The 140,028-nt window shown below is 47.6% G+C and overlaps 8 protein-coding genes and 3 long non-coding RNA genes across 14 annotated transcripts in view; 4 read left to right on the plus strand and 7 right to left on the minus strand.

The window, feature by feature from the left end:
- The first annotated feature begins 1,634 nt into the window (after window positions 1-1,634).
- LOC310756803 (uncharacterized protein) lies at window positions 1,635-9,612 on the plus strand. The gene is made up of 2 exons (XM_083601591.1): window positions 1,635-1,849; window positions 7,296-9,612. Exon 2 carries the CDS (start codon window positions 7,307-7,309, stop codon window positions 8,924-8,926), a length of 1,620 nt encoding a protein of 539 aa, XP_083457717.1. The 5' UTR covers window positions 1,635-1,849; window positions 7,296-7,306; the 3' UTR covers window positions 8,927-9,612.
- Window positions 9,613-15,169: 5,557 nt separating this feature from the next.
- Window positions 15,170-26,189, plus strand: LOC310756924 (E3 ubiquitin-protein ligase TRIM58-like). The gene is made up of 6 exons (XM_083601870.1): window positions 15,170-15,665; window positions 16,792-16,887; window positions 19,318-19,548; window positions 20,771-20,793; window positions 23,320-23,426; window positions 24,793-26,189. The coding sequence occupies exons 1-6, from the start codon at window positions 15,273-15,275 to the stop codon at window positions 25,371-25,373; spliced, it is 1,431 nt and encodes a 476-aa protein (XP_083457996.1). The 5' UTR covers window positions 15,170-15,272; the 3' UTR covers window positions 25,374-26,189.
- A 742-nt stretch (window positions 26,190-26,931) lies between these two features.
- LOC310756795 (uncharacterized protein) lies at window positions 26,932-41,191 on the minus strand. 3 transcript variants are annotated; one of them, XM_083601576.1, is made up of 9 exons: window positions 40,783-41,191; window positions 37,966-38,049; window positions 36,525-36,719; window positions 35,669-35,691; window positions 35,454-35,566; window positions 34,493-34,525; window positions 32,629-32,720; window positions 27,796-27,919; window positions 26,932-27,643 (listed from the first exon to the last, which is right to left on the minus strand). In XM_083601576.1, the coding sequence occupies exons 1-9, from the start codon at window positions 41,155-41,157 to the stop codon at window positions 27,036-27,038; spliced, it is 1,647 nt and encodes a 548-aa protein (XP_083457702.1). In that variant the 5' UTR covers window positions 41,158-41,191; the 3' UTR covers window positions 26,932-27,035. The 3 variants fall into 3 exon arrangements, with proteins under 3 accessions (XP_083457702.1, XP_083457701.1, XP_083457700.1); XM_083601575.1 differs by having other exon boundaries at window positions 26,932-27,646; window positions 32,629-32,717; window positions 40,783-41,190; XM_083601574.1 differs by having other exon boundaries at window positions 26,932-27,646; window positions 40,783-41,190.
- On the plus strand, window positions 28,184-31,710 carry LOC310757493. The gene is made up of 2 exons (XR_014545265.1): window positions 28,184-29,259; window positions 31,169-31,710. It is a non-coding gene; the product is annotated as an uncharacterized lncRNA (long non-coding RNA).
- A 5,202-nt stretch (window positions 41,192-46,393) lies between the features above and the next one.
- LOC310757333 (uncharacterized protein) lies at window positions 46,394-61,805 on the minus strand. The gene is made up of 5 exons (XM_083602653.1): window positions 61,739-61,805; window positions 60,693-60,796; window positions 58,512-58,638; window positions 56,255-56,455; window positions 46,394-53,657 (listed from the first exon to the last, which is right to left on the minus strand). Exons 2-5 carry the CDS (start codon window positions 60,699-60,701, stop codon window positions 47,572-47,574), a joined length of 6,423 nt encoding a protein of 2,140 aa, XP_083458779.1. The 5' UTR covers window positions 60,702-60,796; window positions 61,739-61,805; the 3' UTR covers window positions 46,394-47,571.
- A 7,584-nt stretch (window positions 61,806-69,389) lies between these two features.
- LOC310758128 (uncharacterized protein) lies at window positions 69,390-76,534 on the minus strand (the record flags this gene model as incomplete). Its single annotated transcript, XM_083604063.1, has 3 exons — window positions 69,390-73,488; window positions 75,248-75,433; window positions 76,504-76,534. 3 exons carry the CDS (start codon window positions 76,532-76,534, stop codon window positions 70,376-70,378), a joined length of 3,330 nt encoding a protein of 1,109 aa, XP_083460189.1. The 3' UTR covers window positions 69,390-70,375.
- A 9,352-nt stretch (window positions 76,535-85,886) lies between these two features.
- LOC310758129 (uncharacterized protein) lies at window positions 85,887-95,128 on the minus strand (the record flags this gene model as incomplete). Its single annotated transcript, XM_083604064.1, has 10 exons — window positions 85,887-87,744; window positions 88,361-88,458; window positions 88,557-88,665; window positions 89,492-89,595; window positions 90,427-90,459; window positions 91,331-91,446; window positions 91,567-91,592; window positions 93,439-93,666; window positions 94,279-94,315; window positions 95,112-95,128. The coding sequence occupies 10 exons, from the start codon at window positions 95,126-95,128 to the stop codon at window positions 86,785-86,787; spliced, it is 1,728 nt and encodes a 575-aa protein (XP_083460190.1). The 3' UTR covers window positions 85,887-86,784.
- A 1,371-nt stretch (window positions 95,129-96,499) lies between these two features.
- Window positions 96,500-98,848, minus strand: LOC310757470. The gene is made up of 2 exons (XR_014545240.1): window positions 98,610-98,848; window positions 96,500-96,771 (listed from the first exon to the last, which is right to left on the minus strand). It is a non-coding gene; the product is annotated as an uncharacterized lncRNA (long non-coding RNA).
- Window positions 98,849-101,512: 2,664 nt separating this feature from the next.
- Window positions 101,513-115,332, minus strand: LOC310756753 (kyphoscoliosis peptidase-like). The gene is made up of 8 exons (XM_083601422.1): window positions 115,043-115,332; window positions 111,610-111,666; window positions 108,471-108,553; window positions 107,784-107,892; window positions 107,026-107,137; window positions 105,257-105,445; window positions 103,680-103,870; window positions 101,513-102,630 (listed from the first exon to the last, which is right to left on the minus strand). Exons 1-8 carry the CDS (start codon window positions 115,134-115,136, stop codon window positions 101,729-101,731), a joined length of 1,737 nt encoding a protein of 578 aa, XP_083457548.1. The 5' UTR covers window positions 115,137-115,332; the 3' UTR covers window positions 101,513-101,728.
- A 111-nt stretch (window positions 115,333-115,443) lies between these two features.
- Window positions 115,444-118,096, plus strand: LOC310757387. Its single transcript, XR_014545139.1, has 2 exons — window positions 115,444-115,529; window positions 117,946-118,096. It is a non-coding gene; the product is annotated as an uncharacterized lncRNA (long non-coding RNA).
- A 601-nt stretch (window positions 118,097-118,697) lies between these two features.
- LOC310756643 (kyphoscoliosis peptidase-like) overlaps window positions 118,698-140,028 on the minus strand; it is a 26,816-nt gene continuing 5,485 nt past the window's right edge. For both annotated transcript variants that reach the window (XM_083601116.1, XM_083601117.1), the window contains exons 3-15: window positions 139,872-139,916; window positions 138,069-138,122; window positions 136,679-136,732; window positions 134,733-134,795; window positions 133,772-133,843; window positions 132,749-132,790; window positions 130,665-130,721; window positions 127,335-127,417; window positions 124,781-124,889; window positions 123,621-123,738; window positions 122,140-122,328; window positions 121,070-121,260; window positions 118,698-120,073 (exon numbers count right to left, since the gene is read on the minus strand). In XM_083601116.1, coding sequence (XP_083457242.1) covers window positions 119,172-120,073; window positions 121,070-121,260; window positions 122,140-122,328; window positions 123,621-123,738; window positions 124,781-124,889; window positions 127,335-127,417; window positions 130,665-130,721; window positions 132,749-132,790; window positions 133,772-133,843; window positions 134,733-134,795; window positions 136,679-136,732; window positions 138,069-138,122; window positions 139,872-139,916 — 1,979 coding nt within the window. In that variant the 3' untranslated portion in view covers window positions 118,698-119,171. The remainder of the gene's footprint in view (window positions 120,074-121,069; window positions 121,261-122,139; window positions 122,329-123,620; window positions 123,739-124,780; window positions 124,890-127,334; window positions 127,418-130,664; window positions 130,722-132,748; window positions 132,791-133,771; window positions 133,844-134,732; window positions 134,796-136,678; window positions 136,733-138,068; window positions 138,123-139,871; window positions 139,917-140,028) is intronic.

The following is a 140,028-nucleotide window of genomic DNA, read 5'->3' on the forward strand; positions in this document are numbered from 1 at the left end:
ATTTATACCCTGCCCATCTGGCTGGGTTTCCCCAGCCACTCTTGGCGGCTTCCAACAAATATTAAAATACAATGGTCTGTTAAACATTAAAAGCTTCCCTAATCAGGCAAGCCTAGATATAATGTAGCACCCTGCTTGTGGTTAACGCTTAGCTGGAATGAAATATTCAACGCAGCAATAGAGAAATTAAAATAATAATTTATTTGTCAGACAAATAAATGATAGGCACAGTGGTATATGGTTACCAAAGCTCTGCCTATCCTCCAGCCCTGATGGCCAGCACTTATATTTCCTCAACCCAGCCCCCTTGCTCCTCCTTTGGCTGCCTCTGTCCAATCAGCCTGGTTGAAATTCCTATTGGCTGTTTGCTAGAACCAATCATAAAAGATACACCCATTTCCTATTACCTTTTATGGGAGACAAAGAGCTATATTTCCTTCTATCTATAAATGGCAGACAAGTAGCCATATATCTTACATTTGCCTCAACAAGGCACCTTAATTACCAGATCACCTTTTGCCCTTGTTACCCCTCCATTCCAAAACAGATGGCTAAAACAGATGCTCATTCTGTCTTACATTTTGTCTTAAACAGAGATCTTGGGTTCACATTCTCACACACCATCAATGAAATAAGAATCTAACATAAGAATCTAACTTTTCTTACTTTCTAAATCCTTTGCATCATTACATTTAAGCCAACAAATCTCATACATTAACATAGATAGCTTTTTAAAGTAAAACTCTTCAATTTACACCCCCCCCTTCCTGGCCAGCTGCTTTTCCCATTAGCTCTTGCCCTTTAACCTTAGGAAAATGTGGCTAGTCTCTAACGGGAGGCACATGGTATTATATCTTGTTAAACAATAAATCCTACTATTTGCCAACTCTTAATTAGTGCTTCTGCAGCTTGATTGTATTCTGTAATATGTGGGGTCAGTGTAACCTTTTTGCTCCCAGCCTATAATTCCCTTTTACAACTTTGAGAATTTTGGCTCCTGCTATAAATCAGGGGGGCCCTTGTCCAGGAGGATAAACATCTGCCAAAGTCCTTAGCCAGCTGGTCTTCTGCCTGGCATAAAAACATTTGCAAATATATCTTTAAGCTCATTTTAAATACAGGCCTTGATCAGATGCCTCAATACTATACACTGCACTGCAACGTTTACATGTTTCTTTTATTGCCTTTGAATATTCCCGCCGCACTCCCTATCCTCTCCTGCCAGTGGCGTAGCGTGGGGGGTGCAGGGGGGCCGGCCGCACCGGGCGCAACATCTGGGGGTTAGGGTTAGGGGGCGCAAATCCACGGGTTAGGGGGCGCAAATTACTTGCCTTGCCCCGGGTGCTGACAACCCACGCTACGCCACTGTCTCCTGCCAAGCCCTTTTGAGAGCCGCTGCTCTAACCAGTGCACCACACTGTCTCTCATGACCCATCCCTAAGCTGCATATATACTCCAAGAATCCTTCCCAGTCAAAACACGAAGGCTGTGAGGTTTTGTGTCGTGTGTGTGTGTTTGCCAGGAAAAGAGTGATTTTATTCCTTCCTTCTCTCCTTCCCCCCCGAGCTCTTGCTCCGCTGCCACCAGAGGGCTCTGGCCAATTTAAAAGGCTCGGCAGCCTGGTCTCTCTCTCTCCCTCTTCTCTTTGTGTGTCTTTTTTTCGCTTTTACGCGCAGCCTTTCTCGGGATGAGTTTCCTGTATCAGGCGCTCGCTGCATCCGGATCAGCGGGAGCGAGCCTCGCACCGGGGAACTGGATCATCCGCCGCCGCTGCCGCCGTTGCTCGGACGAAGCGACGCCCGATCCCTTCCCTTATTTTTTCCCCTCCAACCCCCTTCGCCGGACCGAGGTGGGAACTCCCTCCGGCCAAAGCGCGGCTCCAGAGGGCTCCGCCCAGGCTCTCTTCCGCAGCCTTGCAGCCCAAAACGCCCCATCCGCCCCCCACCCTCCTGCGCCCCGGGAGGAGGGATGGAGAAATGAGGATGAAGGCCATTTGTCCGACACCCCCGGGGGCTGGGGGGAAGGAATAGGGCGGTGGGTGTGGGGTGCGGTTCCCAAGGGAGGTGCCATTCACTAGAGAAGCGGGGAAGGAGCCACGTCGTCCAGGATCCCAAGAGAGGAGCCGCGTTTTTGGAGGAAAAAATTCCCCTCCCTCCGCTTCTCTGGCTTCCTTAATCGTGCTGTTTTCAAAGTCTGCCCGGGAGGCTATTTCTGGCTGGAGAAAAGGGGCTGGGACTCTTATCCGAAGGATAATATACTGGATGGAACAGGGATAAGGACCTTCTTGTAGGCTACCGCAGCTTCCGACCTCCCTGGCGATTAAGGCTAACAGTGGGGGGTTGGCATTCCGCAACATCTGGAGGGCCAGAGGTTCCTCATCACTTCTTCTGTGAAAAGGGAGTGTTTAGGAGACATGTCCCTGGATAAGCGAGGGACCTCCCTTTCCCCTTCCCCTTTCAAAGCATTTCCCCCCACTAGGGTGGGATTTCACATGCTTTGGGGTGCAAAGGTTGCATATGATCTGCATTGTTAATTTATTTAGGGCGTTTGGATCCCCGCTCCTCAGCCCAAAAGGCTCCCCCAGTAGCTTGTGTGCAGTCCGCAAGGCAAAGCCCCTTCCTGCAGTCTTGCAGTTGAAAAGTCAGGGCACAAAAGGAAAAGGGGACCTGGAGGGAAGAGGAAAGATGCAAACTCCCGACAGGCGCCTCTTCTTCAAATTAAACATTGCTTTTTCCACCTCCGCCATCAGAGGCAGTATGCAAGTTATTCCTGGGTGGGGTGCACAGAGTAGGGTGAGGTGACACCCCAGAAGGGGTGGCAGACAGAGTCCTCAAGTGGGTCTAAGGCAGGCTTCCTCAAACTCTGCCCTCCAGATGCTTTGGGACTACAACTCCCATGATCCCTAGCTAGCAGGACCAGTGGTCAGGGATGATGGGAATTGTAGTCTCAAAACATCAGAAGTTTGAGGAAGCCTGGTCTAAGGCATGCGTACATTGAAAGCATGTTTCCTTCCCCAAGAATCCCGGGAACTGCAGTTCACCCCTTGCAGAACTACAGTTCCCAGGCTTCTTTCCCGGAATTATTTTAAATAGTTGGGTGCGTCAGTATCCTCACTCTTGAAGGCAGGAGGCCTGAGCGTTAATTCAGCCGAGCAAGGAGGTGTGTTGCACTGTCTCATTTTAAAAATGTTTGCCTTGGCTTTTGGGTTTGTGTGGGGAGGCTTAGGGGCCCGAAAGAGGTGAAGCAACAGGCCGTGCACATTTTCAAATGTGTGCAATAATCATGAGGCCGAGAGATGGCTTAAAATCCAGGGTAGGCTGTTCTAAGAAATGCAACTCTTGCTTCTGTTTGTTGTTTGCGCAAAGAACCTTAGCAGAGCAAAGTCCTACTTGCATTCGGGGGGGGGGCCCAGGAGAGTATTAATGGGGTGGGTGTTGGCTTGGGTGGGGTAACTTGAGCAGTCCCTCCAGGCTAGATGATTCCCCCCTTGAAAGCCCTCGCAGTTGCATAAAGCCAAGCTAATTACGTCAGAAAAGTTAATTAGCAGGCTGAAACAGGCTCCCTGATCAACACCTGCTTAATCAAAGGTTATTTTTCAATGCAGAATTGGGTATTTGTGCTTTGGTGTGAATTGGGGTTGGCGCGAGATGCAGAGCACTTTGCTTCCCCCCACACACACAAAAAGGGGATACGATTGACGGTTTGTGTGCATGTTTTTCCTGTTGCTTTCCTTTTTACTTGCGCAATTGTGTTGGTAGGTTAGGATCACAAGCTTGTGAGTTCTGCTTTTGCCTTCTGTATTTCCATTTATTCTGGGTGTCGGTACTGCGAGAAAGCATTGCTTGCTTAAACAGCCTGCCCCGCGTGGTCACCTGGGAGTGCGATAGCTCAGTAAAGGTGTGGCTTTCTTTTCAGTTGTGATTTCACAAAATCGATAGACCGATTGATCATAATGAAGCCTCACAAAGCGGTTTGCAAAAAGAATAAGATCCGCAATGTGGATTTTGCTTTGTGGGTGGGTCCGTCCCATGACTTACTTTTTGCCTGTGGCGTCCAAAAGTAAAACCCCTTCCCAGTTGTGATGCTGAGATGCCTCTGTGGAAGAAAATACGTTTGCAATGACCCACACAGTCCAAGAATTATGCTGCAGGAATACGGGAGCTCGCCTTACAGCGAGTCAGACCATTGGGGGGGGGTATTATTGCGTTATTGTGTTTATTTTGATTTTATATATTGTGATCTTTTTTTTGCAAACTGCGACAAGACCTCCAGGTAAATTCAATCAAAAGCAATCAATCAATAATATCACCTACACTGACTGGCAGTAGCTCTCCAGGATTTGAGACAGGGGTTTCTTGGTGCAGCAAGAGTAAGGTAAAGGTAAAGGGATCCCTGACCATTAGGTCCAGTCGTGGCCGACTCTGGGGTTGTGGCGCTCATCTCGCTTTATTGGCCGAGGGAGCCGGCGTACAGCTTCCGGGTCATGTGGCCAGCATGACTGAGCCGCTTCTGGCGAACCAGAGCAGCACACGGAAATGCCGTTTACCTTCCACCGGAGTGGTACCTATTTATCTACTTGCACTTTGACGTGCTTTCAGACTGCTAGGTTTGCAAGAGCAGGGACTAAGCAATGGGAGGGATTCGAACCACCAACCTTCTGATTAGCAAGCCCTAGGCTCTGTGGTTTAGACCACAGCACCACCAGCAGCAAACTCCAAAAGAGGTATCCTATTTTTAATCCTATTCTTCATAATGCAGGTTGGCTGCCAACAGGAGAGCCCTGCAGGATCGGACCAAAGGTTCGTTTCACCAAGCATGCCGTTTCAAACATTTCCCCGCAATATGATGCTGCCAGCTTCATTTGCAGCCTCTTTTTAAGGCTTTCCTTTCTTTTCACGCTGCTGATGCATGCTAGTTGATATCTCCATTGCGCTGCTCCCCCCAATATCAGGGTTTCCTTTCCTGGAACTTGTTGAACTCATACTATGTCTATTGCACAACCAAATCTGCATCTACACAAACCGGGGTTGATCTTGTGACTCTTCCTCGCATGCAAAAATTCCCAGGTAGAATCCAGGTAGGTTTGGGAGTCTGCCTGGCCTGAGTCCTTGGGCAGCTGCTGCCAGCCAGTGTAGGCAGCGCTAGCTAGATGGAGCAATGGGCTGACTCTGTATAAGACAGCGTCCAGTGTTCCATCTTTGCTTACAATGGGCTCTGTACACTGCAGAGTGCCATTCCAATGACACCCCAGCCACCTGCCCTCTTCATCAGGCAAATTAAGCCACGGGGGTCTCTTCCTACCCCAATCTGAAAGTCAGCCTACATTTGCATATTTAAATATAAATTAGCACGTTTGTGTTTTATGCCACTTTGTGTTAGAGGCTCAAAGTCTTCTAAATACCTAGATTCCCTTGCTGCGAGAAGCCAGGTTACAGGGAACCAGGCAGAGGGCCTTCTCGGTAGTGGCACCCACCCTGTGGAACGCCCTCCCACCAGATGTCAAAGAGAACAACAACTACCAGACTTTTAGAAGACATCTGAAGGCAGCCCTGTTTAGGGAAGCTTTTAATGCTTAATAGACTATTGTATTTTAATATTCTGTTGGAAGCCGCCCAGAGTGGCTGGGGAAACCCAGGCAGATGGGCGGGGTATAAATAATAAATTATTATTATTATTCTTTTAGATGTTTTCTCATGGGCCAGACATTGGGGGAGATCACAGATTTTGAGACTTTATCGCTCATCTTGCTGGCCTCTCAACATGCATGCACCCTCCATAATCTGATGCCACATTATGACAGCAAGGAAGGTGTTGGACTCCAAAACCCATCATCCCCAGTCAGCATGGCCAATGGTTGGGAATGATGGGAGTTGTAGTCCGGCAACATCTGTTGCAGGAGTGGCTCGTATGGTTTCCCCCAGATGTTTCTCCCGTCATCCCTCACCATTGGCTATTCCTCTCTTTTTTTGAAATCATTTTTATTTGATTTTACAAATACAAGGTTCTAAAAATCCAAATATAAATCCATATACAGAGATGCCTCTGAATCTCGCAACTTCCCCCCACCCCCTCCATGGGGTCCCATTTTGAATATTTAGAACTGCATATTCTTCCGTACTCTAACTTTTATATCAATACGTATTGTCCATGGTATTTGTTAGACTGCAAGTGAAATCAAAATCCTGCCAATAATAATAATATTTTTTTATATATATCCTGCCCATCTGGCTGGGTTTCACCAGCCACTCTGGGCGGCTTCCAACAAAATATTAAAATAGCCCTTCAGATATTAAAAGCTTCCTTCAAATGTCTTCTAAAAGTCTGGTACTTGGTTTTTTCCTTTGACATCAGATGGAAGGGTGTTCCACAGGGCGGGCGCCACCACCGAGAAGGCCCTCTGCCTGGTTCCCTGTAACTTGGCTTCTCGCAGCGAGGGAACCGCCAGAAGGCCCTCAGCGCTGGACCTCAGTGTCCAGGGAGAACGATGGGGGTGGAGACTATCCTTCAGGTATGTTTCCATCTGCTTACAGTGGTCTCCTAAATAACTTATAATTCCCCTCCATTCTTTTATTAAAAAATTGTCCTCTTGGTTTCTGAGTTTTCCAGTCAGTTTGGCCATTTCGGCAAAGTCCATCAGCTTAGTTTGCCATTCCTCTCTGGTAGGGACCTTGTCTTCTTTCCATCTCTGGGCTAGTAACATCTGGGCAGCTCTTATTCCGTACAAAAAAAAAATCTTTTTGGCCATTGGCTATTCTAGCTGGGGCTGAAAGTCTTAACATCTAGAGAGAACCATGTATGGTCCCTGATCTCTAGGGTGGCACGTTGTTTAAAACGTTTGAGCCATGAACACCCATCACCATGAGCCAGGAATGGCGAGCCTGTGGCAGCCCAGATGTTGGCCTCCACAACTCCCATCAGCCCCTAGCCAGCATGGCCAATGGCTGGGGATGCCAGGAGCTGCAGTCTAGTAACATCTGGAAGCTACAGGACCACATCTGGAGGTTCATCTGCCACGCAGCAATGGGTTGTCTTTCAGCAAAACAGCACCGATTATCTTGAGCATCTAAAACAGTGTTTCCCAAACTTGGGTCTCCGGCTTTCCCCCCAAACTACTATTTCCATCATCCCTGACCACTGGTCTTGCTAGCTAGGGGCGATGGGAGTTGTAGTCCAAAAACAGCTGGAGACTCAAGTTTGGGAAGCACTGATTTCAGGAAGTATAGTCACAAATATAGTTCACAAGTATAGTTGTGAGTATGATGTGACTTCTGGACTCTCCTTGTTTATCCCAGCAGGTGATGGAACAATGAAGGATCCAAAAGGAAAGACTCTTCAGGAGGAAGAAGAAGAGGAGGAGGAGGAAGAAGAAGAGGAGGACTTTGGGCCCCAAGTCGAACTGCACTTCACCATCTTGGAAGAATCCGAAGGCGGCATTTCTCAGGGGAAGCTCTGGCACTGCGAGATCGATGCTGAGCTACAGCCCGCTGACTCCTGCCAGCCGGAGCTGGACGATGACTCTGTTTACTCTGACCGGTCGCGCTCCCCATCCCCGGAACTCCAGGAGGTCCTCCCACACCCTGACCGGGGAGCCAGAGAGAGGCGGGCAGAGGCTTACCCTCCGCAAGGCCCCGAGCAGCAAGTGGAGCTTCATTTCACCATCCTGGAGGAGTCGGAAGGGGGCATCTCTGAGGGGAAGCTCTGCGCGAGTGAGGTCAGGCCGGACGAGCCCCTGCAGGCCGGCTACCCCGAGCGCCCGTGGGACGGGCCCGTTCCCTGGAGCAGGAAGCTCAGCCCGCCGTCGGAGGCGGCGAAGCCTGCGTTCCTCCCGGCTGAAGGCCGACCGGAAGGAGAAACCAAAGGCGAGGCCCCCACGCAGGAGGCCTCCGACCAGCAGGTGGAGCTGCACTTCAGCATCTTTGACGACGCCGAGGAAGCCAGCCTCTCCCAGGGCCCTGAGGATTACCCGATGTGGGAGAGCCCGTTCAAGCCGGCCATGTACCTGGGGAACTACCCCAAGGAGGACTGGGATATGTCCATCGACAGCCTGGGGGACGCCTTTGAGGCGTCCTTCCAGCAGCAGTTCTACCCCGGCGGGCGGGCGTACCCGTGCACCGAGTGCGGGCGGGTGTTCAACCGGAAGTCGACGCTGACGCGCCACTGGCGGACCCACACGGGGGAGAAGCCCTACTCGTGCCTCGACTGCGGGCGCAGCTTCAGCCTCAACCTCAACCTCCTCACCCACCAGATGACCCACACGGGGGAGAAGCCCTACAAGTGCCCCGACTGCGGGCAGAGCTTCACCCGTAGCACCAGTGTCACCCGTCACCAGCGGAGCCACCGGGAGGAGGACGGCCCCTACAAGGGCGACCTGTGGGAGGAGGCTTTCCCCTACATGTTCCCGGGCCCGTTCCCCTACCCCATGCCCCCCATGGTGGAGGAGAGGCCCTACCTGTGCCCCGACTGCGGCGAGGCCTTCGCGCACAGCGGCAGCCTCAACCGGCACCTGCGCATGCACCGGGGGGAGCGGCCGTACCGGTGCGTCATGTGCGGCGAGGGCTTCTGCTCCATGTCGAAGCTGTGCCGCCACGAGAGGATCCACATGGTGGAGAAGCCCTACCACTGCGAGATCTGCGGGAAGAGCTTCGCCGTCAAGTCCACGCTGACCCGGCACCAGATGCTTCACCAGGCCGAGAGGCCCTATATGTGCCCCCACTGCGACAAGGGCTACGTCCAGCGGAGCCACCTGGCCAGGCACCACCACAAGGCGCACCCCGGGGTGCCCTTCAACCCCGTCAAAGCGAACAGTATGCCCGCCACCATCTTGGATTCCGACAACCTCGTCACCTATTTCTGGGGCGACGAGGAAACGGACGGTCCTGCCGAGCCTTTCCCGACTCAGCTGATCTACTCGGGAGCAGACTCCTGAGAGCTGAGCTGCGCCTGAAGCTACGGGTGCATCTTCCATCCGCCACCCAGGAGAGAAGCACTTTGGACATGCCGGTCTCTTCCGCTCGGTCTTTTTTTTTGGGGTGCTCGGTCTTTTTCCTGGGGATCCTTTGGATCTGAAGAGCTTGAGGATTCAGCCCCCCAGAGTTGATTCCCAGCGCGGGGTTTTGTTACGGACTCGGTGCCAAGATTTCTTTCTCGCCTTGCTGCTTTTTTGACTTGGAGTCCGTATGCCAGTGTGGTGCCTATGGAGCCTATGCTCCGACCCACGGTCTCCCTGCCATTGGCGCCGGCATCAAAGGTTCTCCTGCCTGTTGCAGCAACTGGACCCCATCACTGCAGCGGGCGATGGACAGACTGGGTTCACATGGACCGCTTCTCGCGCTGCTTAACGGATCGGAAGCAAAAGCGCCCCCAACTTTGAAGGGGGAAAGGGGGAGCAGCCTGCCCTGTAGCAAAATGTCTAGTGTTAGGGGAGGTGGGCAGCAACTTGGGAGTTCGCTTGAGTTTGTTTTTCATTTGTAGTGGGGGGGTTATTATTTTTCCTGAAAAGAAAACTATGCCTTGTTTTATCTCCTTAAGTTTCTAGTGAGAACGCTTGAATAAATTAGTAAAATATGGAAATGGAGAGAACAAAAAACAAACAAACCCCAGAGCCAAAATTCATGTCGCAGTGGTTTCCTTGTCATTTTTTTTTTGCGAGGGGGCAGGGATGCTGGAGGTTTCGGATACTGCAGAAGCAAGGCTTCCCTCAATTCATCCTCAAATGTGCTCCCTTTTCCACCCCTCCCCCTGCACAGCTGTAGCAGATTTTTAGGAGACCACAATAAAGGTGGAGCACGCTCTTGCTTTGAGATCTGCCTCCTCCATAGGCAGACTCCTAGGGATCATAGGATCAGGCCCTTAATGCCCATGTTCACATTTCAAAAGGTGGGTACCCTTTTTCAGGATACAGACTGGGAGAGAGAGAGAGTGGGATCATCATCAATTAAATAAGGTGTAGAAAAGAAAGAGTAATATTTTCTGTTTTGAAATCTAGAATGTTTCCTTTTTTTCCTGCACAGTACCAAAGCCAAAATTGGTGGTTGAATTCCATCAGTATTGTTGTGGGGAAGTACAGGTGCAAAAGTTCTGGCAAAATCATTAGCATGGTTATATCTATATCACACTAGCAGCCTCACACGTGGCGTTTTTGGGAATTCTGGGAAACAGAAAAAAATCAGTGCAAGATTTAAATCGGTGGTAAAAATCAGAGCAGGTTTGAAAGGTTCCACCTGCCACCTTGGTTCAAAATTGCGCCCAGTTGTATCCTAACGTGGACAAAAATTTGCCCCTTGATTTCAGGAACGATCCTGCAAAATGTGGTTAAAATCAGGGCACTTCTGGAAGGTTCAGTTGGCTGTCTTGATTCACAATGGTATCTGATTGTATCCAGACAGAGGCAAAAACTTCCTCCTTCACAGAAATCAACGTTTTGTTACAGTATCTTCACAGGCATCCAAATGCTTAACAAATTAGCAGCTTTCCAAAATACATAGTAGATTTAATTTATGACCCATTTCCTTCTGTGGTAAACCTCGTGGTGATGTGTGGAGGTTTCTATGCCAGGGCTCCTCAGACCCCTAACCTGATTGGCTTCAACTAGGTGGCCGCCTGTGTCTTGTGCCTTCAGACCGTATTGCCAAGGGCACCTAACCTTTGAGTCTCACTGCTAGGAGGAAACTCACACGTGGGTTTTCACCGACAGACAAAAAATACAGTGGTACCTCTGTTCTCGAACGTAATCCATTCCGGAAGACCAAAACGTTTGAAAACCAAGGCACAAAGGGCGGTCTGCAGAAAACTGGAAAAAATAACATATGCACACAGCGAAAGCCGTTCAACTTCCGAAGCGTGTTCGGAAACGGAAGCATTTACTTCCGGGTTTTTGGTGTTTTAAAAACTGAAACGTTTGGCTTCAGAGACACTCGAAAACCGAAGTACCACTGTACCTGCTAGCTTTGGATACAAACTTGAAGGGAAAACATCCGGGTTTCTTTTTCTCATCAGAATTGGCACAGGCAGGGGAAAAGCCTGGCACATGTGTGCAAGTTGGACAAGACATTGCACAGTGCCGCCTGCCTGTGAGGTGTTGTTGCTCTTGTTCCTCCTGTATGTTGAGATCGTTGGTGCATCTATCACATTATGGGGAACAGTGGGCTCTCCGGATGTTGTCGAACTACAACTCCCATCAGCCTTGGCGAGCACGGCCAATGGCCAGGGATGATGGGAGCTGTGGTTCAGCCACAACTGGGAAGGCCAGCAGTTCCCCACACCTGGTCTGCAGCCAAGTGCAGAGAAGCTGTGGCCTTGCAGATGTTGGGCTCCCAGCTTCCATCAGTCGCGATGGCTGAGAGTCTGTGCGTGCCTTGTCCTTGGTGTGTAAAGCAGAGGGTAGGTCACTGAACTAGCACTTTCCCATGGGAGAATGGTGTAGCCTTAGGGCGATTTCTCAGCGAAGCAGAAAATGAGAACTGATCATATCCTGGAATCCTAGAATTACAGAATGGGAAGGGACCACCCCCTGGTTATCTAGTCCAACTTCCTGCAGTGCAGGATTTTTTTTTTGCCCAATGCAGGACTCGAACCCACAACCCTGTGATTAAGAGTCTCATGCTCTTAACAACTCAGCTATCTCAACTTCCAAGAGATGGTTGTGAGCGGATGTTGCCATCGCAGAATGTGGAATACGCAGCATGCGGTCATCGACTTAGGTTGCTTCTACCGCTGAACGCTTGAGGAAGGATTTGAGCTGTACAAATGCAACATTTGCAGATGAAGCATGCAGGCAGATAAACTGAGACTTCTTTTTAAATATATATATATATTTGGTTTTTCAAATTACACGTTTACAGTCACATGCCCAACTTGCAACACAAAAACAAGATTCCAAGGAACTTCTTAGACTTCCCACCTCTCCTTTCTGGGTCCTATTGTTAAATCATTTCCTCCTGCACCTCTTATGATAATCCGAAATCTTTTACCTCTCCATTATGTCCAAAATTCACCATTAAACTACAAGTGATATTCCAGTCCTACTACAGTGGTACCTCGGGTTAAGTACTTAATTCGTTCCGGAGGTCCGTACTTAACCTGAAACTGTTCTTAACCTGAAGCACCACTTTAGCTAATGGGGCCTCCCGCTGCTGCCGTGCCATGATTTCTGTTCTCATCCTGAAGCAAAGTTCTTAACCTGAAGCACTATTTCTGGGTTAGCGGAGTCTGTAACCTGAAGCGTATGTAACCTGAAGCGTATGTAACCCGAGGTACCACTGTAATGATTTTAACTGTTCGCAATGGTTTTTAATAGAAGTTATGAATTTCCCCCGTTCCTTATTAAAATTTTAGTCTTCCTGATCTCTGATTCTTCCTGTCATTTTGGCCATTTCGGTGTAATCCATCGACTTGATCTGGTAGAGACTTTATCTCCTTTCCATCTCTGAGATGGAAGCTGAGATTTCGACATGTCAAGACAATATGTTATTACACCAGCAGCCTCGTACCTGGAATTCCTTGAGACTAAGAAAAACATTCTTAGTCATGTTCATGAATGTACCCAGTAATGTTCAGTATTCTAAGAACACAAGAAGAGCAGGCTAGATTAGGCCAATGGCCCACCTAGGCCAGCATCCTGTTCTCATTGTTGCCTCCCAGATGCCTTTGGGAAACCGCCAGGCAGGACCCGAGCCCAAGACCCCTCTCCCCCCCTCCTGTGGTTTCCAGAAGTTAATATTCAGAAGCTCTACCTTCTCTGACCATGGAGGCGCCTTCGTGTTCGCCTTATCCATTCTTTATCTGTTAAGTTCCTCTGCATATTTATTCTAGGAGAACAACAACAAACGTATGGTTTGCCCTTGAAGCTGACCCAGAAACTCCAGAGGGTGCAGAATGCTGCAGCGAGACTCCTCACGGGGTCTCTGCCATGGGAGCATATTCACCCAGTGCTTTTCAAACTGCACTGGCTCCCGGTAGAGTACAGGGTCAGATTTAAGGTGCTGCTTTTGACCTTTAAAGCCCTTCACGGCCCTAGGACCCTCGTACCTACAGGACCGCCTCTCCCGGTATGCCCCACGGAGAGCCTCAAGGTCCATAAATAGCAAAACCCTAGAGGTCCCGGGCCCTAAGGAAGTTAGATTAGCCTCAACCAGAGCCAGGGCCTTTTCAACACTGGCTCCGGCCTGGTGGAACGCTCTGCCTCATGAGACCAGGGCCCTGCAGGATCTTTCCGCAGGGCCTGTAAGACAGAGTTGTTCCGCCTGGCCTTTGGCTTGGAGCCAATTTGATTCCCTCCCTCTCTTTTTTCCTTTCCTCCTTCTCCTGCGATGAGGCTACATTTTAATGTTTCAATATTTTAATGTTGTATTTTAATTTTGTTTTTAAGTTGTAATCATTCAACTTGTTTTTATTATTGCTTGTAAGCCGCTCTGAGCCCGGCCTTGGCTCAGGGGTATAAATATAAATTATTATTATTATTATGGTTACGTGAAACTTACTCAATAAACACACAAGACGTAACCGGCTGTACTTTTGAATAAAGAAGGTATACAGTGGTACTTCGGGTTAAGAACTTAATTCGTTCCGGAGGTCCGTTCTTAACCTGAAACTGTTCTTAACCTGAAGCACCACTTTAGCTAATGGGGCCTCCCACTGCCGCCGTGCCGCCACCACCCAATTTCTGTTCTCATACTGAAGCAAAGTTCTTAACCTGAGGTACTATTTCTGGGTTAGCGGAGTCTGTAACCTGAAGCGCATGCAACCCGAGGTACCACTGTACTATTCATTGTATCAAATTGTAGATTTCAACAGAAGTTTCATAAAGTTCAACGAAAAAAGCAGAAGACCCAGTAGGTCAGTTCATTCTCTAGTCAGTTAATGCATAAGGTCCATACATGTGTAAGTGTCTATTCCACCTGTCTGTTCATAGAGTCCAATAATCCACATGAAGGGTGGTTACAGTTCCACAGAATCCTTTCACAGAGTCTAAGACAAGGATGGCCTTGTTTCGCCATCCTAGGCTTCATCAGTAGAACAGGCTCATATGTAATATTACAGGATAGTGGATCTTATAGCATAGTAGTGGTTGAAATCGTTGTCTTAGACTCTGTGAAAGGATTCTGTGCAAGTAGATAAATAGGTACCACTCCAGCGGGAAGGTAAATGGCAATTCCATGCGCTGCTCTGGTTCGCCAGAAGAGGCTTAGTCATGCTGGCCGCATGATCCGGAAGCTGTACGCCAGCTCCCTCGGCCTATACTCCCTCGGTGCCGCAACCCCGGAGTCGTCTGCAACTGGACCTAATGGTCAACCCAATAACATCCCCCCAGAAAAGAGCCATATTTTAAAAGGGTATAGGATGTCAGACAGATCAACCAAAGGCCTGGTTAAAAAGGAACGTGTTTGCCTGGCGCCTAAAGGTGTGTAGTGAAGGTGACAGGCAGGCGAACTTCCCTGGGGAGAGCATTCCACAGACGGGGAGCCACTGCAGAGAAGGCCCTGTTCTCGTGTTGCCACCCTCCAGACCTTTTGAGGAGGAGGCACACGAAGGAGGGCCTCAGAAGATGATCTCAGGGTCCGGGTAGGTTCATATGGAAAGAGGTGGTCCTTGAGGTATTGCTCAATGGATGCTTAATAAAGACCATACGTAAGCTCTCCTCTCGAGGAGGAGGCACACGAAGGAGGGCCACAGAAGTTGATCTGTTGATGGAAGGTAGTATACAAATCTTATAAGCAGTGGTATCGCAAGCTGCCCATGGAGTCCGCCTGGCAGACGCAAGCCCCACGCTGACGTTTCGGGCAGTGCGGGACCCCAAGCCACCGCGTCACTCCCAGGAGAGGCGTGTGGCTCGGGTGCTCTGCAGGCCAGGCCCCGCCCCCACGGTGCGCCATTTTGTCACCCCCTCAGGGATAACACCAGGGGCGGCCCGAAGCCACCCACCCCCGGCACCCACCTTCCTACACCTCTGGCTCCAAAAAGTTCCGGCTGAGAAAAATCCCTGATAATAACCCTGTTATATTCTGGATTCTTGCTCCCAGGAACTTGTCACTGCGTGCCTGTAAAGGCGTCAAATGCCACTCTGAGCAAAAGCTTCTGTGCTGAACTTTGCACAGTGGACTTGGGTCCACTCTTGGCACGCTTCCCTAGCAGTGCCTTTCTGCCACATGGCACTACCTTGCCCTGGCGCAGAGCCCAGCAGTGAGAAGAACCAGCAGCTGCGCTCTCGGTTCTGAAGGGATTTCTCGAGCAAGGGAAACGAAACCTAAGCAACCTGTGCTGCTTGGAGGGGAGAGATGGCTGATGCTCCTGCTTCGAAACTGGCCTTCAAGCCCAAACCCCGGAGGCCTGTCTGTGCCCTATGCCAGGGGCCCTACAAAACTGCCGTGGTCGTCGCAGGGCAGAAATTATGCCGCTTCTGTTTTTCTCGCATGAAGAGGGAGGCCGCAGCCAGCGGGCCTTCCCCGAAGGATGGGGAAGAGAAAGGAGGAGACGGGGAGGAGAAAGGAGAGCAGGAGAGAGGAACTGGGGAAGAGGAGGAATGTCCGAGTCTATGTGAGGAGCACCAAGAAGACCTGACATGGTTCTGCACGAAGGACAAGGCTCTCCTATGCGAGAGCTGCAAGGCCTCTGAGGTTCATGTCTCTCACTCCGTGGTGCCTGTTGAAGATGCTGCCCAGGAATACCAGGTGGGGTTTTCCCCCCTCCTTCCTACAGTCCCATTGTGTTCCTTCCCTTCCCTTTCCTTCCCAGCCTGCCCTTCTGTAGTTGTAAATATCTGAGGCAGCAAACGCAGGATTAAAAGCAAATGGAACATCCAACTAAAATGAGAAAACCCCTCAGACATCCATAGAAGTTAGGGAATAAAGCTGCGTTTTCCTTTCGGCTGTGCCAGAGATGGTGTTCCGAGAGCAGGGTGCCACCACAGGAAAGGCCCCGTCTCTAGTTGAACACCTGCCTAATGGCGCCTCGTCCGCTGGCAGCTGGAGAAAAAGCCTCTGAAACAGACCTTGAGGGGAAAGGGGTGTAGCTCCGTGGCAGAGCATCTGCTTGGTTCCAGGTTTAATACAGGGCGTCTCCAGATAGGGATGGCAGATAGCCCTGTCTGAAAGCCTGGAGAGCTACTGCCAGTTGGTGTAGGCAGTGCAGGTTAAGAACTTTGCTTCAGGATGAGAACAGAAATCATGCTCCGGCAGCGCTTCAGCAGTGGGAGGCCCATTAGCTAAAGTGGCACCTCAGGTTAAGAACAGTTTCAGGTTAAGAACGGACCTCCGGAACGAATTAAGTACTTAACCTGAGGTACCACTGTATATATACACATATACACATTTATATACACATACAACACACACACACACAATGGGACTGACTCTCAGGTGCGTACATTTGAGTTTGCCGCCTAAGTCACACAAAGTAGCTCTGGAGCAGTTCAGTTGCTCAGCTTGATGGGTGGAAATCTGCAAGTCACTTTGCCAATGCCAAACCAATGTGCTGAGTAGTTTGGTACCAACTGAGGCTGCATACACCAAACATTTAAGGTGCATGGGTTCCCCCAAAGAACCCTGGTGTGCTCAGGGTGCTGGGAACTGTAGCTCTGTGGGGCAAAATACAGTTCCCGTGGTTTTTGTGTTGGGGTGTATGTGCTTTAAATGTACGGTGCGTACACAGCCTTTGCTGAGCTACAAATTAAGCTGCCAGGATTCTCTGGAAGCGATGAACTGGTCTGAAAGTACTGAATAGAATTGGCTTGGGGGAAACAAAGGCGGAATAAACAAACCTGATTTGCTGGCAATTCTCTTCCCATTTTCCTGCCAGGGGAAGCTGCAGCACGCCGTATCTTTGCTCACTCGACAACTGGAAGAGTCTTTGGAGCAGAAATACAAGGAAGGGAAGAAAACAGCTGCGTGGAAGGCAGGTGCCAAGTTTGTGTTGTTGTTTAGTCGTTTAGTCGTGTCTGACTCTTCGTGACCCCATGGACCAGAGCATGCCAGGCACTCCTGTCTTCCACTGCCTCCCGCAGTTTGATCAAACTCATGCTGGTAGCTTCAAGAACACTGTCCAACCATCTCGTCCTCTGTCGTCCCCTTCTCCTTGTGCCCTCCATCTTTCCCAACATCAGGGTCTTTTCCAGGGAGTCTTCTCTTCTCATGAGGTGGCCAAAGTATTGGAGCCTCAGCTTCAGGATCTGTCCTTCCAGTGAGCACTCAGGGCTGATTGCCTTCAGAATGGAGAGGTTTGATCTTCTTGCAGTCCATGGGACTCTCAAGAGTCTCCTCCAGCACCATAATTCAAAAGCATCAATTCTTCGGCGATCAGCCTTCTTTATGGTCCAGCTCTCACTTCCATACATCACTACTGGGAAAACCATAGCTTTAACTATACGGACCTTTGTTGGCAAGGTGATGTCTCTGCTTTTTAAGTTTACAAGTTTACAAGCCTCCAAAGATTTCCTCCGGCCGTAGGGCACAGATGGCGTTGCCTGAAACCCTCCTCCTCCTTAGTCTCCGTATTAATCTTTGCAGAACTCCACGTGGAGCAGGAGGAGGAGGGTGGGAACAACACAAAAATTAGTCAGCTCTGCCCTTGGTTCTGGTGCAACAGACATTTGGGGCTCCCTGCCAGCCTCAGTGAACATCAGCCACCACGGGGTACAGGCACACACCGGTTCCTCGAGGGCTTTTCTGAAAGCAGCCCCTTTGGAGGTGACAGGAAGGGATGGTCCTGCTGTTAGAGCAATGCCAGATTACCAAATAGGCAGAGCAGACGCTGGCCTAGGGGCCCCACAACAGTGGATCAAAATTATATTGCGCAATAAAAAGGGTAAAATTTTTAAAAAGTTAGCAGATAATTTGCGAGGGGACCCCCGAAATTTCCACCACCTAGGGGCCTCCACCGGGTTTAATTCAGTACTGCATAAGAGAGAATGAGACAATTGCTTCAGGGAAGGCAGTGTTGGCAGCCCTGTCCATAGCTGAAAAAAGGTAAAGGTCCCCCTGAACGGTTAAGTCCAGTCAAAGGCGACTATGGGGTTGGATGCTCATCTTGCTTTTCAGGCCGAGGGAGCCGGCGTTTGTCCGCAGACAGCTTTCTGGGTCATGTGGCCAGCAGGACTAAACCGCTTCTGGCACAATGGAACACCGTGACAGAAGCCAGAGCGCATGGAAACGCCGTCTACCTTCCTGCCACAGCGGTACCTATTTATCTACTTGCGCTGGTGTGCTTTCAAACTGCTAGGTTGGCAGGAGCTGGGACAGAGCAACGGGAGCTCACTCCATTGCAGGGATTCGAACCACCGACCTTCTGATTGGCAAGCCCAAGAGGCTCAGTGGTTTAGACCACAGCGCCACCCGCATCCCTGTCCATTGAGGGGCTGATAGGACTGACTAGTGGATGCAGAAGAACCCACACAGCCCAGGCAGTTCTCCTTTGCAACTGGCCATCATAATCCTATCAGGGGCTATTAGCCACAATGGCTATGCTCTGCCTCCAGGATACCAGTTGCTGGAAACCTTAGGAGGGTCTTGTGCTCAGGTCCCTCAGGCATCTGGTTGGCCACTGTGAGAGCAGGATGCTGGCCTAGGTGGGCCATTGGCCTGATCCAACAGTCTCTTCTTATGTATATAATATTTATGATTTTCAGTTTTATACATTTCAGTAATTTTACGATCATTCTAACATTTCAAAACTTGACTTCCTTCCGCCTCTTTCTGTGGTTCCTTAAATTTATTCTTAATGTCTTCTGCATATCCAAATTAACTTAATTTGCTCATTTATTCATCTACCTTAAATATATACAGTCATACCTCGTTACGTTCGGTTCAGGTTACTTTCTTTCAGGATACGTCCCGCCACGACCCGGAAGTAACGGAACGGGTTACCTCCGGGTTTCACCACTCGCGCATGCGCAGATGCTCAAAATGACGTCACGTGCATGCGCAGATGCAGCGAATCACGACCCGTGCATGCGCAAATGCGGGTTGCGTTCTGCTCAGGTTGCAAACGGGGCTTCGGAACGGATCCCGTTCACAACCAGAAGTACCACTGTACTCTTATAGAACTGCAGGTTATTACAATGATCCTGACAATGTTCTTACTTGTTTACAGTTTGTTTGTAAATATTCCAGAAACTATTTCCATTCTTTTATAAAAAGTTTGTTATCTTGATTTTTATATTTTTCTGGTGAGTTTCGCCATTTCTGCATATTCCGTAAGTTTTTGTATCTATTCTTCTTTTGCTGGGACTTCTTCTTCTTCTTAACTCTTCTGACGTTCTTAACCCTGGAGCCAAGAGCTGGAAGCGCTGCTGAATCTCTCTGTCTTCATCTTTCCTTGCTGATGAAGGACAAGGTGCACGGTCAGAAGGAGCGGGTGGAAAGCGAGTTTGCAAAGCTGTACAACTTCCTGATTGAGGAAGAGGAGGAACTCTTGCAGAAGCTGAAGGCAGAGGAGAGGCAGACCCTGAAGAGGCTGGATAGGAATTTAACCCAACTCTCAAAGCAAAACACCTCGCTGATTAAGCTGGTTAAGGAGACCAAGTCGAAGAGCCAGAAGGCACCTGCTGAACTTTTGAAGGTGAGTTGAGGCATAGAATCAGACTTGTAGAAGTGGGAGGGACTGCGAGGGTCATCTAGCCCAACCCCCTGTATTGCAGGAATCTTTTGCCCAACGTGGGGCTCAAACCCACGACCCTGAGATTGACTGGGACTTCTGCTTCTTTTCATTTTGGGGCAAGGAACATTCTTGCCACTGTAGTAGCATACATGAATAAGTTTCAATACATTTTAGGTAGTTCTGTCCCTATAATTCCCAAAAGAAAAGCTGCTGGTTTTTATTTTTACAAAGGTTATTTTAAATTTAATTGCTGCCTCTTATGGGGAAGGACCACACAACTCAGTGGTAGAGCACTTGCGTAGTAGTTGTAGTAATAATAATAATAATAATAATATATTATATATAACCCACCCGTCTGGCTGAGTTGCCCCAGCCACACTGGGCAGCTTCCAGCAGAATATAAAAACACAACCAAACACCAAGAATTGAAAACTTTGCAGTAGAGAATGTTCGAAGACCTGGGGGTTACCCACACTTCCCTTTGCAGCGCTGCTTTCTCCTGGGAAATCCGATCTTTAGCACTGAATCGGAACAAACAGCAATCGGGTTTTCAACAGATTGCCATTTGTTCCTATTTAGCACTAAAGAGCTAAATAGAAAGACCCCCTGCTGGTTAAAGCAGCAGGGCAACTGCAAAACACTTGGATCTGTGCCTAGAAAGAGTGGGATAAACACAAAATCTCTCAGACCCTGGGGCAAACCAAAGTGTGGAGAGCCCTGAGTCCTCGATTCAAACTATTGGAGATACAAAATGCATCATCTGGAGAGTGGAGATGTTTTGTATAGTATATATTTATTTCCGTGTTAGGCATGATCATGTCTCTTGCTTCGTTTTAAGCTGTGAAATTAGATTAGCTCGTTTGTATTGGTTTACGCAAAGTTGAATAGCACAATTTTGTGGGAAAGTGGCGTGCAAATAAACTGATGACATTGATGGCATTGGGACAAATAGCAAACTGGTTCTGTTGAGCTTGTTGAATTCATTTTTAGCCAGGCCCGGGGGGGGGGGGGGACTGTGAAAATAAAGTGCATATGCTATTTCAAAACTAGCAAGGCAGCAACACTGCATGCGGCTGATTTAAGAAAACAGATGAGGTATACTTTTAAAAGCATTCAACCTTTTTTTTTTTACAAAAAGAAAATAATAGCCACTTATTTCTCTCTTCATTTTCCGGTTGCCCAGGATGTGGAGAATGTGTTAGCAAGGTAAGCTTGTCAGTTTGCTTTCCAATGAAAAGGTTTGAAATATCCGGCAGAAATGTCACACAGTAATCAAGCCACAAAGTCCGGCTTCTAGGTGTAGAATCTGAGCCCTTTCCTCTAACTGATTTATTTAAAGCACTTATTTTTACTCCACTCTTTAGCCGAAAAGGCTTCGAGAGTGGCTTACAATCATCCGCATTCGGACAGCCTCTGCCCTCAAGCTTACAATTTAAAAGACACGACACACAAGGAAAAAGGGATGGGGAGGGAAGAGGGGGCTTAAAGTTGCACTTCTTACCATAAGCAGCAGGGATAGGAAACAGTTCCAGCAGCTTGATGGCATCACAGCCTACAAGGTGACATTTGAGGGAGCCAAAGGCAAGCTGGTCATTGAGCAGAGGCAATGCTTCTGTTGTCTCCCTCTGCTTTGCAGTCTGATGGCTTCCTAAATCTCAGCTCCCACCCCGCTCCCCAGTAATTGTTTGGGGCAGGGCTGACATTGCGCAACCGGATGCAGAAATCAGTAGGGACCTTTGCAGGGATTAGGGTCACCCTGTCAGCATCTTGCCCTGTCTCTCCCCCCACTCCCATGAGTTTCTCAGCTTCGTCACCAAGGGCCCCAGTGTGGTGTAGTGGTTAAGAGCGGTAGTCTCGTAATCTGGTGAACCGGGTTCGCTTCCCCGCTCCTCCACATGCAGCTGCTGGGTGACCTTGGGCCAGTCACACTTCTCTGAAGTCTCTCAGCCTCACTCACCTCACAGAGTGTTTGTTGTGGGGGAGGAAGGGAAAGGAGAATGTTAGCCGCTTGGAGACTCCTTAGGGTAGAGATAAAGCGGGATATCAAATCCAAACTCTTCTTCTCTTCTTCAAATATACCAGGTATAGAGAACCTGTGACCCTTCAGATGACTCCTATCAGTCGCAGCCATCATGCTCAATGATCAGGGGTGATGGGAACTGCTGTTCAGCAAGATCCGGAGGGTCCCAGGTTCCTCAGACCTGCAATATTTCTTCTCCCACCATCCCTCTTTCCCCCCTTGGTATTCTTCAGAAGGAACGCGATTCACGAGGCAGACCATTGTGCACTGATTGCACAAAAAGAATGGCTTCCCCTCTCTGCATTTCGCAGTTAACAACTGTTAGGGGAGAAATCTGAGGGCTCCCTTGGACTAAAAACAAGGACACCAGCCGGGAATACCAGAGCAAAACAGCAGCCAGTAGGCTTGGTCTTTATTGAAGACTGTCGCGACAGGACTCCCACCTGCCACAAGGTGGAACAAGATGGAAGCCCTGAACAAAAGAGCCCCCAAACTTTTATTAGTTGCTAATCCCCATGTTACACACACCCCAAACTACATCACCAATACATCACGGTTACACCATGAAAGGGGAGGTCTGGTGGCAGTAATCTGAGCATCCTGGACCCTGCCCCATGGTTCTCCTTGCCCTCCACCAAACACCCATCAAGTGTAACAAAAGAGATATTTACATTTCCCTGTTTCCCAGCCAAGTTAATCACACCCTTTTGTCTTCATCTGGGTTTGTTATTTCTGGAATGGCTACCTGTCTGGCACTCAGGTATCAGGATGCCAGGAATTATCATTCAGGCAAAGGGGCTGCTGAGTAGATGAGCTCACATGTCTATATGAATTTCTGAAGTTTTCCCTGTGAGTCAGTACATAGATACATTTATCAGTGAATACATGAATACATGAATACATTTGATATCATGCATTTGATATCATGATACATTTGATATCATGATACATTTGGTATCATGCAGCAAAGGCCCTTTGAATAGATAGGAAGAAACTGTTACGAAGTGTTTTGTGGGGATAAATCACAAAAGTCACAAAAGTGATTGTGCTGATTTTAGTAGTGGGCTGCTTGTGCATGATATCTGCTGGAGGGGCAACCACCACCCCCAACCTACACATAAATTCCTGCAATACAACAATATGGCATTTTGAATTTACTTTGGTTTTTATTGAAGTTTCTCGCAATACAGTTAAGATATAGGAAACTAATGTAAATTAAAAAACCGGAAATGAAAACACCTATGAAAAGGCGGGGGAAGGGGGGGGGGAGAGAAAGAAGTAGTAAGAAAGGAAAAGGAGAGAGGAAAGGGAAAATGTGGTGTTTTGAATTTACTTTAGACCAGGGATGGGGAACCTGTCACCCTCCAGATATTGCTGGACTCCACCTCCCATCGGTCCCAGCCATCATGGCCAACCACCAGGAGTTATGGGAGTCGTAGTCCAACGATGCCTAGAGCCCACAGCAGAGGCACTTTTAGGGTAGCACAGCCAGTATAGCCAGACTGGGTGTGGTCATGGCAACAATGGTGTCGATAGTGAAGGGGGGGCGATGTTTAGTGTCACACAGGGCGCCACTGAATTGGGAAAGCCCAAACTCCACCGCTGCCCACGAGCTCCTCCTAATTACTTTAGAACACTCTCTGCACCACCTCCCCATTAGCCTCATAGATGGGAAATGCATATATAAATGAAATGATTATCCTTTTGTGTAGGGCGGAAAACGTGACCCTGTTCGAACCGCAAGTCGTTCCTACTGAACTGAAGAACGTTTACAACATTCCTTGCCTTGACATTATCCAGATCTTAACAAAATTCAAAGGTACGTGCACCCCAGTGCTTGGATTTTCACTCAAGATTCATTCCCATTTGCTTTAGTGAAAGGATGAGGGAATTGATGGGCCTCCAGATGGACTACAGCTTCCATCATCCCTGATCGTTGGCCTTGTTGGCTGGAGCCGTTTGGACCCAATGGCATTGGGGGCGGGGGGGAGGGGGGCACAGGTTCCCCAGCCGTAGTGTAGACAAAACTGAACTAGATGGGCTAAATCAGATTCCCCCCAACTTGGTGCCATCCAGATGCTTTGAACTACAACTCCCATCAGCCATAACCAGCATAACCAATGACCAGGGATAAATGGGATGGTGCAGTACGTTAGCCAGTGTAGTGTCCAGAGTGTCTGACTAGGTCCTGGGAGACCAGGGTTCCAATAATTGCTTGGCCCTGAAGCTCAGTGGGTGGCCTTGACCCAGTCACCAGCTCTCCGCCTAAAACCTACGCACAGGGTTGATGCGAGGATAAAATGGCGAGGGCAAGAATCACATACACCACCTTGAGCTCCTTGGAGAAAATGTTGGGATATACAGTCATACCTCGGGTTGAATGTGCCTCAGGTTGAGTGCTTTCGGGTTGCGCTCCGCGGCAACCCGGAAGTAACGGTGCGCGTTACTTCTGGGTTTCGCCGCTCGCGCAGACGCTCAAAATGACATCACGCGCATGAGCGGAAGCGGCAAAATGCAGCATGCGCAGACGCGCCATTGTGTCTTACGTTCCATTCAGGATGCGACAGGGCTCCGGAATGGATCCCGTTCACATCCCGAGGTACCACTGTGTGTGTGTATGTATATATATGTGTGTGTAATGATAAAATAAATATATAAAAGGTAAAGGACCCCTGACAGTTAAGTCCAGTCGCAAACGACTCTGGGGTTGCGGCGCTCATCTCGCTTTACTGGCTGAGGGAGCCGACATTTGTCCACGGACAGTTTTTCCAGGTCATGTGGCCAGCATGACTAAGCCGCTTCTGGCGAACCAGAGCAGCGCACGGAAACGCCGTTTACCTTCCCGCCGGAGCAATACCTATTGATCTACTTGCACTTTGACGTGCTTTCAAACTGCTAGGTGGGCAGGAGCAGGGACCGAGCAACGGGAGCTCACCCCGTCATGGGGATTCGAACCGCCGACCTTCTGATTGGCAAGTCCAAGAGGCTCAGTGGTTTAGACCACAGCGCCACCCGCGTCCTAAAATAAATAGAGGAAGCCTAAAAAGCAGATGGAGGGCACCAGGTTTGGGTCTGGACTAGAGGACCCTTAGGATCATTTCCAGCAGTTTTTGTTATGGGTTTTGTGCCTGTCCCCTGTCCACTACCCCTTTTCCTATCTCTCTCTCTCTCTGACCATCCTCTAGTGGACGTGTCTCTGGATCCAACCACAGCGCACCCAAGTCTTCTGCTCTCCACAGACAGGAAAAGTGTGGAATACAGAGGATCCCGGCAGCTGCGGCCTCAGGATGTCAACAACACAGAGAGATTTGACACTTATGTCCTCGTTCTGGGCTCTGAGGTGTTCACCTCTGGAAGGCACTACTGGGAGGTGGAGGTGGGAGACAGCCCAGAGTGGGACCTGGGGGTTTGTAGGGAATCGGTGAGCAGGAAGGGGCAGCGAATCATTTTCTCCCCCCTAAGTGGGTACTGGAGGCTGTGGCTTCGGAAGGGGGACCAGTACAAGGCCTTGATTTCCTGCCCTACGCTGCTTCCCGTGAACACAAGGCCAAAGCGGGTGGGAGTTTTCCTGGACTATTCCGAAGGGGAGGTATCCTTTTACAATGTGACCGAGAGAACCCACATCTACACGTACATCGGGACTTTCTGTGGCCCCCTGCGGCCCTTCTTTAGCCCCAGCCGCCAACGGAAAGGGGCAAAGGGGGCCCACCCCTTGCTTATCTGCCCAGGCCCAAAAGCAAGAACGGGCAATAAACCTCTGCACTAAACCAGGCCCATGTCATTCATGTTGATTCAAACAGTAAAAGGCAGCCATTGTCCTGCTTGCCAGCTGCCCCCAACATCCCCTCCTGTCTTCACCTCTGTCCCGATTAACAGGTAGGCTGCCCCACTGTTGCAGCCCCCCTAATTATCGCCCCTCGCTTTTGACAGGAGAAACGGTCCCTCTAGACTCCGAACTCAGGGGCAGCGTTTCAAACGCCGAAACAGCCCCCATCCGTTCCCGCTTTCCATTCAAGTGGCAAGATTTAGGAGAAGCCTTTTTGTCCCCTCTCCGCTCCAGACAACTTGCACACGTAGGGGGAAAATCCGTAGCAAATTTGTCTTGAAAATCTATTTTTGAAGACCCAACAACTTCTAAATATAATCATCCCCCACTTTGAGGTTTCAGTGTGGCAAGAATGAACAGCTTCCCTATAGACCTGAAGGGCCCTGCCCATAGCTGCCAACACTTCCCTTTTTTAAAGGGAAATTCCCTTATTCCGAATAGGATTCCTTGCACGGAAAGGGAAAAGTTGACAGCTATGGCCCTGCCCTACTTCTCTCCACCTGGCTTGGAGCGGGGCCTGACAGGCTCCATAAAGGACTGCTGCTGCTGGACAGAGAGGGCTGAGTTTTTGGTTTTTTAAATTGCTTTTAATTTTTATCTATGTCATTTTAAATTGTGATTGATATTGATGCTGTATTCTTAAGTTTTAGATTTTATGATTCATGTGAAAATTGTTTTCCACTAGGTTGTGTACTTTTTGATGTGTTTTATTTACTGCTTATGGCTTTTTTGTTATGTTGGTAATTATGTAAATTTTGTCGTGTTGTAATCCGCCTTGAGCACTGCTTTAACTATGGAAAGGCGACATACAAATAAAATGATGTTTTAACTATGGAAAGGCGACATACAAATAAAATATTTTAACTATGGAAAGGCGACATACAAATAAAATGATGAGGACGATGACCTGTGGGTATAGGGCAGTATATACATTTAATAATAATAATAATAATAATAATAATAATAATAATAATAATAATAAAGACTTGATTCTACCTTATTCTCTGTATAATAATAAAACCCTTATCATCAATGGCTAAATATGAAGAAATCTGGAAGGAATATTTAAGCGATAAGGCGGACAGTGCTGGGAAGTAGGGGGAGGAGATGTGGGGAAATATTATTAAAAAGGTGTAGTCATAGGTGTATCAGTATTCAAATCTGAATTGTCAAATTGTGTTATTAGTGGTTTTCCTTGTATGTGTCTTTTGCAGTTGTTGTTTGCATTGAAAAAACGATTAAATCAATTAAACCCTTATCATGAATCTTCTTGGTAAAGTTGCTTTATAAAATCGTAATTTTTTAGTGTTGGAAGGGACCACAAGGGTCATCTAGCTCAACCCCCTATGATGCACGAATCTTTTGCCCAAGGTGGGGCTCAAACCCACGACCCCGAGATTAAAAGCCTCCTGCATCTTCATTCCAACTTATTTAACAAGGACAAGCAATGGATCATGAATAAGTGTCTGATATCTCCTGGCATGGAAGACCAGCGCTGTTTTCAACATTTGACCCATTTTATTGATTTTTTTCAAAATCCCCCGAGCTCTACCGGATTGAGCCAACAGTCAGCATTCGTCCCTTCCCACCCCGCCCCTTATCTCAAGTCCGTGATTTCTTCCCCATCGCCCCTGCGTGAGTCCTCTGGTGGATGGTGAGGTTCGAGGACCGGCTGAAGCGCTTTCCGCACTGGGGACAGGGATAGGGCTTCTCCCGCGTGTGGCCCCTCTGGTGAATGGTGAGGGTGGTGCTGCGGGTGAAGCTTTTCCCGCAGTCGGCGCACCTGTAGGGCTTCTCCCCAGTGTGGGTCCTCTGGTGCGCGATCAGGTTGGAGTAATCGCTGAAGCGCTTGGCGCAGTAAGTGCAGCTGTAGGGCTTCTCGCCCGTGTGCAGCCGGTGGTGGGTGATCAGGACCCCAAACTGCCGGAAGGTCTTCCCGCATTCGGGGCACGGGAAGCACTTCTCTTTCCTCTTCTGGGCGGCTGCCTTCGCGCGGCCTCCCTTGGGCCACGCAGGCTGACCCGCGCCCGTCGCCGGATTAGTTCCTTGCCGCCTTCCTGTCGCAAAGGCAGCTTGGCCTGTACCCACCCACTCACGACTCTGGGGAGCGCTGCATTCTGAGCGCAGCGGTCTTGTGGCGGGGAGTTCCGCCGGCTCGTGGCCGTTCTGCTGCAGGTTCTCTTCTTTGATTCCGCCCGACAGCGTAACGCCTGCTGGAATGAAAAGTGCACAAGGAGCCAGGGTATGAACAAGGAGAAAAATGAACTTGGATAACCATCACATTGTACCCAACAATGCGTCCACTAATTGTTGCTGGACTCAAACTCCCATCATCCCGGATCACTGGCCCTGATGCTCCTACCTGAAGGGATGCCAGCTTCCTCTTCCTCTTCCTTGATGGTCCTGGCGATGGCAGCAGTTGTGAGGGGCGAGTTCACCGGCAACTCCTCTGAATGTACTGCAGTTCTCTTGCAGGCTGTCAATTCCTGAAACACCAAGAACAGGGATGGGAAACTTCAGACTGGCCCGGGGGGGGGGAGCGCAACCGTGGCCCCCAAATCTCTTTATCTGGCCCTTGGCGCTGTCCCCCACTGACCCTGCTTTAAGAACGTAAGAACTCTGCTGAATCAGTCTCATAGCTCCTTTAAATTCCTGGGAGTTTACCTTAGTGAGGATCTCACTTGGAAAATCAACATAACTCAGGTGGTCAGAAAGGCCCAACAGAGACTCCATTTCCTCAGGGTCTTGAGAAGGAATGTTAAACAATAATAATAATAAAATTTTATTTATACCTCGCCCTTCTCGGTTCAAAAACCGGGCTCAGGGCGGCTAACGACAAATTTAAAACACTTAATTATAAAAGCAGCATAAAATACAGCATAAAAACATGAATAACAATAAAAAATCAAAAATAAATTAGATAATTCCCAGGGCTAGCTGGCTGAATTGGTCCTACTTGGGCCAGCAAGGAGACCAGGGGAGAATTAGCTGTGGGGTCTCAGAGTGGGTAATCTTCATAAAAGGGGAGGGGAAAGGAAGAGAAGGGAAATAAAAGATCAGGCTGAATTCAAATTAAAGGCCAGGCGGAATAGCTCTGTCTTACAGGCCCGACGGAAGGAGGTTAAATCCTGCAGGGCCCTGGTCTCATGAGACAGAGCATTCCACCAGGTCGGAGCCATCACCGGAAAGGTCCTGGCCCTGGTGGAGGATATTCTGACTTCCTTAGGGCCCGGGATCTCTAAACTATGGTTATTCATGGACCTTAAGGTCCTCAGCGGGGCATACCAGGAGAGGCGGTCCTGTAGATACAACAACTGATGAACTCCTTCTACCGGTCCACAACAGAAAGTGTCCTTTCATATTGTATCACAGTGTGGTATGCTGGCCTGACACCCACAGACAGAAAGTCTCTACAGAGGGTGGTGAACACAGCGCATGCTATCATGGGCTGTCCCTCGAGTCCGCTGGATGACATCGCAAGGGATCGTTGCCTTAGGAGAGCGAGAAAAATTCTCAGGGATGACTCACACCCCGGCCAGCACCTCTTTAATCTTCTACCCTCAGGCAGGAGATATAGAAGTATAATCAGCCATACCAACAGGCTAAAAAATAGCTTCTATCCGTGGGCTGTTAGGCTGTTGAATGAAAAAGTAACATAGCGAAATTGACTTGTGAGGTGGTGTGTTGTTTGATAAGAGATTGAGTGGGCAGGGGGCTCGTTTAATTTCATCGTGCACAGGTTGTACAATGACAGTAAAGGTATTATTATTTAGTCCAGAATCCTATTCCTACAGCGGCTGCCCACATGCCTGTGGCAAACCAGCAAGCAGGATTCGAACACTACCGTTGGTACATCACCCTAAGCTGGCCAAAATGTATAGGTGCCAGAACAAATTATGTTGGAAATGTAAGGTGAAGGAAGGGAACTTCCTACATATGTGGTGGTCCTGTGCTAAGGTTAAGGCTTTTGGGGATATTATCTACAATGAATTAAAAAAGATACTAAAATATAACTTCTGTAAAAAACCAGAGGCATTCCTATTAGGGCTAATTGATGAAGAAATTTATAAAAAAGATGGAAATTTATTTATGTACGCCACAACGGCAGCGAGAATCCTCCTGGCTCAAAGGTAGAAGCAGCGAGAACCCTCTACATCGGAAGACTGGAGAATAAAAATGGTAAAATTTGTGGAGTTGGCGAAGCTGACGGAGAGAATTAGGAATTGGCCCGAAGAAAAATATCAAAAGGGGGGGCCACCAGGTGGCGCATTGGAAGATGGCCGACAATAACATCTCTCCGACCCACACAAGGTAATAAAGAGGCTGCTATGGGAAGTATGCAGTCTTCCTGCCCCCCCCCCAAGGAGATGGGGGGGAACAGCCTTGCCAGCAATGTCCATAATGCACCCCCGGATTCGAAAGAAGGGGGTGCAGGACATTTGGCACCAGCCCTCAGTGAGCTCGGCTCTTCCTGACGCTGTCTCCAATCAGCGCCCTGGTTCGCTTCAGCTCGAAAATATAATTGGAAATATATAATTGGAATGAAGCTGAAGCACATACATCAAGCGAAGTTCAAGAGATAAGGCTGCTGATTAATGCATCTCTGTGATTGGAGGGCCGGGAGGAGACAAATAAATCAAGCGATGAACCACCATTACGAGACTGGTACGTGTGGAGCGGAAAAAAGGGGGGGGGGTGGAGGAAAAAACTTTTATTTTCTTTGCCTTATGTGAGTATTTATAAACCTCCACCCCAGAGAGACGAATCGTCGCCTTTTACTAATCGCAAGCAAGAATTTAAGCGCTGTGCGGAGTAAATTATTGATTGAAGAGAGGACTGGTAAATAGTGGAGGAAAAATTCTATGACGCAGTTTTTAATGGCGTCTTGCTAAGACAGGCTTGTCGAAGAAAGACGAGGGGAGGAGGACCAGCGTCATTGGAATGTGAATGATGGATTGAATGTGATAACCTGGCAGAGCCCCTTTGTGATATACGTGACAAGCTTGGGAAAATTAATAGGACAGACCGAGGAAAAATTTTTGAAGAAGGGGTGGAATGGCGGCTGTCCTTATGAGATATGACTCTTGGAGTGTGCAAAACCCACGCAGATGTTCTTTGCTCCTAACCTGCTTGTGAAGACCATCGGAGATTGCAAAGAAAGGAATACATGATAACAACAAGAAGATGAAGAAAGTAATAAAGAGACTATCTGGACAGATCTGGATAGAACTGTTTGATAAAAGCAGTAACAGAAGTGATGCTTTGATCCTCGTTCGGAGCTTGATGTATGGGTACCCCCAACAAAATTTAAAAATTTGGCTGTATAATTTGGAAGTAATATGATTTGGAAATAATGTGATTGGATTGGCCGGTTAATAAAAATTATGTTTTAAAAAAGAAAAAGAAAAATATCAAAAGGACTGGAGCAAATTTATTAATTACCTGAAAGAAAATTGTACTCATTTAAAAAACGTTTGTAGCACTAACGTGAAATGTTTTGCAATGTGAAATTAAGATGTTGTTTTGTAAACAAGAATGTGATATTTTAAGGTGATTATAGGATAAAGAAATGATTACGGGAAAGCGAAAAATATGTTATAGACTATAGGGATGTCAGAAAGAGAGATAGAAGGAAGTCTAAGCTCATTTTGAGCAAATAATATAAGTTGTTAATATGTGTATTGAACTAAATGAAACATGGAAAAATTCAATAAAAATTATGTTAAAAAAAAAAGGCAGGATTCGAACACAAGAGCCCTCTTCCTTCCTGTGGTTTCCAGCAATTCAGAAGCACTGCTGCCTCTGACCAAAGAAGCAGAGCATAGCCATCAGGGTTAGTAGCCATCGAGAGCCCTCCCCTCCATGATTTTGTCCAATCCTCTTTCAAAGCCATCCAAGTGGGAGCCATCATTGCCTCCTGGCGCAGTGAGTTCGACAGTTTCAGTACGCGATGCATGAAGAAGTACTTTCTTTAATTTATCCTGAATCCTCCAACTATCATTGGATGTCCACAAGTTCTAGTGATACTCCATTCCATTCCCCGTGGTTTTCAGTTTCCCCACCAGCAGTCAGGGCCTTCTCGGTAGTGGCGCCCACCCTGTGGAACGCCCTCCAATCTAATGTCAAGGAAGTAAACAACTATCCGACTTTTAGAAGACACCTGAAGGCAGCCCTGTATAGGGATTTTTTAAATGTTTGATGTTTTACTGTGTATTAATTTGTTGGGAGCTGCCTGGAATGGCTGAGGCAAATCAGCAAGATGGGTGGCAAAATATTATAATAATAATAATAATAATAATAATAATAATAATAATGTTGATGATGCATTCTGTGTTCACTGAGAACACTTCCTTCTCAATGGTTTTGTGAAGCTCTCTCCTTTTACAGATCTTTTGTTGTACTTCTGCCAACCTTGGGGTTCCCCTTAACCTGCAGATACATCCCCACTTGTGTGGATGATGCTGTTTTTTTCCTCTACAGTGGTACCTTGGTTCTCAAACTTAATCCATTCCGGAAGTCCGTTCCAAAACCAAAGCGTTCCAAAACCAAGGCGCGCTTTCCCATAGAACATAATGCAAAATGGATTAATCCGTTCCAGACTTTTAAAAACAACCCTAAAACAGCAATTTAACATGAATTTTGCTATCTAAGAAACAATAAAAAAAATAAACAATGTACTGCAGTCACACAATCAATCAATCAGTAGCTGAACTGGGTTCCACACAGTCACAAAAAAAATAAGAGCCACAAGATGCAAAATAAATAACAAAAACGGACAGACCGCAGCGCAACACTCAAAACGGAAGCGTGGCACTCAAAACAGAGCACATTCGGCTTCCGAAAAAAGTTCGCAAACAAGAACACTTACTTCCGGGTTTGCAGTGTTTGGGTTCCAAGTTGCTTGAGTACCAAGGCGTTTGAGAACCAAGGTACCACTGTATAAGGATCCACACTCACCTCTGAACTTTGGAAACAGAGAGAATGGTTAAGCAACATTTAACAGGGAAGGGTCTTAGCTCAGTGGTAGAGCATCTGGTTTGTATGCTAAAGGTCCTAGGTTCAATCAATCCTAGGTTCATCTTCATGCGGGGCTGGGGAGTTGCTGCCAGCCAGTGCTGACAAAACTAAGCTAGATGGACCAGGGGATCCGACTTCCCAGGTTCCTAACGCTTGCTGCTCTCCGAAAACTAGATACCTGGATCACGTCCGCTGCAGATATTTTGCTTCTGTTTTCCTGGGGAGAGTGGATCGGCACGGACTGAAGTGAGGGTGTTGTTCTGTAGCCTGCTTGAGCAAGAAGGGTAACGGGTGAGAATCTAGTCCATAGGAGAGGAAATAATCTTAATCATTCTTGGGCTCTAACTCTAGAGACATGGGAGGGGCATTTTATTCAGCACAGAGGCCTAGGAAGAGGAAGCAACATGGCTAGCCAAGTGAAGACAAGCCTTTGCTTCGAATATTCCACTGGGAATTCTGTTTGCTTGCAATTCCTCAGCTCCCCTGAACATCAATGGGTGGGAATAAATTTGGTACACATATCTGGGACACCATTTTTTACATTTCAAGGTCAAATGGCAGCTCAACCTCCCTGCCCCTCCCCCGCCTGCTTTCAAAGTGGGGGTGGGGGAAAGAGGAGAGAAAGCAGAATACAGTGGTACCTCAGGTTAAGTACTTAATTCGTTCCGGAGGTCCGTTCTTAACCTGAAAGTGTTCTTAACCTGAAGCACCACTTTAGCTAATGGGGCCTCCTGCCGCCGCCGTGCCGCCAGAGCCTGATTTCTGTTCTTATCCTGAAGCAAAGTTCTTAACCTGAGGTAATATTTCTGGGTTAGCGGAGTGTGTAACCTGAAGCATATGTAACCTGAGGTACCACTGTACTGTGCAAAACGCCTTCCACAAATTATATAAACATACACACAACAGCGGAACAGGAATAGGGGTAAGGGTCCAGAACGAAGATGTGGACCACCCACCCTTTTATTCTCTAGTGGGGAGAGAAAAATCTAACCTACATATTTCCCCCTTGAAGACAGAAAGAGACGTTGGCATGCGCGCTCAGAAGATCAGTATTTTAAAAGCACATATCCTTTTGCACCTCTAGTACAGTTATACCTCTTGTTACGTTCGGTTCAGGTTACGTCTTTTCAGGTTGCGTCCCGCGGCGACCCAGAAGTACTGGAAAGGGTTACTTCCGGGTTTCACTGCTTGTGCATGCGCAGATGCTCAAATTGACATCACGCGCATGCACAGAAGTGGCAAATCGTGACCTACGCAGACGCAGATTGCGTTCTGCTCATGTTGCGAACGAGGCTCCGGAACGGATCCCGTTCGCAACCAGAGGTACCACTGTACATACACCTATCTCCCCTGCATTTCCAATACAGTGGTACCTCAGGTTAAGTACTAAATTCGTTCCGGAGGTCCGTACTTAACCTGAAACTGTTCTCAACCTGAAGCACCACTTTAGCTAATGGGGCCTCCTGCTGCCGCCGCCCCACCGGAGCACGATTTCTGTTCTCATCCTGAAGCAAAGTTCTTAACCTGAAGCACTATTTCTGGGTTAGCAGAGTCTGTAACCTGAAGCGTCTGTAACCTGAAGCGTATGTAACCAGAGGTACCCCTGTATTTTGTCCCTTCAGAGCATGCGGAATTTAAGACGAGCAAAAGTCAGGGATCCAGCAGTTACCATTTCAAAGGCGTAAAGGAGCAACACAGATCAAATGGGGAAATATATTATGTACAGTGGTACCTCGGGTTAAGTACTTAATTCGTTCCGGAGGTCTGTTCTTAACCTGAAACTGTTCTTAACCTGAAGCACCACTTTAGTTAATGGGGCCTTCTGCTGCGCTGTGCCACCGGAGCACGATTTCTGTTCTCATCCTGAAGCAAAGTTCTTAACCCGAGGTAATATTTCTGGATTAGTGGAGCCTGTAACCTGAAGCATATGTAACCTGAAGCGTATGTAACCCGAGGTACCACTGTATAGCGAGATCAACCTCTTCATCCATCAGTGTCCTTTCGTGTCATCTAATGCCCCAGACACAGCCATTGTCACATACCTACGTCTCCATCTACTTCCACACAGAGAGTCTCTGGAGAAGGAAAAGAAGAAGGCTGTAATCAAAACTCGCTTCCTTGGGAGAAGGCCCCACTGAGCTCAGTAAGGACTTACTTGGGGGGGGGGAGACATGCATAGTCAAGGAGGGAGGAGAATTAAACTCTCGCAATAGATGGGGTTGTAAATGATTGCTATAATTTACGAGACAAAACAACCCTTATGGTCTGCTGATCTAGGCGACTGAGATTGGATCTTTCTGTAAGAGGAGTCAAGAATGGAACCAAGGGCTTGGATCTGAATTCAGCAGCACAATCTCATGTGTGTTTATTCAGAAGTCAGTCTGCCTGGTTCACACACAATACTAAACCATGGTTATATGAACCATGGCTTAGCAGTATGTATGAACCCAGCCCTAACTATGGTTTGTTTACTGTCAACAAACCAGCTTGAAACAAAGGTTTGCTGTTAGTAAAGACAAAGCCAAGTTTGTAAGTTTGTAAAACTTGGAGTTATGTGTAAACCCAGCACTGTCCCTTAACCATGGTTTGATTCACCACACCGGCTCCTGACGCTCACCAAACCGCAAAGGAACGAGGCGAAAGCAGCTGGAGACAAACCTAACTTTGGAGAAACAAGCAATGGTTTGTTTGATAATCTTTGGGACAAGTTGTGGTTAAATTTGTGGCTCAGCATGGTGGGCAAACCATATCAACTCGTAACGCAATGCTCCCAGGAGATTTTCAGAAAATAACCCTCAAGCTGCCAAGCAAACCAGGTCTTTTGTGTGTTTTTTAACATTTGGAATATCAGAGATGAGGAGAGTTGTAGCCCAACAACATCTAAAGAGCACCATGCTGGCAGACTCAAAAAGCCACAAAAATCAACCCCACCCACACGGCTGCTGGTATCACACAAATAACACAAGTCCCATGAGGCAGTGCCGCAGCAAGACTCCTGTTTACCTTTGAATTGCAGCAGCGCCTCCTGCAGGATGCCCCGTTTCCTGGAGAAGTTGCTGAGTCTCTGCTTTAGCTCTGCTACAGCGAGGTCTGCCTTCAACATGCCATCTTCCATGCTGAAGGGCGAGGAAGATGAGAGATGATCCCAAAACCCAACATCCATTTCTCTGCTTGTTACAAACCCAGCAGAGATGCAGAGGGACAGGGCCAATATTTACCTGCTCCTTGTTCTTCCAACACCCTAAAAGGAAAGATAAAAAGAGGTTTATGCGCACATGAATCAGGGAAGCATACCTACCAGAATGTGGCAGCTAAACTGGTGACTGGGAGTGGCTGCCGAAGCCATATAACGCCAGTCCTGAAAGAACTACATTGGCTCCCAGTACGTTTCCGAGCACAATTCAAAGTGTTGGAGCTGACCTTTAAAGCCCTAAATGGCCTTGGTCCAGTATACCTGAAGGAGTGTCTCCACCGCCATCATTCAGCCCGGACACTGAGGTCCAGCGCCGAGGGCCTTCTGGCAGTTCCCTCACTGTGAGAAGCAAAGTTTCCAGGAACCAGGTATAGGGCCTTCTCGGTAGTGGCGCCCACCCTGTGGAACGCCCTTCCATCAGATGTCAAGGAAATGTCAAGGAAATAAACAACTATCTGACTTTTAGAAGACATCTGAAGGCAGCCCTGTTTAGGGAAGTTTTTAATGTTTGATGTTTTATCGCTTTATTATTATTATTATTAATAATAATAATAATAATAATAATAATAATATTCTGTTGGGAGCTACCCAGAGTGCCTGGGGTATAAAAATAAATTATTACTACTACTACGATCATTATTATTACTGCAAAGCCACAAATATGGACCGTTGCGAAAAATGGCAATCACTGGGCCTTCTTTAAAAGCACAACAGCTGTACTAAAAGTAGGAACCAGCTTCCAAATTGAATGAGACACTCATGTCATAAAACACAAATACAATTAGAGTATTATTATTTAAATCACCAGCATGTTTCAACCAGGAAAAAGCACCTGGTTGGAGCTTTAGCCCCAGGTTCCCCAGCCCTGTTGCAGAACTTACAGGCGACACTTGGCCGCGCTCCCTGTACGGTTCCTGCTGCAGAGGATCCTCACGGAGCGTTTTGGGGGCTCCCTGGGCGATGTCTCTCTTGAGTTCTTCCCAATGGTTCCGCAAATGCCTCTCCTGCTCCTCCAAAAACCCGTGCATCTCCTTCCATTGCTGGGTAAGCTGCTGTCCTTCCACTTCCACCTGCTTCTGCAGGGACAGGATCGAGCAAAACAAATCGAGCGTGTGGCAAAGGAGAGTTCCTGGAAGAATTGCCAAGGCAGCATTCCCCAGCGTAGCTCTCAGGCCTTTCAACAGCTGCCTGGCAAACAAGAATTCAGCAGGCGAGGCTCCTCCTAACACACAGTTAACCTGCGGGGAAACTCCCCAGGCTAAATTTCTACCTGCGACATGCAACAGCCAGCAGAGAGATGGGGAACCAGGAGCCGTTCAGGTGGAACAGGAAAAATCTACTGGATGCAGCCAGCATGGCCAATGGTCAGAGATGGTGTGGGGAGCTGTGATGGACTGGCTGGATACAGAGGAGGGGTGGGAGACACCCGCTGTGGAACCCCCAGGGGAAGAAGACTAAGAGCCAGGGGAGTGGTGACAATGAGGGCGAAGAGGGAGCAAACCGGGAGGTGGTGGTGTCAGCAGCTGAAGGGGCAACAGGATTCAGTGAGCAGGAAGAGGCTGTGGCAGAGAGCAGTTTAGAATCAGAACCTTGCAACTCATTCAGGAAAGGTCTACTGGGAAGAGTGGCTGCTAGGCCCGCGTCATTTTGGTTTCTTTGAATAAAGGGTTGACTCCACTGACACTACTGTTCATTTATGGCTGACCTACTCCCGGCTCCAGCTCCTAACGACGAACACCCAGAGCCCCAGGCTCCCTGTCTCTGAGTTAGAGCATCAGGACAAAGACAGGTCCAAACGCCCTCTCAGAGCCACGGAGGTCACTGGGAGACCTTGAGCCAGTCTCCATCTCTCAGCCTAACCTACCTCACAGGGTGGTTGTGAGGGCGGCAAGAGATGGCGGGGAATTGCACACTTCCCTGAGTTCCTTGAAAGAACAGTGTTGTGTGTACAGTGGACGCTCAGGTTGCGAACGTGATCCGTGCATGATGCACGTTCGCAACCTGCAGCGTTCACAACTCGCAGCGGCATTTCTGCACATGCGCAAAGTGCAATTTAGTGCTTCTGCACATGTGCGACCGCCAAAACCCGGAACTAACCCATTCCAGTACCTCCGGGTTTTGGTGGTCCCTAACCCGAAAAAACGCAACCTGAAGCGTCTGTAACCCAAGGTGTGACTGTATAGAATTCAACAAGGGTGGCCAAATGCAAAAGCGGTTGTGGCTTCCGCACCGTTAATTGCTGTACAGAAGAGGAAATTTGTCGTGCATGTGACGTTTTTGCCTCTGGCTACCCTACTTGCAAATCTCATTTAAAATATTTACCAGCAGCTCCTCTCTCTGCTTCTCTTCAATGGTGCTGGCTTCTCTCTCCAGCTTCAGACCAGACTGGTCCACCACCAGCTTCCCCTGAAAGACAGATGTGGTTACTTTTGTGAACAGCTGCACAAAGCACTGCCAACTCTCAACACCACGCCGTGCTCTCACGTCTTTAGCAAATCTCTGCTGATTTCAAATGTTCAGGGTGCTGTTAGCAGCGGAGGAGCAGGCTAGGCGGTTTTATTTCTCTGGTCACGTAGCAACCCTGGCTATAAGACGTTTCATAGATCATCTGCGGGAGCCTGATGAGTGGTCCCCATGTCAATGAGAAATTGTTACCCACTTTGGAAGAATGGCAGATGAAGGTGATGGACTATATGGGATTGGCAGAAATGACTGGCAGAATCCGAGACCAGGGAGAAGAGGCGGTGGAAGAAGATTGGAAGAAATTTAAAGACTATTTACAGAAATATTGTAAAATTAATGAATGTTAGAATGATGTTGGATAGAAATTAAGTGGTTTCCAGCTGTAATGCTTTAAGAATATGGAAAAAGGGTATAAATAGGTTAAAACATAATTAAAATGATGTTGGATTGGAAATAAGTGGTATTTGTAACAAAGTTAATAAGAATATGCAAAAATGAATTGATAATGGATGAAAATACAGAGTTATAAAATGTTAAGTTATAGAGATAAGATAAATGAAAGAGGGTAAGGATTTGCTGATTTGATTATTTAAATGGGAATACAAGAAGGGGAGGTGTGAGGAAGTCAAAGAAACAAGCAAATGAGTTTTAAGTTATGAAAAAGAATTGTTTTTAATTTTTTGTATTTTTTCTGTGTGTTTATTCTTATTTTTTGTTTTTATTATTATGTGTTTTTGTATATCTGTTTTTGTAAAATCTTAATAAATATTTCTTTAAAAAAAAGAGAAATTGTTCCTTCAATGTAAAGGTAAAGGGACCCCTGACAGTTAAGTCCAGTCGCAAGCGACTCTGGGGTTGCAGCGCTCATCTCGCTTTACAGGCCAAGGGAGCCAACGTTTGTCCGCACACAGTTTTTCCGGGTCATGTGGCCAGCATGACAAAGCCGCTTCTGGCGAAACCAGAGCAGCGCACGGAAACGCCGTTTACCTTCCCGCTGGAGCAGTATCTATTTATCTACTTGCACCGCGTGCTTTTGAACTGCTAGGTTGGCAGGAGCTGGGACTGAACAATGGGAGTTCACCCTGTCGCGGGGCCTCGAACCGCCGACCTCCCAATCGGCAAGTCCAAGCGGCACAGTGGTTTAAACCACAGCGCCACCTGTGTCCCTTCCTTCAATGTAGTAGGCCCAATTCTATGGAACTCCTTTCCAGCAGAAGCCAGGCAGGCACCTTCCCTGCAAAGTTTCAGGTGTCAAGTCAAAACAGTTTTATTTCACGAGGCCTTTGCACCATGAATTCTATTCTAATTCTCTGATGCTTTAAATTTTGCACATTGCATGTTTTGCTTATTTAATTATTTGTAAGCTGCTTTGACAGGCACATGAAAAGCAGGGCATGATTTTTAAATAAATTCCAGCAGTTTTTGGTGATCCTTGGACCTGTTTGCCACTGCTCACTGGAGGGGCCAGGGGACCACCATTCTGGCTGCAACACTATAAACCAGAGATGAAGAACCAGTAGTCCTCTAGTCGGACTCCAACTCCCATCAGCCCCAGCTAGCACAGCCAAGGGTCGGCGATGATGGAAGTTGGAGTCCAATAACACCTGGAGAGCCACAGATCAGCTCCCTTGCTAGGCACACTTATATTGAAAGCAAAACAATTTGCATCTGACCAGACATGTAAGGTAAGCATTAGCCAAGGCTTGTTTGGATCAGGCTGCAGCTTACAGCTCAGAGGCATATTAATAAGCAATAGGTATGGGAAGCCCAGGATGTTGTAAAGGAGGAGTCCCCCATGGCAGGTAAAAACATCATTCACCCAAAGCTCCTCCAGGCATTTGCTTATGTATAGACTTTGATCACAGTGATTGATACCAGCAAGGCAAGGTTATTTGTTCCCTTAACCCAATAATGTCTTTGCATTTTTATTTTTATTTTAAAAAACCAACACATTATGACTATATTGCTGCTGGCTTAAAATGTTGCCCAGTTTTTCAGCGAAAAATCAGAGCCAAAACAGAATTTTAAAAAGCCTGGCAGGATGAGGCCAAGAGCTTATCTCAGGCATAGGCAAACTTGACCCTCCAGATGTTTTGGGACTACAATTCCCATCATCCCTGACCACTGTTAGCTAGGGATGATGGGAGTTGTAGTCCCAAAACATCTGGAGGGCCGAGTTTGCCTATGCCTGGCTTATCTGGTCCGTTCTCCCCGCTTGAAATTCCCAGTATACTGCCTCTGACAGCGGGAGACAGAGCAAAGCCATTGTTCTTTTGTTTTATGGCTCAGGACGCTTTATTGCCAAGTGACCCGGATATCTCCCTCCCCCCCCCAAAAAAAGAAACAAATACTCTTATAGACATCTAGATGCGTGCTTTTTCTGTTTCTTTTTAACGACAGCTGGAAACTTTTGAGATCCTGGCGACGCCTCCCAGCTTCCAAAGCATAGCTGTCAACTTTCCCCCTTTTTTAAAGGGGAATTCCCTTATTCCGAATAGGATTCCTCGCAAGAAAAGGGAAACGTTGACAGCTAGGGTCCAAAGGCTGGAAGCAAGAGGCAGACCTCAACCCCCACAACAGCACAACAGCACCCCCCCCCCGCAGGACCACCGAGGTTTCTTAAACCCCGCCACGCAGCATCCACCCACCCCATCCCGGAGTATCTTTCCTGCTCACAGACATTCCCCCAAACACCCCCGCCGCCGTTCCCACGATCGAGGCCGAACCAGGCGCAATGCTGGACGACGATCCTCCGTCCACGGAAGCGGGGGGTCTCTCTCTCTCCAGAGGCGGCAGCGGGGGGCCGCAGCGGGGGCTCCGGAGGCGCTCGGCCAGGCTGCCCAAAAGCGGGCTGGGCTGCAGCAGGCGATGCAGCGGGAGCAGCTGCCGGCAGAGCGGGCAGCGCAGGCTCCTCTCCAGCTGCCCCCAGCAGCGGCTCACGCAGGCCCGGCACAGGTTGTGGCCGCAGCCGGACACCATCACCGGGTCCCGGAAAAGGTCCAGGCACACGGGGCAAGAGAGCGCGCCCCGAAGCCCTCCCAGATCGGCCATGGCTGCAGTTTGGAAAGCACAAAAGGATCCCTGGGAAACAGGGTGGGATTTGGGGAGGTGGGCGGGGCCTTCTGATAGCCCCGCCCTTTCGGGTGGAGGGGCTTAAGGGGGCGTGGCAGGCGCCGCCGCCACTGAGTTTTCATCGTTTCCCCCACTTCCGAGCTTGCCGATCGCTTTTACGCGTTGGAACAGGAGAAGAACGCGGCTGGATCAGGCCAATGGCCCAGCCAAGGCCAGTCAGTGCCGGATTTACGTATAAGCTAAACAAGCTATAGCTTAGGGCCCCACTCTCTTCGGGACCCCCAAAAAATTTAAAGGAAAAAAAACCTGGATGTACACTTCCAAAATATAAGATTAAAAAACAAATAAAGAAACCCTACAATTACATTGTACAGGTTATAACACTTAATTTCATATTAATAAAGCTATTTATAATTATTAGTAGTTTGCATCCTATATTTACATTTATTATTTCATGTTATAGCAAGTTTCTAGAGACTGGTCATTGTAAATTGTGTTTCTAGAGGAACTTTTGTTACTGTGTTTGCATTATTAAGTTTGTTATGAATAAAAAATCATTTTAAGTTAGAGCTTCATAATTATTTCACTATTAATATACTTCTTCTTAATTGTATTTCAGTTCAACAATTACTTTGATAAAATGCATATTTTGTTATGTGCAAATGGCTTTAGATACCTATTAGGTCCATCAATTACCTTATAGCATATATTCAACACAAAAAACAGCAACAATTTGTTGTTGACAAAGGACAGCTGGACGTATAAAGGGCCCCATTACCTTCAGTAGCTTAGGGCCTCACCAAACCTAAATCTGGCCCTGGGCAGCATCCTGATCTCACAGTGGCCAACCAGTGGGAAACCAGCGAGTGGCGCAGGAGCGCAAGGGTGTTCTCCCCTCCTGTGTTTTCCAGCAAGTGGGATTCAAAAGCATTACTGCCTCTCAGTGCCAGAGGCAGAGCGTCGCCTTCATGGCTAGTAGCCATGGATGCCTTTCGCTCCATGAATCCCCTTTTAAAGCCATCCAAGTTGGGGGACCATTGCTGCCTCCTGGGCGCATGAGTTCCACAGTTTGAGAGGGAAAGGGATGCTTTGGCAGATCGTAACAACTCTCTAATGGTCTAAACCACTGAGCCTCTTGGGCTTGCCGATCAGAAGGTCGGCAGTTCGAATCTCCACGACGGGGTGAGCTCCCGTTCCTCGGTCCCTGCTCCTGCCAACCCAGCAGTTCAAAAGCACGTCAAAGTGCAAACAGATAAATAGGTACCGCTCCGGCGGGAAGGTAAACGGCGTTTCCGTGCGCTGCTCTGGTTCGCCAGAAGCGGCTTAGTCATGCTGGCCATATGACCCGGAAGCTGTACGCCGGCTCCCTCGGCCAATAAAGCAAGATGAGCGCCGCAACCCCAGAGTCAGCCACAACTGGACCTATCGGTCAGGGGTCCCTTTACCTTTAACAATGCTTAAAAAACAAGTAGCAAACACGCAACCTCTGAATAAGGGTTGTGAGAGAAGCAGCAACGGGAGAGAGGGCTGTTGCTTCCCCGGGGCCATTTGTAGAATAAAAACCAATTAGTCCTTAATTTAAAGGCACTATCAGACAATTCCTGTGAACTGGACAATGAAAGTGCCAAGAAAAATGTATACTGCCATCTATTGGCAAAGGTACTTATTTGCAATTACAATAAAATTGGAGCAAATCCGACAAAGAATCTTGCGGTGCTTTAAAGATGAACAAAGTTTAAACTTCCATTGGCTATTTATTTATTTACTATGTTTATATCCCTCCTCCAAGGAGATCAAGGCAGTGCACATGGTTCTCACCTCTCCATTCTATCTTCACAACAACCCTGTGGGGTAGGGTTAGAGACTGAGAGATTGGCTGGCCCAAGGTCATGGCTGAGCAGGGATTTGAACCTCCTCAGCCTCCCAGGTCCTAGAGTCCATTTTATCAGATGGAATAGAGTAAAATTTCCTGATTACTGTAATTGTAACCCAGCAGTTTCACGCAGGAGCTATTGTAACAACAACAACAAATATTTTTATATATTTGCCCCTGATGGGACTCAAGGCAATTTACAGGTTCATCTCATAATCGTGGGTGACTACAAAATATAGAGTAAGGGAGAAAGAGATTTGGGAGCCTGATTCACTTCCACTGACAAGCCACATGTGGAGAGAACTAATTTGCTGGAAATGTTTGGATACGGAGGTTTCTCACTCCTTGCAGGAGTTCAGCTCCTGAGGGCCAAGTTGTTGTTGTTGCCAAGTTGTTGTTGGTGGTGGTTCTGTTATTCCTCCATTAACTGCCCTGCTGGATATAAACCTGCCTCATTCCTGGGTTAAGTACTCCTTCTTATAATGGCTATGCATTGGCCTGTCTGAAGACCCCAGATCTTCTGGCTGTAGAGATTACTTAAATAACAAAAGAGAACTGTTGAAAGGCAAGACAAACTAAGCAGGAAAGGCTGGTGTCTTCCTCCTTATTGTTCTGTGCTCTTCATAAAATAATTCAGGGTCACCTCAAGAGGCAGCCATTAGCGAGTTTTTAAAACTTCCCTTTTGCAACCCGAGGCTCTGGATTAATTTTGATACTGTCTTTAAGTATCAGGGGCCAGGGAAAAAGTGTAGAAACTTTAGGCTCCAGTTCTCCTGATTTGCCCAGGCTTTCTTTATCCTGTTGGCTTTGAGTCCTATTCCTGGTAGCAAATAAGCACCTTCATTTTGCATCTTGTCATGCATTCTGGGGATGTTTAAAAATATATATACCGGTATCTTCAGGCAAGTTGCTAGAGGTTTTCCACCCCCTCCTTCAGGAATGTAGAAAAAAATCTAATGCCATCTAGTCTACTACAGTGGTACCTCAGGTTAAGTACTTAATTCGTTCCGGAGGTCTGTTCTTAACCTGAAACTGTTCTTAAGCTGAAGCACCACTTTAGCTAATGGGGCCTCCCGCTGCTGCCGCGCCGCCGGAGCCCAATTTCTGTTCTCATCCTGAAGCAAAGTTCTTAACTTGAAGTACTATTTCTGGGTTAGCGGAGTCTGTAACTGAAGCGTATGTAACCTGAGGTACCACTGTATTCTGTTCCCTCCTCTGCCAGCTACAGGATTCAGGGAAGCCCCTGCCAACCAGAGTTCCCTGGGAAGAGGGACTGATTGTTAAACTGCTCTGGGAATTGTAGGTCTGCGAAGGGCTCCTAACAGCACCCTTCACACGCTACAGTTCCTTGGGGAAAGTTATGACTCTTTAAAGTGACATTGTACTGCTCTAACTGTAGAGTGCAGATGGGCCTTTAGTGGCAGAGTGTATGCTAGGGTTGCTAGGTTGGGATTTGGCCATTGAGAATCACTGAAAAAAGGCTGAACAACTTTGGCCAACAAAACTTTGCCTGGAAAAGCTCAACATTTGTGTCTGGATTTTTCATTTTCTGAAATATTGCAAAACTAGCACATGCTCTGCAGACAGAAGGTCCCAAATTTGATCCTAGGTCTCTCCAGGGGAAAGGATCAGGTAGCAAGCGATAAGAGAGGCCTCAGGGTGAGACTCTGGAGATCTGACCCAGGGATGGGGGAACCTGTGTGGACCTCCAGGTGTTGCTGGACTACAGCTGCCAATAATCCCAGACAGTTGACCACAGCTAATGAGCGTTGGAGGCAATCAATATCTGGAGGGCCACCAGAATGTGACATCTGCCACATTCTCATGAGCAACCGTGGTGTAATGCATTTCTCTGAGAATGCTGCTCTAGACCAGGCACCCCCAACCTTCAGCCCTCCAGATGTTTTGGACTACAATTCCCATCATCCCTGACCACTGGTCCTGTTAGCTAGGGATCATGGGAGTTGTAGGCCAAAACATCTGGAGGGCCTCAGGTTGGGTATGCAGAGGGTGGGGTGGAGCTTGCTATTTCACTCTATTTTTTTATTATCTCCTTTGACATTCCTCTCTCTCATTCTGAAAGCTCAGTTAAGAACAAAACGTTTGAAAGGCTGCAAGTTCCTCATCTCTTGAGTCCATAATACTGGGCTAAATGGACAAACCATCTAACCTAGCATAAAGCTTATGTGTAGTTCATCACTTTTACCATATTTTGTATGTGTTTATATCAATACATTTTTTTACGTTAAAAAAAGCAGTTTTTGACACTTAGAAGGATTTGAATTAAAAAAATTGACTGCTTTGTAAAATTTTAATTTTTAAAAAATCTAACTTTAAAAGAAGCTTGTGTGTGGCAGTGGCTACAAAGGCATGATTGAGTTTATACTACTGCTCTGCCTCTTGAGAAGGTCGGACCATGTTCCATTCAGCCTCCTTTTCACTGATGGCTCCCATGACATGTGGCCTTTCAGCAACCAGGTAAAAATACTTGCTTTATGCTCCCAGGCTTCTAAATCAACATTTTAGGATGCCTTCAATCTTTTACGCCACTGCTATCCACAGCAGTTTTTTATTCTGCCTTAGGTATTACAGTCGTACTTTGGAAGTTGAACGGAATATATTCTGGAAGTCCATTCAACTTCCAAAACATTTGACTTCCAAGGCTCGGCTTCCAATTGGCTGCAGGAGCTTGCTGCAGCCAATTGGAAGCCACAGAAGCCCCACCAGACGTTCGGCTTCCAAATAACATTTGCAAACCGGAACACTCATTTCCGGGTTTGCGGCATTCAGGAGCCCAAACATTTGACTGCTAAGGCGTTTGTCAACCAAGGTACGACTGTATATTTTCCATGTCACGGTTATAACATTGTACAGTCAGCTAGAAAACCTCACTGGTTGAGTGGTTAAAAAAATGTAGGAAATAAATAAGTAAAAGCAGACCTGTGAGGGGTATGGCCTGGGGAGAATTCTGAGGGCCAGATAGGGGAACGCAGAGGGCCGCATTCAGCCTTGGAATCTGAGACACTGTATACCTCTTACTACCAAGGACAGACGAGATATGACTCTTGATAATGGCCAGAATATGAACTTGCTGAGGTGACTGAGCTGTTTGTTCTCAAGACAGAATGTCAACAAAGAAAGGGCAGGTGTCTGGTTCAATCCAGGAAAAATTCCTGCCCAAAAGTCTATACTAAGCCAGACAGGTTAATGGTCTGACGTAGCACAAAGTAGCTCCCTAAGTTCCCATGGACCAACAGTATAAACCTGTGGTGTATTTTTGTGTGACAGAGGCAAAGACACCGATCTGTATGTAACAGGTTTTTATTCAGGCGGAAATTGCGTTTTCCTACATCCACATGTGTTAAAAGGCCATTAAGGGAGAGCCCATCAGGACTGAATTTCTTGTGGGAAGGGTAGAAGGTGTATGGTCTCACCAAGCTTTGCTCCGTGGCAGATAATGGACTACAACTCCCCATCAGCCCCAGCCAGCCAGCATGGCCAAGGGTCAGGGGTGATGGAAGTTGTAGTCCACCAAACATCTGGAGGACCAAAGGCCCCCCTCTATCCCTGCTCTAACGCGGGAGGTATGAAGTAGGAGAACAAAAGCGCACAGGATAAATCCCCAACCTGGAGGCAGGTTGAGGGGGTTATTTTTTTCATACACCCTCTTCCCACTTTGGAGGTTATTTGTGCCATGGATAGGGGTGTCTGGTGCAAAAGCGGCAGGGGTTCTTATCAGGAAAACGACATTAAAAAATTTGGACCTAGAGATTTTCAAGAACTAACAACCAGACAACAGCTGGGTCAGGCAAGTTGTGTCACATACAGACAAAGGAGGATGTAGGCTGGATTAAAAAAGCAGTCTTACTTTACGGAGGAGCAAAAAAATGTCTTTCAGATCAGAATGGTGGTCACAGTGCAGATGGGAGTGGGGGCGGCATTTCTCAGCCCAGAATCCGTTCTCAACGGCTGCATGACGTGAGAGACAAGGTCAGGCCAAAAAAGCCCATCAGTGGCAGAGCAGGGATCTGTATACCCCTTCCCAGCAGACCTGCCAAAGCAAGCTTGATATTTTGGACGCATCGGAAGGGATGAAAGCACACATGGGAAAGCCACTGGAGATAAAGTCGTTCTTTCCTCCCTCCCTGCCTGCCTGCCAAGGCTCAGGAAGGCAAATATCCCTCCTAATCATCTTGCCAAGGGGCCTGGCCCATATTGGCTTACACTGTCCTTTCACCATATAGAGGTTTGCGGGGCTCAAACTGCCCCCGCCCCCCGCCCCAGGTTCCTGGTGCAACTGGGAGAGATGCAAGAAGGGATAAGCTAGCATAGTTCAGAGTCAGGGTGTGGCTGTCGCAAGAGTTTGCTTGGGAGCCTGATCAAAACAGCAGCCAAAGTTACAGCACGCAAGTGTGCCGATAGCAGTCTCGGCTTAGGTTGGTCTGTTGCGCCAAGCAGGTGCCCTCGGAGCTGACCTCTCCAGGAGAAGGGAGAGGCTGCCCCTCAACTGAACAACCCAGTTACACAGCTCCCGACTGGTGCTTGTACTTCCTGTGCAGAATGAGCAAGTTCTTGCGCAGGAACATCTGCCCGCAGTCGGCGCAGGTGTACGTCCCCTTCCCGCTGTGCATCTGCAAGTGCACGGCGAGGCTGTGGCTGAACCAGAAGCTCTGCCCACACAGCACGCAAAGGTGGGGACTCTCCCGGCTGTGGGTTCTCCTGTGCTTGTTGAGGTTGGTGCTCGCGCTGCAGCGAAAATCGCACTCGGGGCATTTGAATGGCTTCTCCCCCGTGTGGATTCGTGTGTGGATGGTCCGGGCATGTGCAGAAGGGAAGCCTTTCCCGCAGTGAGTGCACAGAAAGGGCCTCCTCTTGTGTGCGTTCTCATGTCTCACAAGCTGGTCTTGGTTCTCGAAGAACTGGTGACAGTAGCTGCACTCATACCTCGGCTCTGTTTCCTCTGATTTCCACTCCCTGGGAACACCCTTGTCCCAAGAAGCTGGCCTTTGGGGTTCTGCTGCCATCGGACTCTGTGGCTCATCACTGCCTCTCTCCTTCTTGTAGATCTGCAGAGATGTGTTACCTGCTTCTCCCGACAGTGTCAGCTGCACTTTGGGCTGCTGGTGGGCATTCTGGAGTTCATCTGCAGCTTGGGTTCTTTCGCAACTCTGCAAAGGGCTTCTTTCAGGCAAGGGTGACAACTCCTGCAGGTCTTCTTGCTCACCGATGACAACAACATCATATTCTCCTGACGTGCAACTCCCAGAGTCTGAGTTGCCTATGGGGGAAGCAGCTGTGTGTTGGTTCCTTTGAGGGCCGCTGCAAGTTTCTACCTCCTTACAGGCCTCTGGGGAGCTGGGTTCCCATCTTGGCCACATCTCCATCTTCTGAAGAGACGCATTCTGGAGTTCATCTGCAGGTTGAGCTCTTTCACAACTCTGCAAAGGGCTTCTTCCAGGCAAGGGTGACAACTCCTGCAGGTCTTCTTGCTCACCGATGACAACAACATCATATTCTCCTGACGTGCAACTCCCAGAGTCTGAGTTGCCTATGGGGGAAGCAGCTGTGTGTTGGTTCCTTTGAGGGCTGCTGCAAGTTTCTACCTCCTTACAGGCCTCTGGGGAGCTGGGTTCCCATCTTGTCATCTCCTCCATGTTCTGAAGAGACGCATTCTGGAGTTCATCTGCAGCTTGGGCTCTTTCGCAGCTCTGCAAAGGGCTTCTTCCAGGCAAGGGTGACAACTCCTGCAGGTCTTCTTGCCCAACGATATCAAGGGGATCGCAGTTTACTGCTGTGCTACTCCCAGAGTCTGAGTTGCTGTTGGGGGAAGCAGCTGTGTGTTGGTATCTTTGAGGGCCGCTGCAAGTTTCCACCTCCTTGCAGACCCCTGGGGAGCTGGGGTTCCATCTTGGCCACATCTCCATGTTCTGAAGAGATGCATTCTGGAGTTCATCTGCAGCTTGGGCTCTTTCGCAACTCTGCAAAGTGCTTCTTCCAGGCAAGGGTGACAACTCCTGCAGGTCTTCTTGCCCACCGATGATAACAACATCATATTCTCCTGACGTGCAACTCCCGGTTTCTGAGTTGCCTTCGGATTCCCTTTCCAGCCCTTCCCTTGGCCCCTTCTTCAATGCAGCAGCAGTCAACATCTCCAGTGCAGCACTTCTGATAGTCTCTGGTTCGGATTTTGTGGAGAACATTGTCTGGGATGGCAGGCACAAGCTCAGTTCTCCTGGTTCACAGCCCTTTGGGGAACTTCTGAACAAACTGGAGGAAGCAGCTGTGTGTTGGTTCCTTTGAGGTCCACAGCAAGTTTCTACCTCCTTGCAGGCCCCTGGGGAGCTGGGTTCCCATCTTGGCATCTCCTCCATGTTCTGAAGAGACGCATTCTGGAGTTCACCTGCAGCTTGGGCTCTTTCGCAACTTTGCAAAGGGCTTCTTTCAGGCAAGGGTGACAACTCCTGCAGGTCTTCTTGCCCACCGATGGAAACAGCATCATATTCTCCTGACGTGCAACTCCCAGAGTCTGAGTTGCCTTTGGGGGAAGCAGCTGTGTGTTGGTTCCTTTGAGGGCCACTGCAAGTTTCTACCTCCTTGCAGGCCTCTGGGGAGCTGGGGTTCCATCTTGGCCACATCTCCATGTTCTGAAGAGACACATTCTGGAGTTCATCTGCAGCTTGGGTTCTTTCGCAACTCTGCAAAGGGCTTCTTTCAGGCAAGGGTGACAACTCCTGCAGGTCTTCTTGCCCAACAATATCAAGGGGATCGTAGTTTACTGCCGTGCTACTCCCAGAGTCTGAGTTGCTGTTGGGGGAAGCAGCTGTGTGTTGGTACCTTTGAGGGCCGCTGCAAGTTTCTACCTCCTTGAAGACCCCTGGGGAGCTGGGTTCCCATCTTGGCATCTCCTCCATGTTCTGAAGAGACACACTCTGGAGTTCATCTGCAGGTTGGGCTCTTTCACATGTCTGCAAAGGGCTTCTTTCAGGCAAGGGTGACAACTCCTGCAGGTCTTCTTGCCCACCGATGGAAACAGCATCATATTCTCCTGACGTGCAACTCCCAGTTTCCGAGTTGCCTTCGGATTCCCTTTCCAACACTTCTTTTGGCCCCTTCTTCAGTGCAGCAGTGGTCAACATCTCTAGTGCAGCACTTCTGATAGTCTCTGGTTCGGATTTTGTGGAGAACGTTGTCTGGGATGGCAAGCAGAAGCTGTGTTCTGCTGGTTCGCAGTCCTTTGGGGAACCTCTGAGCAAACTGGAGGATGTAGCTGTGTGTTGGTTCCTTTGAGGCCCTCTGCAAGTTTCTACCTTTTTGCAGGCCCCTGGGGAGCTGGGGTTCCATCTTGGCATCTCCTCCATGTTCTGAAGAGACGCATTCTGGAGTTCATCTGCAGGTTGAGCTCTTTCACAACTCTGCAAAGGGGTTCTTTCAGGCAAGGGTGACAACTCCTGCAGGTCTTCTTCCCCTCTGATGGAAACAGCATCATATTCTCCTGACGTGCAACTCCCAGTTTCCGAGTTGCCTATGGGGGAAGCAGCTGTGTGTTGGTTCCTTTGAGGGCCGCTGCAAGTTTCTACCTCCTTACAGGCCTCTGGGGAGCTGGGTTCCCATCTTGTCATCTCCTCCATGTTCTGAAGAGATGCATTCTGGAGTTCATCTGCAGCTTGGGCTCTTTCGCAGCTCTGCAAAGGGCTTCTTCCAGGCAAGGGTGACAACTCCTGCAGGTCTTCTTGCCCAACGATATCAAGGGGATCGCAGTTTACTGCCGTGCTACTCCCGGAGTCTGAGTTGCTGTTGGGGGAAGCAGCTGTGTGTTGGTACCTTTGAGGGCCGCTGCAAGTTTCTACCCCCTTGCAGACCCCTGGGGAGCTGGGGTTCCATCTTGGCCACATCTCCATGTTCTGAAGAGACGCATTCTGGAGTTCATCTGCAGCTTGGGCTCTTTCGCAACTCTGCAAAGGGCTTCTTTCAGGCAAGGGTGACAACTCCTGCAGGTCTTCTTGCCCACCGATGGAAACAGCATCATATTCTCCTGACGTGCAACTGCCAGAGTCTGAGTTGCCTTTGGGGGAAGCAGCTGTGTGTTGGTTCCTTTGAAGGCCGCTGCAAGTTTTTACCTTCTTGCAGGCCTGCAGGAGGCTGGGTTTCCTTCTTGGCTCTTCCTGCTGACAGAAGCAGGATCTGGCCTGCTTACCAACTAGCTGCATCTTTTGCTCAGATCTCCTCCTTAACATCATGGCCTGTGATCTCAACTGCCACTTGACACAGGCTTTTTTCTGCGTGTTACTCTGGAGACGGGCCCTTTTGGAACAGTGTCTTTGATGAACCTGCTGACTTTTGCTGTGGTTGTCTTGCTTGTGACGCACAATAACACAGTCTTTTCCTGATAGCTTTCTCTTAGATTCCACTGGCTGGCTGACAGAGACGTTCTCTTCTCTGCAGTTCTGTAAGGAGTTTTGTTGGGATTGTTTGGATAATTCCACTTGCACCTGAAAATGGGTTCCTCCCTGCTCAGAAACGTCTAGAATCTCCACCTCAGATGCTTCTGCCAAGGCCGCCAGACACCGTGTGTTTTCTTCCTCAGTGTCCTGTAAAATGTTTCTTTCTACTGTGCTCGATGCTGTCGGTGGCTCAGTGTTTACGGGTAGCTCTTCCAGATTCTTCTCCTCAGGGTGGACGCCATTTGCAGAATTCAAAATGGCACCTTTCCCCTCAGCCCTGAGGAGCTTTTCATGGCATTTCTTGTTCAGCTGGGTTTTCTCATGTCTCTTCAGATGCCACATCTCAACGAACCCTTTCCCACACACACATTTGAAGGGCTTTTCTGCCAAGTGGGTCTTTTGATGCCTGGTGAGGTGATATTTGTAATCAAAGCGTTTCCCACATTTAAAGCATCGCCACAGTGCTTTCCTTCTGTGAGGATTTCCACGCTTCAGGGAGCGGGGATTGTCTGTGGTCACTTTTTGGTCAGCGTCTGAGCGTTTGGAGAGCTTTTTCCTCACATGGCCTCTCTGGTGGGAAGCAAGGTAGTTCTTCTGATAGAAGCTTTTCCCACACTCCAAACATTGGTAAGGCTTCTTTTTTCTCCTGTGGATTCTCTCGTGATCGACGAGCAAACTTTTTGTTCTTGTGTGCTCCCCGCAGTACTGGCATTTGTAGACTTTGCCCTCCGTGTAGGTTTTTAGGTGCTTGGAAAGGCTTAAGCTACGAGCCACGCTGCGAGTGACAACGCCGTCCCTCAGGTCTGTATGGGGCTGCAGTTCTGTGTGGATTCTTTCAGGTACAGAGCGGCTACTCTTCAACCTGGGCCTTCCGACAGGTTTTTGTTTGTTGTGGGTTGCCTTGTGTTGGAGAAGGTTGTCCTTTCGAGAGAAATGTTTCACGCAATAGGGGCATTTATAGGATCTCCCTCTTCTGTGGAGTTTCTCGTGGTTAGTGAGCGGACCACTTCCACTCAGGCATTTGCCACAGTACTGGCATTTATAGACCCGTTCCCCACCTGGAGTTCTTGGGTGCTGGGAAAGGTTAAAAACATTTGTGACTTTCCCCCCGTCCGTCGGGACTGCAGGGAGACTTTCCGCCGTGTAGATGATTCTGGAAGCAGAGGGGGTATAGTTGGCGTTCATTCTCACAGGGCGCTCACAGGCTGCCTTTCTCCAGTGGGTCGCTTCATGCTGGAGAAAACTGTACTTATGAAGGAAGCTTTTCTGACACTGGGGACATTTGTAGGGCATCTCTTCCCTGTGGATTCTCTCGTGATCAACGAGCAAACTTTTGGTCCGCATACATCTCCCACAAAACTGGCACTTGTAGAGATTTGGAGGGGTCCCCTGCTGTCTATCAGCGCCAAGGTCCGATAAGAAAGTTCCCTCAGAGGCTGCAGGTGGTTTCTTCTCAGGAGCACCAGGGAAAATGGCCGCCCTCTCTTCTCTCTCCCCCTTGGGAGGGCTGCCCTCCTTCTTCTCCCTCGCGTGGATTTTCTGGTGTCTGTCAAGGTGCTCCTTTCGGGTGAAGGCTTTCTCACATTCGGGGCATCGATAGGGCCGCTCTGCCGTATGGCTATTCAGGTGCACTGTCAGGGTGCGCTTCCGCTGGAAGCACATCCCACACTCGGAGCATTTAAAAGGCCTTTCTCGCAGGTAGGCCTTTGGGTGCTTCCTTGGGCTGGGGTGTTTATAACCCCTTTCTTCTGCGTGGCCTCTCTGGTGACTGGCAAAGGCCTTTTTGGCTGTGAACCTTTCTCCACAGGAAGAACATTTATAGGGACACTCGCCAGAATGAGTTTTCTGGTGACTGAGGAGGGATGCTTTTGTTTTGAAGGCCTGGCCGCAGTCCGGGCAGGTCCTCTGAGGCTCCCTTCTGGAGGCCTTCTTTTTGGCTGTGGACGGAGCAACGTCGCCGACTTCTGTCGCGCTACACTTTATCTTCCCCAGCTGGGCTCGTGGGGGCTTCTTCAGCTGAGGCCTATTCTTGGAGGCTTCTGTTTGCTTCACGCCCTGGCATCCATTTCCCTTGAAGATATCCAGTATGCTTCTACGAAGGATGGTCAGCTTGCGACCTCCACGTGGCCGTTTCTGTTCTTCAGCTTCGCTTTCCTGCTCGTCCTCTGCAGGAAACAGAAGGGAGAAGGATATACAAAAGTGGGATCGTTATGAAAGCAGAGAAAAAGCCATCCACCCCAACACCTGCCGCCACATCTCATGGCAGTCAATTTCACAAATTATGCACTGTCTTGATGACAACCAATTCCATTGGGGGTCCCACGCATAAATACACTATATTCTAGTAAGGAGAGTAGGGAGAAAACACTCGCTATTCAATTTCTTTAGTCACAGGCAGGCAGCCTGAAAAATCTCTAAAACTGCTCCTTTACTCCATCCAGTCAAGAGTTCTTTCCTCCCTCCATTTCTGACTTATTCTTCCTGGCCTTTAAAATGCTTCTTCCCTTCTTTCTATGTAATTTGCAGAAAAGACAATATTTTATTTGGTAAAAATATTTTTTTATTTTGCTTTCTTTTTTGGGGAGGAGAAGAAGTTTTCTTCCAGCAGATGTCTGAGAACAAACGGGTATGTTGCGAAACATATGGCAGTGTGGCATCATGGTTAGAGTGTTGGGCTATGACCTGGGAGAGCAGGGTTCGAATCCCCAGTCAGCCAGGAAGCTCAGTGGATGACCTTGGGCCAGTCACCATCTCTTAGCCTAACCCAATCTCACAGGGTTATTGTGAGGATAAAACGGGGAGGAAGAGAACTGTGCACACCCCCTTGAGCTCCTTGGAAGATAAAGGTGGTATATAAATGCAATTAATTAATGAATATGTGCATGTTTGTTCAGAAAGGAATTACTTTCACTTGCTATCCAAAACAGTAGCAGTAGTCTTGCACTAAAAAAAAAAAAAAAAAAATCCTCAGTACAGTGGTACCTCGGGTTACATACGCTTCAGGTTACAGACTCCGCTAACCCAGAAATATTACCTCAGGTTAAGAACTTTGCTTCAGGATGAGAACAGAAATCGTGCTCTGGCAGCGCAGCGGCAGCAGGAGGCTCCATTAGCTAAAGTGGTGCTTCAGGTTAAGTGCAGTTTCAGGTTAAGAATGGACCTCTGGAACGAATTAAGTACTTAACCTGAGGTACCACTGTATATTTATTTGAGAGTAGCCCTGCCAGATCCAGTGGGTTGCATTCAATGTGATATTAAGACAGGGCACAAGGATTTCAGCCAGCAGAATGGTACTTCCCCTCCCCCGCATGTCCCCTATGTCTGTTCTAGGGGTACCGGGGGCCCCCAAACACTCCAGAGTAGATTTGGGAAGGAGCACATGCAGGGCAAGGAAAGGGAGGAAGCCAAACTGTGCCAGCAGTAATGTTTATGTTAACAGAATGAGCAAGTGGAATACTTGAAAAACAAACAAGGACACAGGAACATAGACTAAGAATTACCATAATCTATCTGGGAAAAGTTTATAAAAATTATGCATGGTTGGGAGAAAGTGGATAGGACAAAGTCCTGCCCGCTCCCGCCCTGGGCCGAATTTAGGTTTGATGAGGCCCTAAGCTACTGAAGGTAATGGGGCCCTTTATTTGTCCAGCTGTCCTTTGTCAACAACAAATTGTCACTGTTTTTTGTGTTGCATATATGCTATAGGGTCATTTATGGACCTAATAGGTATCTAAAACCATTTGTACATGTTGCCATGCAACCAGTCCATGCAGAATGTAGGCACCCTATACATAGAAATGAGCAAACCAGTGATATTTTAGGGAGTAAGCTGGCAGGCGGGGCCCATTACTTACATCATAGGAGCCTACACAACACAAAACACTGTTGCTGTATGTAGGTCTTCTTTTATTTGTTTTTTATCTTATATTTTGGAAATGTACACCCAGTTGTTTTTTCCTTTAAATTTTCCCTTTAAATTTTTTTGGGGGGCCCAAGAGAGTGGGGCCCTAAGCTATAGCTTGTTTAGTTTATACGTAAATCCGGCACTGGACGCAAGAGATGTGCCTCTTTCGGACTCGCCATATTTTCATGGTTGTACATTGCTTTAAACTGTTTCCATCAACATGGTGCTTAAATGGTTGTAACATGCCCCAGGAAGGCTGGATAATAAGTTGAAATAATAAAATCCATCCATGCCCCCTTAGGAAGAAATGGTGGGATTTGGAGCACGGCCAAATGGTGGTAGCCTCCCCTGCTTTGGAGGTTTTTAAGCAGAGATCGGGTGGCCGTCTGCCATGGATGCTTTAGCTGAGATTCCTGCATTGCAGGGGTCAGACTGGATGACACTCAGGGTCCCCTTCCAAATCGACAGTTCTGGGATTCTATGGTGTTCCATAGAAGCTGTCTAAACAAAGGGCTTCCCTACACCAGGGGTCAGCAACCTTTTTCAGCCGTGGGCCAGTCCACCGTCCCTCAGACCATGTGGTGGGCCGGACTGTATTGGGGGGTGGTGAATGAATTCCTATGCCCCACAAATAACCCAGAGATGCATTTTAAATAAAAGCACACATTCCGCTCATGTAAAAACACCAGGCAGGCCCCACAAATAACCCAGAGATGCATTTTAAATAAAAGGACACATTCTACTCATGTAAAAACATGCTGATTCCCGGACCGTCCGCGGGCCGGATTTAGAAGGTGATTGGGCCGCATCCGGCCCCCGGGCCTTATGTTGTCTACCCCTGCTCTAGACAATCCTGACCTGAGCTTTCTGATGTACTGGTGTATTTCACCGGGCTTCTGTACAGATCCCACCACATCCCTGCCTTCGGCCATCGCTTCAGCGTTGGTTTCACTGGGCCTTCCTCTGCACTCTCCTCAGAGCTCTGGAGATCTGGGACCCAAGCGTCTTCCCCTCGATCCAGACGGCTGAGCAGTTCGGAGCCTTGGGCAGGGAACGTGCCTAAGGTGGGCACAAAGAGGAAGACAGAGTTGAGCAGAGTACATGAGAAAGAGAGAGAGAGAGAGAGAGTGCAGGGGGACCTTGGATGAAGGGCAAATAAAATACGAAGTCTGACAGCAGCTCTATGGACCTGACTGCAGCCACTTCCTGAGGGACCTCCATCTCCCCTCCACCTGCTGCATCTGTGGGCTATACTGGCTCTCCAGACCAGGACCTGCTTGCAGTTGTGAAAGCAGGGCAGGGACCAGGACCCTGGGCAGGCAAACAGCACTGGAAACACCTGAAGCCCCAGCTAGGTGTGCATCAGTTGCTGGGGAAGCTCTATAAAGCCTGCAAACCCTGGCGGCAGGAACATCCCTTTTATGGTGGAACAAGGGTGTTTAATAATACAACAAAACAACAACACCACAAACTGGCTTATAAGTATAAAACCAAATTTACTAGAATAAGAGCTAGAATAAAGATAGACTTATAACCATTCAAACAACAAACATACTAAGGTGCCATGTGCAAAACAAAGCCTGGAGATATTGTAAACATGGAGTGGATAAATGTACAACTCTATCTTAACAAGGGATGCGGATAGTGCTGTGGGTTAAACCACAGAGCCTAGGGCTTGCCGATCAGAAGGTCGGTGGTTCAAATCCCTGTGACAGGGTGAGCTCCCGTTGCTCGGTCCCTGCTCCTGCCAACCTTGCAGTTTGAAAGTACGTCAAAGTGCAAGTAGATCAATAGGTACTGCTCCGGCGGGAAGGTAAACGGTGTTTCCGTGCGCTGCTCTGGTTCGCCAGAAGCAGCCTAGTCATGCTGGCCACATGACCCGGAAGCTGTACGCCGGCTGCCTTGGCCAATAAAGCAAGATGAGTGCCGTAACCCCAGAGTCGACCACGACTGGACCTAATGGTCAGGGGTCCCTTTACCTTTTTATCTTAAGTTACATGTGCAGTAAACGTTATACAGACTGGATAAATGAACTGTTCAACAAGTAGCGTAACTCCAATCACAAAACGGCAACCCCGTGCCGCCACAACGGCAAGGGTAGCACACTGGAGAATATGAAAACGTTTTTCAAAGCTGTTTTTCAAAGATTGAACTGGATGAGATGTTCTTCAATAGGTCTTGAGTTGGAAACACAAAGCCGTATGCATGTTGTATTATTATTATTATTGCCACCACATTTGATACTTTGTGTATATACGGAACAAGGGTGTTGGCCAGGTCCCTATGGTTTTAATGGGGGGGGGGTTCGCTTGGGTGAGTGTTGTTTATTTGGGGCAGGGCTGTTTCAAATTGGATTTCAGGTCTTTCCCAGCCCCAACCCTGGATACATTGGGGCAATGCCAGCTCCAGATTTTGGCAGTCTCTTGGGCAAGACTCCCTCCATGGGCTGCAGCCGCAGGGCTAGGGGACTCTTGTCGATGTTGACATTTCCATTCCACCTTAAGGAGCAGACGTGTGGAACATGTCTGTTTACATTCCAGCACAGCTTGCTGGGAACTTCCGTTGTGTATAGCTTTTGCTTTTTCCTGTTCTCTCTGAGATGACGAGAGAGAGAGAGACATGTTTCTTTGTCCAGATTTATGATTAATAAATCTGTAGTTGTAGTATGCTTCCACAAGCCTCACACCTATTCTGTGTGCGCAGTTTGATCTGCTGATAGTGTGCCCTGGCTCAGAAGCCCGGGTCGCTGATTTAGGTTGGAGCTGAGGCAATGGTCTTTGAAATGGGACAGCTGGAAGAAGACAGCCCAGCCAGGGCTAGCCAGCTGGCCTCCCGTCCCTCTGCATGCCGTCACTGGGGTGGAGCCCCTCAGCAGCTGCCAACCTGTGATGCCAGCCCTGTGCCAGCAGGAACTCATTCTGGGATCTTTCACTTGCCAGCAACAAACTCTGCGGCTGAGCGACTGCAGGTTTTGCCTACAGGCGAGAGGAAAAATGCTCAACAACCTCATGAAACTCCTGAACAATTTGAGAGACGAGCCGGTGACTCGTGCCGACATTGTTTAATCTGGAGTGGACTGATTTTGTGACTTATATATTTGTTAAAGAATCCTTACCGAGGGAGGCCATAGAGCTACAGCTCTCCTGCATGGCGTTCCTGCACAAGGCTCTCTGGCGACGGCCCGCAAGCAGACACGGCCCTTCGCTGGAATGTACGGTCACCTCTACCAAGGCTTCAGGTACCTGGAACAGCAGGAATGAAAAAAAAGAAAGACCCTCACTCGGAGTCTGCAGTGATAGCTCATGAGAGACAGTGTTGTGTAGTGGTTAGGGCAAGGTTCGGCGTGGGTGGGGAAATGGGTTCAAACCCTCATGTGGCCATGAAGCTCTTGGGCAATTGTGGTAGCAAAGGTATCGGTGGATCTTAAACTTATACAACAGAAAATAATATTTAGACTCCATTACATTTACATACAAAAGGACAGTCAAATGCAACTCTTTGTTGGAGATGTGATAAGGATAATGCCTCTTTGAAACAGATGTTCTTACAGTGTCCTGCTCTCACTAAATTTTGGGAGAAAGTGTTGAACTGTATAAATTTGACAGTACAGAAAATTTATAAAAAAAATTCAGATTATTTTGAATTATATACCTATTATATGGAAGTAGACAACTGAACAATGAAAATGGATTCTGTGCGCCCTAACTACAACCCAAAGACTGGCAATTGATAAAGTGGAAGAACAAAAATATGCTCCCCTTTAATAATCAACGGACTGAAGACATGACAGCACTCACAACATATGAGTGGCTTGCTTATTGAGGCACACTTTGTCTGGATAAATATATTGATATGTGAAATGAGTTTATACAGATCACAGTAGATTATTAATAATCATATATGTATTAGCGCATATAAGAATCATAAATATAAATATATTTATATATGCACATACATGCATATATTACTTTTTCACTTCATTTTGTATAAAAAACTTAAAATATTTAAAAAAACAGATAATGCCAGGGTAATACTTCAAGATTAAATAACATAATATAAGAAGAAGAAGAAGAAGAAGAAGTAGTGCAGGGCACACTTGTTCTTAAAACTGTACCACATATATTTTTATTGGCTCAGGTAAAGATGCATACAGTATAGCATTTCTTTTAACAAAACTCCCTGGCTTTTGCCAAAGGCAACGCTGTTTCTCAACTGCAGGAGTGTAATACAACAAGGGTGGTCTGGAAATCTGAGTGATCTGCAGTAGATCAGCAAAGATTCTGACTCACCCTTTTTAATATATAACAATAAAGGTAAAGGTAAAGGTACCCCTGCCCGTACGGGCCAGTCTTGCCAGACTCTAGGGTTGTGCGCTCATCACACTCTATAGGCCGGGAGCCAGCGCTGTCCGCAGACACTTCCGGGTCACGTGGCCAGCGTGACAAGCTGCATCTGGCGAGCCAGCGCAGCACACGGAACGCCGTTTACCTTCCCGCTGGTAAGCGGCCCCTATTTATCTACTTGAACCCGGGGGTGCTTTCGAACTGCTAGGTTGGCAGGCGCTGGGAACGAACGACGGGAGCGCACCCCGCCGCGGGGATTCGAACTGCCGACCATGCGATCAGCAAGTCCTAGGCACTGAGGTTTTACCCACAGCGCCACCCGCGTCCCTTATATATAACAATATATATATATAACAATATATATATAACAATAGCAAACAACAAAAAGACTCATTCCCCCTTCTGAATTATGCTACCAAGATTTTAAAAATCTTTTTTGGGAGGGCGGGGGAGCACAGGAGCAGATCTTAATGTGAGAGGACTGAGAGCTGAAGACCACTCTCAATTTAGGGGAAAAGACAGTTAAGTACAGAACATGTAACCAACCTTCAGAGCGGTAATGGGGAGTCAGCCCAGCCTACTTTTCTGGGTTGTTGTGAGAATGAAATGGCACAGGGTGGGAGAAAGCCAGGTTAGATGTAGAATGCAGCCATAACCAAACCAAGAACTTATTAGGGGACCATAGGCTAACCATTGTTTGCTCAGCATCAATCCCTTATCTTCAGAATATGGCAAATCACACTGGCCCTTCTTAAAGGAACATGGCATGAAGCATTTTAGTACCTCAGATACAATACAGTGCTGCTCTTCCCCTTAACACCTGAATCCATTTTCACCTGATGTGCTCTTGGCCTGGCCCCTACCCCCACTGCCACCACACCTGCCCCTAGGGTAAGAATCTTTCTCCCCCCATCTTTCACCCGCCCCACCAGAAACCCCCAAATCTCCCCTACTTGAGCCATCTTCGCCATTTCTCTTCCTCCGCCAGGAGTTTGGGATGATCCCGAAACAAGCAAGAGCTGGCTGAGTCAAAAAATACTCTTTTTTTCTCCGCAGCCTGTGGAGAAGCAAGAAGGATAGTTTCAGAAAAGGCTTTCCTCCCTTGATGGTTCCAAGTGAGGAGACCCCGCAAGTCAGATTTCTATCCCTCCTCCAAACACCATACCCTAAAATCTTGCTGGTTCAGCGTGCAGGTAATAATAATAATAATAATAATAATAATAATAATAATATACCCAAGCGAAGTCCTTTGAAGGTGCTTTTTTGCATCTCAAGACCCAACTAAAAAGCATCAGTTAAAATCTGCATATAGGCGCACTAGCTACAAATCCAAATGCTTCTCTTTCCACACCCCCTCTCCCTTCAAACTCGCCCTCCTGACTTTCACCCATAAGGACGCCCTCCTAAATTGAACTAATTGATCTGGGCAGAGTTAGAATCATAGAATTGTAGGGTTTGAGTAAACACTTACTAGCAAGGTTTGAGCAAACACTTACAATTAAGGGGGGAAGTGTATAAATTACGGAGCAATAATTGGGAAAACTACCAAAAAAAATTTGCAAGGTGTAATTTGGAATGATTTGGTATAAAAAGGATAAGAACAGAAGAACATTTAGTTGAAAGATTTCTAAATTAAGGCAAACAAAATAAGAAGAAGGAGCAAACTTTTAAAGAATCAGAAGAGGAGGTTGGGGCAAGTCAAGGGGGGTGGAGAGACTTGGATTTATTTATTTTTATTATTGTGTTTATGATGATTGGGCTGAATATAAAATTGTAAAACCTAATAAAAAAATATTTTAAAAAAGAATCATGGAGTTGGAAGGGGCCCCACAGGAATCTCAGCTGAAGCATCCATGACAGATGGCCACCCAACCGCTGCTCAGAGAAGCTGGAGAGTCTCCTCTTTCTCTTTCTCTTTCCCCCTTTCGGTTTCCTTCTGGAAACCCATTATGGCCCCCGCCATCAGAGGCACGGGCTCTCCCCTTCCTGGTTTGCTTACCTGGAGCCTCCAAACTCAGCTCAGGGACTCCCTGGCTCCAAGAGAAGTGGATCCACTTTCCAAGACGGATGGAGATCTTCTCCAAATCCCCAGCGATGCTGCCGGAGAGCTGCAGTTGCTTTCATCCATGCCTCCTTCCCCAGTAGAGCGAAGTCCCGGAAGCAAGAGCGTCTGACCCAACAGTCCCAGGATGGCGGGGAAAGGAGGAGACAAAAAAAAACCAACACCTCTCCCTCGCCCTCAAATGGCCAGCTGAGGTTGCCATCTTTCCCTTCCGAGAACTGCGCCTGTGCTCTCAGCTGCTGCGTGCGACAGGCTGAAATACACCGGGTGCAGTTCGCCCCCAGGACCACGGCGCCCCTACAGACAACTTTCTTCACTCCTCCCTTCTCTCCCCATTCCCCTTTTCAACCCAGAGTGCCTTCCCCATTCCCAAAGCACCTGAGAACAACAATGGAACAATGGAAACGCCAAAAAAAAAGGAATGATAGAAAGGGATATTGAGGTTGCAGGGAAGTGTGTTTGTTGCCTGTCTGGCAATCCCCTCTGGCGCCTAGAAGTTGATAACAAAGACCAGTTTTTTTTCTCTCTCTCCCTCTCCGGAGGCAGGAAGAGCTTTTATCAGAAGAGTGTGCCTCTAGGCACCTGCAGAGTGCAATGTTTTCTGATATGCGTGCCCATCCCCCAAGAGATAAAGGTCCCATTGGCATTACAGTGGTACCTCGGGTTACATATGCTTCAGGTTACATACACTTCAGGTTACAGACTCCTCTAACCCAGAAATAGTGCTTCGGGTTAAGAACTTTGCTTCAGGATGAGAACAGAAATCGTGTTCCGACGGCGTGGTGGCAGCAGGAGGCCCCATTAGCTAAAGTGGTGCTTCAGGTTAAGAACAGTTTCAGGTTAAGTACGGACCTCTGGAATGAATTAAGTACTTAACCCGAGGTACCACTGTATATTTTAAGCAGCACCTTCCCACTTGGAAAAAACCTTCCCCCCTGAAAAGTCATAAGAGCTGTAGTTTATTGAGGGTGCTGAGAGTTAAGGGACCCCTGACCATTAGGTCCAGTTGTGACCGACTCTGGTATTGTGACGCTCATCTCGCTTTACTGGCTGAGGGAGCCGGCGTACAGCTTCCAGGTCACGTGGCCAGCATGACTAAGCCGCTTCTGGCGAACCAGAGCAGCGCAAGGAAACGCCGTTTACCTTCCCACCGGAGCAGTATCTATTGATCTACTTGCACTTTGATGTGCTTTCAAACTGCTAGGTTGGCAGGAGCAGGGAGCGAGCAATGGGAGCTCACCCCCGTCATGGGGATTCGAACCACCGACCTTCTGATCGGCAAGTCCTAGGCTCTGTGGTTTAACCCACGGCGCCACCCGCTTTACAGTTACTTTCCTTCAATCCTAGGCACACTTACTTGAGAACATGCTCTGTTCAATAATCCCAAGAAGGCTTCCTTCTGAGTAAATATTTTAATCAGCAAATGTGCAGTTGTATACAGTGATGGATCTAGATTTTGGGGGCCCTGAAATTATTTGGACTGTCCTGGGGGCCCCTTCGCAACCAGCTACAAGGTTTGTAGTAATTTCTTCGATGGGGTTGTTCCACGACAGATCGCCACACAATTGCAACCTCTGAGCTCCTGACTCTCAAACTTTGGGATTGTTGAAATATATACAACAAAAAAGCAATCAATTTGAGTCACGCGACTCAAATAGGGTTTCCTAGACCAAGAAAAATAATTAAGCAATCTGGGACCCCTCTGGGATTCAGGGCCTATAGCTTAAGCTTCTTTAGTTTTATAATAGATCTGCCCCTGGTCCTATACTTACTTGGGAGTAATTTCCACTGGACTTTGTTGAATATTTTCACACCACTTCAGCAAGCATGTCAAGGTGCAAATGAGGACAACCACTTTCACACGACCTGTTTTACTCCTAAATGAAGTGTGTCCCTTTTCTGTTAAAGGCCTGACTGCATTACCTCAAAAGGGAAATGAATTTTAAATTGTTGTTGTTGCTGCTGCTGTTGTTGATTTGTATACCACCCTTCATCCATAGATCTCAGGGCAGTTCACAACATACAAATACAAGATAAAAACACAAAATATATAATAACAAGAACAAAGAAACCCACAAACCGGTAACTCCCTGCTTCCAGAAACACATTTTAAAGGACATTGGATGTTAATCAGCCAAAGGCCCAATTAAGAGGAATGGTTTTTTGGGGTGGTTTCTGGCACCTAAAGGTATATATTGAAGACACCGGACAAATCCCACTGGGGAGAGCATTCCACTCATGGGTGAGGCAGAACCAAGCGTTCTGTGACTCAATTGATGAGTTAGTTGTTTTTATTTATTTACTTGATTTGGGGGGCAGCTTCCCCCTCCCTACACCCATGGACCTTCTGGATCTCTCATGAAGGCACACAAAGAAGGGCTTCAGAGGATGATCTCAGAGTCTGAATAGGTTTATATGGAGAGAGGTGGTTGTTGAGGTATTGCTGTCCTGAGCTGTTCAAGGCTTTATTTATAGGACAAAAGCAGCACTTTGAATTGGGCCCGGAAACCAATTGGCAGCCAGTGCAGTCGGGTCAGGATCGGTGCAATATGCTGAAACAGTCTTGCCCTGCATACCCTCCAACGTTTCTCTGATGGAAATAGAGGTGTCAATTATTATCCTGCAGCAGCAAAGCACCCCATAAAAAGAACAAAGCCAGAAATACAGTATAGATTCTGCTCCTGAAGAAAGGCTTTCTTGAACATATAGGGTGCTTCATTCATTCCTGAATATATCATGCTTGCATACCCTCCATCATTTCTTCATTGAAAATAGGGATGTCCTATTCTATTTTTATTATCCCCCTCCCCCTGATTGGGTTGCCCCAGCCACTCTGGGCAGCTTCCAACATATATAAAAACATAACAAAGCATTTAAAAACTTCCCTATACAGGGCTGCCTTCAGGTGGCTTGGGGGGTCAGAAAACTCCATACCCTCCAACATTTATCCAGTGAAAATAGGGATGTCCTAAGGAAAAGTTGGATATTTTGGGGTCAAGTCAGAAACTGGGACTGTTTCTTTAAATCCGGGACTGTCTCTGGGAAATAGGGGCACTTGGAAGACTCGGGTCCCTGTGAGCAGCTTGGCCAAATTCTGCACCAACTGGAGTTTCTGAACCATCTTCAGAGGTACCGTAATCCTATGTAGAACACATTGCAGTAATCTCACCTAGAGGTTACCAAAGCATAGACAGCAGTAGTTACATTATCCCTGGGCCACCAGCCCAAGCTGATGGAATAAAGTCCTTAGTAAAGGGACGCGGGTGGCGCTGTGGGTTAAACCACAGAGCCTAGGACTTGCTGATCAGAAGGTCGGCGGTTCGAATCCCCGCGACGGGGTGAGCTCCCGTTGCTCGGTCCCTGCTCCTGCCGACCTAGCAGTTCGAAAGCACGTCAAAGTGCAAGTAAATAAACAGGTACCGCTCCGGCGGGAAGGTAAATGGCGTTTCCGTGCGCTGCTCTGGTTTGCCAGAAGCGGCTTAGTCATGCTGGCCACATGACCTGGAAGCTGTACGCCGGCTCCCTCGCCCAATAAAGCGAGATGAGCACCTCAACCCCAGAGTCGGTCACGACTGGACCTAATGGTCAGGGGTCCCTTTACCTTTACCTAAAGCTGTCCAGACCTTAGTAAATCTGCCTGCTGGTTTACAGGAGATAACCTGCTGGTTCATTAAGAGATAACCACCACAACCACCTGGAGAGATGAAGTTCCAAAATCCCCATTAGGGCAACAGAAGGCTGTTTTAACTTGTGCACATTCATCTTTATGCACTCAGCCAAAAATATGTTTTAATTCAAAAGTGGGCTGGTGTCTGGAGAAAACCTCTTTGACAATGCCATCAGCCATTGCACCCAATGGGTTTTGACTATACATAATTCTGGCTTTCTGGCGTTAGTGTGGAAGCTTTTGAGTTCCTCAGAACTCTTTCTCTTTATTCACCATTTAGCTTGATGCTAAGCGTTCTGGAGAACCTGAAGGCTTGCACAGAAGTGTGTGAGGATTATGACATTTTCCTTATGGGTCAACACAGCTACCTTTGCCCTCAACCTACTCTAGCTAGGAAGCAGAGATCCACTGGGCCAAGGGGTCTCTGAAATGTGGAAAGTGAATGCTGAAAAACCCGGGTTCAAATCCCCACTGGCCAGTTTATGCAGTGATATATTTGCCTTAAAATGACACCCTTTGGCTCAAGACTTTAGTATGTTAAATTTTATGTTGCGCTTGACTTTTATGGAGCCTGGATAAACTCATTTGTAAGAAGATTCTTTTCACACAAGGTCTTAAATTTATTTTTAAGGAAGGTGATAATTGTAAACAGTTGTGTATGTGAAAAAATAAATAGCTGCGGTTCAATACAACTTCTACTTTTTGAAATGAACAAAAATAAACATAGACAGTGTGTGGGCTTGGTGACAGGGTTCTAGAAGCTTCTACTGGGTAGCAGCTCATTCCATCTTCCATTCACTTCTTTAAAGCCCTACCAGGAAATATGGCAGCTGTGGAAATTTAGGAAGACTGACTATGGCCTACTTTTGACTGAATACCCAAATGTGTATATTGTTGTTGTTGTTTAGTCGTTCAGTCGTGTCCGACTCTTCGTGACCCCATGGACCAGAGCACACCAGGCACTCCTGTCTTCCACTGCCTCCCGCAGTTTGGTCAGACTCATGTTTGTAGCTTCGAGAACACTGTCCCACCATCTCGTCCTCTGTCGTCCCCTTCTCCTTGTCCCCTCCATCTTTCCCAACATCAGGGTCTTTTCCAGGGAGTCTTCTCTTCTCATGAGGTGGCCAAAGTATTGGAGTCTCAGCTTCAGGATCTGTCCTTCCAGTGAGCACTCAGGGCTGATTTCCTTAAGAATGGATCGGTTTGATCTTCTTGCAGTCCATGGGACTCTCAAGAGTCTCCTCCAGCACCATAATTCAAAAGCATCAATTCTTCGGTGATCAGCCTTCTTTATGGTCCAGCTCTCACTTCCATACATCACTACCCAAATGCGTATGTTGAAGCTTATATATTTAGAGAGAAAATTACCTTCATGGCTTTAACATCCTCTCATGCTGCTAGGTGCACAAACTCCCACAGAGGAATTGGGAGGAAGCAGGATTGGGGCGGGAGACATATTATTGGAAATTTGTGAGGAAAGCCAGGTCCCACTTGTGATGCCCTGGCTTACTTCTGCCCTCACAAAGTAGCCATCCTGAGGGCACTGACAAGATTCTGCAGAAGACAGAACCAGGCACAAAACATGGAGAAGAAATCCAACCAGCCTCTGAGCTTTGAAAATGCTTGTTGGGCAACCAGTGATGGAAGCAGGCAGCTGATCTGAGACATTTGGCACCCTCCTTGGCTCCCAAAATGCAGGTGAGATGGAAAACCTGGTTCTAGGTTAAACCACTTTATTGACAGGACTGCGAGTTACTCCATACCAAAACACACAAGTCACAGACAAATGAGGAATGATATGAAGAATGGTTGGAGGATGGACGGCAGCTAACGGATTGAGGTTGGATCCTGACGAGACAGAAGTACTCTTTTGGGGGGACATGGGGCGGGCTGGTGTGGAGGACTCCCTGGTCCTGAATGGGGTAACTGTGCCCCTGAAGGACCAGGTGCGCAGCCAGGGTGTCATTTTGGACTCACAGCTGTCCATGGAGGCGCAGGTCAATTCTGCATCCAGGGCAGCTGTCTACCAACTTCATCTGGTATGCAGGCTGAGACCCTACCTGCCCACGGACTGTCTCGCCAGAGTGGTGAATGCTCTAGTTATCTCCCACTTAGACTAGCAATGCGCTCTACGTGGGACTAACTTTGAAGATGACCCAGAAACTATAACTAATCCAGAATATGGCAGCTAGACTGGTAACTGGGAGCGACACTGATGTCCAGCGCCGAGGGCCTTCTGGCGGTTCCCTTGCTGCGAGAAGTGAGGTTACAGGGAACCAGGCAGAGGGCCTTCTCGGTAGTGGCGCCCGCCCTGTGGAACGCCCTCCTGTCAGATGTGAAAGAGATACACAACTATCAGACGTTTAGAAGACATCTGAAGGCAGCCCTGTTTAGGGAAGTTTTTAATGACTGATGTTTTAGTGTATTTTTAATCTTTGTTGGAAGCCGCTCAGAGTGGCTGGGGAAACCTATTATTTTTGTCGTCATCATCATCATCATTATTTTCCCCTCCCAGTCTTTGACTAGGCAAACAAATTGCTTTCCTACGCCCAAGATAATTTCCTTCTTCTGCCATCCAGCAGCCATGTCTTTTGACCCAACCCACCCCGAAATAAAATCCAGAAAACAGATACCAGTAAAAAAGCTTTTATGAAGGAAAAAAACCAGTGTAAATAATTCATACTCCAAAGTTTTAGGCTCCAGAGGAGTGTCTGCGATAAGTAAGTAGCAGCTGCTCCTATAAAACACACTCACACAGACAATATATATATATCCAGGTGAAAAACAATAGTAAATTGGGATTCCTGCAAAAGATGGATCTTGTAGGACAATTATCCTGAACGATCTTGGGCTTTCCAGTCACTGTAAATTGTAGAAATCTGTAGGTTTTAATATTGTACCATATTTCAGTACTCAGTCCTGTTTCCATCACTGGTGTTTTCCCAGTTTTTCTGAGTTCACACCTTACGGTACAACCTGGAGCAGGGAGAGAGATGTACAAAGAACTTCCCTGACAGAGCCCTTGCTATGGAATATGTCTGCACACATATATTTTCCCTGCCAGTCCCATGCTAAAACAGTAACCTGAGATATATCTGATGGAGAAAGGAAAGACCACCAAAACAACAGCAACAGTAGCATAGCAAGGTGGTGATTAAACTTTGATTTCTATGGTGAGTATGCCTAACATGCAGTGTGCATCAGAATAACAGACATTCAAAATCCAGTGTGCCTAAGAATACTAGGAATACTTTGTCTTTTCACAAGGTCCATAAATTGCCAAACAGTTCAGTTGCTATGCCTCTCCTTTTAAAAAAATATCCTAGTAAAAACCTTCATATTCCAGAAGATGAAAGAGGGACTTTGAATTATTACTTTTATTCATTTATTGCATTTATATACCACTCCCCCCCCTCAAAGGTGACAGACATGGTTCCCTTGCTCCTCTGTTAATCCCCACAATAACTCTGTGAGGAAGATTAGGCTGAGAAGCAATGACTGGCTGAGGGGCACCCAGGGGCCAAATGGGGACTTGAACCCTGGTCCGTCAGGTCTGCCCAAACTTTGGTCTCCAGATGTTTTGGGACTACAACTCCCATCATCCCTAGCCAGCAGGACCTGTGGTTAGCGACGATGGGAATTTTTTTAATGATTTTTTTTTTTTGCTTTAAACAAATACAGGTAAATTTACAAAATTACAAAAGAGAAATCCTTAATAATAATAGAAAGGGATACAAAACTACAAAAAATATCAAAATACATGGCGTAAAACATGAGCCATTGTGGGAAAGAAAAAAGAAAGAAGGAGAAAAAGAAAGAAAAGAAGAGAGAAAGAGAGAGAGAGAGAGAGAGAGAGAGAGAGAGAGAGAGAAACGAGCCAAAACACAAGAAGGCTCGTGTATTGTATGCTTCCGTCAAGGTCGCAACAGACTATTATTCTTATCAATTCTCTCTGTCTGCATTCCATAGAATCCCTCATCTTGGTATCAGGGAACATTTCCCTATGTGGTATCATTCTAAACGATGGGAACTGTAGTCCAAAACCAGCTGGAGACCCAAGTTTGGGGAACCCTGCTCTAACCATTATGCCACACTGGCTCAGACCAGGGTGTTAGAATTCAGACCAGTTCAACATCAAACTAAGCCATGCCCAAGTGAACAATATTCTGCAGCTCTTGTTTTCTGACTAGGGAGGGGATGTTTTAAAATTAATAACTACACAGTTGTTTCTCCCCACACCTCTTCTTTTGAGAGAGTAGACTGGCCTCTTGGTTACCACTTCCTTCCTGCGTCAAGCAACACCTGTGTTTCCCCAGTCAGGTCCAGTAATTCAAAACAACCAAAATATCTATGTATCACCAGCAGCACAAAAGGTTCATTCCCTGAGCAAAGGTACTTTGAAACTGCACAAAGTAAAGTTGATTATGAGGTAGATTATGACCATTCCTTATACAGTATAGAGATTCTGGGTTACCTGAAGACACAGGAGTGTTTCAGCACCATTGATCTTAGGTAAAACAGACCCACATTAGCAGACAATATTAAGGATCGTCCCATTTCATTACTTCTTGGGAAAACATATTAAGTAGGTTTGCCACACGTCAGGAAAATCACTGATACGTCCTGGTTTTTGGGTGCCGAAATGGCACTGGGGGGGGGGGGGATATTGCCAAATCGGCATAATGTCAGGGAAAACACGGGTGTGTGGCAACGCGATGGAAAAAGCAGCGGAAACAGTTCCAAAAGCTTAAAACCACTATTTTATGGGGGGAGGGGTCCCACAAAGAAGCTCAACAATTTTGGGGCCTTCCTAAAAAAAAGCTGAGCAACTTTGCGGGCGTCAGGAATCTTACTTTTTGGAAATATGGCAACCCTGTGCTGAGAAACCTGATCTAGCTGGTCTAGCTCTAGGAGGAGCTTGTTTTCAAATGGGTCTTCAAATGCTTTTTAAGGGACCACGGGTTCGGGTAATCTTTGTCGCACTCTGTACACTTATACGGCCTCTCTCCTGTGTGAAGCCTTAGGTGATACCGAAGATTTGGGCCTGTTGTGACCCTCTTGCCACAATAAACACAGCAGTAGGGCCTTTCTCTGTGGGTCTTCAGGTGCCTGTCAATGCAGGACCTTGTTATGAAGCATTTCCCACATTCGTGGCACTGATTAGGCTTGAAATCTGTATGCATGAGCTGGTGCCTTGCTAGCATTTGAGGGTCCTGGAAGCTCTCCTCACAGGTTTGACATTGATAAGGTCTCGCCGAGGTGTCGGTTACCTGATGTCTAGTGAGGGAATATTTCTCCCCATAGTATTTCCCGCAGTTAAGGCATGTATGTCTTTCTTTGCCCGTGACAACTCCCTCATGACTCAAGTGAGTTGAATTGACCCCAATGGGATCCTGACCATCTAACCCATTAACAGAGTGTTCTTCAAAGTGGGTGCTCTGCTCTTCAGGCAGCAATGAGCCACAGGTCCTCACACTCCCAGAACTCTCAGGAGGGTTATCTCCCAGAGGGGCTCCCTGAATCAGTCCAGAGTAGGCCGAATTGTCAGTCCACAGGCTGAAATGTCCTTCTGTATCGCCTGTTGGATTGTGAGCAAGCATGGAGCCATCCCTGGAAACAGTTCGGTCACCAGTAACAGGTTCTTCTTGTCCAGTAAGGTCTGAGTTGCCCATCGGCCCAGAGCAATCAGGTGAATTTCCTTCAGCGTGGACTCCCTGGTGCTTAGAGTTTATTGAATTTTCACACCCTGGGTTGACACTTTCGTCGGCATGTCTAGCTTGGTATTCGGGAAGCACTGAGCCATCTCCGAATATGTTCTTATGTTCTTCTAACCCTTTGGCAGACTTTTCCTCCAAGCGGCTGTCCCAGGCAACACTGCCCACACTCTCGAATCTCTCCTTCTCCTTGTAGATGTCCTCATGCCCAGAGACCATTGAACCATCAGGCGAGCCATTGGAATTTTCTTCTGTCGTGCTAGCTTCCTCTTCAGCTACGCCAGGACCTTCCCCGCCACCGGTCAGTTTGCCTGGACTTCCATTGGCATGCGTGCCCTGGTGCCTATGGAGGGAATATTTTGTCCCGAAGGCTTTCTGGCAGATAGAGCACTGGTAGGACCTTGTTTTCAAGTGCATGAGCCTGTGTCTACTGAGAGAATTATTGGTTGGGAAGGTTTTCAGGCAGAAAGTGCACTTGTGGAATGCCCCTTGCGTGTGTGTCTCCCGATGACGAGCGAGGGCGTCTCTGTAGGCGAAGGCTTTCCCGCAAACGGCGCATTGGTAGCGCTTCTCCCCCATGTGCAGCTGCTGATGTCTATTGAGGCAGCTCCAGGTTCGGAATGCTTGGCTGCAGAACAAGCATATATGCAGATAGGGTTGCTCATCCTCATGGGTTTCCTGATGATCAGCGAGAGTGTATCTGTACGCAAAGGCTTTCCCACAAATGGGACATTTGTAAGGCTTGGCTTTTACAGTGGGTGGCAAGCATCCATGGAGCACACTTTTAGCGCCGAACCCTTTCGCACAGCAAGAGCATTTGTGCAGACCGCTTTCTCCTTTGACACAGCCTTTCCGATTGTCCGGGAAGGACCATGCGCAGGAAAAACCTTCCTCACGGCTGGAACTTTTGGCGGGTCTGCATTCCGAGTGGATTCTCTGATGTCTCCTGAGGTTGTAGTGGGTCGTGTAGACTCTCTCGCAACGTGAGCAACTATAGGATCCTTTCTTCCGGGGGGTTTCCAGCTGGTCAGCCGCCAGCGCTCTTGCCTCAACGTCTTCCCGATGTCCTCTTCTCTGATGGTTAGCAAAACGTCGGCTGTCTCTCAAGATTTCCCCAGAGTCGGGGCATTTATAGAGATTATCTTCCATTTCAGTTTCAGGCTGCACAGGCAGTGTCAAGTCGGCGCAGAGGGGCTTTCCGCAGTCAAAGCACGCATCGGATTCAAAATCCGCTTGGGTTTTCTGATTTCTAGTGAGTCGGGTTTCTTCCCTGAATGCACCTGCCTGTCCGCGCTGCTGCTTTCTCGCATGCACCCTCCAGTGATTAGCAAAGCATCTCTCATTCTTGAAACATCGCCCACACACGGGGCATTCGTGGCTATATTCGTCTGCATCACCTTCCCTGTTTGTGGGGTGGGGCGGCCTCTTTCCAAAGTGGATTTCACGGGGAAGGTATCTATGAGGGTTCCCCTTTTCATGCGTTCTCCAATGACCGGCGTCGTCACTCAAACCTTCCTTGCATTCTGAGCATCTGCAAGGACGCTCCATTGCGGGGAGTTCTCCCCGTTTGATTAGAGGAGATTCCTCATCAACACTTGTCCCATGGTCATGGCACCGGTAGCAGCTTCCTTCGGTGTCGCTCGTCGCTCGATGCAGAGCGAGATCTTTCTCTTTCGTAAAGCCTTTCCCGCAGCCGGGGCATTCAAAGAGAGTCGCTCCCGAGTGGGCCTTCGCCACATGGCGAACAAGGCGTCTCTCTGCCTCGTAGCTTTTCCCACACTCAGGGCACGAATAGGTTGGCTCATCGGTGTGGCTCGCCCGATGCTCGTTGAAAGAGGCTTTCGTAAAGAAGTCCTCCCCACACTCAGGGCATTCGTAGGGTTCCCTTCTCAAACGACGCTTTTTCGTATGTCCTTGTGTGTGGGCAATGAGCCGACATTCCTCAGTGAAACCTTTGCCGCAGGTGGGACATATATAGGGTCTCATACTGCTGTGGAGTTTTAGGTGTCTATTGAGAGTTGACTTCCTGCCATATTTTTTCCCACACTTGAAGCATACGTTCTGGTTTTCTTCTGCATCTGTGCTTTGCTGGATGTTTTCGTTACCGACAAGGCCTCCGCCTTTTTCGTCGGCAGGATTGTTACTGGCCGTCTGTCCCTGCAAGTGATTGTTCCCACTATCCTGGGTTTCTTCCCCCATGGAACCAGCACTGGGTTTCCCCAACAGAGATGCCCGTGGTTTTGTGACTCTGGGACCTTCTTCCCTCTTCACATTTTCATCTTCTTCCTCGCTCATCGGGTCATCATCTGCAAAGGAAGGGAAAAGAAAAATCCCTGAGAAGGCTTGGGAGAGGCTACCAAAAGTTGGCCGGAACATCCTCCCTATGAAAAATGAAATGAAAATAAAATGTGTGTTGCAGGGGGGAGGTGGGGAAATAATAAATTATTATTATTATTATTATTATTATTATTATTATTATTATTATTATGGCTATCTGACTGGGTTGCCCCAGCCACTCTGAGTGGCTTCCAACAAATTATAGACATTAAGCACAGTAAAACATCTAACATTAAAAACTTCCCTATACAGGGCTGCCTTCAGAAGTCTTCTAAAGCTCAGTTGCTTATTTCCTTGACATCTGGTGCGAGGGTGTTCCACAGGGAGGGCGCCACTACTAGGAAGGCCCTGTGCCTGGTTCCCTGTAACCTCGCAGTGAGGGAACTGCCAGAAGGCCCACAGAGCTGGACCCCTGTGTTGTCTGAATTACTGCAAAGAAGGTATCCTTTCTTGTAACACACAGGTGTTTAGGTAATTAATGATGTTACAGTCTCCTAAGATTAATTTATACTTTTATGATCAACATTAGGAAGTGGAGACCGCAATGACCATTTGCTAGATGGGATCCTTTGATGATTAAGCCTCACTGAATAATTTTGATAAAGTTGTAATAGTGTATATAAATGAAGATGTGGAATACTTAACATATTAGATTTCCATCGGTTGGGTATCATTGCAATTAGGTCTCTTTAAGAATATTTAATTCTAACTGCCTACACCTGCCCCATTGCAGGGATTGCTCCTATATAGCTTAGTTTCAATGATCATTGATACGGAACGTCTCTGACTGGCAACTTCTGTGTTCCTGTGGACTATTTCGGTTGAAAAAAACCTACTGAAAAATCTCCTGGAAACCTTGTCGCTGAAGAAGCCCAATGGGCGAAACAAGGGTGTATCCTGAGAACTGGTCTATCATCAGCTGCCTTATTGTTACTAAGTACAGTGGTACCTCAGGTTACATACGCTTCAGGTTACAGACTCCGCTAACCCAGAAATAGTACTTGGGTTAACAACTTTGCTTCAGGATGAGAACAGAAATTGTGCTGCGGTGGCGCAGCAGCAGCAGGAGGCCCCATTAGCTAAAGTGGTGCTTCATGTTAAGAACAGTTTCAGGTTAAGAACAGGCCTCCGGAACGAATTAAGTACTTAACCTGAGGTACCACTGTAGTTCTGTTTGTTACACTCTCAAGACATAGGAGTAGGCAGAAGGCAAGTTTGTTTGTTAAACTTTTAAGACATAGGACGATGCAAAAGGAAGATATCAGTATGAAATGGCATTGCCAACAGGAACTGTACATTGTAATCGTTGGACGTGACAATCTTTGGACTTGACTATCCTTGGACAATAATAACATATAGAAGGTTAATAGTAATATGATATGTTATTGTCACCAGGAACTGTGCTTTGCAATTTTTTGATATGACAATTACAGTTTTATTATATATAATGTCATGTTACTTTACAGCCAGTTACGTGTGTGTTGTGGTATTCAGAATACCAGTTTCTGCAGCTGGGGGAAGGGTCTGTGGCCTTCATGTCCTTCTTGAGGAGTTCCTGATGCCCTTCAGAGGTTGTTGGGCTACAAATTCCATCACTGACACACTGGCCGAGGCTGATGGGAGCTGTACTCCAACGACATCTGGAACATGGTAACTTAGCCACCTCTGATTTGGGGCTCGGAAGGTGATTTTAGGCTTAAGCTTGAAGATGCCAACTACAATCCTTACCTGGGCCAGATAGATCTGAACTATGGATGCTCGCAGGACACCGGTAGGAACTGCACCAAGTTGCTGCCTCTGGCAATTGTTCCGGCAATTGTTTAACCATCTCTTCATCTGCATCACGGCGGTAGCTCTGGAAATCTGGGGCCCAAGTGTTCTGCCCTTGTTCCAGATAGGCAAACAGTCCAGAGGCTTGGAAAGGAAGAGGAGAGAGAGAGAGAGAAAGAAAGAAAGAAGGAAGGAAGCAGATGAGTTGTGGATTCATTTCCCCGCTTGCATTTTCAAGAAAGTGAAAAAGCAAGCCTGGAAGCGGACTCCCCAGCCAGCAAGAGTTCTCTGGGGGGAGGTTGCTGTTCAAGCAATCACTCTGCAGTAAAGTTTTAAAAACAGAAAACTTGTGAAAACTACAGGTGACAAGCACCATCTAATTGGAAGCATCCCATCCTGTGAAAAGAGGGAAGGGGCAATGCCTCTTTTTAGATTATGCTTGTTAAGACACATGCATGGAATTTATAATCTAAAAAACAAAGTCGGTTTCTCCCCCTTTTGGAGTATTGTATTCTTATGTGGAAATGTTTAAATAGACCATTCATCTAAGGCTGCACTCCTTATGTAATAAGCCTTACTGAACACAGAGGAGGGCATTGCTTCTGAGTAAATATGAAAGGGATGCACTGTACATGTGACTGGTTTTCCTATAGTTGATTGACTGGATTTAAAAGGTTAGAAATTAAAAAGGTAGCCCTGATTAACTAGGCAGATCTCATTCTTTTAGCTGATTTTTAGAAAAACTAGGATTGGAGAAATGTCTATGTTGCCTTCTAATATAAAAAAAACTATCAAGGCAGCTTACATTAATAAAACAATTGAAAGATTTGAAGAGACATTTCCCCCTCTTCTCCTTTGAAGTGTTTCCCAACCCATACGTAATACATTTCACTCCCAAATATGAAATAATAACTAATATTAGCCAGTTTAAGGCTGCAGACCTTTGCACAGCTACTTTGCAGTAAATCCCATTGAACACAAGGGGACTTACTTCCAAGTAAACATGCATGGGCTTGCCTGTACATCCATGATGCAGAAGTGCCCGGCGAGTCCTTAGTTCTGCCTCTCTCACATGCAATCTCCATGGCTTTCATAGGAAACTTTTACGCAACAATTAAACAAAGTCCAGCTCAGTTTAAGTCTGCAGTGCTTAAAAAAACAACCCCCCAAAACCCCACCTTATAACTGCAAAGAACAGGGGGAAATAATCTCACCCATGAAGATGGTGCCGTAGCTCTCCTGCATGGCTTTTCTGTAGAAGCTTCCCTGGTCAGCATCCAGGAGATCCTGCTGGATCGGAAACAAACAGAAAACCCTCTCCTGCTTCACTCTCAAATAAGAATGCAAGAAGAGCCCTGCTGGGTCAGGATGAAGGCCCAGTATCTTGCTCTCGCAGTGGCCAGCAACGCATGCCTCTGGGAAGCCCACGAGCAGGACCTGAGTGCGAAAGCTGCACTCTCCACTTGTAGTTCCCAGAAACTGACATTCAGAGGCATACTTTGGACAGTGGTGACAGCAAATAGCTGCAGTAGCCAATGATAGCCTTAAGTAGGCTAAAGAGTGCCATGCACCCTAGGCCAACCCCAACCTCTCTCACCACCAAAGGAACACAAGTGAACAGCAGAGAACCCACATAAGCAACGCTGACACAAAACCCCACCTATATTAAGTAAAATAGAAACATCACCACCCGACCCCACCCCCACTCATCTTTCCCCCCCTCCACCTCTTTCCCCCTTTTCTTCCTAATGTCTCAACAAATGAAACCAATTTGTAAAAAAAATGTGTTACGTGGAAAAAAAACTACGAGAGAGAGAGACATTGCACAAACCTTTGTAAATCAAGAAAATATTAATAAAAATACATTAAAGAAACAAAATGAGTGCCATGCAATGCAAGAGGGATTCCAGCATGAACTATAGCAGGGGTAGGCAAACTAAGGCCCGGGCGGCCCAATCGCCTTCTCAATCCGGCCCGCGGATGGTCCGGGAATCAGCGTGTTTTTACATGAGTGGATTGTGTGCTTTTATTTAAAATGCACCTCTGGGTTATTTGTGGGGCCTGCCTGGTGTTTTTACACGAGCAGAACGTGTTCTTTTATTTAAAATGCATCTCTGGGTTATTTGTGGGGCATAGGAATTTGTTCATTTTCTTTTTCAAAATATAGTCCGGCCCCCCACATGGTCTGAGGGATGGTGGACCGGCCCACGGCTGAAAAAGGTTGTTGACCCTTGAACTATAGCCAGGAGGAACCAAGGGGGTCTTGGGGCCCAGAGCAGTATGTGTGTATGATAAAGAAACTATGCCTCATCTAGATCTGAAGAGAGAACTTGCTCGCACTACATGCCTGAGATGCCCTCGAGATATGCTTTCAACCTGAGTGCAGCAGTGTTCTGTTCCACGGGCAATTCCAACCTACAAGGACTCCATCTCCACCACAAATTTAAAGCCCTGTCACACCACTCTGAACAGTCATGGCTCCCCCCCCCCAAAAAAAAGAACCATGGGAACCATAGTTTGCTAAGGGTGCCGAGAAGAGAGAGACCCCTCTTCACAAAGCTACAATTCCCAGAGCTCTCTGAGAAGAGGGTTTGATTGTTAAGCCACTTTAGCTCTGGTAGAGGAAGAGCGGTTCCCTAACCAATTCCAGCACCCTTAACAAACTACAGTTCCCAGAATTCTTTGGGAGAATAAAAGTCATATATGCTATTGTTTTAAATGTACCATGCAGATGGGGCCCAGTATTCTGCTAAGCCTGGGGTCTTATCTTCCAAAGGCCCCAGGCCTAGCAGGAATTTCACATCCCCATCCCAGCCTGCCATTGGTTACTGGACTCTGCTTTGGCAATTCTCTTCAAAAGCAGCTAGTCTCTGCATAGTCTTGAAGCAGGGCTGAGGGTCTTAATATGGGACAGAGCCGATATTTTAACTTCCTGAAAAGGCACAAGGGACTGCTGCTACACTGCCGCCACCCCCTCCCTCTCTCTAAGGGAACGAATCTACATTTGAAGCCTCTGGAGGAGAGCAGTTTTGTCAGAGAGGCTATCTTTCTCCTTCAAAAGGAGTTCCCAGCCTCCCTCAAGCATCCCTTTGGAAACCCTCAGCCTCCATCCCACCTCCAGAAACAAAGCCTTCCAGGTGTATAAATAGAAAGCAAAATAAAATGTGCTGGTTGGTTCACAAGGGAAAAGGGAGGGAAATCCAAAATCCACAGCTAGGAAAGTAGGACCAGCCAGAACAGCATAAAATAAGCTGGCATAAAATTACAGAATGTGGTACAGCCAGTGCCAGATTTACGTATAAGCTAAACAAGCTATGGCTTAGGGCCACACTCTCTTGGGGGCCCCAAAAAGAATTGAAGGGAAAAACCTGGATGTACATTTCCAAAATATAAGATAAAAAATAAATAAAAGAAAACCTACATACAGCAACAGTGTTTTGTGTTGTGTAGGTTCCTATGATGTAAGTAATGGGCCCCGCTTGCTAGCTTGCTCCCTAAAATATCACTGGTTTGCTCATTTCTATATATAGGGTAAAGGGTAAAGGGACCCCTGACTGTTAGGTCCAGTCGCAGATGACTCTGGGGTTGCGGCGCTCATCTCACTTTACTGGCCAAGGGAGCCAACATTTGTCCGCAGACTGTTTTTCTGGGTCATGTGACCAGCATGACTAAGCCGCTCCTGGCAAAACCAGAGCAGCGCACAGAAACACCCTTTACCTTCCCGCCGGAGCAGTACCTATTTATCTACTTGCACTTTGATGTGCTTTCGAACTGCTAGGTTGGTGGGAGCAGGGACTGAGAAATGGGAGGTCACCCCGTCGCGGGGATTCGAACCGCCGACCTTCTGATCGGCAAGCCACAATTTGTTGTTGACAAAGGACAGCTGGACATATAACGGGCCCCATGACCTTCACTTATTTCTTAACCCAAGGATGAGGAACCTGTGGCCACGCAGATATTTATTTCATTCATATCCTAGAAGTGTGGCTTTGGAAGGGACCACAAGGGTCATCTAGTCCAACCCCCTGCAATGCAAGACTCTTTTGCCCAATGAACCCACAGCCCTGAGATTAAGGGTCTCCTGCTTTACCAACTGAGCTATCCCAGATCAATTTATTGCATTTATATACCATAAATGCAATAAACCCCACTCCATTTTATCATCACAATAACCCTGTGAGGTAGACTAACATATGTGTGAGTGGCTAACTCAAAAGTCAGAGTGGGATCTGAACTCCGGTCTCCAGGATCCTAGTCTAGCACTGGAACCATGACACTAATCTGGCTCTCAACATCTGGCCATTGAGTTACTTGAAGGGAAAGTGGGACACGAAAACTGGGTAACTGCTGGATGATTTATTTTCAAAAAGGGACCAACAATTACTCCCCCCCCCTTTCCTAGGTGCAACCCGAAGCCTGCAGAACACCTAGTAATCTTCACCCAGTTACGATCACTATCTCCTGGTATACTCCATGTTAAGCTCATGACTAGATCCTAGTCTTGTGGTTACAACATCATTCGAGCTTCTGCACTCCTTTTGCTTAACATCAGGCCCGCTAGGAATTTGGAGAGCCTAAAAGCTGGCTGACTATTGTGCAACATCCTAGCAAAATTCTGCACAGTATTCGCTTAACCTGCACCGAGTCGCTGTTACGTTCTCTCGCTTTTTTATTATTTTATTGTCTCTCTTCTTCTCTCCCCCACCCCGCACTCTCTGCCGCCTAATCTGCTTGAGGCAGGAACCTGCATTTTGCTTGTATACTTCATGCAAAACACATGCAGAAAAATAGGAATTAAAAACTAACAAACCTCAGCCACACCGTTCACAAGGAGCGCCGTGGAACAGTTCTCCTTCTCACACCACAACCAGGTACAAGCAATTTTTATTATTATTATTTCGAACTAAGGTTCTCTGCCTGGACTATCACAGGAGTGCCTCTGAGCACGTGCAAAGTCCCGCCGGAGGAGAGCCACGCCGCAGCGCAGCCCCACAAGAGTTCCCATGTTAGAAATCAAGGCCTCTGCTGAAGCTTATCTAGAGCAAGAGGCGAACGCAACAAAATCCTTTAAAACAAACAAACAAAAAACCCACGTGGAGGAAAGATAACTCAATTGGACTGGGGATGGAGATTAAGGGGTCTGTTTTTAGGTAGCCCCTCTCCTACGATGGATCAGTGGAACCCCCGCTATCTCTATTTTTATTATTATTGTTATTTTGTGCAATGAATGACTTATCCCATAATAGTTGGCAGCATCCTGGGAGAATGAGGAAGGCAGCAGAGACGCTCAGGGCAGTCTTTGGTTTCTCCTTTGCAAAACCGCTTTTCATTTATTGATTTGATTTTTGTGCCGTCCTTCCTCGGAAGATCCCGGGGCGCTTCAGGTCAGAGCAGAAACGAATCGTTAAAACCAAAACAACAAAACAATAACCACTGCTCGCTACTACCTCCCTACCCCGTTGCTGGCCGCGGTCCGATCCAAAGTTTCCCCCTCTCCCGCCTCTCTTTTGCAGCCACCCCGGCCATGTATCTCCCGGGTTCGTTTTACCTGGGAACTGCAGGCGACAGGAGAGTCCTTTTCCCGCACCTTTAACTTCTGCTGGCTCCCATCGCAGTAGGTAAGGGGTCCAGAGAGCAAATCTTCCTCTGTTTAGAAAGAAGGTCGAAATCCAGCTGGAACCAGGAGAAAGAGCAGCAGCGAGACGCCTGGCCGCAATAGGGGTCAGAGGCATCTATACTTCTTTAAAAGCTTTGCCTCACAACGGGGGGAGGCCGGCTGTAGAAGCTGCAGTCCCTGCCTCAGGGGTCAGCAGAGACCTCTGGTGGCAAAAGAAACCACCACTTGCCTCCAAGTCCAATGTAGGAAATAACACAGAATCACAGTATTGTTCAGTCGGAAGGGACCCCAAGGGTCATCCAGTCCAACCCACATTGTTCTTCCTGGATCCTGAGGTCCAGCGACGAGGGCCTTCTGGCAGTTCCCTCACTGCGAGAAGCCAAGTTACAGGGAACCAGGCAGAGGGCCTTCTCGGTAGTGGCACCCACCCTGTGGAACGCCCTCCCACCAGATGTCAAAGAGAACAACAACTACCATACATCTGAAGGCAGCCCTGTTTAGGGAAGCTTTTAATGTTTAATAGATTATTGTATTTTAATATTCTGTTAGAAGCCACCCAGAGTGCCTGGGGAAACCCAGCCAGATGGGCGGGGTATAAATAATAAATTATTATTATTATTATTATTATTATTATTATTATTATTATTATTATTACCCCCTGTAATGCAGGAATCTCCACTAGAGCATCCATGACAGATGGCCATCCACCCTCTGCTTAAAAGTCTCTAATGAAGGAGAGTTGGCCACCTGCCAAGGTGTCTGTCAATGTCGAACAGCACTCAAAAAGTACTTCCTGATGTTTAGTCTGAATCGCCTTTCTTGTAACTTGACGCCATTGGTTTGAGTTCTACCCTCCGGGGCAGGAGAAAACAAGCATGCTCCACCTGACAGCCCCTGAGATATTTGAAGATGGCTATCACATCTCCTCTTCTCCAGGCTAAACGTACCCAACTCCCTCAACCATTCCTCACCAGGCTGGGTTTCCAGACCCCTGAAAACATGCAAACGCAGGTGTTCATGTGTGACGGTTCATCACTGATGAGCACTTTTCATCAATGGCTGCACATGCCATTGGAAGTCATCGTATTATAGGTCTCTGTTGTGTTTCCCCACGACATGCACACTGAGCGAGAGGTTCCGTAGAGGTGGAAGAGGTAGCCAACTAGCCTTGTGGAATAAGTTTGCATTAAGGGACGCGGGTGGTGCTGTGGGTTAAACCACAGAGCCTAGGGCTTGCCGATCAGGTGGTCGGCGGTCCGAATCCCCGCGACGGGGTGAGCTCCTGTTGCTCGGTCACTGCTCCTGCCCACCTAGCAGTTCGAAAGGATGTCAAAGTACAAGTAGATAAATAGGTACCACTCCGGCAGGAAGGTAAACAGCGTTTCCGTGTGCTGCTCTGGTTCGCCAGAAGCGGCTTAGTCATGCTGGCCACATGACCCGGAAGCTGTACACAGGCTCCCTCGGCCAATAAAGTGAGATGAGCGCCGCAACCCCACAGTCATCTGTGACTGGACCTAACGGTCAGGGGTCCCTTTACCTTTAAGTTTGCATTGGCTAGTGTTTGTCTCCTTGGATTTCAGATGCAGGCAGCAGATGAGCTTCCTCATGCATCTGATGCAGTGCACTTGAATCCACAAATAATAGAATCTGTTAAAAAAATGAAGATCATGGCCACTGGTCCCATCACCTCCTGGCAAATAGAAGGGGAAGAAATGGAGGCAGTGAGAGATTTTACTTTCTTGGGCTCCGTGATCACTGCAGATGGTGACAGCAGTCACGAAATTAAAAGACACCTGCTCCTTGGGAGAAAGGCGATGGCAAACCTAGACAGCATCTTAAAAAGCAGAGACATCACCTTGCCAACAAAGGTCCGTATAGTTAAAGCTATAGTTTTCCCAGTAGTGATGTATGGAAGTGAGAGCTGGACCATAAAGAAGGCTGATCGCCGAAGAATGGATGCTTTGGAATTCTGGTGCTGGAGGAGACTCTTGAGAGTCCCATGGACTGCAAGAAGATAAACCTATCCATTCTGAAGGAAACCAGCCCTGAGTGCTCACTGGAAGGACAGATCCTGAAGCTGAGGCTCCAATACTTTGGCCACCTCATGAGAAGAGAAGACTCCCTGGAAAAGACCCTGATGTTGGGAAAGATGGAGGGCACAAGGAGAAGGGGACGACAGAGGACGAGATGGCTGGACAGCCTTCTCGAAGCTACCAGCATGAGTTTGACCAAACTGCGGGAGGCAGTGGAAGACAGGAGTGCCTGGCGTGCTCTGGTCCATGGGGTCACGAAGAGTCGGACATGACTAAACAACTAAACAACAACACAGGAGCTCTGCTTTCCTTTGCATCCCATCACACCCCTTACATGGTTAGGATATTATTATTATTTAAATAATTTAGTCAGCATAATCTGGCTAGAACAGAACTGACCCAGAACAGCAATTGTTGTTTGTTTCTCTCTTGGGTTTCAAACTTCCTACCCTCCAGGAGCCTTTTGACCTACTGATCTGTCTGCTGAGAATCCTTCCTGCTTGCCTAAAAAACAGGCTAGAAATGGAAATGAGTCCCAAAACAGCAAATTGGTGTATAACAAAGGAGAAATGCCCAGCATTCACCAACAATGCAGGAATCTCTTGGCAAAGACAATAAGCTGTGATGCTTCCACTATTTGGATTAACTTCGGTTGATGGAACAGAATATGGTTGAGTCCAGAATGGAATCTGGGAACTTCTGCATGCAGAGCAAATGTTCGCTATCTGAGCTACATCCGTTTCCCTAACACGCAAGCTTGCTTTAATAAATAAATTGATACTTATTCAAAGATATACAAAAGATACATACCCATTACAAAGTATCTTTTTTATAATATACTGAGATAAAACAGCTACTTAGTCTAAAAGAGAACAAAGTCAGAAGGAAGGAAAGGAAAGGAGAAACCAGAAGAAAAAGTGAGAGGAAAGGAAAAGAAAGAAAAAAAGAAAGAAAGAAAGAAAGAAAGATAAAGAAGGTAAAATAAAAGGAATTCAGACTCTCTGTCCTGCAGCTACATGATAGTCATCCCTTAAGGTCCAAGCATTCTTCTTCTTCTACTACTACTACTATTATATTCTATAAACCAGTATTCTTTCAATCTTAAAATCCAGAAATCACAAGATCATTCTTTCTTGTATTCCCACTCTGGGAATTGTAGCTCTGCAAGCCGAATCAGCAACGTGTCATGCTCCAGACATGAAATGAGAGTTATAATCGTAGAATTCTAGAAGGGACCCTGGGGGTCATCTAGTCCAACCCTCTGAAACGCAGAAACATTTTTGCCCTACGTGGGGTTTGAACCCACAACCTTGAGATTAAGAGTCTCATGCTCTACCGACCAATATACACGCAAGAGGAAAATGCGCCTCCAATTTTCTGTGTGAGCAGAAAGCAGCCAGAAGGTGGCTTTTGAAATGTGTTCTGTTAAGAGATTTACGGTATATACCACCTTTCCGGCAGAACTTTTTTTGCAGCTGCTGAGATTCTTTGTGCACCTGCCTCTCTGTGCATCCTCTCTCTGGGGAGCATCACAGACAAGAGGGAGGGAAGAAGCCCATGCATGCATGCGCAGAGACACCTTGACGTTGCTGCAAGAGGCCCCTGCAAGAGGCCTGGGGCAAAAGGAACACAAATCCAAATACAGTGGTACCTCGGTTTACAGACGCTTCAGGTTTTTTGTTGTTGTTTTTTTCAAATTTTTATTAAGTACAAATTAGAAAACATACATATTTACAACAAAAGAAAATACAAATGAAAAAGAAAATACATATAACAAAGGGGAAAAAATAGAGAATACTTTGTCTCTTTCCATATTTACAGTTATTAATATCTTTGTAAAACGCTATTCACAATAAAGGAGTGAAATGAAAGATAAGGTATCAGAAAAAAGAAAAAAAGAACAAAGAAAAAATAAAGAGGTAAAAGAAAAAGATCATAGGTGAAAATTTAGTTAAGTATTCACTATACATAGCCGTTTCCCATCTATATTTATATTCAATTGTATAATTTCATCTTGTCCTTATCCACCTTAAATAAAGTGTTGGTTTTTTAAAAAAGACTTCCACCGTTTGCCTAACGCATTTTTAATAATCCGTTTGTCAGATCATCTGTTCTTCATATTTTCCCTTTGGATTTCCTTAATGTCTCACTTTGCATTTTTTATATTACGCACAAGATTATTCTAAACACAACCAGATTCCTCCATCCCTGTACAGTGGTACCTTGGGTTACAGACGCTTCAGGTTACAGACTCTGCTAACCCAGAAATAGTACCTCGGGTTAAGAACTTTGCTTCAGGATGAGAACAGAAATTGCGTGGTGGCGGCGTGGCGGCAGTGGGAGGCCCCATCAGCGAAAGTGGTGCTTCAGGTTAAGAACAGTTTCAGGTTAAGAACAGACCTCCAGAACAAATTAAGTTCTTAACCCGAGGTACCACTGTATGGACTAACCATTATTATTTTTAAAAAAGTTATTGGAAGAAGCAGACAAGAGTCTGCAAGGCAAACACTTTTGTATGGCGCTGCTGCTCAGATGCGATCATACTGCTCTGCCAACAACAGTCTTGATTTCTCCAGCTCTGCTTGCCTTCCTGATAGCTAGCCCAGCTGGTGGAACTGCCTGTCAGCTCCCTCCTCCTAGTCTGTTTCCCCCTTTGAGAAATCAGCAGGAAGGAGGATGGGGACACAAGTCATTGACTCTGCTGGACACTGGCTCTGGCGCCACCTACTGTTCAGCTCCAGCCTCACAGGCACTAGTATCCACAATTAGTGTGTATATGGGGGGGGGGGGTGTTTCTCTCTTCCTTTTTAAATAATTTTTATTAACTGGCCAATCACATCAAATTAAATCACATCACATAAATTCCAAATTACAAAGCCAAATTTTAAAATTTTGTTGGGGGAACCCATACTTCAAGATCCAAAGGGGGATTCAGATCATCTTCCCTCTTCCTATCACCCACTCTGCAGAGGCACCAGTTCCCAGCAGCTTGCAAACCTACCAAGCCACTCCTCCCAATTATTATTTTTTTAAATGCCCCCACGCAGCCCAAATGAAAACAGTTTTTCAGCTTAAGCTGTCCCCATGTACCTCCAAGAGCAGGAGTCGTAGAATCATCAAGCTGGAAGGGGCCCTCTATTCCAAACTTCTGCAATGCAGAAATATGCAGCTGTCCCAAATGGGAATCAAACCTGCAACCTTGGTGTTATCAGCGCCACGCTCTAACCATTCAGGCTACCCTAAGTGCTTGTACAGGCAGAGGGCCTTCTCGGTAGTGGCACCCACCCTGTGGAACCCTCTGAAGGCAGCCCTGTGAAGGGAAGTTGTCAATGTTTGATGTTTTATTATGCTTTTACAGTGGTACATGCTTTTACAGGGTTACATACGCTTCAGGTTACAGACTCCGCTAACCCAGAAATGGTACCTCGGGTTAAGAACTTTGCTTCAGGATGAGAGCAGAAATCGTGCTCCGGCGGCGCGGCGGCAGCGGGAGGCCCCATTAGCTAAAGTGGTGCTTCAGGTTAAGAACAGTTTCAGGTTAAGAACGGACCTCCGGAACGAATTAAGTACTTAACCAGAGGTACCACTGTATACTTGTTGGAAGCTGCCTAGTGCGGCTGGGACAACACAGTCAGATGGCTGGGGTACAAATAATAAAAGAAGTATTATTATTATTATTATTATTATTATTATTATTATTATTATTATTATTATTACAGCTGCTGGACCAGCCATCCAGATCAAGCATCTTCAGCCCTTAGCGAGAACTGGATTCATTTCTGGTCTCTGCGCAGCCTTAGTTTAGCGGGCTCCCGCATCTTTGGCATGGACCGTCCGGTGTCAAATCAGGTGCCCGTTTTGAGTGAAGCTTTTCCCACAATCAGCGCATGCAAACGGCTTCTCCCCGTGTGGATCCTTTTGTGGGCCAAAAGGGTGGAGCTGCGATTGAAGCTCTTGCCGCATTCGCCACACGGGTAAGGCTTATACCCGGTGTGGATTATCCAGTGTTTCAGAAGGGTGCAGTGCTGGCCGAAGCCTTTCCCACAGTCTGAGCACCGGTAGGGCTTCTCGTTCGTATGAACTCTCTGGTGCGTCTTCAGGGTCGAATTCTGGCCAAAGCCCTTCCCGCAGTCCGGACACTTAAAGGGCTTCTCGTCCGTATGGCCCCGGCGGTGAGCATAGAGGGCCGAGCGCGAGCCGAAGCTTTTCCCGCACGAAGCACATCTATGCGGTTTCTCTCCGGTGTGCGTCTTCCGGTGAGCCAGCAGGAAGCAATTAAACCGGAAGCTTTTGCCGCAGTCGGGGCACTTGTAAGGCTTGGCGCTCGAGTGAGTCCGCTGGTGTCGGGCGAGGGCCGTGGAGCCCCTGAAACCTCTCCCACACACGGAGCACGTCAGGGACCTCCCCACCCGGTGGACTTTCTGGTGTTTGGCAACGTCCGAGGCAAAGCAGAAGCACTTCCCGCACTCGGGGCAGCTGTGGAGCCTCTCGCCCGTGTGGATTTTCTGGTGCCGGAAAAGGTTGGAGCTCTGGCTGAAGCTCTTGCCGCACTGGCGGCACTGGTAAGGCCTCTCCCCAGTGTGGATGCGCTGGTGGGTAACCAGGGTGGAAAACCGGCGGAAGCTTTTCTCGCAGGCCGGGCATTCGTGGGGCTTCTTCTCCAGCAGGGCTTGGGGTCCTCCGGTTTCCCGGCAGCTTGGGTGGCCTTGGAATCCTGGCACGTTATTCTCAAACGTGTACTCGGTTGCAATTGGCTCTTCCCTTTTGAGATTCTTCAGAACAAGATGACAGGAAGGATTCGAAACCTGCGGGACCAGAGATTCACGGAAGATTGGAAGAAATATACAAATTATTCGAAGAGCAACTGTAATCAACAAATTACGCTAGTAGGACTACAAGAAGTTTTGTAAGGAGGAATATATGAAATATTGCAAAGAGAAAGAAGAGAAGAAGAAGAAGAAGAAGAAGAAGAAGAAGAAGAAGAAGAAGAGGAGGAGGAGTTTAGATTCGATATCCCGCTTTATCACTACCCTAAGGAGTCTCAAAGCAGCTCACGTTCTCCTTTCCCTTCCTCCACAACAAACACTCTGTGAGGTGAGTGGGGCTGAGAGACTTCAGAGAAGTGTGACTGGCCCAAGGTCACCCAGCAGCTGCATGTGGAGGAGTGGAGACGCGAACCCGGTTCACCAGATTACGAGTCTACCGCTCTTAACCACTACACCACACTGGTGATATTAGCTATATTTAAATGCAATAGTGGAAGTAAGAAATGTAAATTAAGTGAAAAAGATTAGAAAATTTTCAGATGTGATTGATGGAAGTCAAAAAAATTGTATAAGATATAAAAGTATGTTTAATAATCGTTGAAAATGATATGCTAACAAAACTAATTTTTTTAAAAAAGAGATTCTTCAGAACAACCTTGTGGCATTCGCCTGGCGCAGTCATATTCTGCTCCCTTTGTGTCTGGTCCTTCCGCTGAAAGACCTTGATCTCGTCCTCACTTTTCATCCCGTTCCCTACTGGGGCAAAAGGCAAACATTACAAAAGTTTCTGTTGGTGGGACCCAAGAGGTAATTACCAGAATGAGAGAAACATATAGCTAAGTCCAATTCACCTTCCTTGTGTTCCCCTAGGCCTCTGCTCAATGGTCTCTTCCTGGGTTCCTTGGAAGTCCACTGTTCGATGCTATGGTGTTCAGGTACCTGATCCAAGACCAGAAGACCCTGGAAAAAAAGGGTTTCATGCTTTCTGAAAGATACAGTCAGAGAAGTAAAAGCAGAAGCTTCGTGGGCTATGCACACAGGATTTTCTTATCCATCAGATGTGCAATTTGGAATCTAGTAACTGGTACACAAATGGGTATATTGGAGTTCCTAAGTTATTCCTTTCATACATTGGGGCACTATGTGAGTTTCAACATGGTGCTGCGGCTGGAGTTTTGGAACGAAGACGGAAGAGACCCCAATTCAAATCTACAATCAGACGCAGAGCCCATTGGTCAAGGATGGGGGACCCATTGCCCTTCAGATGTTGACAGACTCCAGTTCCCATCAGCCTCAGCTAGTCTGGTCAATGGTCAAGGACAGTGGGAGTTGTAGTCCAGCAGCTTCGCCGCTCTAGATCTTGAGCATGCGCTAGCAGTCTTTAATTTGAACCCGTGCCACATGAGCCATGCTGTTTGTGCACACGGATAATCTAGCAGCTTGCGTTTTATTGCCTAACTGAAAACAATCCTATTGCCAAGAATTACCAGTGGGGCAGCTGCAGCCGCACTTAGGACCCTCTTATGGGCTTCCCATAGGCTTCTGGTTTGCCACCATGAGAGCTAGTGGATGCCAGGCCAGACGGGCCATTGGCCGGATCCAGCTCTTCTTAACGTTCCTACAATCAAGGTTCTAGCCCTCATTACACTAAAGGAAGAATGTGGCAAGAAATGGCTGCTATACGGTAACAGCTGAGAAGAGCAGCATTCAGTAGCATGATCAGTTCTTTGGCTTCCTTCCAGAAACATGGCTATTTTGTGTCCTGGGTATCTCTGCACCTACATACCTGAGTTCCTTCGGCTGCACATAAACCTTCTCTGAGAATCTCCACTGGCTGATCGTCGTGAGGAGGCATTGCTCTGGACTGAAACATGGATATTATTCTGAAGCCTGTCCAAGACGGAAAGCACAACATGGGAAACATCAGGCAAATGACATCTTTAGTTAGTTAGTTTGCTACATCTGTAAACAGTGGTACCTCTAGTTACGGACTCGATCTGTTCCAGGGTGCCGTTCGCACCCTGAAAAGTCTGTAACTACAGCGCTGCTTCTGCGCATGTGTGAAGAACGCTTCTGCGCACACGCACACACACAGTGAAACTCAGAAGTACAGTCATACCTCGGGATAAATGTGCGTCAAGTTAAGTATTTTTGGGTTACGTTCCGCGGCGACCTGGAAGCAATGGAGCGCGTGCATTCGCAGACGGTCAAAATGACATCACACGCATGCACGGTAGCGGCAAAACGCGCCCCATGCATGCACATGCGTGGGTTGCATTCGCTTCAGGATGCGAACGGGGCTCCGGAACGGATCCCGTTCGCATCCCGAGGTACCACTGTATACACTTCTGGGTTTGCCGTGCTCGCAAGCAAAAGACGCAACATGAACCAAACGCAACATGAGGTATGACTGTAATGACTTTACCCTCCACTTTAATCATGGGACTTAAGGCAGTGTACATGGGACTCCTTAGCAGCCTCCCATCCCAGGCACTGACCTACTTGGCTTTGGCATGGTGGCTGCATCATGCGCTCAATAAACCATCATTTCCTGCTACCTGCCCTGTAATGCAAAAACCAGGTGGCAGTGATGGTCAAGCTCTGGAGCAGCCACAATATGTGGCTGATGGACCTGTCCTGGAGGCCCAGGTGTGCCTATTGCTCCTCCTTTTGACCAGTCTTGTTTTAGTCTCTCTCTCCATCAGGCACTCCGAGACGTACCTGTGTCACCCTCCAGCTCCATCCGTAAGGTCTCTGGGTAGGGAGAAACAAAGCAAGGAAGAGAATATTTTATACTCCCGAGAATTAGCAAGGATGTATCAACAGTCCAACCGGCCCAAAATATTTGGGAATGTAACTGTCTGACCCTCACAAAAGCCTCTTGTGAAATAGGCCACCTTATTCCCAGTTTACAGATGGGAAAACTGAGGCTGCGAGAGTGCAGAGAACGGGTGTAGCTCACCAGTGAACTGACTGGGTAGCTTTAGGAAGCTTGTATCACTCAGCAGCAGTGCACCACTCTCCTTCTGGGTTACAGAGACAACGCAAAATTTCCTCGTAATAGCACCCTGAGGTGGAAAGGTAACCTGGAGCTCATCTAGCCGAACCCCCTGCCTTGCGCAGGGGGCAACTACAGCAGGAGTAAGGAACATTTTTGGCTCTGTGGGTCAGACCTTTATCTCCCTGTACTCCTGCGAGCCAACTTTTGCCACCGGGTGACCAATAGGTGGGAGGTCCTATGCACCTGTCAGAGTTTACCTGCAAAGGTGGAGATCTCCCAGACCACCAGGGCCAGAGCCTGGACCCTCACGGACACCTGAGCCTGAAAAGCCAGACACCTCCCACAGCACATCGCCAGTCTGGCAGCACTGGGAGGGAGGCTATGGAACCATAGAGAAGTGCTCATCTTTGGGCCAGAAGGTTGGCCCTGTAAGTTCCAGCACCAAACTAGAACATGACAAAATTGGTTCCTACGGCACTGCATGTTACTTACTTTCCATGTCCTTTTATGGATCTATTCCCCCATATATCTAATAATGAAATCGACTCGAACCTAAAAGAATTTCGCTACACGTTCAAAAACTGAGGGAGGCAGGGCAGGGAAGGGAGCGGGACCTTTGACCACCTTTGAACTGCAACATCACTTCCTGCAGGGTGTCCTTTTTCTCAGAGAAACAGCTGACTCTCTGTTCGAGCTCCTCCAAGTCGAGTTCTGCTTTTGGTGACGCGCCATCTTCCATACTGGGGGAAGGAAGAAGAGGGAGAGAAGACGAGGTGTAATCTCACTCCCAGACAACCCTGCAGTCCCAGTTTTCGTCGCAGGATCTATCCCGGCCAAGCCACAAAGGGAAAGAGACTCACCTGTTCCCTGTGCTTCTGAAGCAGCCCTAGTGGGGAAGACAAAAAAGGGGGTGTCAGTGGCAGATCGTGGGGCTGTTATGGCTTCTTGGGCCTTGTAACCCCTCTGCATCCATCTGCACTATCAATTTAAAGCAGGAACACACCGCCTGAAGCCGTCCTGGATTCCCACAAAGGATCCTATTTTGTTAATAGAATTGTCGGGAGACCCCTATTCCCCTCACAAGAGCTACAGTTCTTGGTCCGTCCCTCTTCCCAGGAAACTCTGGGAACTGTAGCGCCGGGAGGGGAATAGGGGTCGCCCAGTAACTCTCAGCACCCTTAAGAAAACACAGTTCCCATGGAGATGGCTCAGTTGACTAGGAAACGCAGAGGAAACTCAAAGCAAAAATTTGCGGGAAAATGGGATGGTTATAGAAGATATGTTCAAAAATACAATAATAGTTTTGACTCCATGCTAGCATTCGAGTGATGAAGGAACAAAAAGGAGGTGGACAACAACAGAGGATTTATTATGTTTTCAGAATGTATTGGAAAATTTATATAGAAAGGTTTATTGTTTGGTGTACATTCGATTGTAAGATAAAATATATGCAAAGGGACTTGACAGGAAGGCAAAGTTGAAGAAAAGATTTTGTAAGATAAAAGGGGGGAAATATTTACTTTCATTATTATCATTGTGTGTGTGTGTGTGTCTGTCATATGTGCGTTTGTGTATGGAATGTTTGGTAGGAAATGAGACGGTAAATAACAAATAACAAACTAAATATTGATGTATGTAATTTTTATTTCTCAATTATATTTAGTGGTAGTATGGTTGTAATGTTTTTTGTAACATAAAAAAATTCAATAAAAATTATTTTTAAGAAAGAAAACAAAGAAAACACAGTTCCCAGGATTCTTTGAGGGAAGCAATAACTGCTCAGAGTGGTATTATGCTGCTGTAAATGTATGGTGCAGATGGGGGCTGTGTGATCCTAGCAACGGAGGATCGTGCCCGAATGGGACCTCCACCCCTTCCCTCAGCCCATGATCACCCTTCTTTTGGCCTTTAAGCTCTCATTATCATCATTATTAATAACCACCAGCATCAGATTTCTTACCCACCCTTCACCGTAGGGTCCCAGGACAGATTATATCAATAAAAATGCAGTATTAAATGCAGTTAAAATTAAAATGTACAGACACAATAGGATGGCTCCTAAAATACCTCATCCCAGGCATTGGAGGCCAGAGTAAAGAGGTATGTCTTCAGTGTATGATGAAAGCTGTATAATGAAGGTGCCAGGCACACCTCTGTATGGAGGGAGTTTCACATTTAGGGGCCACCACTAAGAAGACCCTCTCCTGGGCCGACATCCACCTGAACCTCAAAGGGTGCTACAGTAGAAGTATACCCTCTGACATTTTGAGTCCCGAAACCAGGACACATGTCTTCCAGCCTATGCTCTCATGTGAGTCACATGACTCATGGAACCCAAAATATGTGCAATTTCAGGGCCATGCTAGCACAGTACCCCACAGCACACTTTTTCAAGGAGGGGGAGTGCTTTCTTTCCGGGCAAGATCTTGACGCGAAATCACACAAGATCATGGAAACCAAAATGGCCGCCATGCTCTCATGTGAGAAAACGGGCTGCTCTGTTTTCCCCCGGTACTCTTGCAGGTATGGTGGAAGCGCCAAGAGTATTCTGTTGATCTTAGCACCCAAGAGGGCCGGTAGGAAAGGCCTTTCAGATATTTGAGGCCTAAGCTGTCATGGCCTTCAAACACTCAAATTCGGGAGAACCGTCCCACTCACGCTTTCAAAAAGGGCCTCCCAGGCAGAGCAGAATCAAGAGAGACTCTTGCCAAGGTTCAACAGCCCAGCCTCACCTGCCGGAGATGATTTGGCTCCTCCATCTCCACTCCTTTTCCGCCAAGCAAATCCTCAAGCAGGGTAATCTCCAGGCAGAGCTTGGAGAGGGTCTCCTCCCTTTTCTGTGCAATCTTCCTGTCCAGCATCTCCAGCCAACTCAGCAGAAGCTGCTCCTGCTCCTTCATAAACTCACGGAGCTGCTTCCATTCCTGGATGATTTTCTGCTTCTCTGCTTCGATCCATTTCTACAATCCAAAGAAGGGAACAAAGCGGGGACACCAAGAAAGGGAGAAAAACATCAATTTGAGGACAACTCAGCATCCAGCAGCGGTGGAAAAGGTGAATTCCACAGTAGGGGTCATTAGGAAAGGAATTGAAACTAAAGCATCTCCTGGTATGCCCCACAGACCTTAAGGTCCACAAATGACAACACTTTGGAGGTCCCAAGTCGTAAGGTGGTTAGATTGGTCTCAGCTAGGGCCAGGGCCTTTTCAGTACTGGCCCCGACTTGCTGGAACGCTCTGTCACAAGAGACTAGGGCCCTGCGAGACTTGACATCTTTCCGCAGGGCCTGCAAGACACCTGGCCTTTGGTTTGGACTCAGTCTGACCCTTATGTTTCCCTCACCTTACGGTTTTGATCTATGGGCTACTATTAAAATGAGGCTGCGTTTTAAATTGTATTTTAACCCGTATTTTAAATTGGGGTTTTTTTTCTTCCCCTAGTATGCTTTTATTGTAATTTTACTGGTGTTAGCCGCCCTGAGCTGGGGAGGGCGGGGTATAAATAAAATATTATTATTATTATTATTATCCGTATCATGATGCAGATCTATTTTGCCCCCTCAGTTGGAATACCGTGTCCAGTTCTGGTTGCCTCTCCTCAAAAAGGATACTGTAGAGGTGGAAGAGGTTCAGAAAAGAGCCACCCAAATCATCAAGGGGGATAGAGTGACTCTCTTATGAGGAATGGCTGTCAGAGTTTGGGACCTTTTAGTTTGGAGAAAAAGCAAGGCATGATGGAAGCTTATAGTGTTCTGGATGGCATAGAGAAAAGGGATAGAGAAAAGGTTTTTCTTCTTCTTTCCTAATGCTAGAACTCGAAGAGAGAAAAGGTCAATCAGTAGGGGCAGAAAATTATGCAGTGTGGAGAATTTGGATAGGAAGATGTGTGTGTGTCGCTCTTCCTCTCATACTAGAACTCTGGGAAAGCCAACGAAGCTGAATGTTAGAAGATTCAGGGCAAACAAAAGGACTTTGCCACACGGCACATCAATTAAACTACGGGATTTGCAACCAGGTATAGTGATGGCCGGGACGCGGGTGGCGCTGTGGGTTAAACCACTGAGCCTAGGACTTGCCGATCAGAAGGTTGCCGGTTCGAATCCCTGCGACGGGGTGAGCTCCCATTGCTCGGTCCCTGCTCCTGCCAACCTAGCAGTTCGAAAGTGCGTCAAAGTGCAAGTTCGCCAGAAGCAGCTTAGTCATGCTGGCGACATGACCCGGAAGCTGTACGCCGGCTCCCTCGGCCAGTAAAGCAAGATGAGCGCCGCAACCCCAGAGTCGGCCATGACTGGACCTAATGGTCAGGCCTCCCTTTACCTTTACCTTTACCTTTACCTTTATAGTGACGGCCATCAACTTAAATGAGTTTTAGGGGGGATAGGCAAATTCCTGGAGGATGAACCTACCAGTGGTCACTAGCCATGATAGCTACAATGATCTTCAGCATTGAAAGTAGCATATCCCTGAGTACCAGTTGCTGGAATCACAAGTAGGTAGAGGGCTGTTGCAATTGGGTCCTGCTTCGGGCCACTGTAAAAACACGATGCTGGACGAGATGGGCCTTAGGTCTGATGCAACAGACCTCTTCCCATGCCTAGGATGGATGGGATCTGCAAGCTTTGCCCAGACTCCTCCCAGGGCATGTTTTGATTGGCCAACCAACCCAGGCCCAACCAATGAGGAAATTCCACAAGCACTGCCCTCTCCAGTGAAAACCAGCTTGGGGGGCAGCAAAGGAGAGCTGTAGTGGCCTGGGGCTGATGAAGGGTCATAGCACAACGACTTCTGGAGTTGGCAAGGGGGGGGCCTCACAAGGGTATAGTGCCCTGAAGGGAATGAAAGAAGTCTCTGCCACAAGGAGCTTGCAAGTGGAAGTTTAAAAACGGGGAGAAAAGGCACCTTTTATTTTATATACAGTGGACGCTTGGGTTGCAAACGTGATCCATGCGGGATGCATGTTCGCAACCCGCAGCGGTGTGTCTGCGCACGCGTGGGTTGCAATTCAGCGCTTCTGCGCACGTGCAAAGCGTGATTTAGCGCTTCTGTACATGCGCAACCGCCGAAACCCAAAAGTAACCTGTTCCGGTACTTCCAGGTTTCGGCGGTCCATAACCTGAAAAAATGCAACCTGAAGCATCTGTAACCTGAGGTATGACTGTATCTATGATGATGGTGATGATGGTGATGATGATGATGAGAACCACCCCGAGAACTCTGGATGAAGGGCGGTATACAAATTGAGCTGCAAGGATGCCGCTTGCTCAAGGTTCGAAAGACGACAAGGTCCCTACCAGAGTGGACTGGCAGGCTAAACTATTGGATTATGCAGAGATGGCAAAAATGACTGGGAAAATCAGAAACCAGGAGGATCAAAACTTTAACAAAGTATGGGAGAAATTTATACTATATTTGACAGACCACTGTAAACACTTAAATAACTCTTGTAATGTTGCATAGACTTTGGATACAATGGAGGACTGAAAACTACGAGGATTTATAGTACAGTGGTACCTTGGGTTAAGTACTTAATTCGTTCTGGAGGTCCGTACTTAACCTGAAACTGTTCTTAACCTGAAGCACCACTTTAGCCAATGGAGCCTCCTGCTGCCACCATGCCGCCGGAGCACGATTTCTGTTCTCATCCTGAAGCAAAGTTCTTAACCTGAAGCACTATTTCTGGGTTAGTGGAGTATGTAACCTGAAGCGTATGTAACCCGAGGTACCACTGTATGCAGCTGAAAAAGTTAACTGAAGAGCCCATGGAGGGAAGGGGGGCAAGTCTTGAGATTCGGAAGAATCTTGTGTAATTTTTATTATTTGTGATTTTGAATGTGAATGAATTTGTAAAATCAAATAAAAATCATTTCCCAAAAAAAGAAGGGTGGTACACAAACTGGACAAATAAAATAAATAAAAATAAATGTTCTAACAACAAGAGGCTGGGTGGGGGAAAAGGGAAGGCAGGTGGCTCTGGAAACTTGCCAGCAGCTCCTTGATTTTCTTCTCATCCGCTTTTGCCACTTCCCTCTGCTGCATTAGAGAAACCAGGCGCTCCTGCAGTTCAACCTGAAGGAGAGATCAGAAGCATCCGTGTTGCTGGCACATTTTCTCACTGGAGCTTCTGGCTCCACTCTCACACTGGCTCCCACATGCAACTCATTCACAACCGCCAAGACTCCATAACACCAGTCTTGGAAGACCTACAGTGGCTCTCAGTATGTTTCCGAGCACAATTCAAAGTGCTGGTGCTGACCTTTAAAGCCCTAAATGGCCTCAGTCCAGTATACCTGAAGGCAGCTGTCTACCAGCTCCATCTGGTACGCAGGCTGAGACCCTACCTGCCTGCAGACTGTCTCGCCAGAGTGGTGCATGCTCTAGTTATCTCCTGCTTGGACTACGGCAATGCGCTCTACGTGGGGCTACCTTTGAAGATGACCCGGAAACTACAACTAATGCAGAATGCAGCAGCTAGACTGGCGACTGGGGGCGGCCGCTGAGGCCACATAACACTGGTCTTGGAAGACCTACATTGGCTCCCAGTATGTTTCCGAGCACAATTCAAAGTGCTGGTGCTGACCTTTAAAGCCCTAAATGGCCTCAGTCCAGTATACCTGAAGGAGTGTCTCCACCCCCATCGTTCTGCCTGGACACTGAGGTCCAGAGCCGAGGGCCTTCTGGCAATTCCCTCACTGCAAGAAGCCAAGTTACAGGGAACCAGGCAGAGGCCCTTCTCAGTAGTGGCACCTGCCCTGTGGAACGCCCTCCCACCAGATGTCAAAGAGAAAAACAACTACCAGACTTTTAGAAGACATCTGAAGGCAGCCCTGTTTAGGGAAGCTTTTAATGTTTAATAGACTATTGTATTTTAATATTCTGTTGGAAGCCACCCAGAGGGGCTGGGGAAACCCATCCAGATGGGCGGGGTATAAAAAATAAATTATTATCATTCTATTATCATCCACTGAGGCCACATTCACAAGTCCTAGTGGGATTTAGCCACGGGTTCCACCCAAGCTCAGAGAAAAGGGAGCCAGGTGAACATCATAGCTTCCTTCCCAGTCAGTAAAGCAACAGAGAGAAGGCTGCAATTTGGAGCGCGGGGCGGGGCGGGGCGGGGCGGGGCGGGGGGTGGAAGGATGCTGTCGCCAGATATTTCCATCCACTTGTACTCTTGTGTGGCTTCATTTTATTACTGTGTCTGTTTCTCATTCTGATATTTTTGCAACCCTGCTTGGAGGCCATTTGGCAAGGCTGCTACGTACAAATAAGCAATAACATAACATACAAATCCCAGGTTCTGCTCACACACAACTTGGGGGCGGCAGCAGAGGGAATCTTCACTGTGTCTTTTGTGAACATTAATCTGTGGTTGATGATGACCAGGAAGGAGAACGAGGTTAAAAGCTGGGAAGAAGTTCAAAAACTTGGAGAAACCCTAGATTACAGGGAAGAACTGCTGCACCCAGAGTGAAACCGTCAGCTCAGTTTGAGAGCAGGCTGCCCCACTTACACAAGGAGGATGGGGAACCACTGGTGCTGTTGGACCCCAGTTCCCCTTAGCCAGCACAGCCAGTGGCAAGGGATGATGGGAGTTGTAGTTCAGCAACATCAGAAGGGACCCCCTTGGCTCTAGAACAGGGTTTCCCAAACTGGGCTCTCCAGCTAGTTTTGGACCACAACTCCCATCATCCCTAGCTAGCAGGACCACTGGTCCAGAGATGATGGGGATGATGGGAAATGTAGTCCAAAACCAAAAACAAGTTTGGGGAACCTTGCTCAAGAACTTGGGGTAGCGTTCTTTCGGGTCCTTCCCCGGCCCTCCCTTCAGTCCTGGCTGCGTGCCCATAAATCTCTCGCTCCCCATCGCTGTCTTTCCCCCAAGCTCCCCCGGGAGATCAACCCACTCGGACGGTCCCGGCCAGAAACCGGCTGCAGCAGCGGCCATGGCTGCTGGCTCGGACGGCACACGAAAGCGCTTCGGGCAAAGGAGCGACTGGGCTCCGCCTGGCAGCTGCTCCCGCGGCGCTCCACGTCGAGGCAAAGCGGAGAAGGAGGGAAGCAGCCCGACGAGAAGCGGGTTAGGAGGGAGGCGGCGCCACGATGCCTGGGTCCCCCTCGCCAGGTGCCGGCCGAGCAGCGCGACGCCTCCCGGGTCGCGGCGCCGACGTCGCATCCTTTGGCGAGGGAAACAGGAAGAGGCTGGCCGGAGCCACAGCTGGGAAGGGGGCCACCGGCAGGAGGCGGCAGGGATGGCGGAGGGGCGGGCTGCTAAAAAAAGCAAGCAAGCACCGCAGTCAGGGATGGGTAGGATTCTGCCTGCAGCGCGAAGTCGCGATCGCTGCAGCCGCGCTGTACGAGGTGTTCCTCGGAAGGGCATGTTCATACGTAGAAGCTGAACAAGCTGTAGCTTAGGGACCCACTCTCTTGGGGGACCCCCCCCCCAAAAAAGTAAGGATAAAAAACGGGATCTACATTTCCAAAATACAAGATGAAAAACAAATAAAATAAAACGTACATACAGCAACAGTGTTTTGTGTTGTGTAGGCTCCTATGATGTAAGTCATGGGCCCCGCCTGCTAGCCGGCTCCCTAAAATATCACTGGTTTGCTCATTTCTATATACAGTCATAGGTAAAGGTAAAGGGACCCCTGACCATTAGGTCCAGTCGTGGCCGACTCTGGGGTTGCAGCGCTCGTCTCGCTCTATGGGCTGAGGGAGCTGGCGTACAGCTTCCGGGCCTTGTGGCCAGCATGACTAAGCCGCTTCTGGTGAACCAGAGCAGCGCATGGAAACACCATTTACCTTCCCGCCGGAGTGGTACCTATTTATCTACTTACACTTTGACGTGCTTTCGAACTGCTAGGTGGGCAGAAGCAGGGACCGAGCAACGGGAGCTCACCCCGTCGCGAGGATTCGAACCGCCAACCTTCTGATCAGCAAGTCCTAGGCTCTGTGGTTTAACCGACAGCGTCACCCGCGTCCATATACAGTCATACCTCGGGATAAATACACTTCAGGTTGAGCACTTTCGGGTTGCGCTCCGCGGCGACCCGGAAGTAACGGAGTGCGTTACTTCTGGGTTTCGCCGCTCGTGCATGCGCAGACGGTCAAAAATGACATCACACGCATGCACGGAAGCGGCGAAACGTGACCCGCGCACATGCAGACGTGCTGTCGCTTCTTACATTCTGTTCCGGATGTGAACGGGGCTCCGGAAAGGATCCCGTTCGCATCCCGAGGTACCACTGTATAGGGTGCCTACATTCTGCATGGACTGGGTGCATGGCAATATGTGCAAAAGGCTTTAGATACCTATCAGGTCCATAAATTACCATATAGCATATATTCAACACAAAAAATAGTGACAATTTGTTGTTGAGAAAGGGCAGCTGGACATATAAAGGGCCTCATTACCTTCAGTAGCTCAGGGCTTCATCAAACCTAAATCTGGCCCTGTTCACACCCACCGCCAACCACAAAAAGCTATCGCTAGTCTAGGCTGTATCAACAGAAGCCTAGTGTCCAGAATGAGGAAAGTGATAGTACTATATTCTGCCTTGGTCAGAGCAGCCCTGGAATACGGAGCCCTCCAATTCTGGGCTCCACAATTTAAGAAGGATGTCAACAAGCTGGAGTGTGCCCAGAAGAGGGCAACAGATAAGATCAAGGGTCTGGAAACCAAGCCTTGTATCGAACGGTTAAAGGAGCTGCGTATGTTTAGCTTGGAGAAGAGACTGAGAGGAGATACGATAGCCATCTTCAGATTTCTAAAGGGCTGTCACGTGGACGATGGAGCAAGCTTGTTTTCTGCTGCTCTGGAGGCTAGGACCCGAACCAAATGGGGGTAAGGGGGCAGCTGCCCCCCTCCAAATCAAGTAAATCAATACAAAAGCTGAGGTTCTGCGCCCACTAACATAAAGCCTGCCCTCCCCCATAAATTGCGTGATGGCCCCATGAGGGTTGCTTTAGTTGAGATTCCTGCAATGCCAGATGACCCGCAGGGTCCCTTCGAACCCTGCAATTCTATTCTGTGTCATTTCCTACGTCGGAACTGAAGGCAAGTGAACTGAGTTAAGTGGTTTCACTTTCTTTTGCCACCAGGGGTCCCTGGTTACAAATGATTCTATGAACTAGCAGGTCCACCCACCCTCTTTTTTTGAGATCAGGTTTTAGAGTTTCAAATGAAGCACAGGTAAATGCACCTGTATGGCTAATGCTCCAAAGTAGCTGCTGCAGCATTTATTTGTGGAAGTGCAACGTCCGAGTCCACGTGTAAGATGACTGTTGTTTGAGGGGAGTGTTTTTATACTCTGCTCCCATAAGGCCTCGCAATAGAGCGGACTTCTCATGTTGTCCACTGTAATGTTAAATACGGTATGTAAGTCCACCACCACCACCATGGGAAACCTTAAGTTACAGGAAGCATGTTTTTATATTAATGGTGAAGGCATTATATAGGCACACATCATATAAGCACCTTAGATTACACTTTGGAGTGGTCCATTCAACATGAGCAGGAAGTCCTGGTTCAGAATGTGGTCCATTTACTTGCTCATTTCCCCCTCTATATTTTATGTTTAAATTGTGATGGAACCAGGCCTTTTTTTCTTAGAAAAAGAGGTGTTGTTGAACTTTTTTTTTAGGGGTAGCAACCAGCCAAAGTTATAAGCTTGCCATCAGGTATGTGTATATAGACGAATCCATTTTACAGCGTTCTCCAAATGTATGTGGGTTCCGCATTTTCTTGCTTTTGGTTACACCAATAACAATAGACTCCATCTTTAAAGAAAACAACTATTAAGAGGTCTGCCTTCCCTTACTTTAATTATAGTCAAGGTTATTGTTCGGACCACTTCCCCATGCCCTTAGTCTCGTAATATCAGATACTCCAGTATCCGACTGTTAGTATTTCTCCCGGTTATACCTGGTTAACATACAAGCTGTGGTTAATGATGGATTACCGTTTCCCTCTCTTCCGGTAAGCGTAGATCTTTTTACATAGTTGAATTTTCTCCTCTCCTAGCTAGTGACTTTCCACTTTGTAGTCCAGCAGGGCCCAGAAGGAGTGGCTGCCATTTTTTGATATCATCACTGTCACCCTGGGGCCACCTGAGATGCTGCAGGTTCCCTCCCAGAAACCGTCTTCGCTAAGAGTCAGTCGGCGAGAATTTCCGCATTCGACAGACACCTCATCTACGCCAGGCAGTTTGAGCTTAAATATCACATCGCGGTTGGCCGGCAAGACCCCGGCAACTGGTGCCACCAGCTCAAAGGCATCCTCCCAGTTGGTATAACTCTGTGGGAAAACCGGCCACAACACACTCTTGTTTGGGCAGGAGAGGAGGTAGCTGAGGGCGCAGTGACTGTTCCCCGGATCGGATGCTTTCTTTGCCCAGATGTGAAGAGCAAAGGTCCCTGCATGAGGGAGCTGTATCTTCAACTCAACATGGGCATCTTGGTGAGTGGTCCAGATGTGACGCCTCCGCAAGTCCTCCGACGTGCTGCTGGCATCAGAGTCCAGGGTGGCAAAGAGATCTAGGTCTCTACTTCGAGTGAAGGTGACAACACAGCGTCCGTCATCAGTGTGGACAATCGGACTGGCGGGCGAGGCTCCCAGGATTCCCTTCTCCTCCGATTGCCAGCTGGGCCCCACAGGCTGGATGAGCGGTTTGGGCAAGCAAAAGTTTTTGTCCACAGATGGGCACACCAGGGAGTATTCCACCACGTGGCTGTAGTTCTCCTCCTTGCTCCTGGAAGGTTTGGCGAAGATGTCCAAGCTATGAGTTCCCACCTCCTGAGGATACACTTCCAGGGTCATCCCGTTCCTCTGCAGGGTCATGAAGCAGTGTTCGTTTGCCCCGTTGAGCTTGCAGAGGAAGAGGGTTGGAGAGCGACTCTCAATGAAAACAGTTGCCTTGCCGTTTTCTGTGAAAGAAAAGCAAAGGTTTTTTTGATGTTGACATGTTTTTGTATGCAACAGGAATTCAGTAAAAAAAATTGTAAGGGGCAAAAAATAATGGCTTTTCTGTACTTGTTAATATTTTTATTTTAAATCCCCATGAATGGATTTCCCCCTATGGATTTTCTGCCACCTTGCTGTGAGAAATAGGGTTACACCCATATATAAGATTGAAATTAAAGGTAATTTATTGGCTGAGGGAGCCGGAGTACAGCTTCCGGGTCATGTGGCCAGCATGACTAAGCCGCTTCTGGTGAACCAGAGCAGCATATGGAAACGCCATTTACCTTCCCGCCAGAGCGGTACCTATTTATCTACTTGCACTTTGACATGCTTTTGAACTGCTAGGTTGGCAGGAGCAGGGACTGAGCAACGGGAGCTCACCCCGTCGCAGAGATTCGAACCGCCGACCTTCTGATCGGCAAGTCTTGGCTCTGTGGTTTAACCCACAGCGCCACCCTTGTCCCATGCATTGAAATTAATGATGGTTAATAGATTGGTAGATGGGAAACAGGCAGTCTGTTCTTTCCTCACTGACTCGTCCTTGAACAGCCACCTGTAGGTTGTTTCTCCCCTCAGGCTTTACTTCATCTTGATTGTTAGTTTTAATTAACCTCACAACTCCATGAAGGCCACAGAATGGCCTTGTTTGCCAGGAGTAATAATCAGTGATAATCAAAATAGAGCAAGGACAATCCAGCTGCCTCACAGTCATCTGTACCTAACAATTCCGAGAAAGATAACAGATTTCCTGAGCCTCCTTCACACCTTGGAAGACCCACTGAGTTCTGGTTCTGCTCGATTAGGGGTGAGGAACCTGTGTGGCCCTCTTGCTGTTGTGGGACTCCCAACTAGCACGACCAATTGTCAGGGATGATGGGGGTTGTAGTCTAGCAACCTCAGGTTCCCATCCCTGCTTTACAGAGCAGTAGCATCTTAAAAGGACATGAGACTCATTGTCAGTGTAAGTGTGACAGCCAAAAGCCACAAGACAGATGCTTCTGATTGACTTTACCTGTTTCGATGACCGACGTTGCCGCGGATGTGCCTGTCAGTCCTACTGAATAAAAGGCAGACTTATACCACACATTACGTTCAAACTGCTGCAGCGATAATGTCTGTTTCAGAAGCTGCCAGCTGTGGTCCTCTGGGAAGTGATCGTTAATAAACAGAGCAGGATGGGTAAGGAAGTAAAACTCATTGTACCTGCAGAAGGAGAAGGCAGAATTGTGCAGTCTTTCGTGAAATCTCAGCACCAGGGTCAAACAGAGAAAGCTATCTAGAAATGAGCGTGGAATCCTTTTAGGCCTTGTTCAGATGTCAAGTGAAACCATAGCTTAGCATGTTGGGAATGAAACATAGCAAGCCTCCCTCCCCCACAGCCACACATGTGAACAGCTTGGAAACCAGATCCTTGATTAGATTAACCACAGCCTGTTTTCTCACCCACATCTGTGCTTAATGACAACAGTGCTTTATTTGACAAGCGTGTCCATAGTTAACACTAGCCACAGTTTAGGAACTGGGTGACCCACTCATCCAGCCTTCCCCAGTCTGATTCCCTCCAGGTTTGGCTGAACTCATGACTCATCAACCACAGCCAATGTGGCCCAATGTCAAGGACCGTGCTGAGGAGGGCTGCACTGAGAGGAATGGAGGCAGCCTCCCCCGCCCCTTGCTCCTGCTCAGGATCCTGAATCTTCCCAGGAGCAGTGAAGCAGTATAGATTTGGAACAGTGGTTTGCAGAGGGACATAGTTCAGAAGACCGAAGTTGGGAAGAACTGGATGGTGAACAGCTAGGAGGAGAAGAACTGGGAGAGAGAGAGTGAACAGGCTCCATTTCGCTGGAAAGCGTCCATCCACTCAGCCCAAGGTCAAGGAGAGCAGATAAGGTGGCGGCACGGAGAGCACAGTGGTTGTGAGATCTGGTTGCAAGATGCAGAAGTGGGTGACTAGGGAGGAAGTGGGTGGAACCCTTAACTGGGAGCACCTTCGTTCCTAGAAATGGATTCTTTGTTCTCTGGCTACAATCATTAAAAATCGGGTAAGAGACTCCTTTCGCTTTGTTTTGCTTATCTGCTGCCAAAGGGTGAGAGGGTGGGAGGAAGCTGAGTCCCTGAAGCCTGAGACCCAATAGTTAGTGATGATGGGAGTGGTAGTCTAAAACCATTGGAGGGCACCTGGTAGAGAAAGGCTGCTGTGTTACAATGACCCAAACTCCAGGATCCCCAAATCCTACACATGTAGGATAAGCATAATACTCTAGAACAGCCTTCCTTAACCTGTGGGTCCCCAGATGTTGTTGAACTACAACTCCCATCACCCCTAGCTAGCAAGGCCAGAGCTCAGGGATGATGGGAGTTGTAGTCCCACAACATCTGGGGACCCACAGGTTGAGAACTGCTGCTCTAGAACCTATTATTGTCCCACCACTACCACAACACTCCATGCTGATGCCCTGTGGCTATCAAATCACCAATTCTGACTTTTGGTCCAAGCGAACCAAACAAAAATCTGAAAACAAAGGAAGTTCACTATACCCTCGTTGTATCCCACACTCTGACTGGGCTTTCTGTCGCCTAACAACATACCTGAAAGTGAACTTGCTACAAGAGTCATCCACACAGCCGCTGCCCCACGTGTTGTCTAAAAGATGCCACCTTCCCTCAAGATAAACAGCGTTCCAGACATGATTAGTCTTCCCCTCAAATACTTTTCCTGGTTTGTATTGGAACCCTTTGGCAAAGCCAGACAACTGCTTGCATTGTATCCCTGCAAGACTGAGGGGGAAAGAAAGGGATTCAAGAACACCATTGTGAACAAGGCACTGTGGTTGCAATCAATGCTTTTTTTTTTGGATTAGAATCGGCACCCTTCGTTTTGCTCTGTTTTCAGGGAGAAGCCAAAACACACCCGGCATTTTAGACTTTTTCCTGTATTGTCCTATTTGCCCCTTAAGGATGTGCAATTTGGGATTTTGATGGAGGAAACAGAAGTATGCTAAATGCCACCTGTGGACTACTACTTTATTCTGAAGAAATGCCAGGCTGCCTCATTTAACTGCATATTACAGGTTTGGGGAATCTTTGGTCCTCCAGATGTTGCTGAACTACAACTCCCATCATTCCTGGCAGTTGGCCAAGCTTGCTAAGGCTGATGGGAGATGTAGCTGAACAACATCTGGAAGGCCCAAGATCCCCCAGTCCTGCATGACAGTTTTGTATGTTGCACTGGTACAAAAATTGTTGTTAGGAGCCAATTGTTTTTGGGGGACAGGAGGTGGGCAGGTGTGGAGGACTCCCTGGTCCTGAATGGGGTAACTGTGCCCCTGAAGGACCAGATGTGCAGCCTGGGAGTCATTCTGGACTCACAGCTGTCCATGGAGGCACAGGTCAATTCTATGTCCAGGGCAGCTGTTTATCAGCCCCATCTGGTATGCAGGCTGAGACTCTACCTGCCCGCGGACTGTCTTGCCAGCGTGGTGCATGTTCTAGTTATCTCCCGCTTGGACTACTGCAATGCGCTCTACGTGGGGCTACCTTTGAAGGTGACCCGGAAACTACAAATAATCCAGAATGCGGGTGCTAGACTGGTGACTGGGAGCGGCCACCAAGACCACATAACACCGGTTTTGAAAGTCCTACACTGGCTCCCAGTACGTTTCCGAGCACAATTCAAAGTGTTGGTGCTGACCTTTAAAGCCCTAAACAGCCTCAGTCCAGTATACCTGAAGGAGCGTGTCCACCCCCATCGTTCTACCTGGACACTGAGGTCCAGTGCCGAGGGCCTTCTGGCGGTTCCCTCACTGCGAGAAGCCAAGTTACAGGGAACCAGGCAGAGGGCCTTCTCAGTAGTGGCACCTGCCCTGTGGTGCCCTCCCACCAGATGTCAAAGAGGAAAACAACTACCAGACTTTTAGAAGACATCTGGAGGCAGCCCTGTTCAGGGAAGCTTTTAATGTTTAATAGACTATTGTATTTTAATATTGTGTTGGAAGCTGCCCAGAGTGGCTGGGGAAACCCATCCAGATGGGCGGGGTATAAATATTGATGGGCGGGGTATTATTATTAATTATTATTATTATTATTATTAATCAGACAGCCTGAGAATCTTAGCTTGCATGCTGAAGAGAGAGAGAGACTGGAATCTAGTACAAACTTTCAAGGCAGCACAGAAGGGCTTTAAAAGGTACAAGAAGTGTTTGTTGAAGGAAGCATGGTGGTGAGGGGCCAAGCAGGATTTCCAGTGACTGTAGCGGGACCCAAGTTTGTCTCCATAATGATGTGTTGAAAGCCGCCTGTATAGAGCAGGTGTGGGGGACGTGTGGCTCTCCAGCTCTCTGGGGCCCAATAGGAATTACCTGCACATTTCTTCAAAGAGGCCAGCATAGCCCCCACAAGCGCTTTTCCCCGACTGAAGGGCATCAGTTGCCTCAGAAGGCACCTTGTTATGGTATCCTTCCACATCGTATTCTGGAGGAATAAAGACATTTATGGACAGTCACCTCAAAGTCTACAATGCACAACAAATAAAGGGCTGCAGCAACCTCACTTACTTCAGAAACATTTAGCAGAAGATACGAGTAACTAATCAGTTCAATTAGGGGTATCTGCGGGTGGTGCTGTGGGTTAAACCACAGAGCCTAGGACTTGCCGATCAGAAGGTCGGCGGTTCGAATCCCCGCGACGGGGTGAGCTCCCGTTGCTCGGTCCCTGCTCCTGCCAACCTAGCAGTTCAAAAGCACGTCAAAGTGCAAGTAGATAAATAGGTACCACTCCGGCGGGAAGATATATGGTGTTTCCGTGTGCTGCTCGGGTTCGCCAGAAGCGGCTTAGTCATGCTGGCTACATGACCCGGAAGCTATACGCCGACTCCCTCGGCTAATAAAACGAGATGAGTGCCGCAACCCCAGGGTCGGCCACGACTGGACCTAATGGTCAGGGGTCCCTTTACCTTTACTATTTCGTTCACAAAACAACAGTTAATCACCTTCAAAGGCTCTGCTTTAATCCAATGCTATATAAAGGAGCTTTCCTATAACACCACTAGAAGAGTTGTTCTGTTGTCTGGAGGGATCGCTTCCGGCTTCGCACACAGACATGTCACACCCCCACCTACCTATATGATGGCATGTCCACATCCAAATGGCTCGGACTTTCTCCAGGTCACTGTGGGCTTTTTGAAGCAAGACATTCACCAGTTTTTTCACGTTGTTCTTGACATTCACCTGTTTCAGGAAAGGTAAATACTGTAGAAGATAACATGGAGGAGCAGTACCCAGTTCCTTTCTGCTGTCTAAAGAAAACTTAGGGTGCCTGCCATCCTACATGCACTAAAAAGAGTCTTACTGAATTCAATGGAGCTTACTTCTGCGTAAAACTGCTCAGGAATACAGAGTTAGCTGAGTAAGTGTATGCATCCTAGTTGATCAATCTATCAAATTTTATCCCCAAGTAAAATTGTTCTGAAGGATGAAGCATGCTTAACCTTTCTTTTCTCTTTACACAGGCATGCTATTTCCACGATCTTCAGCTGTGATCCAAATCCCCTTTGTTTCAGGCTTGGGGTGGATTTTGAAGCATAATGTTTCCCACTGTGAACTTCCGTGTGGACAGAAGAAGTTGCCTCCTATAAGGAGAGGACACTTGAAGGTACTGTCATAGAACCATAGAATTGTAGAGTTGGAATGGATCCTTAGGGCCCAATTCCAAATCCACATTAAAAAACAAAACTCTCAGCATCCTAAAATATTCTTTACAGGACTGTTATTCCGTGTGGGTTATATTGCCGTAAGAGACAGTATACCATTGATGCATGGTCATCCAGTTCCTTAAACTGCGTCAAGTCCATTGGTATTGACTTCAGGCTGGATTTATCCCATGGGTAATCTAGGAACAAACATGGAAAAGTCATTCTAGAACCAGCGCAAGTCCAGCAGAAAAAGGCAAGAGGAGAAATGGAAGAGGACCTGCAATGGGACTGAAATGGCCGAACTGCAGCAAATTAAAACAGCCAGTGATATCAGGCATTTTCTACTCCCCAAGTAGAAAATGGGTCTACACCAGGGTGGAGGTACTGCACCTACACATTTACCAATGTTTCTCTACTTACATGACCGTGGAGAAAGAGAACCAGTGGGACAGCGCTGGAGCAGATTTTGATCTGCCGTCACACAAGACAATTTCAGTTGATTCTATTTCTTGGACCGTAGTTGACAAATATTGTGAAGGGAATAGCAAGCTTTGCACTGTGGCGATCACACAGGGTCCCCGGATGTTTCACCGTCTATTGATCCCTGTGCCACCACTTTATTTCTCGCTGCCACCACCCAGGCCCTGCCTGGTACAATACTGAGTCCAGTCAGGGTTAAATTGGAACATAAACTTCTGTTTATTTATTGCAGTTTAACAAGCGTGTGGTTTCATAAATGGTATCGGTCAATTACATTCATGGGGTGCCTATCCAGACCTATAACTTCCGCTACCTGCTCTCACTCACTAAACCACCTCTCAGATATTTACTTGTCTTCCCAGCCCCTAACTGTTCCTGACTCAGCGTATTTCGCTACCCTAACTCAACCTACCCACAGACTCTATCCCAATTCACTCCCACTCCAATCAACCACCCAACTCCCAACGAACTCCCTTTCGCCCCTCTCAGAGCTGGTTTTATAGTCCCTCTGACTCCACCCCCCTGGGTTCTGATTGGGTAACTTGTTTAACTATTTCACCTCCAGCACTCTCATATGTTAACGTCACATGCACCTCCCACTGGAACAGTTGGTACCTCCTTAGGGAAGTTCTCTTTACACTGAAGTCTCCGGTTTTGCACATGGGCTGGTTCAGATGATGGTTCAGATATTTATTTATTTATACCCCGCGCATCTCATTCCATTTACAGAAGCTAAGCACAGGTGATGGGACACCACACCTGAGGAGAGCAGGCTGTGGGATGTTACATCACTGTAGCAGTCAAGTACAACATTTCCTGTTTGCCCAGAGTGGAGACAAAGGGGGATGTTACTCCAGCCAGGAGGACTTCCTGTCACACCTGGTCTGGAGCATCCTCCCCCTGTGTGTGACCAGGTAGATGGGCTTGACCCTGGCAGACCCTTTAAAGGGGCTAGTCATGCAGCCCTCTTCTCTTGACTTTCTTGTTGCTCTCTTTTTGCCATTTCTTCTCTTGATGCTGTTCTCTTGGTGCTTTTGCTGTCTGCTGGCTCTCAGCCAGTCGCACATGGGCTCAGTCCCCATATGGGATGGACTCACACTCTCTTCTGTAACTACAAGCTAAAGCCTTCCTTCAGGATCATACTGTGAACTGAATGTAAGTAAACTTCTTATCATTACTTTTAAAGAAGACTGTTGTGTCCTTATTGTTTTAAGAGGGAATAAAGGGCAATTCACCAGGAACAACCCGATCTGGACAAGCCAGACTGGATTGCTTAACTCAAGAGATTTGAACGAATCAACCAACTAGCTTCCTGCAATATACAGGGGAATGTACTCTGCGACCTGCTCACTAGCGTGAGGAAGGATAATATTTACCGTACTTTTCCTTGTATAAGACTATGTTTTTTTCTTTAAAAATCATGCTAAAAATTGGGGGCCATCTTACACATGGGTAGTGCATAGGCTGGACATTTGATTGGTTGCTGCCGTGGCTGTCAGCAGCTATTGTGTGTATTATTGGTTTCTACATCAATGGGTGGTGTTAATTGGCTGATGTTCCGGCAGTTGGGTGAATGATTGGCAGCTTCTGCCAGCGATGGGACAGGCTAGAGGTGGATTTTGTGATGTGGGTGAGCGATTTCCGGCAACCCCCCCCAATAAAAGCTCAACAACTCTGTGCCATCTCCCCCCATTTTCTTAAATTTGAGTCCCCCAAAATAGGTAAAGGACCCCTGACCATTAGGTCCAGTCATGGCTGACTCTGGGGTTGTGGCGCTCCTCTCGCTTTATTGGCCGAGGGAGCCAGTGTACAGCTTCCGGGTCATGTGGCCAGCATGACTAAGCCGCTTCTGGCGAACCAGAGCAGCGCACGGAAACGCCGTTTACCTTCTGGCCGGAGCAGTACCTATTTATCTACTTGCACTTTGACATGCTTTCGAACTGCTAAGTTGGCAGGAGCAGGGACCGAGCAACGGGAGCTCACCCTGTGGCAGGGAATCGAACCACTGACCTTCTGATTGGCAAGTCCTAGGCTTTGTGGTTTAACCCACAGCACCACCCGCATCCCTTTGGTGTCAGCAGTGGGATCAGTTGGCAATTGACAGCTTCTACTGGCGATGGGACAGACGGGAGGTGCATTTTGCGGTGTGGGTGAGCGATTTTCAGCAACCCCCCCCAAAAAAGCTCAACAACTCTGTGCCATCTCCCCCCATTTTCTTATATTTGAGTCCCCCAAAATAGGGGGCATCTAATACATGGGGGCATCTTATAGACGGAAAAGTACGGTAATCAATATATCCTCTCCTACTATCAACAACATTCCCACACAGGCCAACGGAGAAGGTGCAAAACAGGCTGTGTAGCATGCAGAGATCTGCCCTCTGATTCGTCACTGCCTGCCCCCCCTTCTCCTGATGAGCATCCGGTGCCAGACATGCCCCCCTCCCACTCTGCCTAAATATAGGGCCAGTCCTGGAGGCAAGGGTGCAGTGTAGCTAATATTTACCATGCAAACCTTGTTCCCAGAATATCTCATGACATGTGTATGGTGGGTGCGCACATGGGTACATGCTTTCTCTACTATGATACACAGGAGGCGTGGGAATGTTTGGCACTCCAGATGTTGCTGAACTACAACTCCCATCATCCTTTGCCACCGGGCATACTTGCAGGGCCGGATGGGAGTTGCCATCCAACAACATCTGGAGGGCCAAAGGTTCCCTATGGTTGATATACAGGTCTGCAGTCATATATAACAAATAATTTGCATTTACCATACAGATCTTGTCTCTGAGACAGCGCTGATCCTTGTTCTCCGTCATCCTGATAACCTATGAAATTGGTATTGTTTGGGTGAGACAATACAGTCATACCTCATGTTACGTTTGCTACATGTTACGTTCTTTCAGGTTACGTCCCACGGCAACCCAGAAGTATCAGAAAGGGTTATGTCCGGTTTTCGCCGCTCACGCATGTGCAGAAGCGCTAAACCATGCTTTGCGCATGCGCACAAGCGCCAAATTGCACTGCGCACCTGCGCAGATATGGCACCTCAGGTTGCGCTCTTTTCATGTTGCGAACGGGCCTCCGGAACGGATCCTGTTCGCAACCAGAGGTACCACTGTATCGTTATGAGTTGGGGGGAGCTAGATCCCCCAAAATGTGCTATGCTTTATTAAAAGCTAGAATTAATCAAGGTTTGATTAAACTTTGCCAAACATGAAACCCACCTGGATTTAGTTAGGCTAGTAAGCCAAGCTACCTCTGTGTAGAGATTGCTGGATGAGCCATTAGCAGGGGACAAAGGCCAGCGATGGCCCAACTAGGAAACCATTATAGGGCAAGAGTGCCAGGCCAAGGGAACTGAGTGTTAGTGGGCAGAGGCAAAGGCAAGGTTTAGGGTTACAGCTTTGAATGACATAGGCTGGAAGGAGGTTCACAGAGAGAAGCAGAAGGAGGGGCAGAAGTCCAAGTGAGCTGGGGACGACAGGCTGAAACAAAGAGAGGCAGAGGATGGATTTTTGCTGTCCTTTAATCCAATCTTGATAGGATGCAAATGCTCCATAATCCCTCCATCTAGATGCAAGTTTTATATAGGTGCAAATAAACCATATATCATAAAGACACCATTTATCATAAAGTTCCCAAAGGGAACACAGACTGCAACCCCTAAAATATTGCACCACTCATGGAGATTGGAGTGGCAGGTGTCAATATGTACATTAAAAACATATATTGCAACTCCCATCATCTCTGGCCATGGGCCATGCTTGCTGGGGCTGCTGGAAACTCAACAACTAAACTGAAAGCACCGCTTTCTCTCATCCTGGTGCTGGCCTTTAGATAGCTGGTCTTCTTTTCTTTTTTTAAAAAATATTTTTTTATTAAGATTTACTCAGTTTTACAAAAGTACGTGCGTTGCCGCTTTTTTCAGGTTGTAAATTCTTTTCTACAAAAGGAGGGGTGGTGTGATGAAGATTGTCAGTCTTTTATGGCTACTTTAATAATAATAATAATAATAATAATAATAATAATAATAATAATAATAATTGTCAGGGAATCAGGAGCAGGAGCACTGGGGAGAGAGGAAATGGAGAGCAAAGGGGAAGAATCCAAGGGCAGCGTAGGGGAGTATGACAGTGGCCCGAGAGATTCCATGAGCTTCTCCAGCGAATCAGAAGATTCCCAGAAGGGGGCGCCTATGGTCAGGGCAAGGTGGGTCCCAGGGGGGACGCACCAGAAACAAGGAGCCAGAGGGGAACCCCAAAGCAGCAGTGGGGGATCAGGACCAGTTTCCCCACCAGAGCGTAGTGGGGGGAAGAGTCACATGTGTCAGGGCCAGCGTCTCCTCCAACGGAGGGGAGGTCAGTTGCAGCTAGCCCCCCCAGAGGGGGAAGCAGTGACAGCAGCAGCAGTGAAACGGTCAGGAGAAAAGTTACCGGCTGCGCGTGCCAAGTTCAAATGTACAGGCGCGGGGGACAGCAGGAGACCCGGATGGGGAACCAGCTCCTAAAGCCCGCCGGAGGGAGGGGGAAGGCTCAGGGGACTCAGCGTCAGAAGAGTCTAGAAAGGGCGAGACCCCAACGGTCAGGCGGAACCAGAGGCGGAAGGAACAGAGGAAGAGGTGGAGTAAGGCTAGAGTCTTAAATTGGTGTCTGGGGGGAGGAGACTCAGACGGAGCATCAGCGGTCTGACAGTTGAGACGTAGAGCTGCGCGCTGTGGCTCTGGAAGTGAAACTGAACTCCAATAAAGACTTTTGTACTTAACAACGAAGCAGCGTTGGTCCTTTGTGAGCTGGGACCTCGGGCGGCTCTGACAACAACAACAACAATAATAATAATAAAAATTATACCCTGCCCATTTGGCTGGGTTTCCCCAGCCACTCTGGGCAGCTCTCAACAGAATATTAAAATACAGTAAAACATCAAACATTAAAAACTTCCCTAAACTTTAGATATAAAAAGAGAAATTGGGGCAGTTGGGGTGAAGCAACGGACTGAGCATCATCATGTCATAGACTGATCCTCCATCCCTGTACAGTGGTACTGAAGGAGCATATTACAATATAATTGTTCTATTATTGAAGGACATGCTTAAATGTTACATTGCAAATGGGCCCTTCAGAATGTCTAGCCTGGGCAGATAGAGATAAAGAACAAGGATTTATTGTCACACCAGGATGAGGGAGGTTGCAGGAAGGAGGGAGAGAAGACCAAGACCTTATATGGTAATATAGGAACTTATTATAAGTTTCGATTTCCCAGAAATCAGGTGACTTACAAGAAATCAGGTGACTTACAAGAGATCAGGTGGTATTCTATTTTGCAAATCTATATAAAGGGGCGCACCCTGACTACTGTGTACAGGTTGCGTACTGATCGCCCTATGCCCTTGTTCTGCATATGCACTTCAAATAAAAATCCTGTTAATAACCTGCAAGAGCATTTTGCCGCTTTGTGTGAATCTGTGCTTCAGGGACCCAAATAGCAGGTATGTGCGGTCCTTCAGTACCTCGGGTTACAGACGCTTCAGGTTACAGACTCCGCTAAGCCAGAAATAGTACCTCGGGTTAAGAACTTTGCTTCAGGATGAGAACAGAAATTGCGCGGCGGCAGTGGGAGGCCCCATTAGCTAAAGTGGTACCTCAGGTTAAGAACAGTTTCAGGTTAAGAACGGACCTCCAGAACAAATTAAATTCTTAACCCGAGGTACCACTGTATAAGGCAGCCTCCTATGCTGTTCTCGTTTGCCCACAACTCTTTAGTCCAAAATTGTGCCTTGGGCTCATCTACAACCGCTGTGCCTATCCCGAATGTATGGCCACACGGAGGAGGCCTTACTGTCAGGGGTGTGTGCAGGAGCCGGACTCTGTGACCAGTAGGGCTTCGCAGGACTGGGGCCTTCCTAAGTTTGTTCTGGAGAGGCAAGGCGTGGCCAGACAGGTGAGGCCTCTTGGTAACTCACTGCACCTGGTGGCAAGAGCCGGGAAGGGATATAAGGTCAGCATTTCCTTTTGGTTCTTTGCCACAGCAACACGTTTCCTGCCTTGCTGTGTGTGGCTTCTTGCTTCTTGATCCTCGGACCCTTGACTTCATCGCTCCTTGCTTCCTGACCCTCGGACCCCTGACTTCTGGACTCTCATTTCTCTGGTCCTGACGTCCTCAGCCGATACTTCGATCGCCTGTAGACCGGACCGTGACACTTACCTTCAGTGTCCTGCCTCGTCCGGTGGGGAAGTATCTGGAGTCCTGCAGCGCCAGGAACATACACACACAGAGAACGAGTTACTGAAGAATCCATAGGAACACAACGTCATAGGACTAGGGGGTGGGGGTAGCCTGGATGTCATATTCGGGTCATCTCCACGACTGTGGTTTTATATCTTTAAGGTGACGTTCTAAAGAAAGGGAGGCGGCTAGCAAGTCTCTTGGTCACGCTCATGGCTGTGAAGCATTTCTGAGCATGTCTAAGAAGCACAGGTGACTACTTGCTGCAGCTGCTAAGGGGACCAGCCCCTGGCTGGAGGTGATGTCATCAGTGAGTGTAAGAGAACAATAGACTTGGGCCAGTCTCATCTGGAGCGGGCAAAACACAGAGGCTGGACTTCCCCTCTGGGACAGTTCCAAAGCTGTAGCTTTGGGGATCCCCCTAGAAACCCAATGGGAGAACAAGACCTGTGGGAGTGTTAATGAGGTGAGCTCTTCCATCTTATACTCAATCTACATATATGTAACTAAAACCATGGGGCAGTATCTCAGACAGGTCATGTTCCTTCTGGGGTAGTCTGTCCACCTTTGGTCCCCACCCTGCACTCAGCTCTCACCTGTGGCCCCCAATATCTGCTTAAAAACCTTCAAGGAACGAGAGTCCACCACCTTCTGAGTCTGTTCCACTGTTGAACAGCTCTTAGTGACAGAGGTTCTTCCTGATCTTTCGTTGAAATATCCTTTATTGTAACTTGAAGCCACTGGTTTGTGTCCTACCCTCCAGAGCAGGAGAGAATGTTTGCTTCATCCTCCATGTGACATCCCTTTAGATTTTTGTCAGTCTCCTCTTTTCCAGGCTAAACATAAAGGTAAAGGTAAAAGGACCCCTGACCATTAGGTCCAGTCGTGACCGACTCTGGGGTTGCAGCGCTCATCTCGCTTTATTGGCCGAGGGAGCCGGCGTACAGCTTCCGGGTCATGTGGCCAGCATGACTAAGCCGCTTCTGACGAACCAGAGCAGTGCACGGAAATGCCGTTTACCTTCCCGCCGGAGCGGTACCTATTTATCTACTTGCACTTTGACATGCTTTCAAACTGCTAGGTTGGCAGGAGCAGGGACCGAACAACGGGAGCTCACCCCGTCGCGGGGATTCGAACCGCCAACCTTCTGATCAGCAAGTCCTAGGCTCTGTGGTTTAACCTACAACACCACCCGCCTCCCTAGGCTAAACATACCCAGCTCCAATAAGGCTTGGTTTCCCAGACCCTTGATCACCTTGGTCACCCTTCTCTGCACACGTTCCAGAGTGTCAATATCCTTCTTAAATTGTGGCACCCAGAACTGGACTGAGAACTCCACGTGGGCTTGCTGCCTGCTGCCCGGGAGGACTCCCCTGAGTGAGTGCCTGAGGGCCCTGCTCTTGCCACTTACCACCTGGCCCAGGGCAGGGCCTGACAGGCCTCACTAGGACAGTTGCTGTTACTGCCGGAGGGGCACAGAGTGTTTTTAAAATGTTTTTAAAAATTTCTTTTGGATTTTTTGTATGTGGGGGGTGGGGGTGGGATGGATGTTTGGTTGGGCTTGGGGAATTTTTTTGATTTTGATGTTTTTGTAATTTTTACAGTTTTTTGTTTGTATTGCTTTATTGGTTTTGTTTGTTTGTTTGTTTAAGGTGTTATTTTGTTCTTAAGGGGAGGGGTCAGGGCTGCTGGGGAGTGGGCCCCAGCCCACAAAATGGCTGGGGCATGTCCCGCAGGGGGGGATGCACTGGGGCAACTGATCTCAGTGATCACGGGTAGGAGGAGGAGTTACGCTAAGACTAGACCATGTCATTACAGAGGGGGCAGGTTTAGTCATTGTCTGAGGACTATTCCTGCCTCCGGGTCTGGTCCTGACCGGATGGATACTAGAATCAGCAAGGGATACCCACATGACCTGAAGGTGCTGCTGTGCAATGCCAGGTCAATGATTCATAAGACCACTGCCATCCATGACTTGATCATGGATGGAGGACTTGACCTGGCATGTGTAACAGAGACTTGGTTGGATGAAGCAGATGGGCCTGTCCTTGCCGCTGCTTGTCCACCAGGTTTCTTTTACACACAGCAACCCAGGTCATGTGGGCGGGGAGGGGGGGTTGCAGTGATTTTTAGGAAGTCATTAGTTTGCACCAGGCGTCCTATTGGGAAGACCCAGTTTTCCGAGTGCATGTTCTGGAAGTTGGGCAATAGGGGCAGTACAGGATTCCTTTTGGTGTACCGACCTCCCCGCTGCACCAAGGATTCCCTGCCCGAGCTGCTTCAGGTCGTGGAGGATGTTCTCCTGGAGACACCTAGCTTGGTCGTCCTAGGGGATTTTAACATCCATGCCGACACGACCTTACAAGGGGCTGCTCGGGACTTCGTGGAAAGCATGGCCTCCATGGGGCTGTCCCTGAATAAGTCTGGCCCAACCCATAGCCGCGGACATGCCTTGGACCTGGTGTTTAAGAAGACATCTTAAGAAGACATGTTCAGGGAAGTTTCTAACGTGTGATATTTTACTGTATTTTTGGTTTCTATGGAAGCCGCCCAGAGTGGCTGGGGAGGCCCAGCCAGATGGGCGGGGTATAAATAATAAATAAATTATTATTATTATTATTATTATTATTATTATTATTATTACTTCCATTGATCTAGGCACTATACTTCTTTTGAACAGCATTAGGGTTTTGTGGGGTTTTTTGTCACTGCATCACACTGTTGACTCATGTTAAGCTTGTGGTCTACTAAGACCCCTAGATCCTTTTCACATGGCAATCCAAGTTTCCCCCATCTTATATTTGTGCATCTGATTCTTCCTGCCTAAGTGTAGACCCTTACATTTGTCCCTACTAAAATTCACCTTGTTATTTTGGGCCCAGGTCTCCAATCTGTTAAGGTCATCTTGAATCCTCATTCTGTCTTCTGCGGCATTGACTACCCATCCCAGTTTGGTGTCATCTGCAGATCTGATAAGCACCCCCTCAATAAAAGCTGCCGTTAATAAATTTGCTGCTATTTCCTTCCCATCAAGTAAGGCTAGAACTTGTTAATGTGGCCAAACTTATTTATTATTTATTTAGAACATTTGAAGAAGAGTTTGGATTTGATATCCCGCTTTATCACTACCCGAAGGAGTCTCCAAGCGGCTAACATTCTCCTTTCCCTCCCTCCCCTACAACAAACACTCTGTGAGGTGAGTGGGGCTGAGAGACTTCAGAGAAGTGTGACTAGCCCAAGGTCACCCACCAGCTGCATGTGGAGGAGCGGGGAAGCGAACCCGGTTCACCGGATTACGAGTCCACCACTCTTAACCACTACACCACACTGGCACACATTTCTTTCTTATTTATGGTATTTATTTATACCCTGGCCTTCTTCCCTGACTGGACTCAAGCTACTTGTATCCTGCTCTTCAATAATAATAAAAAGACTCCCAGAACAGATTACGTACAATCAAAACAAGACAGTCACTACACACAGGCTTACAATCTTTTTTAAAAAATAAAGAACCCCAAGGGAAAATGGACAGTGAGGGAATATAAAAATCAAAACTTTGGTGCCAATTTGTAAACAGTTGTTCCCATAATGACCATTGAAATGTAGGTGGGTTCCACAAGGCAAGACACATTGATAACAGCAAGAAACTTTATTGAACTACATAACTGGGAAACGGGCAAAGCAACCGCTTATATACATTCCTGAAAGCCTGGGCCACTCCCATTCCTGTGATTGGCAGTTTAAACTTCCAAGCTGCGAATCACAACTCAGAGTTCAAGGGCCAATGGCAGAGGCCCAAATCCTGAAATGTTCTGTGATTGGACATCATGTATCAAATCAGAACACAGGAGCTCAGAATCGTTAGCTCAGGCAAACACAGACCACTGAATACATTACAACCATCTGCCACAGTTCAGGGGCAGGAGGTTCTTTGAAAGACGTGGACTTCCAGTGAAGCTGATGAAATGAGCCCTGCTTCCTATCACCCCCACTGAGGCAGCCCCAAAATGTCAGTTGAGGGAGGAGGCAGCCTTGTGGAGCTTCCCTGCCACAACAGTAGATGGAGCGATCTGTGGTTCACAACTCTCCCACTGCATCTGTCTCCTAGCTAGTGACTTTCCACTTTGTACTCCAACAGGGACCAGAAGGTATTACTGCCACCTTTTGCCATTCTCACTGTCACTGTGGAGCCACCTGAGGTGCTGCAGGTTCCCTCCCAGAAACCGTCTTCACTCAGCCTCAGCGGGCGAGACTTTCCGCATTCGACAGACACCTCATCTGCACCAGGCAGCTTGAGCTTGAACGTTACATCACGGTTGGCCGGCAGGACCCCGGCGAGAGGTGCCACCAGCTCAAAGGCATCCTCCCAGTTCGTGTAGCTTTGTGGGAAAACCGGCCACGTCACCTTCTTATTTGGGCAGGAGATGAGGTAGCTGAGGGCGCAGTGACTGCTGCCCGGGTCAGATGCTTTCTTTGCCCAGATGTGAAGAGCAAAGGCCCCTGCGTGAGGGAGATGTACCTTCAACTCAACCTTAGTGCCCCAGCGAGTTGTCCAGATGTGACGCCTCCGTACGGCCTCTGGCGTGCGGCTGGTATCCGAGTCCAGGGTGGCAAAGAAGTCCAGGTCACTCGTCTGAGTGAAAGTGACAACACAGCGGCCGTCGTCGGTGTGTATGATGGGGCTTTCGGGCAAAGCCTCCAGGACCCCCTTCTCCTCTGTTGACCAGCTGGGCCCCACAGGATAGATGAGCGCTTTGGGCAAGCAGAAGCTCTTGTCCACAGATCGGCACACCAGGGAGTAGTTTAGAACGTGGCTGTAGTTCTCCTCCTTGCTCTTGGAAGGTTTGGCGAAGATGTCCAAGCTATGAGTTCCCACCTCCTGAGGATACACTTCCACGGTCATCCCGTTCCTCTGCAGGGTCATGAAGCACTGCTTTTTTGCCCCGTTGAGGTCGCAAAGGAAGAAGGTTGGAGATCGACTCTCAATGGAAACAGTTGCCTTGCCGTTTTCTGTGAAAGAAAAGTGAAAAGTTTCGAATTGTTGTTAATACTTGTTTAAAAGAGAAATGCTCACAAGGGCTGCAGGGGAGAGGAGGGGAAAGTTCTGTTGTGCAAGTGAGAGTTTGTTGTGCTGGTTTATGTTTATTTATTCTGCCATTCAGTAGGTCTTAGCAGAGTTTTATAATAATAATAATATTAATAATTTTTATTTATACCCCGCCCTCTCCAGCCAAGGCCAGGCTCAGGGCGGCTAACAAGCAATAATAAAAACAAGTTGAATGAATACAACTTAAAAACAAGATTAAAATACAACATTAAAATATTGAAATATTGAAACATTAAAATGCAGCCTCATCACAGGAGGAGAAAGAAAAAAGAAAGAGGGGGAGGGAATCAAATTGGCTCCAAGCCAAAGGCCAGGCGGAACAACTCTGTCTTACAGGCCCTGCGGAAAGAAATCAGATCCTGCAGGGTCCTGGTCTCATGAGGCAGAGCGTTCCACCAGGCCGGAGCCAGAGTTGAAAAGGCCCTGGCTCTGGGTGAAGCTAATCTAACTTCCTTAGGGCCCGGGACCACTAGGGTGTTGCTATTTATGGACCTTGAGGCTCTCCGTGGGGCATACCGGGAGAGGCGGTCCCGTAGGTATGAGGGTCCTAGGCTCTGCTGAAATATATATCAATATGTAATGCATGGGGATTGTCCAGATAGACCAGACACAATCCAGCTGCCTCACAATTGTTGCGTGAGGAACCTACGTGGCCCTCCAGCTGTTGTGAGACTCCAGCTCCCATCGGCCCCTGTTAGCATGACCAATCGTCAGGGATGATGGGAGTTGTAGTCCAGCGACCTCTGGAGGTTCTCCGATCCACAGGTTCCCTCATCTCTGCTTCATAATAATGCAGTAGCGACTCATGTCATGGGGCACTTCGCCTTTGAAAAAACATGAGACGGATTGTCAGCGTAACTGTCAAAAACAACAAGACGGATGCTTCTGATTGACTTTACCTGTTTCGATGACTGACGTTGCCGTGGATGTGCCTGTCAGTCCTACTGAATAAAAGGCAGACTTATACCACACATTACGTTCAAACTGCTGCAGCGATAATGTCTGTTTCAGAAGCTGCCAGCTGTGGTCTTCTGGGAAGTGATCGTTAATAAACAGAGCCGGATGGGTAAGGAAGTAAAACTCATTGTACCTGCAAAAGGAGAAGGCAGAATTGTGCAGCATTTCATAAAATTGCCTCAGTCATCACCAGAGTCAAACTGGGAAAGTTACCTAAAGCTTAGTGTGGAATAATATCGGCCCAGTTCGTGTGTACAGCCAGGATTTAGATCACGGGGGCAGAATTGAGCTATCTGCGATGCAACTGGTCAGCTAGTTAAGTATTTTGATTTATTTACTTGATGGGTGCAGCTGCTCCCCCTGCCTCCCCCCCTTGGCTATGCCCATGGCGCAGTTCCGATGCCAGGTTTAGCATGTCAAAAATGAGCCAAAGCCAGCCTCACATTCACACACTGCTGTGAAGAAACTAGATCCTGGTTCAGATAAATCAGTTTGTCTCACCCAAATCCATGCTTAATGTTAACAGCGGTTTGTTTGACAAGCCATGGCTTATCCAGTTAGTTTGTTTAAACCAGCTTTCGTTAACATTGGGCACAGCTGAGGCTTTGCACACTGTGCTAAACAAGCCTTCCCCAATCTGATTCTTTCCAGATGTTGCTGAACTCTACATCCCATCAACCCCAGCTCGCATGAAGGATGATGGGAATTGCGGTCCAAAACAGCTGGAGGGCACTGGGTTGATGGAGGCTGTTATGTTGCAACAACCTAGCTTCCATTATCCCCAGGATAAGCATAATACTCTAGAACCACTCAAGGAGATAAATGAATGGTTGGTGGAGTTTCCATAATTTTCCCCATCACCATCGGCTTGGTTCTCATTGCAAATGGTCAGCCCTGTGGCCATCAAATCGCAAACAGACAAAATAAAAAGCCTTCTAAAAGCAGCAGAAGTAAACTATACCTTCACTGAGTCCCACACTGTCTTCAGGCTTTCTTTTGCCTAACAGCATACCTGAAAGTGAAGCTCTTCTTGCCATCATCCACGCAGCCACTTCCCCACGTACTGTCCAAAAGGTGCCAGCTTCCATCCAGATGGACAGCATTCCAAGCATGATCACTCGCTCCCTTAAAGACTTTTCCTGGTTTGTACCCAGCCCCTTTGGCGTACCCTGACAACGTCTTGCACTGTATCCCTGCAATACTGAGGAGAAAGAAAGGTACTCAGGAATACCATTTCACTGCTCTTTTGGGCTGGAATTGTCATGCATAATTTTTGTTCTGTTTTCAGGGAGAAGCCAAACAACATTATTTCAAGCCCAATGCATTTCAGATTGCATTTCATGCATTGACATAGAAGCTGTCGTCAGAAGCAAAATCTGGCAGCCTGAGAATCTCAGCTTACATTCTGAAGACAGACAGACAGAGAAATTTAGCTTAAGCTTTTAAGGTAGCACAGAGGGGCTATAAAACATGCAGGCAGTGATTGGTGAAGGATGCTTGTTAGGGAGGGTGTGAAGTGTAGGCGGGTTCCCACGAGGCAAGACACAGTGGTAACAGCAAGAACCTTTATTGAATTAACAGAACTGGACAACAAGAGCAAAGCAACTGCTTATGTACATTTCTGAAGGCCTTGGCCACTCCCACTCCCAACGTGATTGGCTGTCTAAACTTCCAAGCTGCAAATCATAAGTCAGAGTTTAAAGGCCAATGTAAAAAGGTAAAGGACCCCTGACAGTTAAGTCCTGTCGCGAACAACTCTGAGGTTGCAGTGCTCATCTCGCTTTACGGGCCGAGGGAGCCGACGTTTGTCCTCAGGCAGTTTTTCTGGATCATGTGGCCAGCATGACTAAGCCGCTTTTGGGGAAACCAGAGCAGCGCACAGAAATGCCATTTACCTTCCCGCCGGAGTGGTACCTATTTATCTACTTGCACTTTGACATGCTTTTGAACTGCTAGGTTGGCAGGAGCAGGGACTGAGCAACGGGAGCTCACCCAGTCACAGGGATTCGAACCGCTGACCTTCTGATTGGCAAGCCCTAGGCTCTGTGGTTTAGGACACAGCGGCAACCGCGTCCCATGGCAGAGGCCCAAATCCTGAAATGTTCTGTGATTGGATATCATGTATCAAATCAGAACACAGGGGTCAGAATCCTTAGTCCAGACTCAAGCTCAGGCAAACTGAATACATAACAGGGTGCGGACAAGATTTCCAGCACACCTGTGTTTTGGTCCTTCTTTCCATAATGGTGCATTAGAATATAAAATGCAAACTAAGAGAATATGGGCTGAATACCACTGAAAACAAGTTAATCATTAATTGATTTCAATGGATCTACCTCAATTACAATGCAAGCCTATATATCAAAATTTGCTTCAGGAGCATTCATAGTTTGGTGCTGGGGTAGGGAACCCGTGGCTCACCATATCTCCCATCATCCTTGCCTTGTCAAGTAACAACTGTTTGTCATGGGGGCTGGGGCCAATAGGAATTACCTGCACATTTCTTCAAAGAGTCCGGCGTATCCAGCGCAAATGCCCTTTCCTGACTGAAGGACATCAGCTGCCTCACAAGACACCTTGTCAAGGTTATGGTAGCCTTCCACATCATATTCTGGAGAAAAAAAGAAATTTGTGAAATACCACTCCAAAGCATGAAATGCACAGTGAATAAGGGACTGCAACAGTTTCACTCGGATTGCAAACTTTGAGCAGAAGATCACAGTGATTGATCAATTAAATGAAAATATTGTTACATGGGACACGGGTGGCGCTGTGGTTTAAACCACTGAGCCTCTTAAGCTTGCCGATTGGAATGTCAGTGGTTCGAATCCCCGCGACGGGGTGAGCTCCCATCGCTCTGTCCCAGCTCCTGCCAACCTAGCAGTTCGAAAGCACGCCAGTGCAAGTAGATAAATAGGTACCGCTGCGGCAGGAAGGTAAACAGTATTTCTGTGCGCTCTGGTTTCCGTCGTGTCCCACTGCACCAGAAGCGGTTTAGTCCTGCTGGCCACATGACTGGAAAGCTGTCTGTGGACAAACACCGGCTCCCTTGGCCTGAAAGCGAGATGAGCACCACAACCCCATAGTCGCCTTTGACTGGACTTAACTGTCCAGGGGTCCTTTACCTTTACCTTTTTACCTATTGTTACATGCCACCTCACCTTTAACACACATTCAAAGCACATTCTTTCCCTCAAATAATTCTGGACACTGTAGAATACGCCTCACAGTTGCAATTCCCAGCAACACTCAACACACCACAGTGCCCAGACTTCTTTGAGGAAAAGAATGTGCTTTGAATGTACCTCAACTGACTCTGCAGTCAGTTCAAAAGAAAAGCAACAACCAGTAGCACAAGGACTTCCAGCTCCTCTCACAGCATGCCAGCATGACCAGTGCACAGGAATGATGGGAGTTGTAGTCCAACATTATGGCCACAGGTTCCCCATCCTGTTTCAGAGTTTTCTCCCTCCTGTGGGGCATCCACACATCTATCAGCTGCATGGCAGGCAGCACTTCCAAAGGAAAATCTCCCCCAGTATGGATGGAGATGCAGGGCTAGGGGAAAGCTTTACCTGTGGAATGCCTGTCCGTTGTGATGTTGTCAGAAGCAAAGGGACACAAGCATACAAAAAGTTATCGCCGCCACCTACCTATGTGGCGGCAAATCCACATCCAAATGGCTCGGACTTTCTCCAGGTCACTGTGGGCTTTTTGGAGCAAGACGCTCACCAGGTTTGCCACGCTATTCCTGACGTTTACCTGTTTCACAAAAGGGAATAGATTCAGTAGCTTTTGATATGGGAAAGGGGTACCCAGTTCCATTTTTCTATCTAAGGCAACCACCTGTTTAAATAAAGCCTAGGGTGCAATCCTACATGCACTGACAAGGGCGTCAGTCTTTTTTCGTTTCTTTTTATACATTTCAAGCTCATCCTATTTAATTTGCGCTTTCCGAAATGACAAACAAACTGAAACAGAGCAATCTTTCAAAATCTGCCCTGCTCTGGATGTTGCAGTACAGCTCTCCAGATAGGAATGTCTGCAAAAACGTATGTACATGCAATAAATATGCATGCAAGGTAATATGTGCATAAGAGCACATTGTATTGGGGGAAACGCTTTGCAAAATTCAGTACATTAGGAGGAATTTGCATTAGAATGCTGATGAATTTTCCGAGCGGGTGCCGGTCTTTTTGAACTCAGTGGAGCTTACTTCTGAGTAAAACTGCACAGAACTGCACATTAAGAATCGTTCTGAAGGGAGAAGCATGCATAATCTTTTTCAGGGCACACGGGCATGCCATTTCCACAATCTTCCACTGAAATTCAAATCCCCTTTGTGCCGGGCAATGGGCGGTTGTCTTGGATTTGGCAGAAGTGCTGACTTCTACTGGTGGAGAGAGATGCCAGCCTCCACCCACCAGTACAGAGCAACCTGTTCCACCTGTGGGTGGGCTAAACTACAGCCAGCAGGGCATTCTGAGAGCCAGGGCCATCTTACTCACAGGCACTAGGGGTGTGGGGCACCCGGGTGCTGGGCTCTCAGGCACCAGGCCGAGAGTCAGGGGCCCAAGAGTTGAGTCCGGGGAAGAGCCCACCCATTGGTCAGAGCGCCGCGGTGGGCTCTTCTGCTGCGGGGGGCTCTGCGCGATGAGTTTGGGGGCGACCGAGCCAGTGAGATGCTGAGGCAGCCGGCCGGCTCCGCCCTCCTGTGCTCCTGGGACTGGGCAACCAGGGGGGACCACCGGGCAGATCTTTGCACCCCGGCACCGCGTATGCTTAAGACAGCCCTGCTGAGAGCAGGAATGTCGAGGGGCTGAGGATTCAGAGCCGGCCCTACTGTTGTCACCGGGCAGAAGTGTGAAATCTGGGGCGGACTGCTGTGCCACCATCACCAATACATATTGATTGTACACCAGTTTAATTGTTATGAGTTCCGTCAGAGATTCCTCACGTCGGCACTGATAATTGCTTGTTAACGATTGCTAGCCAGAGTTCTCTGAGGAGAGGGAATGGCTGCTAAACTGTGGTTGTTGACTCTAATCTTATTTGACTTTTGATTTATCTCTTGAATTTTAATAGCAAAGGAGCAGCCAAGGTAATGCCATCCCAAAATAGCTAAGTATGAAACGTTTAAAGCACATCTCTCCGCCCCAAAAAAGAATCCTAGGAACAGTGGTTTGTTACAGGTTCTGGGAATTGCAGCTCTGTGGGGTTATGATAGTTTCCATGATACTTTGATGTATTTATATGGTGCGTATAAAAGGTAAAAGGTAAAGGACCCCTGGACGGTTATGTCCTGTCAAAGGTGACTGTGGGGTTGCAGCGCTCATCTCGCTTTCAGGCGGAGGGAGCCAGCATTTGTTCACAGACAGCTTTCCAGGTCATGTGGCCAGCAGAAACGTTGTTTACTGTTATGTACTGAGTTGAATAGGATCCAAACTGCAGCAGTCTGATTGGTCCTAGAACAATAGGATCCAAATTGCAGCAGTCTGATTGGTCCTAGAGCAATGCAGCAGTATGATTGGTTGGCAGGAACCACCCAATCATGCTCCAGATATAAGTGAATCCACAACCTGATTGGCTTACAGTAGAATTCCAGAATTAGCCAATCATGTGCAGCCCATTGTGTAAATAATGTATATAAAGCAGATACTTTGAGGGGACATCCATTCATTCCTCCTCACCACTATGAGCTGAATAAAGAGCATGAAATCACTTTGCGACTCTGAGTATATTTCATTTACCTTCCCGCCCCAGCAGTACCTGTTTATCTACTTGCACTGGTATGCTTTCGAACTGCTAGGTTGGCACAAGCTGGGACAGAGCAACGGGAGCTCACCCTGTCGCAGTGATTTGAACCACCAACCTTCTGATGGGTAAGCCCAAGAGGCTCAGTGGTTTAGACCACAGTGCCACCCACATCCCCATAGTCACCTTTGACTAGACTTAACCATCCAGGGGTCCTTTACCTATGGTGCGCATGAAGGCTACATAAAGAGGCGCTCTGTTGTGTCTGTCCATCATGTGGAAAACAGGAGCTGGGTCTTGCGATGTTTCCCATTGGGAACGGAGGGTTTCCTCCTATCAGGAGAGCACATGTGAAGGCACTCTCAGATTCCAAATCCACATGGAAAAGGATCTCTGCATCCCAGCAAATTCCATACAGGACTATTATTCCACCCTGTAAAAGAGATTGCATACCTTTGATGCATAGGCATCCAGTTCCTTAAACTGTGTCAAGTCGATTGGTATTGTTTTCAGACTGGATTTGTCCCATGGGTAATCTAGGAACAAACATGGAAAAGCTCTACCTCTCTTTCAAATCAGAACCAGTGAAGGCGGTGAATGTCCTTTGTGAGTGCCTGGAGGCAGTTGGAGGATGGATGGCGGCTAATGGATTGAGGTTGAATCCTGACAAGACAGAAGTACTGTTCTTGGGGAATAGGGGGTGGGCTGGTGTGGAGGACTCCCTGGTCCTGAATGGGGTAACTGTGCCCCTGAAGAACCAGGTGTGCAGCCTGGGAGTCATTTTGGACTCACAGCTGTCCATGGAGGCGCAGGTCAATTCTGTGTCCAGGGCAGCTGTTTATCGGCACCATCTGGTACGCAGGCTGAGACTCTACCTGCCCGCGGACTGTCTTGCCAGAGTGGTGCATGCTCTAGTTATCTCTCGCTTGGACTACTGCAATGCGCTCTATGTGGGGCTACCTTTGAAGGTGACCCGGAAACTACAACTAATCCAGAATGCGGCAGCTAGACTGGTGACTGGGAGCGGCCGCCAAGACCACATAACACTGGTCTTGAAAGACCTACACTGGCTCCCAGTACATTTCCGAGCACAATTCAAAATGTTGGTGCTGACCTTTAAAGCCCTAAATGGCCTCGGCCCAGTATACCTGAAGGAGCGTCTCCACCCCCATCGTTCTGCCCGGACACTGAGGTCCAGCGCCGAGGGCCTTCTAGCGGTTCCCTCACTGCGAAAAGCAAAGTTACAGGGAACTAGGCAGAGGGCCTTTTCGGTAGTGGCACCCGCCCTGTGGAACGCCCTCCCATCAGATGTCAAAGAGATAGACAACTACCTGACATTTAGAAGACATCTGAAGGCAGCCCTGTTCAGGGAAGTTTTTAATGTGTGAAATTTTAATGTATTTTTCATCTTTGTTGGAAGCCGCCCAGAGTGGCTGGGGAAACTTAGCCAGATGGGCGGGGTACAAATAATAAATTATGATGATGATTCCTTAAACAGAGGAAGTCCAGTAGAAAAACAGAAGAGGGTGAAAAGGAGAAGGACCTAAAATGTGATTAATAGGGTTGGACTACAAAGAACAGGAAAGGGCAAATTGTTGAAATAACGGAGGACGGCATGGGAGCTACCGTATTTTTCGCTCTATAAGACGCACCAGACCACAAGACACACCTAGTTTTTGGAGGAGGAAAACAAGAAAAAAAAATATTCTGAATCTCAGAAGCCAGAACAGCAAGAGGGATCGCTGCGCAGTGAAAGCAGCAATCCCTCTTGCTGTTCTGGCTTCTGGGATAGCTGCGCAGCCTGCATTCACTCCATAAGACGCACACACATTTCCCCTTACTTTTTAGGAGGGGAAAAGTGAGTCTTACAGAGCAAAAAAAAAAAACCGGTAAATGCACGTGAGCTGTGCAGGAGCAAGCATGCAAGCTTGCTCCAAGCAAGCTGCCGGCTAGCTCTGCCGAGGCTCCTTTTATTAGCAGAAGTCAACAATTGGAAAGAGTAGCAAAACAATCCTGAACTTAACGTATTTCCAGCAAGGCACATTTCTAGTGTTAGCGATTCACGTGTCAGACAGGTGTTTCCCCCCAAATGTTCCCCTGATACTCGAAAGTCTGCTACATTCGCCAACCATCCAGCCAAGTGGAACTTAAGCAAACTTTCTGCGAGGAAGGCAAAGGTCAGAGAGTGGGCATGGCGGCTAGACACGCTGTGGCGTGTCTTATGCTGAGGTGGGGATGTGCCCCCACGCTGCATCTGCATCCCGACGGCAAATAAACAGGGAGCCAACTGTGCTGCTCCTCAAATGAAATCCAGTAGCAGGGAGTAGAGGGGCTTCACCTACCCTGTTACCATTACTGCTCTGCTTAAACAGCCATGGAGAAAAGGGGGACACTCCAACAGTGCTGGACCAGATAGGATGTTTATCAGTTCTTGCGAAACATTTTTAGAGCATGGCTTTTCTTGGGCCAAAGCAAACAAATCTTGCGATGGGAGTGGCATGGTGCGCACCTCACACTGGAACACTTGTTACCTCCTCAGAGAATCTCCCTTCACACCAAAACCTCTGTCTTTTAACCCTAGCAGGTAGCGTAACAGTGACACAAACAGGACTGCATGAAGTAATGGACAAAATGTACCCACCCACCCACATGCCACATATAAGAGAAACCCCATTCTGCTTGCAGGAACCAAACACTGGTGATGAGACAGAATGCTCCACCGTACCTGAGGAGAGCAGGCTAAATTAGAGGATGCAGGGCAGGCTGCATTAGCATGTACAGAGATGCCCAATGACATCTCACTCATTCTTCCCATTCCCAAGCATCTGATGCCTGAGGCAGCACCTTGCTCTGTCTAATGGTAGGGTCGGCCTTGGTGGCCAAGGTACAGTGCAGTTAATATTTCCCATGCAAACCTTGTTCCTAGAAGACCTCAAGTGGTTGTGGATGGGCTCAGCTAAGATATATAAGAAGTGTAGGGGAACTTTGGCCCTCCAGAAGCTGCTGAACTACAACTACCATCATTCCATGGCCACTGGCCACCCTTTTTGGGGCTGATGGGAATTGTAGTCTAACAACACCTGGCGAGCTAAAGACTCCCCACACCAAATACAGTGGTACCTCAGGTTACGAACAGTCCTGCTTATGAACACTTCTGGTTACGAACTCCACAAACCCAGAAGTAGGTGTTCGGGTTGCGAACTTTGCCCCCGGATACGAACACAATCTGCTTCCGGGGCCGCAGGAGGCCTATGTAGGGAATGCGAGCCTCGGGTTAAAAACGCTTTGGGTTAAGAACGGACTTCCGGAACGAATTAAGTTCGTAACCTGAGGAACCACTGTATACAGGATCCAGGCCAGCAGGCAAATATAACAAACAACTTATAAAAGGCAAAAGATTTATGCGATCTGAAGAGAAACCATTCTTACAGGAAGAGGAAATTCTTACAGGAAGAATTAGAAATCAGGAAGAGGAGGTCTTTAATAAAGAACGGGGAAGGTTTATAATTTATTTGAAAAGCTATTGTAAACAATTATGGTACATATATTAGTAGGATTGAGAGAAAACTTGTGTAAAAATTCGAACTATGGATTGAGAAAGGATTTATAAAAATAGAGTTATGACATAAATAAGAGGGAGAAATCATTGCATTAAGATCCACAAGGGGGGTGGAGGGAAGTCAAAATGGATGATATGTTTATGTATTTAATTCATTTGTTTATGTAAACTAGAAAATGCAAAAATAAAATTTATATATATAAATAAAAACAACTTATATTTACCATACAGAACTTGTCCCTTAGACGGCTTTGATCCCTTTTCTCCATCATCCTGAAACCCTGCAAAATGGTTATTGCTGGGATGAGACAATATGTACATTAAAACGTATTTTGCAACATTCATCATTCCTGGCTATTAGTCATGCTGGCCGGGAAACAATGGTAGCCCAACAACATGCATACAACCACAGATACCACGATATATTGCTCTTAGGTAAAGGTAAAGGGACCCCTGACCATTAGGTCCACTCATGGCTGACTCTGGGGTTGCAGCGCTCATCTCTCTTTACTGGCCGAGGGGGCCGGCGTACAGCTTCCGGGTCATGTGGCCAGCATGGCTAAGCCGCTTCTGAAGAACCAGAGCAGCGCACAGAAATGCCATTTACCTTCCCGCCGGAGAGGTACCTATTTATCTACTTGCATTTTGACGTGCTTTCAAACTGCTAGGTTGGCAGGAGCAGGGACCGAGCAACAGGAGCTCACCCTGTTGCAGGGATTCAAACCGCCAACCTTCTGATTGGCCAGTCCTAGGCTCTGTGGTTTAACCCACAGCGCCACCCGTTGTCAGTGTAATTTTCATAGCTGCCCATAAAGCAGGGGTCAGCAAGGTTTATCTTGCCTGGGCCGGATCGGTCCTGCCAAGATCCCTTCGTGGGCTGTATATCGTGCGTATGTGAGAGCGTACGCCTGTGATTTTCAGCATCTGTGCATGCGCAGACACAATTTCCAGCATCTGCGTCTGCACAGACGCGATTTCCGGCGCCACGGAAGCGAGGCCCCGCACCGCGCTGTGTCGGGTTAGCGCAGTGCGCAAGCGGGCGACTCATTTCGGGGGCGGCTTGTGGGCCAGTCAAACGACCTCCGCAGGCTGCTTCCGGCCCATGGGCCTTAGGTTGCTGACCCCTGCCTTAAAGCAATGATGCAGAAGCTGCTGCCTCTCACCAAACCCAGCCAAAATGGGGGAAGGCAGTCTTCCAGTTTGGATGCTCATGAGTTCTAGTGTTAAGGGAGATGGAGGGAAAACACAGCCCCCTTTCTTCAAAGGGGACTCGCTCCACCCCTTTGATTCAGTACAATCACTGCTCTGAATTCTGCCTTTAGGGAGTGGGCCATAGCTAGCTGCTGGAGCATCTGCTTTGCAAGCAGAAAAGTCCCTGGTTCAAACTCAAACATCTCCTGGAAGGGCTATGAATGTCTCCCACCTGAAGAGCCGGGAGGCTGTTTGCTGGTCAGTATCAACAATACCTGGTCTAGATGAACCAATGATCTGGCTGAGGGCTCATTTGCATTTCCACTTGTCCCATGGCTGTAAAGCATGGGTCTGAGTGGTCTCCCACTTTTCCATTGCTTTTGAGGCACGGCTCTGAGCAGTTTTCTGTTTGCGCTATCACTTTCCCCAGGAAAACCTGCTCTTTAGTGCTGAATCGGAGCAAACATCAATCTGTAGAAAAGCCTGTTGATGTTTGCTCCAATTCAGTGGTAAAAAATGGGTTTCCCAGGGAAAGTGGCAGGGGGCAAACAGAAGTGTGAACAACCCTCGATATAAAATAGCTGCTATTATTATTATTATTATTATTATTTATTTTATTTTATTTTGACAAAGAAATAATCATAAATAAATAATAAAATTGTGCACCCCACCACCAAGACCATTCCATTGTAACTATCCAACCTCCCAAAATTTCAACACCTCTTGCGATGGTTTGACCCCTTTCCATTTTAACAGTACAACTTCTACAAACACCTTCCATATCTCCTCAAAATCATTTCTCCTGCATATTCCCCGTCTTACCTGTCATTAACAGCTGTACCCCACACCTCTTTATACCTTTCTTGCATTTTATATTCTGCTTGCCCCTTCCACTTCCTAGCTATAATAATTTGTTAATAAATTTGTGAGTGAGTACTTCATAGCCTGCAAATCTTCCACCCCATCATAAATTGATAATAATGCTAGCTCTGGACTTTCGGCCAGCTTTAACCCAATGATTTCTGTTATCTCCTTAAACACCCTTTGCAAAAAAAAAAAATTGTACATATTTACACCCCCACCACATGTGAACCTAAGTTCCATTTGGAGCCCTTACCTTCATTGTCCTTCCCCGTCCACTCGGGGAATACCTGGATTCCTGCAACACCAGGAGCACACATGCACACAAAGAATGAGTTACAAAAAATAAATAAATCCACAGGAACACAAGGTGGAATAATAACATTATAGGATTGGGGGTTATTTTGCAATTTAATCTCTATTGATTTTTCAATATTAAGTCCCTTCACCACATAGAGAACAACAAAAACAGATCCCATCAAATACAAAGAAAATGTTACATATAAAATAAAATTCTTCCATATGTTCAGACTTCCATCGTCCTTAGTATGGGTCCTTCATTTCCTTGTTGACTGCATATTTCTATACTCTTTAACTTAACACAAATTATCCATGATCTTTGTAGCATATTAAATTGCAGAAGTTAATCAAAGCATGTCGAAGATTTTGTATGAGAACAATGTTCTGTTAAATATAATCTCAATAAATCCCAATTTTTGTTAAACTGTTGGTTTGTCTTGTTCCTAATTTTTCCTGTCATCTTTCCCAATTCTACATATTCAAGTACTTTCACCTGCCCTCCATTTTAGTTGGTATTTTATCTGCCTTCCACCATTTAGCTATTAAGATTCTTGCAGCGGCAGTTGCATACATGAATACGTTTCTCAGCTCTTTAGGAATATGGGGGGGGGGGGTATTTTGGATGTCCATCTTTGGGTCCTCTGCCTGCCTGTGGTTTTATATCTTTAAAATGAGATTCTAAGGACAGGGAGGCTGTGATCAAGTCTCTTGGTTAAGCTCATAGCTCTAGCCAAACCTGTTTAGCATTCCTGTGCATGTCTAAAAAGTACAGGTCACTTCTTGCTTCCAGAAGGTTACAGAATATGCAGCACTTACGAATATGCTATCCTCAGTGTTCTTTGATCTGCCACACTCACTACAGCATCCTTTAATTCACATTAAACAGCTCAGGTAGGAGGAAGCTGAAACATTTCCCATAAAATAATAATAATAATAATAATCTGTTTTCTTATGCATTGTAACATAGAAACGGACCTACCTTTTCTGAAGGAAAGCTTCTTTTTGCTCCGTGATGTGCTGTGTCTAGGATGTATTTCCACAGTGATTTGATCTGGAGAAAAACAAACAACGAGAACTTGCAAACAGAGGTATCAAGTCAACTACACAGTAAAAACATGCAAAAGTGGCAGGAAAAATGAAATGTCCCTCTTGCTGCTTTTAAGGTTGGTGGGGTGGGAAACTTGCTTTGTACCGGATGAAATAGTTTGCTCTTTCTTATGGGTTTTGAAATAATCGAATATTCATTTTTAAGAGGTAGCATGTTAATCCTCTGGGTTTGGAATGAGGAAGCCCTTCAGCAGGCTCCATATCACATATCAAAGGTGACATAAGCAAAATAAATCCAGATTGCAGAAAAGTAGCCCTGAAGAACCAACAGTCAGGAAATGATGGTGCCAGAGAATACTGAAAAACCAGAAGCTGAAAATATTCAATGCACACCCTTTAAAAAGGTGTTGTGCACTGAGTTGAATAGGATCCAAAATGCAGCAGTCTGATTGGTCCTAGAACAATAGGGTCCAAAATGCAACTGTCCGATTGGTCCTAGAACAATAGGATTCAGAATGCAGCAGTCTGATTGGTCCTAGAACAATGCAGCAGTATGATTGGTCTGCAGGAGCCACCCAATCCAGCTCCAGATGGAAGTGAATCCACAACCTGATTGGCCTACAGGAGAATTTCGGAATTAGCCAATCATGTGTAGCCCATTGTGTAAATAATGTGTAAACTTTGGGGAAAATTTCATTCCTCCTCACCACTATGAGCTGAATAAAGAGCATGAAATCCACTCTCGACTCCGAGTATATTTCAAAAAGATTTGTTGTTGTTGTTACTACAATTGGTCTTTTCTTTCAAACCAAGCTCCTTAGCAAGATTTCCTTAGCAAGATCACTCTTACAGCCTTTGCAGTTAATGTTATCAACATTCACCGGCTCACATACTTTGTTTAGGCTCATAGGTAACACCCGGCAGATGATCCTCATTGTGTGTTTCAGCTGCCTGGCCTGTTTAAAGAACAAAGAGAGCATCTCAGAGACTGAATTTTATTTTTATTTAAAATCATATGCTGCATAACTTATATCATAAAATTTACACACTGTATCATTACCGCATTTACGCAAATCTAATGCGCGATCAAATCTAATGCGAACCCTAATTTTCACAACAAAGTTTGGCCAAAAAAAGGTGTACATTACATTTGAATAAATATGGTATAAATAAAGACATTCAAAGTGGTGTACAGTGGTACCTCGGGTTAAGTACTTAATTTGTTCCGGAGGTCTGTTCTTAACCTGAAACTGTTCTTAACCTGAAGCACCACTTTAGCTAATGGGGCCTCCCGCTGTTGCCGCACGATTTTTGTTGTCATCCTGAGGTAAAGTTCTTCACCCGAGGTACCATTTCTGGGTTAGCAGACTTTGTAACCTGAAGCGTATGTAACCTGAAGCGTATGTAAACCGAGGTATCACTGTATACCCGAAAAGGAACCCACAAGGGATATCATCAAATGCTCTGAGCCTAAAGCAGATCCAAATATCTAGAAAATCTGAAAGTTAAGTGCAGCCCTGGGGTTAATAGGCCCTTCCAACCCCTTTTGTAAAATGAGAACCGTAGGAACCTACTTCACAGGGCTGTTGTGAGAGGGACACAGTGAGAGGACTAGTTTGATGGTGACAAACAAAGAACATTAAGTTTTAGGTTGTTCTCTGAAGGTCTCCACTCAGGGCAAATAATAATGATAATAATAATAATAATAATAATAATAATAATAATAATAATAATAATAATAATTATTATTTATACCCTGCCCATCTGCCTCAGTTTCCCCAGCCACTCTGGGCGGTTCCCAACAGAATATTAAAAACACAACAAAACATCAAACATTAAAACTTCCCTAAACAGGGCTGCCTTCAGATGTCTTCTATCGGCCAGTAAAGCGAGATGAGCGCCGCAACCCCAGAGTCGTCTGCGACTGAACCTAGCATTCAGGGGTCCCTTTACCTTTATACAATGCAGCAGTATGATTGGTCTGCAGGAGCAGGTACCTCGGGTTACATATACAATGGTACCTCGGGTTACATACACTTCAGGTTACAGACGCTTCAGGTTACAGACCCCGCTAACCCAGAAATAGTACCTTGGGTTAAGAACTTTGCTTCAGGATGAGAACAGAAATCGTGTGGCGGCGGCGTAGCAGCAGTGGGAGGCCCCATTAGCTAAAGTGGTACCTCAGGTTAAGAACATTTTCAGGTTAAGAACGGCCCTCCAGAATGAATTAAGTTCTTAACCTGAGGTACCACTGTAAGTCAGATAGTTGTTTATTGCCTTGACATCTGGTGGGAGGGCGTTCCACAGGGCAGGCGCCACCACCAAGAAGGCCCTCTGCCTGGTTCCCTGTAACCTCCCTTCTCGCAGTGAGGGAACCGCCAAAAGGCCCTTGGCGCTGGATCTCCGTGCCCAGGCAGAACAATGGGGGTGGAAGACGCTCCTTCAGGTTTACTGAACACACGTAGAGTTGCTTCTACTTGAATCCTTAAAGGTGCTCCAAGCTAGTCCTCCCCATAAGATCTCAGCAAGTGAGAGGGGACCCCTTATTTATTTATTTAGTACACACATGTGCCAAATGCACCTCTTTCATTGCTCCCGGAACTTGAGGCAGCATACATAGGGAATTCCCAGGAAGCTCTCATCCAGACCTGACTGGACCCAAACCTGCTTGGCTTCAGCAAAGGCGGCTGCATCATTGGTCTTCCCAACCTGCCTCGGCATCTGAGGGAAAGGCTCTCAGCTCATCAGACACACACAGCTACAACATGGAGTCACGGTATACAATTTACTCCCAAAAGAAGGCTTTACAGTTGATGGTTAAACAGCAAACCACTCTCACCTGTGATTCTGGGATTCTCATTTATTTCTTGACCCGTTCCTTCTTCGGCTCGAGCTGTTGGAAATATGACCCGCCATGATCAATACCATACCTGAAGCATGCAACCAAGCCCATGTCCATATGTTAGCTCAGAGTACCTCACCAGCCGCAGCACTAAAGTCTGCGGAGGTTATTTTGGGGGAGACCATTTCATATGTTTATCCCACTGAGTCCAGGATGGGGAACCTGCAGCCCTCCAGATGTTGCACTGCAAATCCTATAATCTCTGACCATGCTAGCCAGAACTGATGAGTACTGGACACCCAACAACACCTGGAGGGTCACAGGTTCCTCACCCCTGCTCTTTGCTTCCCTAAAATTGCCTGCAAACACCCCCACTGGACATGGAAGAGAAGTGGCCTAGGGAGGCTGCATGACCTTCTATTATTCTTAACTCCCAACAGTGCATACTGGACTCTTCCTGGTAAGGGTTTGAGCCCAATCACAGTCCATATACTTCTTTCACTACCTCCCATTTCCTCTGAGGGAAATTGAGAAAACCACACGCAAGTCAGCCCGCCCACTGCTTATAGTTTAGTTGGTTAATTAAGCTATCTGTTTGTATGCAAGGTCTTCCCACGCAGCAGGGCTGATGTTGGCAGCCTTTATGTCAGGTTTGCAGACATCTTTGTAACGCAGACTTGGTCTGCCTGGTGCCTTGAACCAACTTCCCATACAGTATATTCCTGGGGATCCTGCCATTGTGTGAACATGGTAAAGGTAAAGGAGCCCTGGACAGTTAAGTCCAGTCAAAGGCGACTATGGGGCTGGAGCGCTCATCCCGCTTCAGGCCAAGAGAGCCAGCATTTGTCCACAGACAGCTTTCCGGGTCATGTGGCCAGCAGGACTAAACCGCTTCTAGCACAACAAGACACCATGATGGAAGCCAGAGTGCATGGAATTGGCGTTTACCTTCCCGCCGCAGTGGTACCTATTTATCTACTTGCACAGGCATGCTTTCAAACTGCTAGGTTGGCAGGAGCTGGGACAGAGCAACAGGAACTCACCCAGTCGCGGAGATTCAAACCATCAACCTTCCAATCGGCAAGCCCAAGAGGGTCGGTGGTTTAGACCACAGTGCCACTCGTGTCCCTGGTTGTGGACATGACCAAGGCAGCATAGACATTGCTGAGACAGGAGTGCGAACATGCTGGGAATGTGGGTTTGGGAGAGCAACATCTTTTTTGGTGACTCTCTTGCCATGTGATGCCCAAAATCTTCCTGACACAGTACACAAGGAGAAAAACTCTCCAGCAAGATCTAGACCGTTACACATGCACAGACATAACAAGGAACTAACTGTGGCATCACGGGGCAAAACCGGCCAGCTAAATTGACACATTTCTCTCACCAGCTAATCTGCGCTGTCTGTTTGATTGCTGCACCGCACCTTCTTCTACCTGATCTGTTGGAAAAATACAATTCATCGTTACTGCTCTGGCTTGTATTGCGTCTGTATTTCTCACATGTGTGCAGGGGGGCAGGGGCAGCGGGCTTTGGGAAAAGGGAAGCTTTTGTTGGGGAAATTGTTAGAATTCCTGCTCCGTGATTGCAGTCATGGGAGTTGTATGATGGTGTCTGTTATGACTCCACAGAGTGGGAAGTGAAGGAGACAGGATGTTTGTGTTACTGTGTTCCGTGAAGTGGGACTGTTGTCCTTTGCTTTTCCTCTTTGCTGTCTGATGCTAGAGAGAGAGGGAGCCATGTTGCAGTGCTCCGTATGTGTTTATTTGTAAATAAAGTAGATTAGCCAAAATGCTGAGTTCTTGAGGTCTGTCACGCAAGCTGTGAAGACTCTGCAGATCCCTAAGTGTGCCGGTGTCTGTTGGCATCGGTCGCTGTGGTGTTCAGGCTGAAGAAAGCTTTTGAAGCTCCCGAACAATCGACCAGGAGGTAGAGAACATGCCAGTCGGGCATGTGTCTCTGCCAGGGTCCTACTCGAGTGTAGGCTGAACTCCTGACAGAAATGACACCTGAATTTGGGAATAACAAATGGCTGAACCCCAAAAGGTGGCATGCCCCTAGGGGTCCACCCACTCTGCCAGCTCCACCACCAGTGGAGAAGCTGTAGCGGCAGCAGCTTCTGGAAAGTTCTATCGAAATCTCACTGGAACCTGCTGCTGCTTTGTAGCTGCTGCCATACAACCCAGGTAAGGGAGGCTTTGGTGAAGATCTTCAGCTGCAGGGCAGTGGGACCAGATAGGCTGAGATCACTCCCTCACTCTTCAGAGATAATTGAGTAAAAACTGGTTCACACAGTCTGAGACCTCAGAGGTGTGTGTTCAACTTTTACATCCAGCTCCAATATTCCACCCTCTCAGCTGCAACCATTAGATAGAACCTTATACAGTGGTACCTCAGTTTTCGAACATCTCCGTTGACGAACATTTCGGTTTACAAATGCCGTAAACCAGACCTAAATGCTTCAGTTTTTGAAAATGCCTCGGAAGTCGAACACGCCACGCGGCTTCCGCTGGGTGCAAGATCTGGAGGTCTAGCTGTTGACTGTTGAGTTTTTGGTTTTCGAACGTTTCAGAACTCAAACGGTCTTCTTGAATGGATTACGTTCAAAAACCAAGGTTGTTGTTTAGCCGTTTAGTCGCTTCCGACTCTTTGTGACCCCATGGACCAGAGCACGCCAGGCACTCCTGTCTTCCACTGCCTCCCACAGTTTGGTCAAACTCATGCTGGTAGCTTCGAGAACACTGTCCAACCATCTCGTCCTCTGTTGTCCCCTTCTCCTTGCGCCCTCCATCTTTCCCAGCAGCAGGGTCTTTTCCAGGGAGTCTTCTCTTCTCATGAGGTGGCCAAAGTATTGGAGCCTCAGCTTCACGATCTGTCCTTCCAGTGAGCACTCAGGGCTGATTTCCTTCAGAATGGATAGGTTTGATCTTCTTGCAGTCCATGGGACTCTCAAGAGTCTCCTCCAGCACCATAATTCCAAAGCATAATTCAAAACCGAGGTACCACTGTACAAGTTAGACCGCAGGCTGTTACCCATGTTAGTCTATGAACATCTTACATCAAATTTGGTTAACAATCAGTGAATAGAAATGAAGGCCCAAGGATGCAAGTGGTTCTCCCAGCAGCAGTGTTTACACTCATCCAAAGTATGACAAGAAATAAACGGAATAGGATTTTGATATTCACTCACCAAGGGAGCCAGGCTGCCCTTTATCCTCTTCACTCGTTGCAAAGCCTACAGAAATATCATTATTACAAAAAGAAACATAGAAAACATGCCTGATGGTCATTAGCTCCCTTCTTCAGGTCTACCTTCTCCTTCTGTCCTAATTCCCTCCCAGAGGAGG

Source organism: Podarcis filfolensis, assembly GCF_964270895.1.
Source record: "Podarcis filfolensis genome assembly, chromosome: 2".
In the NCBI taxonomy this organism is placed as follows: domain Eukaryota; kingdom Metazoa; phylum Chordata; class Lepidosauria; order Squamata; family Lacertidae; genus Podarcis; species Podarcis filfolensis.

Coding starts and splice junctions, on each gene's coding strand:
- LOC310756803 (XM_083601591.1), top strand. CDS start 7,307: ATGAAGGATCCAAAAGGAAAGACTCTTCAGGAGGAAGAAGAAGAGGAG.
- LOC310756924 (XM_083601870.1), top strand. CDS start 15,273: ATGGCTGATGCTCCTGCTTCGAAACTGGCCTTCAAGCCCAAACCCCGG. Junction 15,666..16,791: donor ATGCTGCCCAGGAATACCAG/GTGGGGTTTTCC, acceptor TTTTCCTGCCAG/GGGAAGCTGCAGCACGCCGT. Junction 19,549..20,770: donor CACCTGCTGAACTTTTGAAG/GTGAGTTGAGGC, acceptor CCGGTTGCCCAG/GATGTGGAGAATGTGTTAGC.
- LOC310756795 (XM_083601574.1), bottom strand. CDS start 41,157: ATGGCCGATCTGGGAGGGCTTCGGGGCGCGCTCTCTTGCCCCGTGTGC. Junction 34,526..35,453: donor GGCGCTGCTGCAATTCAAAG/GTAAACAGGAGT, acceptor TTCCTTCTCCAG/AGACTCTCTGTGTGGAAGTA. Junction 27,647..27,795: donor GGAAGCTGGCATCCCTTCAG/GTAGGAGCATCA, acceptor TTTTCATTCCAG/CAGGCGTTACGCTGTCGGGC.
- LOC310757333 (XM_083602653.1), bottom strand. Junction 56,456..58,511: donor TAGCTCTATGGCCTCCCTCG/GTAAGGATTCTT, acceptor TGCCCACCTTAG/GCACGTTCCCTGCCCAAGGC. Junction 53,658..56,254: donor CAGTACATCAGAAAGCTCAG/GTCAGGATTGTC, acceptor TGTTTCCTGCAG/AGGACGAGCAGGAAAGCGAA.
- LOC310756753 (XM_083601422.1), bottom strand. CDS start 115,136: ATGGATTCTTCAGTAACTCGTTCTCTGTGTGTGTATGTTCCTGGCGCT. Junction 107,893..108,470: donor TGGATGACCATGCATCAATG/GTATACTGTCTC, acceptor TTCCTGAAACAG/GTGAATGTCAAGAACAACGT. Junction 102,631..103,679: donor AACGTCGGTCATCGAAACAG/GTAAAGTCAATC, acceptor TTTCTTTCACAG/AAAACGGCAAGGCAACTGTT.